We start from the raw sequence: 144,179 nt of genomic DNA, 5'->3' as shown, positions 1-144,179 counted from the left end.
CTATTTTATAATGGAATCTGGATGTCCAAATGTCATGGAAGAATTTACATTCAAAGCCCAAATCTGGATGACTTTTATAGAATTGTTCCTATAATATATGTAATCATGCAGCCAGCTGCTGCAACCCTTAACCCAACTCATCAAAAGATGCTTCAAATGAGAAAGCTTCAAGACCTGGAATATTTGACATAACCAACATTTTTGGTATGCATAGATTTAAAAAGAAGGTAGAAACTCTGGGTTACATTTTATTAATAATTTTTATTCTAATATTACATGTACATATGAGGTCATCTGAAGCCATAAAATTTTCAGAAATTAAACTCTCAGCCTCTTGTGGGACAAAGGGCAGAGGAGGATGCACAGTGCATTACTATTTCTGCAATCTTAATATTATTCTGAGATATAGTATCATGTGGACAGTCTTGAGGTTGCAGGTCACTGGGCATGACAACTTTAGAAGCTGCCACTCAGTGATTCAATGGCTGTGCAGTTGCTTGATGAGTGATGTGGTTTTAAAGCAGCAATGCCATCAAGAAACAACAACATTGATTGCCATCACGACACAACAAAACTGATATTTTGTTTGAGAATTCTCACTGCAATTCTATTTAATGTCCATTTGTTAGCCTATTTGGGGAAGAGTGGTAAGTTATTAAGGTGCATGACAATCCTGACATGCATTATTTGTTCCTTAACACATGTTAAAGGGCAATAATGCTCATTATATTACCATAACGCTCATTAATAAGAGGTTAAAAAAAAAACATTGTAATGAGATGTGAAGCATGCAAATGAATGCAAAACAGCTCATTACTATGTAAATTAAATAATGCAGCTTGCTGTGAATATCATAAGCCATGTTATACTTGGAAAAAGACCATCAGCAAAAGTGAATGCTAAAATTCATGTGTAGGTACGTGTATACTTGCATGCCTATGTGCTAGGGGAACACTTAGTGATATTTGTGTATGACACACATAACTCACTTAGCATGTACATGCAAGGGGTGTTCACAGGGCAGGAACATGGGCAGGGCACAAGTGGGACCAATATTTATGTGACATAAGTGGGCATGCCTATATGTTGGCACATTGATGCTAATTTATGCTAGTAATTTATCATGGAATCTTGGTACTCAGATGTCATTATAGAATTAATGCTCAGTGCACTGTATCTAGGCACCTAAATTGTTGCACCCAGTTATAGAATTGCCCCCAACCCCCAAATTCTATAAATTGCACCTAATCTTGTGTCCAGTTGTGCGCTCAGTTATAGAATAGGGCCAGTTACACATGTAACATAATTAGTTAACTGGTGCAAAATTAAGAACATAAGCTTTGCTGTACTGGGACAGACCAAAGGTCTATCAAGTCCAGTTTCCTGTTTCCAACAGTGACCAATCCAGGTCACAAGCACCTGGCAAGATCCCAGAACAGTAAAACAGATTTACGCTGCTTATGCTTGCACCTTAATTGGAGAAAGGTGCCAATAATTGACCTCAATAAGCACTAATTGGCAGTTGTATGAATAATTGACTTACGCACATATTCTGAGAACCTCTAACTTCTCTTATGCGCAACTACAAAGGGGACATGGCCATGGGAGGGGCACCGGAGGGTCAGGGGTGTTCTTGATATTTAGATGTGATGTTATAGAGTAATGTCATTTCCATGCCTAAGCTGGGTGCCAGCATTACACCAGGTTTTAGCAGGCTTAAATCTAGCACCAAAGTTAGGTGTAAACATTGCGCTGTACAGAGCGCCTTTTGCAGAAAAGTAGTTTTTCGAGGATCTTCCCAGTGCCTAACTGTGGGCACTATTTACTGAATTCTCCCTTTAATGTATTACTTTAGCAATACCAGGGGTAAAGCCAGACATATCCTTTAGAGTGGGCGCAGAGTTACGATGGATGGGCCATCCAAAATTCTTCCCCCTACTTTGTCCTGTATCTCTCCCTCTCCTTTGCTCATATCTAGTATTTGTCCCCTCTGCCTCCCACTTGTAGCTTGGCAGTTCTCCCCTTCCTGCTCTACCTCAGCATCTGCATTGATGGCAGCAATGATGCAAAATCCACTGGTTCCACAGGTTTCCCTCTACTGTGTCCCACCAGAGAGGAAAAAGAAGTGACAGCAGTGAGGGTGGGACATGGTAGAGTGAAGCCTGTGGGGCCAGCTCAGGCAGCGGATGTGCATCATTGCTGCCACTGATAAAGGTGCTGAGCTGCAAGTGGGGGGAGGGAGCAAATACCCGATTGGGGGGGCTGAAAAGAAGACAGGGGAGTGAAGTGGCCCTCCACTGATGTCTTTTGGGTGCCATACAGGGTGGGTCTGAGACAAAAATGGCTAGGCCTATGCCCACCCCTAGCTACGACATTGAGCAATACATACAAAATTGTCATGCCAATAGTTATCTGAATCTGAATTGAGATAATATGATAATCGGTAGCTCTCAAGCTACTCTGAAAGTTCTTATATTCAGTGTTTACTTGGATTCTAACCAAACTCCTAATAAATCACATTCAGATTATCTGAGATGAACCTAATCTCTCTTCCTTTGCCCATTTGAGAAGGGAATTAAATGAAGTTCTTCACATACACATTATAATACACATATCCTGGAGTCTTTTTCTTTCCCAGTGTAACTCAATGGAGCAAAGCCTGCTATAGTAAATAAATCTCCCTGTGCTGTTCACTTGCAGTCACAGAATAGAAGGCCATTTAAATGAGTATGTCCCTTCAGACAAAACCTTCACCATCTGTTCCATTCTCTAATTACAAATGCAAAAAAAATGAACATAACTCAAAATTGCACCATAACAAAATAAATGGCTTAATTTCTTGTTTTCCTCAGCCTATACTGAATGCATCTGTTGTATTTCTGGATGTCCCAGATGTGGGGTGAGAAGGTTTCCTCTGCAAGATATAGGGAAATTACCAATAAGCTGCAGTGATTTTAATTTAAGACAATTAGGATCTTGCCATAATAGAGTTCTTTTATATTTGTTATAGACCAGGTGGTACAGAAGCTTTTGCTATCTTGTTAAAAATCCTGTGAAGGGTAATTATACAAAAGAACGCCTAGGTTGTGAAGCCACATCGGTGTATGGTGTCTATTTTCATTTTAGTCACAATGGGGGATCCTTTTACAAAGCCGCGGTTAAAAGTGGACTGTGGTAGTGTGGGCATGTCTTTTGGGTGTGCGCTGGGTCAGGTTGTACTGCATATATATGTCTGTGTACCCTTAAACTGTCAAAAAGCCCATTATCATTTTCCAGTAGTTTTCCAGGCAGGGGGCAAGAAAATAGAGGATTAGGAGGGTAACCCCCAGTAATCTCTCCAGTAAAGAGCTGCATAACACCATTGCCTATATAACCAAGATGTCCTCAGGGGCAGGTGTAAACCCCAATATTGATCTCAGGGGATGTAAACGTGCAACCACTTTAAAAATGGAGGGTGCATAGATATGTTTCAGATTTGTCCTAGTCTCACCCTAGTCCTAGTCCTAAGCATATATTCAAAATTTGAACATGTGTATCCTGGCTTTTTAAAACCTGGATGTAGATATCTATGCAATACGCACATCTAAATGCCTGTTGATGGACATTCAAATCACTAATATGGCTTTTAAAATAACCACATTAATGCATGGCAACTACAAGTTAAAGGGTGGGCCCTGAGGGCAATTCTACAACATAGTTGCTAACATTTATATATATACACACACCTAGCACCTAGTTACATTAGTGTTCTACAAAGGTGCATAGGTACCTCACATCTACTATAATAATTTGCACCTCCAATGTTCTGAAGCTGACTGCCAGGAAGTTGAAGCCTGGTTCGTAATGTCTTCCGGTGACATCACTGTGTTGCCTGGGAAACCGCGATGCGTCTCAGGTGACTACAGAATCGCCCCCCTATCCTCCTCCCCCCTCCCCTCCGAGTTCCATGCCTCCTTCCCTCTCCTCCCATCAAGGTTACAGGCCCCTCCCCTTCAACTTGCAGGACGCCCCCTCCCTCCCTCCGAGTTCCATGCCCCCCCTCTCCCCGACTTCCACGCCCCCGCGCCACCCTGCCTCTCTCTGCCCTCCAAGTGCAAGCACGACCTGTCCTCCGGCAGCCCCTTGCCTTCCTAAGTGCTGGCTGTAATTTTAAAAATCTTATCTCAAGGTTCGGCGTCAGCATTGAAGAGGAGCGGCGCTTCAGACTGCCTTTGCATGTATCTCAGCTCTGCCTCTGGTCCCGTCCTTCCGGAAACAGGAAATGAGGACAGGACCAAATGAGGCCAAATGCTGATTTTTCAGTCCAGGTGATAGTTGAACAATGTCCGAGTTAAGTAAATTGATGAATAATATTTTTATCTTTTTATAACATATGCATTTTTATTCATACATATATTTAATATATGTATATGTGTATTTTGATAATAATAATCTGTTATACACAATTTTATAGTTCAGTATTTAAGTGGCAAGCTTATAAATAGACTAATTATTAAGGAATGAATATACACTTTCACTGGGCATTAACAGGATCTGTTGTGCATACTAACACTCAAATGAAAATATTCAGTATGAATTGTTTATTTCAGTAACCAATTTCATCACAGTGCTAATTCTATGTCACTGCTAAACATAGTAGAATATACAGTATATTTTATATGAAAGATATTAACAGAATTATTTCTCTTGATTAACATAATGCACTAACACTAAGCAAATGAGAAGTATCACTGGGAAAAACAAGCATATCAGTTCACTCAGTAAGATTCTATGGACTCATTTTCGAAACAGAAAAATGTGGTAGAAAGTGTGAGCTGTCCAAAACCCACCAAAAACCTACTGTACTCACATACAGATGACACCTGCAGACATAAGCACTATTGTAGCAGTGTACAGTTGGCTCTTAATGGATTTTGGAAGGCTCCCCATACAATATAAGGGGGTAATGGTGAGATATGTACCTGGGACCTTTTATGTGAAATCCACTGAAGCACCCCCCTAGGGTGCCCCAGTGCTCTGCTGGGATGTCTGTGATGTCCATCTACTAAGAATACCGGCCCTCCCCCCAGACATCTCAATGTCTTGTTGTTGTTGTTGTTGTTGTTGTGCGTTTTTCCCTTTTACTTTGTTTTTTGAAAATGGTCACCAAAAAAAAAAAATGTCCCGAGTAAAAAAAATGTCTAAAAACATCTAGGAATTGGCCATTTTTGAAACAAAAACATAAGACTTTTTCAGGCTTGAAAATGGCCATATTCACCACTTGATTTTTAGACATTTTCAGCAAAACATTCAAAGTTGGATTTAGCGGTCAAATCAAAAATGCCCTTCCATATATCGCACCCAGATTTGGGCATGCTCCAGAGATGTGCACACAACTTCATTGGCTAACTAGCCATTAATGAGCAATAACTACACACTAATGACCGATTACTGATGTTAATTGGTACCAGTTGGGATTTGCAAACACATCTGGCTATACATATTCTATAATGCTCAGCTCCCAAATCAAAAGAAGACATGGCCATGGGAGAGGCATGGGCGTTGGGCATCAGCATTTATACCAGGTTTCAGCAGGCATATGGCGCTCAAAGCTAGAGCATGGGAATTAGTGCTAAGTATGATTCTATAAAAGGTACATGCGCTTTCTAAAATTGCTCTTAGTGCTGATCTTTTCCAGCACCTATTTCTGAGCTTCTTTTATAGAATATGGCCCTATGTGTAGCAGGTAGTAATTGTTTCAGGCTAGGTTCAAACCTGGGGTTTCAGACATACATATAAGTAAACAGAAAAATCATAGACTGCAACTGGACTTTCATTTTGTGATCAACTTCTTTAAAAAACAAATTAAGAAAAAAGTCATATTTACAACTATCAGTTGCTATATAATATGAAAATATGAGACATGATATCTTTACAGTCTTACTCTCTTTCTCCTCCCTCTCCCACCATCTTTCTCAGCTCCTGTTCTTTGGTCTTCCATAACTGTTTCTATTGGGCTATCTTCCTATATGCTTGCTACGTCTGTTCCCCCTTGGCATCTTTACCCCTAATCCTACTTCATCCCCCAATCTTTTCCAGATCTTCTTCTCTGGTTTTCTGTTAGTGCCTCTTTTTAGCTGTATATAGTAGGGTGTCAGTGTATTTTTGCCTCTATGTGTGTATGCATGAAGGGGGTGCAAGGGGGCAGGGCATCACAATGTGGTTGTGCAGAGCTTCACAATGTGCTGGTGCACAGCTTCACAGGTGAGCATGAGTGATCTCAAGAACTGGTAGAATGTAGCTCTACTTTCATGACACCCAAATGGACAACCATATTGCCCATGGTGTCCAGGCAGTCCATGAAGATCTGCTGGACATCAGGCCTCAAGGCTTGAAGAGTCTGGACAACCATATTGCCCTTGGTGTCTAGGCAGTCCATGAAGATCTGCTGGACATCAGGCCTCAAGGCCTGAAGTGTCTGGAGAACTTATAGGTCTGCCTCTCCACCAGACACTTCACGGTTGCCCTCCTCATGAAACACCTCAGCACTTGCCATCACTGCCTAGATCAATACACTGGGTGGGTTATGCTAATTTTTCTCCTGCAGCATTTCATCTTGGCCCTCTCTTCCTTTTCCAAAGCTGCCAGTACAAGTACAGTCTCTAGGGTCATCCTACTGATTAGCAGCTCTTGGAACCTACTGTCCTGCTGCATAGATAAAACAACATGTTCTTTCTGTATAGAGAAAAAACAAAGCACAGAGAAGTGTGAAATTAGATGCATGTTTACAATACCAGAGAGCTTATGGGTAGATCAGAGGGAGAGTATCAACAGAATAAGCATTTCCAAGGTAGGCTAGCCATGATAACTGACAAGGAACAGAAGAACCAATTACTACAGATATCACTAAACAAGAAAAGGCAAATATGGCCAGGGGAGTGGGTAATAATTCCACAAAGTGAAACATGCGGAATGAGTACCCACTCCCCTGGCCATCTCTGCCCTTTCTTGTTTATGGGATAGTGGACTAACATTATATTGAACATGCCTTTTTCAGTACATAAATTAATGACCACTATTGGGCTCATTTTCAAAACAGAAAAACGTCTAAAAAGTGGCATAAAGCAGCATTTGAATCTACGATCTAACAAACTTTCATATATCATTAAAGACTCATCTCTTTAACAAGGCATACCACACAGAGCAACAAATGTAATTGCATACATCTCCCATACCTATATTCAGAACTGTTTGTATAACATAAACTTCTCCTTTGATACTCAAAAATCTCTATGTAACAATAAGTGATTACGTTATCTCTCTATATAAAACGCACCTCCAACATTCTAATGAAGCCTCACTTTCCCAACATTCTAAAAGTGAGGTGGCAGAGACCACTTTTTTGCTCCTTGAGTGTCTGCCCCGCCCATGCATCAAACGTGATGACGTCAGGGGCGGAGCAGTGACACTCCTCCCCCCCCTCAGTCGCTGTCCTCTCACTCTTAGCACCGTCTACCTGCCTTTCTCGGCACTCCAAACTTCACTTTAACACTGCTGTGCTGAAGGCATCCTGCTTTTCTCACTCACCCAAACACACTCTATCTCTAACATCCGACCCATGAACAGCACGTTATGTTAAAGGAGGAGAGAAACTAAACACAGATGGTTCTGCCAGGTAAAGCAGAATTCCTTCATCACAGCATGCACAGTCACAGAATTTGGCCAGCATGTCAGGCATAATATTTACTTCATTTAAATTTCTTATGTACTGCCTGCAAGCTCTTGAAACACTGTACGTCACTCTCGCTCTCATACACTCTCTCGGTCTCACAGAGAGTCTGTGTATCGCACACATACTCTCTCACACACACTGTATCTGTGTAAAACACACTCTCTCTCTCACACTCACTGTGTCTTACCTCTGCACTTGCACACACTCTCATTCTCACACACACACTCTCTCTCTCACAAACACACTCGCACCCACACTCACTGTCACACACACGCACTCACACATTCACTCTCTCTCTCTCACACAGTCACTCTCACAAACATACACACTCCCAGGAAAACCTTGCTAGCGCCCGTTTCATTTGTGTCAGAAATGGGCCTTCTTTACTATATATCACCAAGAACGACAGATTGTAAGCCACATTGAGCCTGCAAAAAGGTGGGAAAATGTGGGATACAAATGCAATAAATAAATAAAATAAATAATTTGGATGTTTTTCTCACAAAAACGTACAAATCAGTATTTTTGAAACCTATTTTTAGACATTTTTCTTTGAAGTCCGCCAGAAGTGCATCCAAATCTCAAGGGGGTGTATCAGTGGCGTGTTTTCAGCCATAATGGAACAAAACAAAAGTGTCCAGGACTAAAACCAAGACGTTTTGAGCTAGACCTATGTTACGAGGGCTGCTCTATTCCTCATCAGTGTATGGGTTTTTAATGCTACAGACTACATTCAGATTTAATACCTTACAGGGCATTGCTAATATTATACACTAATTTGCATAGAAACAGAAAATTGTAGGCAGATAAATACTGTATGGTATATCCTGTCTGCCCATCCATGTCATCTACTCTCCTTACCACTCCCTTAGAGATCCTATGTACTTGCCCCATGCTCTCTTGAATTCAGATACTGTTTTTGTCTCCACCATTTCTGCTCAGTGTGCTGCTGCGGCTAAGAAAGCGAATAGAATGTTGGGTATTATCAGGAAAGGTATGGAAAACAGGTGTGAGGATGTTATAATGTCGTTGTATCGCTCCATGGTGCGACCGCACCTTGAGTATTGTGTTCAATTCTGGTCGCCGCATCTCAAGAAAGATATAGTAGAATTGGAAAAGGTGCAGCGAAGGGCGACTAAAATGATAGCGGGGATGGGACGACTTCCCTATGAAGAAAGACTAAGGAGGCTAGGGCTATACAGCTTGGAGAAGAGACGGCTGAGGGGAGACATGATAGAGGTATATAAAATAATGAGTGGAGTGGAACAGGTGGATGTGAAGCGTCTGTTCACGCTTTCCAAAAATACTAGGACTAGGGGGCATGCGATGAAACTACAGTGTAGTAAATTTAAAACAAATCGGAGAAAATTTTTCTTCACCCTACGTGTAATTAAACTCTGGAATTCGTTGCCGGAGAAAGTGGTGAAGGCGGTTAGCTTAGCAGAGTTTAAAAAGGGGTTGGACGGTTTCCTAAAGGACAAGTCCATAAACCGCTACTAAACGGACTTGGAAAACTCCAAAATTCCAGGAATAACATGTATAGAATGTTTGTACGTTTGGGAAGCTTGCCAGGTGCCCTTGGCCTGGATTGGCTGCTGTCGTGAACAGGATGCTGGGCTCGATGGACCCTTGGTCTTTTCCCAGTATGGCATTACTTATGTACTTATATAATGAATAAGGCACAAAAAAGTGCCCTAAATAACCAGATGACCACTGGAGGGATTCAGGGGTGACCTCCCGATATTCACCCAGTGGTCACTAACCTCCTCCCACCCTCAAAAAGTGTGACGAAAACATTACTTGCCAGCCTCTTTGCCAGCCTCAGATGTTATACTCAGGTCCATTAGAACAGTATGCAGGTCCCTGGAGTAATCTAGTGGTGGGTGCAGTGCACTACAGACAACTGTACCCAGGCTTCTACCTCCCCCTAACTGTTACACTTGTGGAGAAAACTGTGATCCCTCCAAAACTCACCAAAAACCCACCGTACCTACATAAAGCTGCCCCCTTCGCCCATAAGGGCTATGGTAGTGGTGTACAGTTGGGGGTAGTGGGTTTGGTTGGGCTTTGGGGGGCTCAGCAGACAAGGTAAGGGAGCAATAGTCAGATGTGTACCTGGGAGCATTTTATGAAGTCCACTGTAGTGCCCCCTAGGGTACCCTATTGTTTTCCTGGGATGTCACAGGGACCAGTGTACTAAAATTGCTGGCTCTACCTACATCCCAATGGCTTGATTTTGTGCATTTTGCACTTGGATGGTTTTTTTTTTTTTTTTTTTTTCAAAAATGGACCAAAGAATAAATCATCCAAATCACAAAACCTTCTATTTTCAAAAACAAAAGATAGATGTTTTTCTTTTTTGAAAATGACCTTCTTTGCTATTCAGATTTTGGACGGTTTTTGCAAAACATCCAAAGTTGGACTTAGACGTCATATCGAAAATGCCCCTCCACATGTCCTACCCAAGAAGTAAGCAGCATATAGATACATGGAGGAAAAGTAGCCTATGATGTGCAGTGAAAAATCACATGTTAGGAGGGCTGCTCTATTCCTCATCAGTGTATGGGTTTTTAATGCTACAGACTACATTCAGATTTAATACCTTACAGGGCATTGCTAATATTATACACTAATTTGCATAGAAACAGAAAATTGTAGGCAGATAAATACTGTATGGTATATCCTGTCTGCCCATCCATGTCATCTACTCTCCTTACCACTCCCTTAGAGATCCTATGTACTTGCCCCATGCTCTCTTGAATTCAGATACTGTTTTCGTCTCCACCATTTCAACCGGGAGGCAATTCCACAAATTCACCACCCTTTCTGTGAATGTTCATTGCTATTACTGTTGAGAAGGCTAGAGATAATGCTAATGTTCATAAATTAAGGACCATAACACTCAAATATTAGACAATGTCAGTGTTGGCACAAATATTAAAAACATTATTACATAACCATCGCCTGGTTTTTTGATGTTATTTCTAACCTGTTGAGATTTTTTATCTGTTTTAGCTCAATTTCCATCTCCTCTATAAACTTATCCTCTTGATTTTTCTTTTTAACCTCAGAAGTGCTTATCACCTCTATGCAGGTGGTTTAGGGATTGTCTTCCTCTTTCCCCTCATTCTATTCCATCTTCTGTTTTGGATCATCTCTTAAAGGCATTCTTATCCTAGATAGCAAGTCATTTCCTAAGAAGAATTAAAGAAAGACTGAACTTTTATTCTATGCATGTCTTTATTTCTACTGATCCCAGTCTTTGTATTCCCTTGAAGCTCTCTTACCTTACTTCCCATTTCAGTTGATTATAATCTCAGTCTCTTACACAAATGACCTCCCTCTTATACTTCTCCTTCACACTGTCACGGTTTCGATTTTGCTGCTCCATATTGCTGGAACTATTAGACTCTTCAGTTCTGTGCTTTGCCTACTGTTATAAGATTTTACAGTACCATCCATGTCTATCAACTGATTTATTGATCTTTGTTTTCTACTTCCTTTATTCTTGGTTTTCTTCACGTTTTGGCTTTATACATCCACTATTTGTTCTTGCAATTCAATAATTCAGAATTAATATGTCAGTATTCTGTGTATAAGGTTACAGAGATAAGATAACTAAAGAGGAGATTTGTATGAGGTAGTTTTAGAAAGATGTTCCCATGTGTAAATCTAGTTTTATAAGAAGAATAAAAGCCGTTTTGAGCCATATATGTATGTATATATTCATGTGCTTATATAAAATGACATGTTCATAACACCACAAACAATAGAACCCAGTTAAACTCATACATAAAACATTTATATACTAGTAAAAAAAGGCCCGTTTCTGGAGCCAATGAAACTGGGGCTAGCAAGGCTTTCCTGTGCCCCCCCCCCCACCGAACGCACCTTGGTTGTTAGTGAGGGCAGTGCGCCGCCGTGGCCGCCGTTAATGTGTGACTGTGGCCCCCCCACCCAACGCACCTTCGTCATCAGTGGGTGGCCCATTGTGGCGCCCTGGCCGTCGTCGATGTGAGTGAATTGCTCCGCCTCTGCCCTCAACGTCATAACGTTTGACGCGAGGGCGGGGCCCCCGAGACTGTGATTTTGTTGGCTTCAGAGCTTCGAACTTACGAATCTTGGCTTCAGTGACGTCATCAGACAATAGAACGTTGAGGGTGAGTTTTATATATATAGATTAGACAAAATCACGAGGAAAAAAACTCAAACACCTATACATTATTCAGCATCTTTTACTGGGGAAGTGAATATTATCATTGGTCCAAAAAGCCTTGTTTTTTTAAAATCTTTATCTTTTTAACTTAATCAGTTTGGTATGTTAATGTTAAGCAACCACTGCTGTTCTGTTTGGTGAAGGTTATCCCCTGAAGAAGCCTGAGCAGTGAAACGGCTGGACCACCATCGGTGCAAACTAAGTGCTCTACTCTTTTATAAGCAGTTGCAAAAATTTGGAAAATTCTAGATGTGATATTATACATTTGAACTGATTAAGTAAAAATGATAAAGACTGAAAAACATGCTGAATAATATGTAGGCGTTTGGGTGATTGAGGTCTTTTCCTCATGACTTTATCTAATATATAAATGTTTTATGTATGAGTTCAACTGGGTTATATTGTTTGTGGTTCAATTGTGTGAAGGTTTTTGAACACCAGTATTTCTCCACTGTCAGTAAAACACATGTATTTCCATGGCAGGCATATGTTGGTGTGTTAAAAAAATGTCCATAATTTATAGTATTGTACAAAGTATGCATGTAACTGGGAGACATGCCCATGGCCCACCCATGCTATGCCCATGTGTATACCCCCTTGCAGTTAGGTGTTCCACTTTATACAATAGTGCCTAGTGCACACAGATGCCGAAATTTCAATTTCATGGCATCTATGATGTAACTGGCACCTCCTACAATGCACATTATTTCTGAAAGAAGGTGTACCATTTGCAAAACGTGTGCACATCATAAACCCCATCTGCATATACGCAAACTTTGCATTGTCCCCTGGGTTCTATATATATAAGTTGACCAAATTTGGGTACACAGAGCAGATGCATAGTCAAATTAATGAGTTAACAAGGGTCAACAATCAATAATTTGTGTTAACTGGCATCGATTTGGATTTGTGTATGTATCTGGACTAGTCGCAATTCTACAACATCTGCACCTAAATTTTATAGCATAAAACCCAAAAGGGGACATGGCCATGGGAGTGGCATGAGCAGGTTAGAGGTGTTCCAAAAATGTAGGCGCAGTGTTTTAGACAACCAGGGTTACACACCCAACTTGTGAGCCAGAATTTACACCAGGTTTCAGCAGGCATAAGTCTTCACACCCATAGTTGGGCATGGAAATCCACCATTCTATAAAGAGCGCTCAAGCTGGAGCAGCCTTTATATAGTCTGAGTCCTCCAAACCCACCGCCTTCAATTGTACACCACTACAATAGCCCTTAAGGGTAAAAGGGTCACCTATATATGGGTACAGTAGGTTTTTGGTGAGTTTGGGAGGGCTGACACATTCCACTAAGAGAGTGGGATATGGGCTTGGGTTCCCTTCTCCACAGTGCACTGCACTGACCACTAGGCTACTCCAGAGACCTGCTTGTAGCTCTAATAGGACTGGTTATGACATTTGAGGCTGTCAGAGAAGCTGGTATGTACTGTTTCTTTTACATCTTTGGTAGATGGGAGGGGTCAGTGACCATTGGGAGAATAAGGGGAATTCATTCCTTTATTTCTCCAGTGGTCATCTTGTCATTTAGGGCACTTTTTTGTGGCTTAGTCATTATTAGAACAGGTCTAGCTCAAAACATCTTAGTTTTAGTCCTAGGCATTTTTGTTTTGTTCCATTATGGCTGAAAAACATCCAGGTCCCAGAAACACCCAAATCCTGTCCTTAATATGCCCCCAACACACCCCCTTCAGATTTGGATGCACTGCAGACGAACAGCATAGAAAAATATCTAGAAATGGGTTTCAAAAAATAACAGTTTGGATGTGGTCTTCTGAAAGAACTACAAACTGTTCAAAATACTGTGGCACATCTTATTTGTAGATCCCCACGCTTCGCCAAAGCTTCTCCTCTTCTGTATAACTTACACTGGCTACAAATTTAAGATAGAACATCGTTCAAATTATACATACTTATTCACCAAATCCTAAATGGCATTTCTCCATCCTATATGAATGATCTCATTGAATTATCATCTTATAATGCGACAAAATCCTCCAAAGAATATCTCTTTTTACATTTTCCAAATTGTAAGAATGCAATCTACAAAACAATTCACTATGCTAACTCCTCATATCAAGGCACCAAAACTTGGAACTCCTTACCTAAACCAACTAAGCATATTAACAACTATATGTCATTTGCAGCTCACTGAAAACTCACTTCTTTATTTCAGGTTTCAATAAACCAATGAACTCAATTTGAACTGATTCAACACTTGTCACTTTCCTACCAAACCTTATCCTCTCTGAGAAACCCCTGCAATGGAAACTGAATCCCATTTTACCTATCCCTTTATTACATACTACTGATATAATATCCAATAGTTATTCTTTTATTCAATTCAAGCTCCTACTTTTTCTATCCTTCAACTACTTCCATAAAAATGTTGCATTTCTGGTAAACCATTATCTACTATATCTACTATGTTTAATGTTGCATTATATAATCTGTTACTTTTTTATATTATATATCGTTCGTTAGTGTTTGATATGTAAGCCACATTGAACCTGAGCTTCCCTCGGGATAGTGTGGGATCAAAATGTTAAAAATAAAGAAATAAAAACATCGAAATGCCACTTTATGCTACTTTTTAGACATTTTTTCTTTCAAAAATGGGAAATGGGACTTGATATACCGCCTTTCTGTGGTTTTTGCATCTACATTCAAAGCGGTTTGCATAGTATATACGGGCACCTACCTGTCAATTAAAGGTACCTTTGACGTACCTAAGTAGTACCTATCTCTAGGTGTCACTTTATAGAACTGGTCCCATTTATGATGGTGGTACCTAGTGAGTAGACTTGGGATGTACGCATACCAAATTCTGGAGAATGATACTGTTTGGAGCCCCTGAGTCAAGGATTGTTGCTGTTAAGAACAAAGGCAGGTGCTGTAAAATGAGAGAAAACCCCAGGCAATTGCAAATGAAAATGCATAGCAATATAGTTCCAGTGTTAAATGAGCTGAAATCTGAAGCTGGTCTTCCCCCCCCCCCCCCCCCCCAAAACAATCCAACAACAACAATAATTATTGCGTATTGAATTTTCTTAAAATGAATACAAAACATGATTCAAACATATGTTGTTAGGAGAAACAGAGTAACATGCTGTGAACAGAATTTCGGGTGTTCTAGCTACACTTCTGTGCAACAGTAAACAGATGTTGTTTATGGTTTGTATTTAGCTATTTAAAGGATATGCTCAGCTTCTCTCATAGTGCCATGAAATCCACCATGCAAACGAAATGAGATATTACACCTCCTAGTGAACTCTACAATTGTTGAGATGATTTACTAATTTGAAGGCAGCCACTTCATGTCCGATTTATTTAGAAGTAATAATGTAACTTGCTATCAGAAAATATTGTTTAATGAGATTTGTTTACCTACACTCAAATGCTGTCTCATTGCATACACTCCCTTTGGCTTCAGTTCTACGTTTATTTGATTTCATTCCTTGTGATTAAATCATATCTACCCTAATGTTTGTTCTGTATATTAGTATTGGTTTAATATGCATTATGTTCAGTATTGTTTTTGCAATAAAATAACTTTGAAACATCAATATTTTATCAACACATTTCATTTAATCTGTCAATCATTAGCTCCCCTTTTATGGACAGCTCAGAACTGTTCACTGAAACAACAAACATATTAATTACTAAGATTATGTATCAATACAGAGTGGCCTAGTGGTTAGAGCACCAGTCTTGTAATCCAGAGGTGCTCAGTTCAAATCCCACTGCAGCTTCTTGTGATTGTGGGTGAGTCAATTAACCCTCCATTGTCTCAGGTACAAACTTAGATTGTGAGCCCTCCTGGGACAGAGAAATATCCAGTTACCTGAATGTAACTCACCTTGAGCTACTACTAAAAAAGGTGTGAACAAAATCTAAATAAATAAATACCCAAATCTCTTTTGCAGTCCTTGAACACATTTTTTCAACTCCTGTACAAATGAACAAATAATATAGGGTCCTATTTACTAAAAATATAGTAAGGGTTTTTTTTTAACATTCCACATTTTAACAACAAAAATCAATGAATGATAAGTGCACAGACTGTAGGCTAACTATTGAGGGAATGACCAAATTGTTCCCTGCAGTTACCAGCGAGAAAAATTATTTACTACATGTTCAATTCATACACTCAGGGCCCTTTTAATAAAGGGTTGTCACACAGCAAATCGGAATGACTGCCAGCCCAACGTGGGTACTGGCGGTAGTTCCACCCCCCCTGCATGCCATTTCCAGCACTACAGAAAATCAGACCTGATTTTCTAGTCAGGGGTTACCCTGCAGTAATTGAGCAGTGCTGCATGCTGCCCAGATACTGCTGGGTTAGCACGGGAGCTCTTACTGGCACCTCAATGGGTGACGGTAAGTGCTCCCCCCCAAAATGGCCATGCAGCAAATGCTAACTTACAGTAGGCAGTTTCTTTTTTTTTTTACCTTTTTATCTGCTGTGGTAAACGAGTCCCTGGCGCACAGTAAAAATGTCCACCGTCACTAGCGCAAGGCTCCTTTTACCACAGCTTAGTAAAAAGGCCCCTCAGGAAGCAATTCTACAAATGGGCACCTTCTTTTAGGTGCCCTGATGCTGCACGATGAGCGTCTACACAGTGGCGTAGCAAGGGCAGGGCGGTGGTCCGCCCCGGGTGCACACTGCTGGAGGGGTGCAGAGAGCAGCCGCACGCCTGTTGGCTCCGCTGTTTCCCTGCTCCCTCTGCCCCAGAACAGGTTACTTCCTGTTCCGGGGCAGAGGGAGCCGAGAGCCGCGGAGCAGCCAAGAATGCACCCGGGGGGGGGGGGGGGGGCGCATCGGCGATCTGCCCCTGGGTGGTAGCAGACCTAGGATCGTCACTGCGTCTACACTATAATGGCATCTTGATGTCCAGATTTCATTATAGTAACATAGTACATGATAGGAGAAAAGACCTGTATGGTCCATCCAGTCTGCCCAACAAAATAAACTCATAGCATATGGTATGGTGTGATACTACCTCTGCATACTTGATCTTGATTTGTTCTTGCTATTTTTAGGGCACAAACCATAGAAGTCTGCCTAGCACTGGCCTTGTTCCCCAACTACTGAAGCTGTCATCGAAGCCGCAGTCTAGCCCTTTGAAGATCAGGGCACAGACCGTAGAAGTCTGCCTGGCGCTGGCTTTGCTTCCCAATTACTGAAGTTGCCATCAAAGCACTGCTAAGTTTGTTTGGCTCCATTCTCTTTCCATACAGGATTCCTTTGTGTTTATCCCACGCACTTTTGAATTCTGTTACTGTCTTCATCTCTACCACCTGCATCGGTGCACTTTGGGGATCTTTCCCTAAACGTTAGCTCAAGTTATCTGCAGCAGGGGCCACAGGAATAAAATGGACTCTGCAACAGATAACTTGAGTTAATATTTAGTAAAAGACCCAGTTTATGTTTACACACTACAAGTCAAGTGCATCTCAGCAAGTATAACACAAGCAATATCGGAATTTCAAATGTTAATTCATTTGTGATAAAAGTAATGTTATTTTAGCATATTGTTTCTTTTTAATAATCGGAAAACAAATGAGTCTCATGATGGCATCAGGGTGAAAGGATGCCAAACAGTGTGCACCCTGAGATCCTGTTCTATGGTTAAATGATAGGGCAAAGTTGGCCCTTACCAACCCAGGGGCAGATCCTCCTTGGTACTAGTAAGAGTGCAGGCATCTATAGTGAGATACACTATTTTGACACCAGTTGTTGCTGCAGTTCAGGTTTGGAGCCAGGAGCATGAAGGAAGAGATTCTGCCCATATTGGATATGGTGCCTTGCTCAGCCACAAACTGTACTAGATTCCTCATCCCTCCCCCAGGCCCGGTATGGGGACAGTATCTGAGAGTCAGCAGAGAGCCACTGAGGTGGGTCCTCCCCGATGCTGAGTGCAGAGCCTGTGATGGAAGAATAATTTTAGGGCATTAAAGACAAGACAACTTCTGGAGGGTTTCTGGAGGGTGAAGGAAAAAAAGAAGATATAATTTTGGAGGAAGTATGGCAGGCAATTGGAGATCTGGAATAGTCAATATTAAAAAAAAGTGGAACATGATTGTGGAAGGCTCTGGGTCCCTCCAAGTCCAGGTGAATGCCTTAATGAACAACAGACTAAGCTGCAGACTATAGAGAAGAAGCTAGGTGATTGCAATCTTGCCGAGCAGAACTGATAAAAGATAAACATTTGGGCCACCAGAAATTAGAGATTATCGATAACTTTAATCAACTTTTAAACATGAGATTTATTAACTTTCCAAAGACACCAATGGTATCTGTGCTGGAAATGATAAAGAAAAAAAATCATTTTCTTTATTTCTTTTCAGATTATTTAATATACTGCCTTTCATAACTACAGTATCAAAGTAGTTTATAAACAGGCTCAATCAACTAATGTACTGACATTTGTTGACAGACGTCTAATAATGAAACAATAATGGATACAACATAAGGGCATATCAATAGCACAACAATTTATCTTCCAGTAGACATTAAAGAGTGATAGTAAACATCAGGGATAAGGTTGTAAAATCGGACATCCACCAACCAAATCCACCCCTATTCTGAGCTTTGGGGCTTCATATAAAAATTATTAATTATTTGTATCAAAGGCCCTAATTAAACAGCCATGTTTTAAGCCTGTTTTAAATCTGGAATAAGAGACTTCACATCTAAGAATTTGAGGATGAGAGTTCTAAAGTTGAGGAGTGATACAGCTAAAACTGCAGACCATGAAGAATCTGACCAGACTTTTATGAGATGAGACTATCCAATAATTTTGCCTGTGTAAGGATCTTAAAATTAATTCTTGAGAATACAAGTATCCAATGCTGTTCACAAAGTAAGGATGTCATATAAGCAGTACACCTGGCCCCATACAAGAACCTAATTGCTGTATTTTGTATGTGTTTTATTTGATATTGCAGTCACTGGCCTTTATCATTGCACATAAGAGTTCTTCCCTAGGCGCTCAATCAATTGCTATAAATCATATCCTTTTTCAAATTTCAGTCTTGCATCTTTTAACCAATAATGAGAAGATTTATCTGATGATGCATTCTTGTACAGTGAAATGCAATGTAATCACTGTTGCTGAAATGCAACAAGTCAGTAGGACAAGACTGTGTTGTTGTTCTCAAAAATAGCGTTAAACCCAACCCGGATCCAGGTTTCACCGCCATAGCAGCTTCTTCAGGAGTAACACTGAAAAATAAAAATCTTATTTAAAAAACATTCCCAATTCCAAATCATGTACTCTTAAACTATTTCTATGACCTACATGCTGTCGTGCTCTCAGCCTCTTCAAAATGGCACTCAGGAGAAAAGATACTAACTCTTCCTTCCTTTAATAAAATTCCAGGTTGGGTTTAGGGCTGTTTTTGTTAAGAAGAACACAGTTCTGTCCTACTCATTTATTGGATTACTGTTCAGCAAGAAATGAAGAGAGTTCTGCTTTGCAACAGTGATTTTGTTTTGAATGTGGCAAAAACTCATGTAATGATTGTACGTAAGTATTGCCACACTGGGAAAGACCAAAGGTCCATCAAGCCCAGCATCTTGTTTCCAACAGTTGCCAATCCAGGTCACAAATACCTGGCAAGATTCCAAAAAAGTTCAATACCTTTTATGTTGCTTATCCCAGAAATATGCAGTGGATTTTCCCCAAGTCAATTTAATAATGGTCTATGGACTTTTCCTTTAGGAAGCCGGCCAAACCTTTTTTAAACCCTACTAAGCTATCCGTCTTTACCACATTCTCTGGCAACGAACTCCAAAGTTTAATTACACATTCAGTGAAGAAAAACTTTCTCCAATTCGTTTTAAATTTACTACTTTGTAGCTTCATCGCATGCCCCCCTAGCCCTAGTATTTTTGGAAAGAGTACACAAACGATTCACGTCTACCCTTTCCACTCCACTCATTATTTTATAGACCTCTATCATATCTCCCCTCAGCAATGTACACCTTTTCTTATTCATGTGGTAGCTTGTATGTTTTCTTTTTGAAAATTTCTGAAATGCAATAAAATATGATATTTGATTTCATATATTTATAGATAAGCCTAAACCAGTGGAAGGATGTTTGACCTATTTGGTTAAGGCAACCAGGGTACCTAGGTGCTGATATAAAATAGATCCAGCCCCAGCAGTGCACAAGTGCTGATGCAAAAAATTTATACCTGCACTGAAAAATGGTGTAAATGTTTGCAGGTATTCTGCAACCATGAATTTTATAAAATATATATCACAACTAGGATTTGATTCTGTCCAAACTGTGCCCCTTAGAACACTGATATACCAATGACATGAAAGTAGACACATGCTTTCCATGTTTACTTTTACAAGGTGCCAAGTTCGGGTGACCAAATAGGCACATTTTTAGGTCTATTTTAAAGGGAGATAGGTGCCTTTCGTGGTTATTTTAGAATCTCCATTCATGTTTTGGACATCTAAAATGGCATGAGAAGCAACTGTTTGCCCTGGGATTTGTAGTATGGAGTGTGGCCACGATTTGGGTTTCTGCCAGGTACTTGTGACCTGGCTTGGCCACTGTTTGGAAAACAGAATACTGGGCTAGATGGACCATTGGTCTGACCCAGTATGGCTATTCATATGTTCTTATTTAGATATCCAAATGCTGATTTTATAGAATCAGGATGGACATCTAAAACTGCAGTATGTCAATATGGCAAGGGGGTGTGCTCTGGGAGTGTTTTGGGCAGGACTACATAGGAGTCAAAATATGGACATCAAACTCTGTAGAAGGAGAAGAGGCATTCGCTTCTAAAAAAGATGGACATCCATATTTAGGCCTCGTACTTGGAATATCCAGGTTACAGAAAGGAACTCTGAGCAATTCTCCACTGGATGGAGTAAGGAAAGTTACAGTAGGTATTTTTCTGTCCTTGGATAGCTTTACAATTATTTAAAAAAAATACAGCTACTGTAGAACTTTATCCAGTAACCTCTAATTCTTTGTGCCGGTTCTCAGGCAGCTGCTCTGACCATTCGGCTGTTTCTCCTCATGGATGTCTACATGCTCATTTTATAATATGGACATTCCTCTGCTCCCACAAACTCATTTGTGTCCAATGTTTTACTCTCTTTATAGTGTGGCTGTTTCAGTTTATAAAATGGATGTTTATGCTGGACATAGCATGCACTTGGACATTCATTTCTCGTGCATTTTAGAACATACTGTATGTGGGCAGACCTTGCTTTAAAATACATGAGAAATGGACATTAGTATGTGACACTCAGACTCGGTTGTTCGTATTCTGAGTTGGACATCCTTTCTAAAATGATTCCCCGTGTGTCTTTATGAAACAGAATCATAAAAGCTGGCTGTACACTGTCTTGAATGAATTCCTTCAAACAGGTAAAAATAAATTCTAATAAGTAAATAAAAGCAGCCCATCTGTATTTATAGGAGCTGGAGTAAATGATTAGAGCCTGCCATGAGTGGGAAAGCGCGGGGTACAAATGTAACAAAATGTAAATGTGAATGGCTGGAGTACATATATAGGTGACTTTTTATAACCTACCTCATGACTCCTCATGAGCTGCATTCAGATTCAACCCTTGCTTCACTCAAAGGTGTCACCTTCTTTACAAGATGGAGGTGGCAGCATAGCTTCTGCTCCCTGGATATAGTTAGTATAAAGTGAAAATATGTTGACTTTGCAGTCAATCTTAGCTCAACAACAATTCAAAGAAACTGGCATTAGTGTAAATATGGACATAAAACAAATGGATGGTAGAAGATATCCCCTAGACATCAAGCTTTAAACATTAAACTTATTCATATTACTTGAGAATCTGAAGACATTTTTGTAATTATGCTTTTGAAAAGAGAATTGCAGTGTAAAAGAATCATCACAGGAAATGTCTTACCTATAATAATAACAACAACTGCTGTTTTTCTTCAGTACAGGACTTGTGTACGAAGTATTTTTTCTCCTAGGCATCAACTGGAAACATACAATGGTGCACAAGCACCTGTGCCTGTACATCACATATATTCTTCCAATTAATCAAAGTAAAAACATTAACAGAACAGCATAGTGAACATGACATAAAATGAGACAGATTGTTTAGGCTGGCTCATATTCTCCTAATGGATGTACAGAATGTTGAGTCTGGCAACATATCAAACAACCTCAATATAACTTGCATGGTCAACCAACCAAAGAATCAGCTGATATCATGCATAATACATCTGTTTGTATAATTTTATATTCACCTATAACAGGTATTCTACTAAATATATTGGACTTTATGTTGAAATAAGTTACGGGCTGACATTGAGTGTGGTTTTAGCAGGCAGGAGAGGCTCATGACCACTTAAACCACACTCAGAATTCCAGCTGCTGATATTCAGTGACACTTATTCTACTGAATATCAGCTCTGTCCACTGTGGTACTGCCATGAGCTGGCATTTATGGGCACAAGCCATGCTCTATCACTATTTTTGTTCCTATCAACTCCCAAGGAAGAGTATTCCAACCACTTACCACCCTCTATGTGAAAAAAATACTTCCTTGTGACACTTTTCAGTTTCCTTTCTTGTAGCTTCATTTCATGCCCTCTGGTTCTATAGCCTCCCCGATTTTAGAAACGTTTGTTCATTAATATCTTTCAACATCTGCATCATATCTTCTTTGTCCTTCTTCTCCAGGATATACATATTCAAGCCTACAAATGTCATACATCACAAGTCACGTAACATATTGGGTGCTGGTGTTTTGAAATTGCCCGATGAAAGAAAATAAAAACTGTATTCACCTTGAAGGGTGTCTATATTTAGACGCTAAATAAGTGAACTTTTGTTATCTGAGGTCAATATTTAATTTGTGGACTAGTTAGCCTTTTAATTTCAGCTATACATGCTAGTCTGTTGTGTAGTGGATGTTATATACATCGTCTAGTGCAGACCCCATACCATTTTGGTCACTTTCCACAGCTTCAAGTCTTTTTATATCCTTGCCAACATATATCCTCCAAATGTGAACACACTACTCCCACAGTAAGGTCTCACCAATGACTTATACAGGAGCATTATCACCTCCTTCTTTCTGCTGGTTATGCCTCTCTCTATGCAACAAAGAGGGGCATTTTTGACATGACATCTAAGTCCAACTTTGGACATTTTGCTTAAAACGTCCAGAATCCAATGACGAACACAGCAACTTTCAAAATAGAAAATCTTTTTTTATTTTTTAAAAAATGGCCACTTGCTAGATTTTTTTGTGCTCTGTGCATTTATCTTTTTGGTCCATTTTTGGGGAAAAAAAAACTCTCCCAAGTGAAAACCGCACAAAATCAAGCCATCGGGATGTAGGAAGAGCCATTATTCTTAGTAGACTGGCCACATAGACATCCAACAGAGCAGTGGGGCACCCTATATGAATAAATGGTCCTAGGTACACATCTCACCCTTATCTCCTTATATTGTATGTGGAGCCCTCCAAAACCCATCAAAAACATATTGTACCCAACTATACATCAGTACAATAGCCCTTTTAGCTACATGTGTCACCTATATTTGGGTACAGTAGGTTTTTGGTGGGTTTTGATGGGCTGACAGTTTCTATCACAAGTGGATTATGGGCCTGGGTCCTCTTCTCCATAGTGCACTGCACCAACAACTAGGCTACTGTTCTAATATGACTGGTTATAACATCTGCTTTTTTCATATATTTAGGGGTAGGGTGGGAGAGAGTCAGAGGCCACTGGGAGAGTAAGGGGGGGGGGGTCATTCCTTTATTCCTCCAGTGGCCATCTGGTTACTTAGGGCACTTTTTGTGGCTTAGTCATTATAAGTCACAAAAGAGATATTAACAGAAACATAAGAAAAGCAAACACTAGGCCTTCAGGATTGAGAAAAATGTTAACCTTTTATTCTGAAAATAACCCGACACGGGCCGTGTTTCGGCATACAAACACCTATAGGTCTGCTCATGGACATATAAGATAAAACAAACAATCAGGATATATTTTCCAAAGTGTGGTGATAGTCCTCTAGAACTTCGAAATGGCGTCGTTTTTTTTTTTTGCCATGAGCAGACTTATAGGATCTATTTGACCCCTGATGCAGGCGTTTGTACGCCAAAACACGGCCCGTGTCGGATCATTTTCAAAATAAAAAGGTTAAAATTGTTCTCAATCCTGAAGGCCGAGTGTTTGCTTTTCTTGTGTTTTAGTCATTATTAAAACAGGTCTAGCTCAAAACATCTTAGTTTTAGTCCTGAACGTTTTTGTTTTGTTCCATTATGGCAGAAAAACGTCCAAGTGTTAGGAACACCCTAATCCCACCTCCAAAGTGCCCCCTTGTGATCGGGACACACTGCAGACAAAATGCATAGATAAACTTCTGCAAAATAAGTTTCAAAAATAGCAATTTGAACATTTTGGCAAGCAAAACATCCAAATGTTATGCCACTTTTAAAAGGTTTTTCTCTTTCAAAAATGAGCCCCTAAGTAACCTTTTAATCTTAGCCAACAACTTGTCAAATTCTCAGACACTATCAGCCCGAGGTCCTTTTCCTGGTCCCTGCACATCAGTCTCTCACCTCCTATCCCATACAAAATCTTTAGATTCCTGAACCCTATAACGTCTGTATCATTTCACATTTCTTCACATTAAAGCTCAACTTCCAAGCAATAGCTTGAGTTTCTAATTTTTATAGATCACTTTTCATGTCTTCCACTCCCTCTAGGGTGTCCACTCAATTGTTAATTTTGCATAATGGCATACTTTTCCTTCCAGCCCTTTGACAGTATAGCTCACAAAAATATTGAACAGAATTAGCTGCAGGATGGATCACTGAGGTACCTCATTACTCACCTTTCTTCCGATAGAATTATAGTTATTTCTACCCTCTGTGGCCTGTTAGTCAACCAGTTTCTGGTCCAGTTTACCACCTTGGTTCCCATGCTCAAGCTGCTCAATTTATTCATGAGCATCCTAGGAAGAACTGTTTCAAAAACTTTGCTGAATTCTAAACAGACCACATCCAGCACATGTCCTCACTCCAGTTCTTTTGACACCCATAAAAGAAATGTATTAAATTCATCCAGTGGCATTCCTAGGGGGGCTGACACCCGGGGCGGATCGCCGATGCGCCCCGCCCCCCGGGTGCAGCGCGACCCCCCCGGCCAACGAACCCCCCCGTGTGCATGCCGCTGGGGGGTGTGCCGCGTGCCTGTCCGCTTCATTCGTTTCCATGCTCCCTCTGCCCCGGAACAGGAAGTAACCTGTTCCAGGGCAGAGGGAGCACGGGACGAACGTAGCGGACAGGCGCGCAGCACCCCCCCAGCGGCGTGCACCCGGGGCAAACCGCACCCACCGCCCCCCCCCCCCCCTTGGTACGCCACTGAATTCATCTGGTATGAACTTTCTGAGTTCAAAATGGTAGCTATGACCCCTAGCAGTACTAAAACAAAACTACCACTAGGGTTCATAGGCACCATTTTGAATCCATTGCCACCTGGGTAGCAGTGGAGTGGGATTGTTCTTGCCCTGTCCACTAGATTAGTATCCTAGTAGGTGCTGGGAATTGGGTGCTGAGGAAAGAGTGGTTTTAAGTTTTGCAAGGGGGATGTACGGTCTGTGCCAGAGCAGACTTATACGGTCTGTGCTCTGAAGAACACAGGTACAAATCAAAGTAGGGTATACACAAAAATTAGCACATATGAGTTATCTTGTTGGGCAGACTAGATGGACCGTTCAGGTCTTTTTCTGCCGTCATCTACTATGTTACTATGATGTGATTGTTTAGATGTTTTATGATCAGTGCCATGAAAGGAGGATATTTTTAGGGTTGGACACTAGTCATGCTATCTGGCTGCTGGTAATGCAGCTACACTTAATGTAATTTTTTGAGGTGGTGTTAAGAGCATCCAGGTTATCAGCAGCAATGAAAACACGGGGTAACATACAGTTTCCCCTGGATTCTATATAGGTCACCCAAAGTTAGGTGCCGAAATTTAGGTGGGGATCCCAGATGCATGCAAACTAATTATTCAATTCAGTGCTTACATTTATTGATGTTAATTGGCATTGATTGGCACTAATTTGGATTTGTGAGCACATCTGCCTATGCACTATTCTATAACATTACACACCTAAAATGTCTCACGTGCAACCCCCAAAGAGGGCATGGCCGTGAGAGGGGCACAGGTGGGTCAGGGACATTCCAAATATTTAGCTGCAGTGGTATACAATACCATGGTTACGCCCCCCCCCCCCCCCACCCCAACTTGCATGCCAAGATTTCATCAAGTTTCAGATGGGGTGGGTCCTTGTGCCCAAAACCTCAGCATGAGAATCTGTTCTAAGTGCTATTCTAAAAAGGGTGATCAGCCTGGATGGCCCTTATACAATAGCACTTCGTGTAGCTTTTCCCGGTACCTAAATTTGAGCTCCGTTTACTGAACCTGGCCCTATGTGTCAGTGCTGGCCACACCTTATCTCTTACATAACCTAGTGGCGTTCCTAGGGGGGGCAGTGGGTGCGGTCTGCCCCGGGTGCACGCCACTGGGGGGTGCCGCGCACGCCTGTCCGTCGCTCGTTCCATGTGCCCTCTGCCCTGGAACACGTTGCTTCCTGTTCTGGGGCAGAACAGGAGCATGGAACAAACGAAGGACAGGTGCACACGGCACCCCCCCCCCCAGCGGCGTGCACCCGGGGGGTTCTGTCGCGGGGGGTGTCCTTTCGCCTGGGGGATCGCACTGCATCCAGGGGGGGCGCTGCACCCGGGGGATGGGGTGCATCGGCGATCCACCCCGGGTGTCAGCCCCCCTAGGAACGCCACTGACATAACCTGCTCTATTTCTGCTGCAATCTGTGCCATGCAATTAGCACATGATTTCTACCATGTGGCTGATCTTAGCGTGCAGTAGCTTTTTAATATGGGTCCATGCTAACAGTTAGCAAGCACTAACTCCTGTGCTAATGACATAATAAACATCCCCCACTCTACATAACAGTGATTCCTAAACGTTTTACCACGGTGGAATCCCTAAAATATATTTTCAGACACTGAAGAACCTCCTCCCTCCTCCTGCTCCCCTTCCCATAAGTTCCAGCTCTCATCCCTCTTGCCCTTCCCCTTAGTCCAGCATTTTGGGGGTCTCTCTCTCTCTCCTTCCACCCTCGAGTCCAATGTCTCTCCCTTTCTCTTCCCTCCTTCCCACCCTGAATTCAACATATCCCCTTCTCTCTCAGACCCCCCCCCCCCCCCATCATAAATCTTGATGCAGCATCTTCCCTTTTCTCCTGACTACCTCATGCTGCTTTGGAGGGTCCTTCTCTGCGTTAGTTCAGCCAAAAAGGAGTGTGACTGTGCTACCTGAGCAGCAAGGATGCCAGTGGTGTGCTTCAGCCACCAACGTCAGAACTCCTGTGAATGCTCACTTCATGCAACTGAACGTATGTGCGGGAGTGCCAGTGTTGGTGGCTGAAGCATATCACTGAATTCCTCACTTGGGGAAACCCTTGCAAAGAGCTATCAGAACTCAGTTACTACTACTACTATAAATCACTTCTATAGCGCTACCAGTCGTACGCAGCGCTTTACAATTGAACATGAAGAAAGACAGTCCCTGCTCAAAAGAGCTTACAACCTAAATCAGGACAAAGACAGGATCAATAAGGATAAGGGAAGGACAGACAGAAGGACACAAGGATAAGATAAAAGTGACAAGTCAGGAGTCGAAAGCAGCATCAAACAGGTAGGCCTTTAGCCCGGATTAACAAATACAATTAAATGGAAAATATAATGATACCATTTTATTGAACTTATTAGATTTTTTATTTAGCTTTCAGGAGCCAAAATCACCTTTCTTAGGTCAGGACTGTTTACTTCTGTTATGGTGTCCTGAAATGACCTGAGGAAGGAGTTGTTTTTTTTAAATCTCCAAACGTTTGTTAAAAATGTATTAAAATTAGTCCAATGAAAAGATGTCACCTATTTCAATTTTCTATTTCTATTTATTAATGTCTACTAAAACAGTTTGGGAATCATTGCTATATAGCAATATAGGTTACCTTGCACTAGAGAGTTGCACGGGGACAGAAATCTTACCCATCCCCGCCCGTCCCTGCTGGAATCTTACCCGTCCCCGCAAGAATTTAACCCATCCCCACCCATCCCCGTAAGAATTTAATAGTACATAAAAGAAAGTTCCAGTCAGCTCCCTCAGTCTCTCTCTGGATTTGAGCCACAGCACTGTAGGCAAGGAAGGAACGGAAGTTGGAACTTGGAACACTCTGGTGCGCACATGTAAGATTTGTCTCTGATTCACTGGCAGAGGTCGCCACATGCACACACCAGTAGGTCAGGAGACATCTGATTCTCGTGCCTGTGTCAGAGCTGAGGTCTGTGCACCAGCCTGGGAGCAAAGAGGATTAATAGTAACATAGTAAGTGACAGCAAATAGACCTGAACGGTCCATCCACTCTGCCCAATAGTCACACTCATGATCAATTCATCATTAAATCAACGAGTGTAATATTAAATACTTGATTATGGTCTTTCTTTCGTGTTTCTGGAACAAAGACCACAGAAGTCTATCTGGCCCCATCCTTATGTTCCAACTGCTGGAGTTGCCATCGAAGCCCACTCCAGCCTATTCATGTTCTCATTTGTGGGACACAGACCATAAAAGTCTGTCCAGCACTGTCTTCATGTTCCAGCCACTGAAGTTGCTGTCTAAGCCCTTTCCAGCCCATCCTACACCAGATTGCCATGTATGAGACACAGACCATACAAGTCTGCCAGGTATCAGCTCTAGTTCATCACAGCCAGGGTCGCCATCTAAGAGTCACTTGACATATCCGCACACATGCAGCCTTTTAAGGTTAGCATGCCTTTTTGAATTCCGTCATCATTTGTGACTCTACCACCTCCTTAATGGAAGACTTTCCACATTTATGCTGTTAAAGCAAGGAAGAAGAGGAGGCGGAGGAGGAGGAGGAGACAGCACTCAAATAAATTGGTATTTGGTAGATGAGAGGCTGGTGCAGGTGCAGCTTACACTTCCACGGAAAGCCCACAGAACTGGTTCCATCCCCGCGGGAACCCCGCAGGAACTGCCTCCATCCCCACGGGAACCCTGCAGAACTGGTTCCATCCCTGCGGGAACCCCGCAGGAACTGCCTCCATCCCCACGGGAACCCTGCAGAACTGGTTCCATCCCCGCGGGAACCCCGCAGGAACTGCCTCCGGCCCGCGGGAATCCCGCGGGTTCCGCGGGATTCCCGCGGGGACAGAAGCCGTGCACCAAACTCCCCCCCCCCCCCCCAACACACAAAAAAATTTTTTTTTTCCTATAAGAAAAGAACAAATCATGGCCGAAGTCTAAAGTACGTCAACATATAACTGGAAGATTATTTTGAAAAAAAATCCATATCCAGATGTGACCCTCCAATCCTTTATATGTAGATAATGTACTTTACTCATAAAATCATCCCAACTACAGTGTATCAAGAGTAAAGTAAATTAATCAGCAGTAGGCAGAATAGAGAAAAGCCTTTAGCATTGTCTCCAGAAGGCATTTGTTAAATGGCCAGCTGCTGTTTAACTTGTCTAGTATATTACCTTCATCAGCTATGTAAATAATACACTAGTTATACAGTAAACACATAACTCACACCATATTTACATCTCCAGGCTGTTTTCTGTCTTATTTAGAATTGGTTTACATTTTAAACAGAAGTTCATACTTACAAAAAAGTCTATGTTCCTTCTATAATTGGAAAATTATATTTAGGCTATGTTAAGCTCTGCTTATTAGCATAAGAACATAAGCGCTGCCATACTGGGACAGCCCAAAGGTCTATCAAGCCCAGTATCCTGTTTCCAACAGTGGCCAATTCTATCTGACAAGATCCCAGAACATTAAAACAGATTTTATGCTGCTTATCCTAGAAATAACCAGTTGATTTTCCCAAGTCCATCTTAATACTGGACTACGGCAGTGGTTCCCAACCTGGAAGCACCCCAGCCAGTCATTTTTTCAGGATATCTACAACAGAGTGCAGTGAAGGTAGTGCATGCAAATCTTTCTCATGAATGTTCATTATGGATATCCTGAAAACCTGACTGGCTGGGGTGCCTCCGGGATCAGGTTTGGGGACTACTGGACTACAAACTTTTCTTTTAGGAAATTATCCATATCTTTTTTTAAACCATGCTAAGCTAACTAACCACATTCCAGTGTTTAATTACACATTCAGTGAAGAAATACTTTCTCCAGTTTTGTTTTAAATTTACTACTTAGTCGCTTCACTGTGTGCCCCCTAGTCCTATTTTTTTTTTTTTGAAACAGTAAACAAGCGATTAACCTCTACCCATTCCACTCCACTCACAGTGGCATTTTCAAACCATTATTCACTGTGCAGTATCATAAATTGTCAGTAATATGCAGATCTGATTTCAAAGATAACCACAGGTTACATGTGTTCATTAGTTTACTAAAACATTTTTTTTTAAGTTGCATAAAGCAGCATGTGGACATTTTGCTTGTCAAAACATTCAAAGCGCTCTTTTCAAAACATTTTGCAGACATTTTTCTATGCAGTTAGCCTGCAGTGCTTTCAAATCACAAGGGGGGGGGGGCATGTTGGGGACAGGATTAGGGTGTTCCTAACAGTTGGGCATTTTTCTGCCATAATAGAACAAAACACCCAGGGATACAATTTAAACATTTTCATCTAGACCTATTTTTATCATCATGACTAAGTAAGAAAAAGGTGCTGTAAATGACCAGATGACCACAGGAGGAATAAAGGATTGCCCCCCACCCTTTTACTCCCCCAATGGTCTCCCTAGTGTCTTTGGGATTCAACTGAGGATTTAAATAATCTATCCAAACAAATCCTATATAATATAACACACCTCCAACATGCTGAAGCTGACTGCATGGCTGAGGCATTCCTGCTCTCTGTATCCATCTCCTGAATTGACATCACGTACTTCCGGGTTCGTCACAAGCAGAAGTGACCAACCACATGAGGTTTCTCGGCTTCAGAATGTTGGAGGTGCATTCTGTTAAATAGGATTGGTCAGTTCCTTGAAGCACAGTCAGAGCTCAGCGTCCTGCACAGTAACGCTCAGACACCAGAGAGAGAGGGGGGGCCTGACACCAGAGGGGGGGGGGGGGTGGTATCTCTATCACACTCTCTCTCTCTCTCTCACAGTCAATGTCTTTTTCTCACTCTCACACACTGTCCCTCGCACACTCTATGTCTCACACTGTATCACATTCACTCTCTATGTGTCACACAGTCACTCACACACTCTCTTGGTCTCATACACTCAGTCTCACAGAGAGTCTGTGTCTCACACACACTCTCTCTCTCGCACACACTGTATCTGTGTGAAACACACACTCTCTCTCTCTCACACTGTGTCTCACATATGCACTTGCACACACTCTCATTCTCACACACACACACACTCTCTCACAGACACATTCGCACCCAGACTCACACTCTCTCTCTCTCACACACACACACACTCGCACATCCACAGTCACTCTCACATACACTCTTTCAAACATACACACTCCGAGGAAGGCCTTGCTAACGCCCGTTTCATTTGTGTCAGAAACAGGCCGTTTTTACTAGCATAATCATAAATCCCCCCCTCAGTGAGTATATGCAAATATGTTTTATATGAGAGTTAAAAGCCTCAACAGTCTCCAGAAAGAATAACACTGCTACAGCAGTAATAAAGTAATGGAGCTCTCATTGTTATCAATATATATGTTCTTAGAGCACAATATCAAAACAAAAAAAAAGCACACTTAAAAGTGCCAGGAAGCCTTCTGTATCTATGACAGACTCAGATGTTATAGGCAGTCTGTGAGACCCCGAGCAGGGTTGGGCATGGCCACAGGAGCTAATACAGCTAGATAAAAAGGTAGAATGCAAAACTGAATATTTATTTACAAGAACAGAAATCCCTAGCCAGTTTCCTGAAAGAGAAATGGTATAGAATGATGAGAAAACCTCAGTGGGTTCGGCAAACAGCAGTAATCCACCTCTGGCAGTAGACTCAAAAACACAGTCCTCGATGCTCCAAACACTGCCTTTCAGTTCTATTGTATTTGTCAGGTCTGGCTTCAGCCAAACCTCCAGCAAACTTGCAAAGTTTAAACATTTAGCAGCAAGGGCTTACCTCAGCCTAATCACTGTCTTGGGATGTCTTCAGTCATGGCATACACTAGGCCTCTCTTCTTCCTCCCCTGGGCTCCTAACTATCCTCTCTGCATTGGGGGGGGGGGGGGGGGGGGGGGGGCACACCCTCCTGTTCATGCAGCCTGCACTACCCACAATGCACAATTCTTCATCTAGCTCTGCAGTTCAGCCTCTGATCAGCAAGTTTAATGCCACCTGCTGTCAGGTGGCTAAACTGCATTTCTAAGCCAAGGAATATTTAGGGACTTCTGTGCTGTCCCTCACTGCCTCACATGCCCCCCCCCCCCCCCCCCAGCTCAACCCTACCCAGTTGAGCGCCTGCCATGGCAGTGAGGGGTCAAGGGCTCATACTTTCAAGGGCTTTAGGGTGCACCCCCCCCCCCCCCCCCCATAACAGCCTACTCAGCTCAGTTATGCTATTCTCACTGCATGCATGCATCCCCAATGTCAGATCCTGGTTGAAAATAGTAGCAGCATATTGCATCAGTAATATGGACATTTAAATTCCAATTGTACTTTCTTACCAAAAGGCTGCTCCACATAAATAAATGCATTCTCAGCCAATAACATGCATTACCACAGCTAATCCTCCTTATCCTGCATTGCCATAGCTTTGACCGCTTATCAGGCAGATACAAATCAAGGTCAGGTATACACAAAAAGTAGCACATATGAGTTTATCTTGTTGGGCAGACTGGATCAAGGCAGTCCGATCCTGGAAGATTTATTTCTGCAGCTCCCACCACCTCTGATGTAACTTCCTGTCCCTGCATAGGTGGGGGCTGCAGAAAGATGGAAGATGTCAGTTTGGGAGCTGTGGGTGCAGGTGGAAGATGCTACTCTAGTGAGGGGAGAGAAGGGGGAGGGGGTGCAGATAGAAGATGCCAGTTCGGGGGGGGGGGGGTGTCTGGGTGGAAGATGCTGGTTCTGGGGTGCACAGGTGAAACAGGCCTGACATTAGGGGGTGGGAGGTAGGGGAGAGAAGAAAAAGATGTTGTACATCAGCTGAGCAGAGTAGGTAGGGTAGGGAAACAAAGATGCCTGACCATGGGGCAGACAAGGAGGGATAGTAATGCTATGGGTGGGGAGGTGACCTGGAGAGAAGAAAGAGATTTGATAAGGTAGTGAGAGTGGGAGAGAGGTTGGAGTAATGGAGGGAAAGGTAAAAGGAGAGCGAGAGAGAGAGACAGAGAGAGAGAGAGAGATGCTGATGGGGGAGGCAGGTAAGCAGAGGGAATAGTGGAAAAGACGCTGGAGCCAAAGATTGAAAGAGACAGAATAAAAGAGATGACTGCCCATGGATGAAGGAGAAAAGCTGGACACTAGGAGGGGCATAGACATAGGGGGAGGGGGAGGGGGAGGGACACAGTGAGCAGGTGCTAGACAGGACAGGATGCAGAGGGAATGTTGTTTGACATGGAGAAAGAAAAAATGCCAACAGGACTGGAGACCTTGGAAAGAGCAAAGGAACAGAAAATGGGACTCAGGGCTAGGGGAATAGATCAGAAAATGACTGGGAGCTGGGGACTGAGCTGTGGAGTATTGGGGGGGGGGACTATGGATGGGAGAGGTAGAGAGAGACATTTGAGGGGATAGTGAGGATCTGGCAATTAGTAGGTAAGAGTGAGGATGTCTTGATTGGTTGGGAGAATGAGCGAGGGTGTGGAATGGGGGGAGAGTAAGAGAGAGGGAATTAACTATAGGGGAAGGCTGAGACGTGATGTGAATGACCTGATAAACTGGAGAGCAGATGAGAGGCATCGAAAAGGGATGGGGGTCCTGAGGAACGGTATTGGAGGAAGGGGGTGGTTCTTGAAAGGGGTTAAGTGAGGGTGAAAATGTGGTTAAAAAGGTGGTGAAAGAGAAGCAATATGAGCGGGTTAGAGAGTAAGAGATTAAAAGCATAGCATGGAGACAAGGGAAGAACAAAGAGCTGGGACTGGTGAGGGGATAAAATGAGATGCAGTGCAGGGTAGGTGAGGGCTGAGAGGGAATGCACAGAGGATATTGAGCAGACTGGGTGTACCGATCACATCTTTATCTGCTGTCATCCACTATGTTACTGTGAAATTGAGGACTAGGAAAAGAGACAGAGGGAACAAGAGGAATGCCGGAGAGGGGATGAGAGGCAGATGGGAAAAGCCGGTAAACAGATGAGAGGTAATAAGGGGGACACTAAAATGAGGGTGAGAGAAAGAGAGAATTATGGTCAGGGCCGTGCCGATGCGGTAAGCGGGGTAAGCGCCGCAGGGGGGCGCTATCCTCTGTGGGGCGCCGCCACTGCGTGCTTACCCTGCCCTCCCGCTCCCATGTAGGAACTGCCCGCCCTCTTCTCCCCCCCAAGATCCCGTTCCTTTTTTTTTTCTTTTAAATTTACCTTCCTCCGGCAGCGCAGCGTCATTGAAGGAGGCGGCGCTCCCAGTCCCGACGTCTCTAGCCTTCCCTTGTTCGCTGCTCACTGCCCCGCCTTCTTCTGACATCATCCTTGACGTCAGAAGAAGGTGGGGCAGTGAGCAGCGAACAAGGGAAGGATAGAGACGTCGGGACTGGGAGTGCCGCCTCCTTCAATGACGCTGCGCTGCCAGAGGAAGGTAAATTTAAAAGAAAAAGAAAAGGAACGGGATCTTGGTGGGGAGAAGAGGGCGGACAGTTCCTACATGGGAGCGGGAGGGCAGGGGAGAGAGGGGAATCGCTGCCTTGCAGCCAGGCAGGTGCGGGGGGGGAGGGGGCGCCGTCAACTGGTAGTCTGCAGGGGGGCACCAGAGACCCTTGGCACTGCCCTGATTATGGTAAACTCAAATAGGTAGGTACAGAGGCAGAGAAGAGAAAAGTAGTAAAAAAAGAACCATAGATCAGTGGCAGACAGATGTAGAGAAGGAAAGGAAGAAGAGAGAAGAAATGGAAAGGCAAACCTGGGAAATAATTTTGAAGAATGACACAAGGGGTCAAGGAGGGAGAGCAGTGCTGGACAGAGAGGTCAATTATTGAAGAGAGAGACCCAATAATAATATGGATGAGGAGAGGGGACACAGAGAGGGAAAGAAAAGCTGGACTTGTGTGTGGGGGGGGGGGGGGGGGGGGGGGGAGAAATTCCAGGACCTGTAGGGAAAGAAGGAGGAGGAGAGACAATACCACAGAGGAAAATGAGTGAAATGTTACACATATAGGGAAAGGAAGAGTTGGAGACATGCAACACATAACGGGAAGGGAGGAGGGTAGCATAACTAAATGAAATAACTACTTCTGAAGGTTACAGGTACAGGTGGGGATGGGGGAGATTACTTATGGGGATGGAATGGATTGTGGCTTGTAAGTGTGCCACAATATGAAAGATTGAAAATCACTGCACTAAGGGCTCCTTTTCCAGTGTGGCAAATGCGACAAAGCTCATTGGAACTGAATGGGCTTCATCACATTTGCTGTCCCAGAATCACTAGCACAGCTTTGTAAAAAGAGCCCTAAATATCTAAGAAGCCTGAGATTCCTATAGAATTGGGCTCATCCACCATGTAGATTGATTGTGGTCTGCACTGAATGCCTTAGTAAAGTTTTTGTCACAATTTATTGATTATATTTCACCACCTTGTGTTTCAGCATTGCAAGGCATTTATGGGATACTATGAATCTCCTAAATAAGATAAATGATGTTGAACAGTGAAGGAATCATTGATGGTCATGATGGATGCGTGCCGTTTGTGTACCTGCATCTGCTCTCAGGGCAGACTCAGCAGAGTTTTATATTATCTGTCCATTAGGTTGATCTTTAAAAAACCATGCACAATAACCATGTTACTTTATAATGCACAATTTTACTGTTCAATAATCATTTTTATTTTCTTAACCCGGGTATGATGTTGCAGTAGCATGGTCCATCACTTAAGGATGAGAATAATTAAGAATGGGCCATAAGTGCTACCAACAGTATGCCGTCTTATTTAAATCATAAAAAAAGCAACTACAGAACTAAATTATGAAAACATTTACAAAATTAGAAAGAAGAGATGAAATCGTGGCAACATGTAATTGAGTTTTGACTGAAAAAGAGCCAATGAACTGCTGGAATTGGTAGATTATTCAACAAATGACACAGAAGATGGACAAGAAATTAACCTTAAGAAATCAGGATAGACAATAAAAGTACAGAGAATGAAATGGGTAGTAGTTAAAAAGTATAATGTGATTATAGAAGAGTCCCCTGCCATAAAGTGCCCAGCATATTAGCATCAGGATATTGAATTGATTGAAAAGACAAACATACACAAATGGAAGTTATGGAAAGAAGATCAGCACGGCTACTTTTTTAACCAGTAGTAAATGACAAAGGGCATTGGACTCAAAGTTCAAGGAGAGAAATACAGAAATGTTGTTAGAAAATGACAAAGCAAAGCACATGGGAAATTGTTTTTTGAGAATAAGATATAGAGGAAGGATCGGCTCTTATACATAATGTGTAGCCTTATTTCACCTAGATAGGTCTTAGGTGGGTTACTTTAGTAAAATATAATAGGTTTGTTGGTGGGTCAGGCTTGGGGCCAGCATTCACTGAATCACCGCTGGCACTATTAATCCACACACTACAATTTTCATTTAGTAGCTCTTGTTTTTTGGTTAGCTGGAGCCAATATTTATTTATATTTTTAGTATATGGATGTCTGGTTTGTCTCCTTTTTTAATTTTTTGATCAGTACACAATAAATCAGCCCAGGACAGAATTAAAATTCTGAGCCAAACGATTTACTTGAAAGAAACTCTTTGAGCAAAAGAGTGCAACAATCTAAATAATAATAGTATAGGACATAGCAGAAAGGGGAAAAAATATCATTAATTATTTATAGTCTTTCTTAGTGGCTGTAGGGCTCTGTAATTTTCAGAGACCCCTGGCCAGTCCTCTCAAAGTGGTCCCTAGATGGGAAACCCTCTGCAAGTTCCTTTATCTCTGTTGATCCTAGGGACTTCTTTCTTGTCCCCCAAGACTCAATATTCTATAACTCCCTCCAGTTCCTTTTACTGCATCCTCCTTCATCCTCCTCTGCAGGATAGGAGACCCTACAGTTTAGACTGTTGGGGCAATAACATTGACTGAGCCAGAAGGAAGGGAGATAAATAGTTAATAGAGGTGAGGGTAGGGAAAAGATAGAATGGTTGGAAAGAAGGAGTTCAGAGGGTTATTGTTGAAGTGTGGGTAGGGTAGTAACAGGAGAGGAAGGGTGATTGGATGATAAGGGGAGGTGAGGATTGGTGGTTGTCATAGGAACGGTTGTGGGTAAACAGAAGGGTTTTTGCCGGTTTAAAATCATTATTTGGGTGGGCAGGAGTGGGTGAGGGTGGATGAGGGGTTAGGATTTTGTGGGGTAGATGAATGGTGGATTGGGCTAGTGGTTGGAGCACCGGCCTTGGGATCCAGAGGTGGTCACCCCCTCCGAAACAAAATCTTGTCAGAAAAGGCAGGACTGGCAGACACTAAGAATGCAAACTCAGGCTTTAATGCCCCGTGCTGCTACTTTTGTTGTGCCACTTCTCTGTCCCCTTCAGAGTAAGGGTGAGTTCTGCTATCAGGCTTGTTGAAGGAGGTGGCCTCTACCATCAAGCATCCCCTGACATTTTGCCAGGCTTGCTCAATGATACCTAAATGCCTGGATGACAACGAGATATTTATGAAGAAGCAGCAGAAAGACATGTATTACATGTAGTGCAATTATGAGTAAGGATTAGAAAGGGATTAAAAACTACATGCAGCTTACCTATAAATGATTACACAACTAAAAGAAAATATATTTATGTATGATAGGCATTTGTAAGATTTAGAAAGCAAAGGGAACAAAAAGTGATCCTTGGGAAATGATGTGTGGTCTCTAGAAGACCAATTTTCAAAAGGTTAGGGTGCCTAACTTTCAAAGATTGGATAATGAATGTCTGCGTTTAAAATTTTACCAACACTGAATGCCTAAATTTAGAAAACTTAAATCAGAAGGTGTCCTAAAAGGGGCAGATTGAGGGGCAGGGCCAAGGCAAGGAAATTAACCCCTCTGTTTACAAAGCTGTGCTTGCAGCTGCCGATGTGCTAATGCCAACACAGCCATTTCACTTTGAATGATCTACGTTGGCACTGCTGAGCAGCAACTGCTAGTGTAGCTTTGTAAATAGGGGGTTAAGTTAGGCTCTTAGGGGATCTTTTACTGAGCTGCAGTAAAAGGGGCCCTGCATTAGTAGCAGCGGCTGTTTTTGCTGTGCACCAGGTCCCCTTTTACAGCAGAGGGTGAAAAGGTCGAAAAAACAAATGACTTTTGCTATGTGACCTTTTCAGGGGTGGGGGAAGCAATTACCCCCACCCACTGAGGTGGCGGTAAGGGTTCACTTGCTAACCTGGTGGTAACCGGTCAGCGCGTGACACTGTCTGATTACCACCAGGTAACCCCCTGTGAAAATATTTTTTAAATATTTCCTCTAGCGCCAGAAATGGTGCGAGCTGGGGGTGGAACTACAGCCGGTACCCGCATTGGGCCGGATGTAGTTCCAGGTTGCCACACAGCAACCCTTTAGTAAAACAGCATAAAGAATGTCAAGTCAAATGCAAAGCGCTGAAAAGGAAGGCTAAGAGGGACTTCGAAAAAAGATTGCGTTGGAGGCAAAAACACATAGTAAATTTTTTTTTAGGTATATTAAAAGCAGGAAGCCGGCAAAAGAATCGGTTGGACTGCTAGATGACCGAGGAGTAAAAGGGATTATGAGGGAAGACAAAGCTGTAGCGGAGAGATTAAATGAATTCTTTGCTTCAGTCTTCACCGAGGAAGATTTGGGTGGGATACCGGTGCCAGAAATGGTATTTGAAGCTGACAAGTTGGAGAAACTTAATGAATTCTCTGTAAACCTGGAGGATGTAATGCGGCAGTTCTACAAACTCAAGAGTAGCAAATCTCTTGGAACGGATGGTATTCATCCCAGAGTACTGATATAATTGAAAAATGAGCTTGCGGACCTTTTGTTAGTAATATGTAATTTATCCTTAAAATCGAGTGTGGTATCGGAAGATTGGAGGATGGCCAATGTAATGCCGATTTTTAAAAAAGGTTCCAGAGGAGATCTGGGAAATTATAGACTGGTGAGTCTGATGTCAGTGCCGGGCAAAATGGTAGAGACTATTATTAAGAACAAAATTACAGAGCATATTCAAAAGCATGGATTAATAAAACAAAGTCAACATGGATTTAGTGAAGAGAAATCTTGCCTCACCAATACTACATTTCTTTGAAGGGGTGAACAAACATGTGGATACAGGTGAGCCGGTAGATATTGAGTATCTGGATTTTCAGAAGGCGTTTGACAAAGTACCTCATGAAAGACTCCAGAGGAAATTGGAGAGTCATGGGATAGGAGATAGTGTTCTATTGTGGATTAAAAACTGGTTAAAAGATAGAAAACAGAGAGTAGGGTTAAATGGTCAGTATTCTCAATGGAGAAGGGTAGTTAGTGGGGTTCCCCAGGGGTCCATGCTCGGACCGCTGCTTTTTAACATATTTATAAATGACCTAGAGATGGGAGTCACTAGTGAGGTAATTAAATTTGGTGATGACACAAAGTTATTAAAAGCCATTAAATTGCAGGGGGATTGTGAAAAATTACAAGAGGACCTTAAGAGACTGGGAGACTGGGCGTCTAAATGGCAGATGACGTTTAATGTAAGCAAGTGCAAAGTGATGCATGTGGGAAAGAGGAACCCAAATTATAGCTACGTCATGCAAGGTTCCACATTAGGAGTCACGGACCAAGAAAGGGATCTAGGTGTTGTCGTTGATGATACGTTGAAACCTTCTGCTCAGTGTGTTGCTGCAGCTAAGAAAGCAAATAGAATGTTAGGAAAGGAATGGAAAACAAAAATGAGGATGTTGTAATGCCTTTATATTGTTCCATGGTGCGACTGCACTTCGAATATTGTGTTCAACTCTGGTCAAGCATCTCAAAAAAGATATAGTGGAATTAGAAAAGGTGCAGAGAAGGGCAACAAAAATGATAAAGGGGATGGGGCGAGTTCCCTATGAGGAAAGGCTAAAGTGGCTAGGGCTCTTCAGCTTGGAGAAAAGGCGGCTGAGGGGAGATATGATAGAGGTCTATAAAATAATGAGTGGAGTGGAATGGGTAGATGTGAAGCATCTGTTTACGCTTTCCAAAAATACTAGGACTAGGGGGTGTGCGATGAAGCTACAATGTAGTAAAATGAATCAGAGAAAATGTTTCTTCACTCAATGTTTAATTAAGCTCTGGAATTTGTTGCCAGAGAATGTGGTAAAGGCGGTTAGCTTTGCAGAGTTTAAAAAAAGGTTTGGACGGCTTCCTAAAGGAAAAGTCCATAGATCATTATTAAATGGACTTGGGGAAAATCCACTATTTCTGGGATAAGCAATATAAAATGTTTTGTACTTTTTTGGGGATCTTGCCAGGTATTTCTGACCTGGATTGGCGACTGTTGGAAACAGGATGCTGGGCTTGATGGACCTTTGGTCTTTCCCAGTATGGCAATACTTATGTACTTATGTAAGTACCTAATATAGATGCTTTAACTTAAGATAATCCACAGCAAGCATAAATTTAGATACCTCTGTTTAAGGCACTTAAATTTAAAATGAAGAGGGGATAATTCTGGGATTTAACCTTGTTAGGCCCAACATAGGCACTTGCCTGGTCTCCAGATCTAGGTGAGCTTTTACAAAATTGTTCTCAATAAAGTTATTTTGGATATCCTAATTTTCTCACTACAAACTCCTAATTTAGGATCCTTTATGAAGGCATTTAGACCTCTTTTAATGTTGGCCGCTAGGATAACAATTTACTCTGGAGGTAAACTGAATGAGGATAGTCTGAAAGACAAGAACTGAACCAGTTAAAAATAATGCTGAACATTTCATGAAGAGTGATACAGAGGATTGACACTATTGATAGCAATTAATTAGTGCAGTAAAATAGAGGAAATAAACTTGACATGCTAAAAGAACAGCTAATGAAAGAAATAAGACAATATACATTGAGTGATGTTGGCAGGCAACAGATTGAAAAGGATGGAGGACAGAGGTAGAGTAAAGAAAGGTAAGCTGTGACTGAAGGATATATTCTTGAAATGTTGATATAAGAAGCAAAACTGGGGTGATATGTAGAGGGGCATAATTGAACGGGGCGCCCAAGATTTCCTGGGGCCGTCCTCGCAGGACGGCTCCGTGAAGGGGCGGGGAAACCTGTATTATCGAAACAAGATGGGTGTCTATCTTTCTTTTCGATAATACGGTCAGGGACACCCAAATCTCAACATTTAGGTCGACTTTAGAGATGGTCATCCTTAGGTCGTCCTTAGAGATGGTCGTCTCCGTTTTCGGCGATAATGGAAACCAAGGACGCCCATCTCAGAAATGACTAAATCCAAGCCATTTGGTCGTGGGAGGAGCCAGCATTCATAGTGCATTGGTCCCTCTCACATACCAGGACACCAACCGGGCACCCTAGGGGGCACTGCAGAGAAATTCACAAATTGCTCCCTGGTGCATAGCTCCCTTTCCTTGTGTGCTGAGCCCCCCAAACCCCCCCAAAAACCCACTCCCCACAACTGTACACCACTACCATAGCCCTAAGGGGTGAAGGGGGGCACCTATTTTAGGCACAAGCTTTGAGCGAGTGCCAGATTCCAGCATTTGAAGTAGTATTGATGCAGTGATTTTTTAAAATTTAATTTTGAGAGTTATTCTTATGGTTTATGTTCATATTTTTATTTTATGTATGTATTTTTACTTTAAACCACTTCAATCAGAAAGATACAGGCTGGGCAGCTCACCTCCCTCTTCACAGATACTTCACTCCTGTGTCCGCCCGCGCTACCCTCTTACACTTGCAGACTCTGGTCTCTTGGCTCCTCACAGTCCATGGCTACTTGCTCTCCTTCCACCTCCTCTTCCCCTGGGTTACCAAGCCCTTCTTCTAGGACTTCCATCCAATCAGCTCCCTCTCTACCCTGCTCCCTAAATTCCACAATCTCCACAGCTGGGTTACCCTGATCCTCCCCCTCCCCACAGGTGGGTGGAATCCTATACTGATTCTGTACCCATGGAAACAAAGTTTTAACATTGTCACTCCCTCTACTGGCCATTCTCGGGTATTGCCTCTTCCCTACCCAAACCCTTCCCTCCCTTCTCTCAGGTAAACTCCAGGTCTGGGTTTTAAGTGGACTGTCTTTCCCTTTTCTCCTAAGACCTTGTGGGTAGGGTAGTTCTATACCATCTGGGCTGTCTGTCAGCCTAAGTTGATCTTTCTCATTACACTCTGCCACTGTGGTTTGCCCCACCTCTAAAACAACTTGGATGGACTGTGGTGTCAGAGGAAGAATGCCGAGGAGGCTAAATTTTGCCAAAGGCAGCATGTTTTAATCACTCCCATGCAGGAAACTCTGCCTAGAAAAAAAAATCATTTTAAAGTTAGATTGGTAAGGTGAGGGAGATGCCAGACAGGGCTGGAGAGACGGGGAAGACAAGGTGGCCCACAGGGTCCCCTGGAGCTGTGGGACCCAGGGCAGCTGCCCTGTTTGCCCCCCCCCCCCCCACACACACACACACCACCCTGATTACCAGTTAGGAAAAGGGGGGGAAGTAAGAAGGCTGGAATGGGTGGGGTTTTGGGACAGATGGTAATTATTAAAATAATTATCAGCATTAAAGATAATCCTTTATGGAAAGTTATACTGGAATGAGTTACTTACATTAAATGTGAGAAATATTTTATACATTTATTTTGATATCTTTTAGAAATTTGGTAATGCGGGGAAGGGGTAATAATTGAAGATTTAATTGAAAAATATTAAAGTCATGAGGAAAAAGGAGTTTAATAGCAGATGGAAGTTTTGTTTAAGGTGCAGATGATTGGTTAATGGGTAGATGAGGGCAGGGCAAGAAGCACGAGAGACTTCGGGTTTTTGGCGGGAAGCGGGTTGTGGTAATCTTTGCAGGCGGGCAGAATGCTAGCTTTTAGAAGGTTATGACATTTCATTTTTACCCACTCAATCCTTCCCATAAGTTGTAGCAGATTAGTGCTGTTAGCAAAGAGATGAATATTTATTTTGTATGTTGGAAAGTTTTATAATTTTAGCCGCAGTAGCAGCAGAAAAATTGAATAAAACTTTAGTGACCTTCAGTAAATGACAATGAACTAAGTGGATATTTGGAGTATTTATGAGTAATCTGCTTGTGGGCGAAACTGCCATATGCAGAAATGAGGCCTTGACGTCACCGCAGGTCTCACTTAAAAGGTGGGGTATGGAATTTAATTTAATTCATTTAGGGCCCTGCTTACAAAGGCACACTAGCATTTTTAGTGCGTGCTAAAAATTAGCACACACTAATGCCAGAGACACCCATGTATTCCTATGGGTGTCTCTAGTGTTAGCGTGTGCTAAAAACAGTGCGCCTACAGCGCGGCTTAATAAACAGGGCCCTTAATAAAATAAGTATTTGCAGCTAAGGTCGGCACTGACTAGCCTGCTAAGGTTAAAAAGGGTGAAGGTCATATTGCAATATTTGGAAAGTAAATTATATATATGCTGGTTATAAATTTTATTAATGTATTAATAAAGCTGCAGCCAAAAATATTTAGCCAACAAATAGAAAATTGTCATTGATTTATTTATTTGTGTGTGAATTTTGAACGGATGTATGCAAATGCCAATGTTATGGCCACATGATGTTTTTCTCGTTAGCATGTGAGCACTTAAGGACACCTATTTTTGTGGGCAGCAAGGGTTCACGCAATATCCTACCCTAATCAGTTAGCACGCCGCAATGCTCACCTACTACCTGATTAACATAACTATACCCACTCTCTGCCCCTAAACACGGCCCCAGGGCTAATAAATACATTTTATCTTTTAGTACATGGGTAGCGTGTGCACATGTAAAACTTACCGCGGAATGCCTGAGCGTGCCCTGCGGTAGGCCATTTTAAGGTGCGGTAAGGGCATGTTAGTGCTTACCGCAGCATAGTAAAAGGGCATCTTATGTTTCAATGTTTTTATTGATGAACCTTCAGAATAATAAACACATTCCGCCTTTTGAATGTACAGAAACTCAATCATGATTAAGTGAACAACTAAGATAATTTGCTATCTTCCGTCATCAAGCTTTTGTCGTTTTATCCTCCTCCCATACCTTCCCTCTATTTGTCTTTAATCCACTGTTATTGCATTATAAACTTACATAGCTCAAATTCCAAAACATCAACAGACCATGCTATAACATTTCAACTTTTCAAACCACAGAAAAATAAAAACACTCCATAAAATTAATGAAGATTAGATTGAAAACAAATCATAGCATATACTCTGAGAGATAAGAAGGTGTCACCGCCCAGGAAAGGGATTTAGGTGTCATCGTTGATGATACGTTGAAACCCTCTGCTCAGTGTGCAGTGGCGGCCAAGAAAGCAAATAGAATGTTAGGAATTATTAGGAAAGAAATGGAGAGCAAAAATAAGAATATTATAATGCCTTTGTATTGCTCCATGATGTGTCCGCACTTCAAATATTGTGTGCAATTCTGATCACCGCATCTCAAAAAAGATATAACAGAATTAGAAAAGGTACAGAGAAGGGTGACAAAATGATAAAAGAGATGGGGTGACTTCCCTTTGAGTATTGGCTAAAGTGGCTAGGGCTCTTCAGCTTGGAGAAGAGATGGCTGAGGAGAGATATGATAGACATCTATAAAATACTGAATGAAGTAGAACGAGTAGACTTGAATCGCTTGCTTACTCTTTCCAAAAACATTAGGACTAGGGGCATGCAATGTAGCTAATAATTAGTACATTTAAAACAAACCAGAGAAAATATTTCTTCACTCAATGTGTAATTAAACTCTGGAATTTATTGTCAGGGAATGAGGTAAAAGCAATTAGTTTAAGATAATTTCCTAAAAGATGAGTCCATAAGCCATTAATAACTACTACTACTAGTTATCATTTCTATAGTGCTTCTAGACATATGCAGTGCTGTACACTAAACATGTAAGAGACAGTCTTTGCTTGACAGAGTTTACAATCTAATCAAGACAAACAGGACAAATAAGCGATTAGGGAATTACTTGTGGTGGGGATGATAAAACAGATATGGGTACTGAACAAGTGAATAGGAGAAGTTAAAAGCCACCTCAAGAAGGGTGGGCTTTTAGCCTAAATTTGAATACGGCCAGTCAGAGTTTGACATACTGACTCAGGAAGTGTATTCCAGGCATACAGTGCAGCAAGATAAAAGGAATGGAGATTGGAGTTGGCAGTGGAGAAGAGTACAGATAAGAGAGGTTTATCCGATGAACGGAGTTCCAAGGGAGGAGTGTAGGGAAAGATAAGAGTGGAGAGGTACTGAGGAGCTACAGAGTGAATGCACTTATAAGGTGTGGTTTCCTCTTCAATGATTTTAGAAAAGGAACAAAAGGTGGCAGGGATTGAAGGAATGTTGTAAGTATGAAGTGGGGAAGAGGAGATAGAAGTGACCTGGTGGACAACCTAAGATTAATCGTGTGAACCTTGTCATGGAAGTACTCAGTCATACTTGGGCAGAAAATGAAGGTGAGTTTGGAGGTAGAGGCACTCTGAGGAGGGAGTTCAGTGTGACAAAAGGATGGTGAAGGTTGCAGGCAAGAGAGATTGTCAAACAGGCTTAGTATCCTCCTCCATGTTGCTCATTTATCACAATCTGGTCAATATCCAGCCTATGGCTGTCAGCATTTTTTTAAACACAGACCACTGCGGGCAGGATTAGAAAAGGATATTCAAAGCTGGCCACTGGAACTTATGCAGATTCAATCTGATATTCAATGAAGACCCTCATAAGCCAATATTCAGCTGGAACTGGTATAAAACATTTATGTGGGCTGAATATTGGCCGAGACCCACATAAGTGATGCAGGTGCCCTCACCATCCCTGATTCCCCCTCTATCCCCTGTGATCCTGATCCCCTTTCCTCCCATATTGATGACATGAAGGTCCAACCAAGCCTCCTCCTGCTTGACCAAGTACCCTACCACCACTGTCCCCTCTAAGCTGAGCGGGAGCCCTCCACTTACAGTTCTCCTAGTGGGTAGTGCTAGTTCACTATCACATTTTCAATAGTGAGGGACAGGCAAGCTCTACAGGACTTCAGAGGACCTGTCTATCCCTAGCGATTGAAAACACAATATTGATGCACCCTTCCCCCCCCCCCCCCCCCCCCCCCCCCCACACACACACCACTGGTAGCATTGCAGTTGGAGGACTCCCACTCAGCTCAGAGGGAACATTGCCTACCACCTTTTTTACTGCCCTACTTTAAACACTTAAGGATCCTTTTACTAAGGTGCACTAACAGATTTAGTGTGCGCTAACAATCAGTGCGCACTAAATGATAAGACACTCATAGGAATATAATGGGCTTCTTATAATTTAGTGCAAGCTAATCATTAGCGTGTGCTAAATCCATTAGCACACCTCAGTAAAAGGACCCCTTAGTTAATCGGTTAGCAGTCTGAAGATTGCAGCTAACCATTTATATACTTGCTCCCCCCAGGCTTTGCCCAAGCTCCTCCCATGGACTGCCCTGGCACTAACCAGACAATGCAGGGACAGTTAGTAGTGATTTTCAGTGGCACTGTCCAGTTAAGTGCCAGGAGGCCACAGGCCATCTAACAGTCAAGAGCCTCTCTTGCCCGGTTGAATCATTTTAAATATTGGGGCGAAATGGTATTCTTATTTGTTGCTATGTAACCTTCTCTAGGTCAGCAGATGCCAGGACCAATATGGAATCCTTGGGGTGTCTCTTATAATTTTTCTGTGATTTTCAAAGCGCTTGATTATGATCTCTAGTTTCCTTTCTTTACAGTTATGGCATTTCTTCTTTATCCTGCCTTTTCCAACTGAATAGTCTTTTGTACAAAATAATGTTTTGAAATCTAGTTAGATTTTTCCAACCGTTTTTCATTAGTCAGATGTTTTCATTTTTTTTTTTTTATTAATTCAAAAATTAATTGCCTAGTTTGTCATTGTTATTTTTTTCCCTGAACCCATATTGACTGTACTCTATTAAAGTAAAATGTTCTAAATTAGTTACTAATTCTAAATGAGTTGTTAATTAAGGGACTTAAATATTATGTCAGAGAACACACATGGATAATTGAAATAGGTGAAAGGAGTTTGAACTGGAAAGTTAGAGAATTATGTATTGATTCACAAAAGCAACTAAGTAAAATGTACTTCATTTTTTCTACTTGAATGCATCAATTTGTACTCGTATTCTAGCAATGCTGTTACTTAATCACTAAGGCCCTTATTTTAGAATGCCTATTCATGATTTACATGTGTAAATACCAGCATTTAAACATATGTTCCAAATAAACATAGAACATCCAATTTTAAGCAAGCTGGAATTTTCACATGTAAATCTGATCTATGTTCCTGTGTCAAGGGTGAATGGTTTGGGTGGGACTAGGGTGGGAACAAAAAATACACATGTATCCCCCATTTCAGATCTGATCACAAAGATCAGCAAAAAGATTTACAATTGTTCTGGGATAAATATAGGTTTTGCAAATGTGCCCATTTAGAGCAGTGCTCTACAGAGGGATTAGGGGTGCTCCCCATCTTTAATCCCCCACTAAGATGTGTTAAGGAGCTAATGTGGGCTTTACTGCTTGGCAGACATTAGCGTGGCTTGCTATTAAAGCAACTAGCATGGTAAAAACTTGAAATAGTTGCCTAACCCACAAGTAGATGGGAGCTGGATAAGTCATGGCGGATTGCAGAAGTGGCCGGTTGTGACATCTAGTATGTGGATCAGTATCGCGTGCTAGCTGTCATGACTACCAATAACACTTCTTAACTTATCAACAGCTCAAGAGGATGTGGTAAGTACAGCCATGCTATTAGCAGTTTGGTATTGTGTCTGCTCTCTGTGGAGTACTCCCTTTGATCTCCAACCCACTTCCAACCTTCAGCTTCAGATTTCCCTCCCGTCACGCCTCCAATCTCAGACCCTATCCTGACTCATACCCTGATTTCTGATCCCCTCCATTCAGGTCCAAATTCCACTCTCCTACTAAAGACCCCGCGTCCACACCCTGAAGTTCCAAATCCTGTCCCAAAGGTCTAAACCAAGGAAGTTAGATTGAGAACAGGAGAGAGTATGAGCCTACCTAGTCCAACATATGGGCTGAAGCCAGTAGGCAGAGCTTGCTGGCATAGGCGGAGATTGCCGCCATTTTCGCTCACCCAAAACAATAGCAAATGCCATTGAAAAAAATAGCAAAAGATTATTAGAAATAACAGACTGCCTATGCATGGCCCATCTGTAAAAAGTCAAAAGCTGTTCCAGTTGGATAGGCAGTGCCTTAAAAGTTAGTGTATTTTTTTTTTTACTTATTTGACAGCTTTTTAATTTAATTTGAAAGCTTCCCATATGTAGATACAAATATCATTACAGACAGAGAGGGCACTACAGGGAGCCTGGACTTTTGGAAGCCACCTTTTAGCACAAGGCACCCGAGAGTGGTAGGGAAAGGAGGAAAGGGACTCAACTGAAAGTGGCTGAGTCTGATCGCCCGCCTGGGAAAAGTGAAGAGGGTCCATCTGGACTGAAATGAAGGACAGGGGGCGCTAGGGGACAAAGACCCCTGAAGCAGGTGCCCTTGTTAGTGCCGAAACACGGCCCGTGTCGGGTCATTGATTAATAAAGTACTCCTGTTGTCCTAGTTCTGAAGGCCCAGTGTTGCTTTTTTCTTTTGATACAAATATCAAGACATAAAAATTGAATATCACTAAAATAGCTTAAAAATTATTGTAGCAGGTAGAAACAGTAGTTATTAACTCTGAACTTTGTATTTATTTTTCTACACTGTTCTGTACAATACAGATAGCAAACTTTCAGTGAGGATATCCTGTTTCCTGATGTAATCTGCCTTGGGAAGCCTGGTGTTAAAAAGATGGAATATATTGAAGTTAAATGGAAGTAAAATTAAACTATCCTTTCATCGGGGAGCATGTAATCACAATTTCACTTCATCTCTTTTGTAGAAATTCACATTTTAGATACACAAATGGATTATTCTGTTTTGAACATGTTTCAGGGACAAGTGTTTTTATAAGTCAAAATAAAAATAAATATTTTGTTTCATGCAGATCTCTTTTGTTTAAACATAACTAAATTGGCTAGCCCCTAATGCAGTCCATTGCTTTCTTATATTTTGTTTTTGTGATGACTTATACTATGCCAAAACTGAAAACTTGTATCCCTTTTATCTGGTCAATAATAAAATGAGCTCATTGTGAACACTATCCACCCTAAAAGGTTGTTTTGTGGCTGTACATGAGGGATTGTGATATTGAATAAATAAGTATATGCTTTTGTTCCTAATCATGCATACAAAGGTTATATAATCCTTTTGAGAAAGCCAATTAATCATTCAGCTTATTAGTGGAACATAACCACAGAGGCATGGTATGGTCACATATTCAATATGGTAATACTAGTGTCCAGCTAAGGAATAGGTTATTTTGAATTAGTCTTCACTGGACCAAATTTGATTTCCATATGACATCACCATCCAGCTGGATAGGCAGTGTCTTAAAAGGTGGACGATAAAGGATTTTTGTTTTACAATTATATCCCAAATTATCCCAAACAAACTCGGGTTCAACATAGCTTACATTTAAAAATACAGTGAGACAGAATAATAGAATTCAGTTATATCATGGTAGCAAGTAGATGGAAAACATGTAACAAAGTTGAGATCAGTATATATACCCAACTGGGCATTTAAAAGTATGTCCTTTAATGAAGCAGCATGTTCAGAAATCATAGCCATAAGTATAGACAGTTATTCCAACATTATCACATGCACACTCCAGAACAAGCATCCATACACACATTGCAAAAGTAAACAACAACTTCTACATCCAAAACTTAATTTTTATTTTCTCATTTCCATCTTACAAAATTCTAGACAGCAGATGCACAGATCAGTAGGACCCAAAGCAGTCCAAAACAAGTAAAGTCAGAAACAACACAGTTTATACCTAATTGTTCAACCACAGTTAGGATTCACCTATGGATTTAAAAAGCCAAACCATGCCCTTAATATGTAATACTTAGTAGCAATAATGAAACGGTGGTGGAATATTCACATACCAAGCAGCCTGAGCCAACAGATTTATTTTCCATAACATAATTAACTTTGTATGAACTTAGACGCTAATAGTGTGCTGAACTGGACAATACTGGCACATTTAGACTGACTCGAGACAGAACGTCTGCATGAAAGAAGCCCTTCCTTCATTATTCAATACCTTCCTGTGAAATAGTAGTAATGAAAAAAAAAAGGCAAGTGCATTTTTATAATATTTCACTGTATTCCACAAAACAAAAGAAGCAAGTTCCACATGTCATCTTTTTTCTTTTGATGTAGGCACAGGAAAAAAAGATATTAAATACTCCCAGGTTTCAACCTAATTAATGTTTTAAAAAAAAAAAAAACATGTACTTATAAATAGTAAGTGTTATTGTTAACCACCTGATTATCATAATATGATGTCTGTTTTGGTGGCCCTTTACTAGGTAAAACCATCTGTGCACAAATACAGGGAATCCCTATAACCAGCTATTCCAAATAACACACTGATTTTTAGAACTAATTACTACTCTAACCAATGAAACCAATACTTCCTCTGTGTACATCTGCACAAGCCTGCATGTTTGAAAATATGTGAACTCAAATAAAAATGCTACCGACAATAACTAACGACAATGTGGATAGAGCAGCTCATAGGTCTGCTTGCTTTGTTTTGGGTGAGCGGGGATGATGGTTGCATGGAGGAGAGGGAAAGGGAGGCTAGCCTAATTGGCTTCAGCTTTTTGACATCATGCCATCTCCTGTTCTCAATCTAACATCTTTGGTCTAAACTCCATCCCTCTAAGTCGTACCCTCCCCCCAATCCCTCCATAATGGAGGCTCCATTCCACATGTGGCCTATACAGGAGTCTTCATTGGTAGTTTATGCTCCCTTCCAGGCCTCAGCTGGGATCCAATATGGTAGTGTAACGGGTCCGAAAATCAGGAGGCGAAAGACAAATTGGTTCCAAAACAAAGCAGCTTTTTTATTGCTAGCAATGCACAGCAACGAGTTCAATCTCAGAATACTGCTCCCTGAGCGTCACCTGACACCCGTTCTTATACACTCTTATCAGTAGTCATGCGCAGTTACAGACAGAGGATCTTACACAGAACCCAGGAAACGAAACTTATCTTTGGCTTTGCACACAACCCTCTATTTCCAACACTGGTCTCTAGTCTATTCACAGTTATTTGGCATTGCATATACCATATAAGGCAATATACTGATAAGCAGCACAAGTTCCAGCTGGTTTCTGCTATCTGGTTACAGCTGCTTCCTCTGAGCTAACTGTCAGCTTGCAAGCCTTATATTTCAGAAAAGGCACAGAAGGAGAGAAAATGTATTTCACAGAAAAAACAAAGTTAATGGCTGCCATGCTACAAGTTACAGCTTCTTTTAGCAAAGCACAATAGATTGTCCTTTACAGCAAAATCTAACTTCTAGTATAACTGCAGCAAAACAGTAACTTATTTCAGTGTTCCAGCACATGGTCAGTAGTATTCATAGTATTCGAGTAGTATCCAGCGTTCCACTCCTTCAGTAGTACTACTACTACAGGGCAGCCTTCCATATAAGGAGAAAATTTCACAGCAACTGTACTATTTTAACTTGTGGACAGATACTCAAATCAGCTGCTTTGAAAACTGACTAGAGCTGAGCACTTAAATTAGGATGGTTTTAAGCTAGCAATCAAAATTTAAGTTCCTAAAATGTGGATGGCTAGGTGTGCAGTTAGGGGAAAGAAAATAGATTTATGGAGCAGATTTGCAATGCAAGGCACTTGAGTTATTTATCTATTGTACTCGATTCTATTCTAGGTGTTTATACTCCACCCAATTTCATTTCTGTGTCTGAGCAGTTTTTATTCAGGAAATTAACACAATATGCTGAGAAATACAACAATCAAAACAACAAATTATAGTAATGTAAAATTAAACTTCATAATATTTTTTAAAATAAGAAAGATTTCAGATATTTCTGAAACAAAGCTTAAGGCGACACTGTAATCTGCGATGGAAGGTTATTCCAAATCTTAATAGCCTGGAAGTGAATGAATTATCCAAAATATGTTCAAAAGAAGAACTGATGAAAATTGTGACTGACATCTTACTGAGGGATAAGTAAGAATTACTTGTGTGAACCTGCAAATTGGTGCCAATTAACCCCAATTAACCTCAATTTAAACAAATAATTGGTTGTTAACTCCAATTAACAGCCAATTATTAAATTAACTTGATTGTGCAACTGACCTTATTCTATAAATTGGGTGCCCAACTTTGCATGCTAACCCTCTAATTCGTTGTGTGTGTAATTTAATTGTTTAACAAGCCAATTAGTGCCAATATTTGCCTTTTAAACAAGAAATTATTGGTGCTAATTGGAATCAATTAAGATGTACGTGTGTAAATTTAGGCACATGATTCATGCCTAAATTGTACGTGTATCCCAAAAAAGGTGACATGGAAATAGGAAGGTCATGGGCAATTTGGGGCGGATCATGGACATTGTTTTTGGTTGCATGCACAATTATAGAATAAAAGGGTTCCACATATAAATCTAGGTGGGGCATTTGCACCACGTTTTCATTGCTGCAAATGGACACACCTAAATGTATGCATGACCCCTAGGCTTAAGCATTATTCTATAAACCTCAGCTTATAGAATAGTGTTCAAGTGGGGGAGGGCATGCCAATGTTTTAGACGCAATTTATAGAATTTAGTCCTTGAGCACCCAATTTTATAGAACTAGAGAGCATATCTTCTGCAGTAATTCAAAATGGTCATATAAATAATCCAAACAAATAACAGAATTTTACTTGTCCTGAGACCAGAAGTGCAGGGAGAGTGACAGTAACAAGAATGAGACCTTCATCAAACTTCAATTGCAATCTTTTTATTTTATAGAGGCTCTTAAGGGGCCATAAACTAAGAAACAAACAAACAACAACCAAAAAATAACTTTCATATCTCCTTGTACTGTAGAAGGCTCTTAGGGGACTGTGTATCAAGACAGCAGCCTTCCAGTCCTTTTGAGGAATAGGTTTAAGAAATGCTTCCAAGACAGTGTAACCTTGCCTTTTGCTATTATTTTCTCTTGGGACTCATAGGTATGAGCAGAAATACTACTGAGAACAACAATATAAAGAGGATGCATTACATTTTACAAAGATGAGTAAAACTAAGCTGGCAAAATACATTGCTAGGAGGCAAAGAAATCATATTTTATTCTTTCTAGCTTTTTTTGTTGCTGTACAACATCACATTTCAACACCATTTCCTTGGGTTCTCCATTTAAAAAGTTTTTATCTTCCTCTTTACTACACAGTCAAAACTTAAAATGAGTAGCCCAAGGAACAAGCCTGCTTTATAGTCTTTCAAGGACTTCTCTTTCATTTTTATATTCTCTTTTGTACAAAAAACAAACAATAGATAAAATTACCTGTGACAGGCGTATTGACATCATCTCACTGCCACTGTTCCCTCTAAGCCTAATGGGAGTCCTCCATCTACAGTCTTGCCAGTGGGGGGTGCTGTTTCGCTATCATATTTTCAATAGTGAGGGATAAACTTCAGAGGACCTGACTATCTCTAGCAATTGAAAACACAATATTGAAGCACCATCCTCCAGTGGCAGCAATGCAGTTGGAGGACTCTTGCTCAGCTTAGAGGGATCAATGCTCACTGCCGTCTGACACCACATGCCCTACTGATAAGTGTGAATGAGCTGATTGACCACTGGATTCAACTGTCCTGTTTCAAGTTTTGCAAACATAATTCCAATAGAACACCATTGTTATATACAATATATATGTGTGTATGTGTTTGTGTGTTTTCTGCTGAGAGGAGAACATTATCTCACTGAAGGCATGAGATTTTCTGCCTCACTAGTAGCAGATACATATGTACACTGGATTGTGCTCTACTGCGTCACTCACAGACTGGCTGTTACTGCTTTTTCTCTTTAGTGTTTTCCATATATATTTAACACTGTAAGGTAATAAGTTGGGTTATATATAAATCTGTACGTTGATACATTCACTCCGGCCTCCAGGTGCCATCATCTTCAAAATGACAGTGCCTCACCTTGTAAGGTGGATCCTGTGATGTACTAGGTAGAGCATACCATATAAGGTAGACAGGCCCTTCCCAGTGAATCCCCAGATGAACAGCACAGGGTGGGGTGCTGCCATTTTAAAGATGACAGCATCTGGAGGCAGGAGCAAATGGCCATCGCTCCTGCCTCATACAAGGTATGGGGGTGGGCTTCTGCTAGACCACCAAGGCATTTTGTGTGAAAGGAAGGGAAGGGGAGGGAAGAGGAGGGGGGTCAGGGGCCACTGGATCACCCGGGCATTTTTTTTTGTATTGGAGGAAGGAAGGAAGGAAGGAAGGAAGGAAGAGGGCAGGAAGGAGGGTCAAGGGAACTGATGCTCAAAACTACAGGTCAGGTCGGGTCAGAAGACCACCATAATATTATTTTTATATTAGGGGGAATGGGGATCAGGTTGGATAGAGGGAGAGAGGGATGCTGGTGTCAGTGCAGGAAGCAGTCCAGGGTAGTGTGCATACAGTTCCTTTAGATGTCTGCAAACCTAATGCACCACTTAGCATTTCTTCACATTAAAGTTCAACTGCCAAGCATTAGCCCAAGCTTCTAGTTCTTGCAGCTCATTCTCATGCATTCCACTTCCTCCGGGCTGTCCAATTTGATGCCAATTTTTTGTGTCATCCACAAAAAGATACACTTCTCCTTCTAATTCTTCTGCAATATTGCTTACAAATATATTGAATAGAATTGACTGCAGGCGAAATCTCTGAGGTATTCCACTGCTCACCTTTCTTCAGAGTAAATTCCATTTACCACCACCCTCTGTTGCCTATCAGTTAGTCAGCTTCTAATCCAGTTTACAACCTCAGGTGCCATCCTCAAGCCAATCAGTTTATTTATGATCCTCCTATGAATAACAGTATCAAAAACTTTGCTGAAATCTAAGTAGACCACATCCAATAATGCTCTCAATCCAGTTATTTTGTCACACAGTCAAAGAAATCAATCAAATTTGTTTGACGTGATTTACCTTTGTCAAGTCAAGCTACCTTGGATCTGTAACTCATTAGATTGTAGAAAGTTGACTATCTCTTCCTCCATTACCTTTCCTACTGCACAGTAACAAATGCAAAAACCCCTCAACCCCATACTCAAAATCACTTAATCACCCCTACCAAACCATCCACACAAACCATAACTACACTAAACCAGACTCATATCAAGTACAACCCGATTGTCTCTCACACTCCAACCACCTCTCAACATCCCAGTCCCTTAGTTCATTACAGTGGCATTCCTAGGGTGGCTGACACCTGGGGCGGATCGCCGCGGACACCTCCCCCCGTCGAAGCAACACCCCCCCCCCCGGTGCATTTGTACCTGCTGGGGGGGTGCCGCGTGCCTGTCGGCTTCGCTCATTCCCTGCTCCCTCTGCCCCGGAACAGGAAGTAACCCATTCCGGGGCAGAGGGAGCAGGGAACGAGCATTGCTGACAGACGCGCGGCACCCCCCCCCCAGTGGCGTGCACCCGGGGTGGACCGCACCCACCGCCCCCCACCCCCTTGGTACGCGACTGGTTCATTACCCCTAATTACAATGCTTCAGCTGAAAAAGAGAGCAAATAATACAAACTTACATAACAGAATGAGTACCAATCAGTCCAACTTGTAGGGCCACTGAGTCACTCTGTGAGAAGAAGAAATGGCACTTACAGTGGTGTGCAGCCAAAGTAGGCCATTCACATAGGCTTAGAATCCAGCTATGTGTAGAACTCATTTCTCATGGTGTGCCGTGTCACTCCATCAAGCTGTCAAAAGCATATTTATTATTTATTTATTGCACTTGCATCCCACATTTCCCACCTATTTGCAGGCTCAATGTGGCTTACAAAGTCCTGTTATGGCATCGCCATTCCAGGGTAAAAGATACAATTGGTATAACAACAAGATCAAGGATGACAGGAAAGATCTACGCAAACAGTTATAGAAGTATGACTTTCAGAGTAAGGGTGGAGTGATGAAGTGTTATTTCTTTGATTGTTTTCACGTTAGTTGGTAATGCATTCCACAGTTGCGTGCTACTACTACTACTATTTAGCATTTCTATAGCGCTACAAGGCATACACAGTGCTGCACAAACATAGAAGAAAGACAGTCCCTGCTCAAAGAGCTTACAATCTAATAGACAAAAAATAAATAAAGTAAGCAAATCAAATCAATTAATGTGAACGGGAAGGAAGAGAGGAGGGTAGGTGGAGGCGAGTGGTTACAAGTGGTTACGAGTCAAAAGCAATGTTAAAGAGGTGGGCTTTCAGTCTAGATTTAAAGGTGGCCAAGGATGGGGCAAAACGTAGGGGCTCAGGAAGTTTATTCCAGGCGTAGGGTGCAGCGAGACAGAAGGCGCAAAGTCTGGAGTTGGCAGTAGTGGAAAGGGAACAGATAAGAAGGATTTATCCATGGAGCGGAGTGCACGGGAAGGGGTGTAGGGAAGGACGAGTGTGGAGAGATACTGGGGAGCAGCAGAGTGAGTACATTTATAGGTTAGTAGAAGAAGTTTGAACAGGATGCGAAAACGGATAGGGAGCCAGTGAAGGGTCTTGAGGAGAGGGGTAGTATGAGTAAAGCGACCCTGGCGGAAGACGAGACGGGCAGCAGAGTTCTGAACCGACTGGAGGGGGGAGAGGTGACTAAGTGGGAGGCCAGCAAGAAGCAGATTGCAGTAGTCTAAACGAGAGGTGACAAGGGAGTGGATGAGGGTTTTGGTAGAGTGCTCAGAAAGAAAGGGGCGGATTTTACGGATGTTGTAAAGAAAGAAACGACAGGTCTTGGCAATCTGCTGGATATGAGCAGAGAAGGAGAGAGAAGAATCAAAGATGACCCCAAGGTTTCGAGCTGAGGAGACAGGGAGAATGAGAGAGCCATCAACAGAAATAGAAAACGGGAGGAGCGGGGAGGTGGGTTTGGGGGGGGAAATGAGAAGCTCGGTTTTGGTCATATTTAATTTCAGGTGGCATTGAGACATCCAGACAGCAATGTCAGAGAAGCACACTGAAACTTTGGTTTGGATGCAAGGTGAGAAAAGCTGGTTGCGTGTGTTAGTTTGTATTTTAGTCCTTTACAGCTGGGGAAGTGTAAATTAAGAAATGTGCGGCTGATCTTTTAGCATTTCTGAGAGGTAGGTCCACGAGGTTTAGCATGTAGGTCGGGGCATCTTCGTGAATGATTTTACGAACAATCGTGCAGATCTTGAACGCGATGCGTTCTTTAAGTGGGAGCCAGTGAAGTTTCTCTCTTAGGGGTTTTGCACTTTCATATTTTGTTTTTCCAAATATGAGTCTGGCTGCGGTGTTCTGGGCTGTTTGAAGTTTCTTGATAGTCTGTTCTTTGCAGCCAGCGTAGAGTGCATTGCAATAGTCCAAATGACTTAGCACCATTGACTGTACCAGGTTGCGAAAGATGGATCAGAGTTTTACTCTTTTGAGTTTCCACATGGAGTGGAACATTTTCTTAGTTGTGTTCTTTGCGTGCGTTTCGAGTGTGAGATTTTGATCAATCGTAACACTAAGAATTTTCAGATTGTCTGAGACGGGAAGGGAAAAGTTTGGCATGGTTGTGGTGGTGAATTTATTTGTATTATGTTGTGAGGTGAGTATAAGACATTGTGTTTTTTCTGCGTTGAGTTTTAGCTGGAATGCATCCGGCCAGGAATGCATGATTTGGAAGCTTAGGTTTATCTCGTTGGTGATTTCCTTTAGATCGTGTTTGAATAGGATATAGATCGTGACATTGTCTGCATATATGTAGGGATTGAGGTTTTGATTGGCTAGTAGCTTGGCTAAGGGTATCATCATTAGGTTGAAGAGTGTTGGTGAGAGGGGAGATCCTTGGGGAACTCCACAGTCAGGTGTCCATGGGGTTGATATTTCCGCATTCGTTATTATTCCCATTTCCCATGATCCCATCAGCAGATTAGTACACTGTTCCAAGTGAACAAAAAAGCAGCCTGGAGAAAGGGGCAAAACTAAATCAGCCAGCTTCCCTAAACCAGCTGCGGGCAGATCCACAAAGGAAACACATCAGAGAATAACCCAGATAATAAAGGTCTCATGGAGACTGTCACAGTACTAAAATCACCAGCAACATTAAAACCTCTCCTCTTGCTCCACCACTGCCAGCACAGAAGACAGAACTGATGCCTCCATGTAAGTGTCATGATCAGTGTGTTTTTTTCTAGTGAAAAAGGTGCCGGTACTCAAATGCCAGGCCACTCTTCAGGAGTAGGTTGATCACTGAGAAACCCACTCTATAATAACCAGGCCCCCAGCAACCAGTCACAGAATTTATGAGAAGGCAGAATTGGTATGTATAGCCTGAGATCTTTCATTAAAACTTGGGGACCATGTGTCAATTTTAGCAGACAATGGAAAAGGTGCTGGTACTCAGTACCCCCAAGTACCCCCTCAAAAAAGCACTGGCCATGATGCTGTATGTTGGGCACCAATTCTATAACAGCATTTGTGTACCAAGATGTCATTATAGAACATTAGTGTAAGTTGGCATGGGTGTTCCAGAGTTTAGGTGTGATCATTTATGACAAGTCAATGGCAGGTGTGCATGGGTGTGCCTACATGCACCAAGAGAAGTGCATAATTGATAAGACAGAATTGCTTAACACATATTTCTGTTCTGTGTTCACAGCTGAAGGGATGGGATCAGGACTGCAGAAAGCAAACAAAAATAGGAATGGAGGGGTGGTAGCCCCTGAATGATTTTCAGAGGACTGTGTTTGTGAGGAACTGACTAAACTAAAGGTGGGCAAAGTGATGGGCCAGATGGTATACATCTTAGGCTACTTAAGAAACTTAGAGAAGTTCTACCAGCTCTGCTGGCTGACCTTTTTAATGCTTCTCTAGAGTCAGGAGTGGGCCCAGAGGACTGGAGAAGAGCAGGGGACTGGAGAAGTCAGACTACAGGTCGGTAAGTCTGACTTCTGTGTTAAGTAAATTAATAGAAACGCTTTTAAAACAGAGAATAGTAACATTTTTGGAATCCAATGGATTACGGGACCCAAGGCAACATGGTTTCACTAGAGGCAGGTCTTGTCAGACAAATCTAATTAATTTCTTTGACCAGAGAGCTAGATCGAGGGAGAGTGCTAGATGCAGTATATTTAGATTTTAGCCTAGCTTTTGACATGGTTCTGCATAGAAGACAAATAAATAAACTGAGTGCCCTTGGTATGGGCCAAAAAGTGACTAACTGGGTTAGGAACTGGTTGAATGGAAGGTGACAGAGAGTAGTGGTAAATGGAGCTCATTCTAAGGAAAATGATGTTGCTAGTGGTGTGCCACAAGGTTCAGTTCTTGGGCCAATTCTATTTAACATTTTTGTAAGCAATATTGCTGAAGTGCTGTGTGATAAGGTTTGGCTGTTTGTGGATGATATCAAAATCTGCAATAGGATAGACATATCTGATGGTGTGGACAACATGAGGAAGGACTTAGTGAAGCTAGAGAAATGGTCTGGAATTTGACAGCTTAGATTTAATACTAAAAAATGCAAGGCCGTGCATTTGGTCTGCAAAACCAAAGGGAACGGTATAGTTTAGGGAGTGAAGAACTTCTGTGCACAAAAGAGGAGCGGGATTTGGGTGTGATTATATGTGATGATCTTAAGTTGGCCAAACAGGTAGAAAAAGTGATGGCAAAAGCTAGAAGGATGCTTGGGTACATAGGGAGAGGAATGGCCAATAGGAAAAAGTTATGTCCTGTATAAGACTCTGGTGAGACCTCATTTAGAATATTGTGTACAATTCTGAAGACCACACCTTCAAAAATATATACACAGATGGAGTCGGTCCAGAGGGCGGCTACTAAAATGGTCAGTGGTCTTCGTCATAAAGCATATGGGAACAGACTTAAAGATTTCAATACTTTGGAAGAAAGGCAGAAGAGGGGAGATATGATAGAGACATTTAAATACTAATGTGGCATAAATGCATAGGAAGCGAGTCTCTTTCAATTGAAAGGAAGCTCTGGAATGAGGAGCATAGGATGAATGTGAAAGGGGATAGACTTAGAAGTAACTTGAGGCAATACTTCTTCATGAGAGAGTAGTGAAGTTTTGGAACAGCCTCCTGGTGGGAGTGGTGGAGACAAAACCAGTATCAGAACTCAAGAGAGCTTGGGACAGGTACTTAGGATTTCTAAGGGAGTGACAGGGAGAATAGATGGAATGGGTGGGCAGACTGGCTAGGCCTTATGATCTTTATCTGCCTACGTTTTTCTCTGTTTCTATGATAGTGTTCTACATGCATCACTTGGAGGCACACTCATGGTCTGCCCATGATCTGCCCACATATAGTATAGGCCCCTCCACAGTTACATGCTCTAGCACTTCAGTGTTTACTTGTAGAATATTGCCTAATGCACATTTATATATAACTACCAATTATTGGTGCCTATAATGCACATATTTCTAGGCACCAATTTATAGGATTACCTCCTACGTAAGCAAGGATTCACCCAAAATATCTTTCATCCAGCAAAATGTTGCTGTCCTTTATGCAGGCTTCACATTTTGACACAATAGGCCTAGCAGTGTTGGCTATCTAATCAGTAGAATATGCTATGCATGGATTTCTTTGGCATATATGCTCACTCACTACTGCAATCCTTGAATTGGTACGGAGAAAGGCATTGCAATCCCAAGGTTCCCTCAGGCAAATCAATTTTCCCTGAGAAACAAACTCTATGATAGCACATTTTATGCCAGATGAATCACAAAGCAGTTTGAAGGCAAACCCTTATCCCCTAGATGGGGAGAGAGGAGAAGCTCGACCCCATCTGAAGCTAGAGGAAATCTAATAATGCTTGTACCTGAGTCTGGGGGGAGGAAAGAGAACAGTGGGTTCCGATGGGAACAGAGGCAATACAGGCTTCACCCCAGAGCAAGTGACTGCTTCCGGAGGCTCACAAATAAAGGCCCTTGACCTCTTCACAAACCTAGACACAAGAGGGCAGAAGTAGGCATGGAGTGGTTGCCTACTATACAATAGGCTGTTGAGCAGGATGGGAATCCTTTTAAGGAGAGGGGCATGAGTTAAACAAGCTATTTACTTTGACTGATACAAATAATAATGGCTACTATTTTCCCGTAAACCTGGCAAGGGTGGTTGTTTAATAGTGTTACAGTGTACTGTAGGAGGAGGGGGGGGGGGGGCAGGGTCCAGCTCCAGGTAGCAGCTTCTTGCCCTGCTGAAGGGGGAAGGGGTTAACAATGCTAAGGAGTCTGAAAGAGGGAAGGGAGGATCCTTTGCTGGAAACAAACCAGATTTTGAGGACATAGCTTGTTTCCACAAAGAGACCAAAAGGGAGAATAAAAACATCTAAGACAAAAACAGGGAAAGGGTAAATCCCAGGCATAAAGGGATGAGAAATTTAAAAAGTTAGCTGTTTCTCTGCTGCTATACTGTAGCTGGCAGGGGTTTATTTCTTTTCTTTTCTTTTCTTTTATTTATTTAAAAAATTTATTGTCGGCACTATCTTACAATTCTAGGTGGTTCACATAAGAACATATACAATAAAAACCACTCTCTATAAAATATATCCATGTGGTAACAAATTCAGCCCAGCACAATGTTGAAAAGCCATAGTAAAATCCAAAATAATCTGAAATGAATAAATTAGTTTTAGTGCAGCAAGTGAAACTAACACTACGGACAAGCATATGCCAACAAATGCTTGTGAAAACAAGGGAGCTTTTAAACACTTTCTAAATTGTCGTGTTGAAGTAGTTTTACACAAACTTAGAGGTAAAGCATTCCAAAGAGAAATGCCTTCTGCATAAAAAAATTGATGCTCGATATTCAGAGAGACTTATCTGAAGGAAGGAGGGAATGTCCAATAGTAATTTGTCTGTAGAACGCAATGTACGAGATGGTCTATAGCTTCTCAAAGAGTTCGCAATTACCAGGAGAGTACTGTCATTTAAAGCTTTATGAATAAGAGATGGATATTTAAATTTCACTCTCCATGCTACAGAAAGCCAATGTAATTCCTTCAAAATAGTGTTCTATGAATGAATCATAAAACATTAGCCAGTACAGCAGCCTTGTTCTGACAAACTTATTTTGGAAAGGCATAGATAAATCTGAGACTGTGAACTTTGGGCAGTACTGAGTATTATTGGGGCCTGGGTTTGAAATTTGAATTTATTAATATAGTAAAGAATGCTCAGCTACTTTAAAAGATGTGAGGGCATCTTTTACTAAGGTGTGCTCACGTTTTTAGCGTGTGCTAAAATTGTGGGCATGCTAAACATTAGAGACGCCTTAGTAAAAGACCCTCTTAGTCTAAAGGAGCAGGACTTTAAGCTCCTAAGAGTTAAATGTCCTGAAAATATTTTGAGGTTTTTTTGTTTGGGGGTTTGTTTTTGCCTTTGTTGTTGTTTGGTTATTGTTTTTTGTTTAGGTTTGTTTTGTTTGCTGGTTTGTTATTAGCTGATCTGTCCAGCAATGAGACTGAAGGGTGATTAATTGAACTGAACATTTATGGAACTGAGTTTCAACAGGTCTTATTTGTTACATAGGCTATAGTGTGTGTGTATGTGTGTGTGTGTGTGTGTGTGTGTGTGTGTGTGTGTGTGTGTGTGTGTGTGTGTGTGTGTGTGTGTGTGTGTGTGTGTGTGTGTGTGTGTGTTTTGAAGCTGAGATATGACTCTTACCTATGAGGGGCACTGCCATGCCATGAGTTTACTGAAGCCTGCTTCCCTTGGATTATAGTACATTGGAATCTTTACTGAGGGAATTAAGGATTGAATGCCTATCCTGGTAGACCAGCAAACAACGGTCACTTTCAGAAGATGTCCCGTCCTCCTGACAATGCACGTAGCACAGAGATAAATGTGGCACTATGAGCTCACAAAGTTTGTTTCGCCTACCACCAGCCATTTCTGAATTATAATGGGGAACGAGACAGAGATTGACACACAAACTGCTTCACACAGACATCGTGTATGACCTGATAAGACTCCGACCCATAAAGAATTGAGGCAAATTGTACGGAGACATGCAGTGATTAGGTCAAGAAATGTAAATAAATTGTGAATTGTGAATTCTAGAAAGCTGTGTGCCCAAATCGTAAATTTGTGCATACAAGTTAAAGGTCAGTTGTGCACATAATTTAATGATGAGCTGATAATTGGTGTTAATGGTTAGCACTCTTCATCCTGGCACCTGCATTTTATGACCTTTTGAGAGTTTATCCTTAAATGTTTTAGAGATCTGAATGGAACTGGTAGAGAAAAACAGTGCCATTCATCTTTTTAAGTAATATATTCTACATAATAAAGGTGTCTGTACTTTCAACTTTGAAACAGAGGATGAGTGTACTATTATTTGGGCCATCGCCTCAGGAAGTTAGAACAGTGTTTCCCAGGTCCAGTCCTGGAGTACCCCCTTGCCAATGACTGCACATGAAAGAGATTTCCATATAATGGAGGCAGTGCATTCAAATCAAGTGCATGCATATTCATTGTGTATATCCTGCAAACCTGACTGACAAGGGGTACTCCAAGACTGGACTTGGGGAAACACTGAGTTAGATAGTAAGAGAGGGATGGCCTAGCATTTCAACCCGTCTCAAGCTGCAGGAATACTAGCTGGCTAGAAGAAACTGATTTCCTTATTCACCAGCAACATTACCTCATTTTGGACGGCATAGGGATGCACTTTCTTACTAACTTAATAATGTGATGTTATCGCTGATGCTTAGCAGTGTAACTATAGCAGTATTGTATCAGATTAAACCAAGCTGGCATTTGCTGGTAACAGTAGAACATTGCGGTTTCAAGAACCAAAAGCTGAGATCACCACTGAACACAATTGCTGCTGCAATCAGAAGTGAAATTATTTTACATCTGAATCACCAAATTATCAAGGTTAAAACCAGGTCAAAACTATAATAGTACCATTGTCATGGGCTTTAGAAAATGTTAACCAAAGCCATTTTAATACAGCAGCTGTACATTAATATAATGTGGTAAATTTAACATATTTGCTATGAAGCCTTAGGCATAATGCCTTTTATATATGACCAACCTTGTCGGTGCTGAAATATGTTTGGTAAAAATGCTTGGATGTGGCAGCGCTATAGAAATGCTAAGTAGTAGTAGTAGTAGTAGTATTACTACTGCTTCCAGGAGATTTTAGGGGTCCTTTTACTAAAGTGCACTGAAAATGGCCTGCGATAGTGTAGACGTGTATTTTGGATGCACACAGAATTATTTTTCAGCGCACTTACAAAAAATGCCTTTTAAAATTTTTGCCGAAAACAAACGTACGTCAAAATGAAAATTGCTGCGTGTCCATTTTGGGTCTGAGACCTTACCACTAGCCATTGACCTAGTGGTAAAGTCTCACGCAGTGACCGGGCAGTAATGACCTACACGTGTGATGAAATGCCACTTGGCACACATCCGATATGCGCATCCAAAAATAAAAATTATTTTTCATACGTGAGTATTGGATGTGCGCCAAAAATGAAATTACCATAACAGCCACACGGTATCTGGGCAGTAACTCCATTTTGGCATGCATTGGACGCACGTAGATGCTTATGCGGCTTAGTAAAATGGCACCTTAATATTGTATTGTTAGGATAAGTTTTATGTACCTCAGACAGGAGCATGCCAAAATGAAAAAAAAAAAAACAAACCACTAGTGATTTATTATTAAATTCAAAAACCTCAGAAATAACAAACAAGCAAAAATTAAGAGGCCAAAACCATAAAGTAGTAAATGGCTAGGAGGACATGTGAAAGTGTACACACTTGGAGATGCACCTCAAAGGCACACAAACACACACACACCCCTCAGGCCACAGAGACAGTACCTCAGATCCCCAGCTGGATGCACAGAGGACATCAGTGAAAAGGTATAGGCTTGGTCACTGGCTCCCTTGCCCTGGAGCAGTGTAAAAAGCACCAGATGATGACTCTAAACTCTTGCCATGGTTATAAAGAACAGCTCATAACTGCAGTCCTGGGAACTGTTGGGCACACTAGAATAACTTCAAAATAGCCTTTGCTAACTGCTTTGTTTCAAAATGACATGATCATTGCACCCTAAATTTTGCCCTTGGCAAAGAAAAAAATAGTCTTGCATGCTTCACCTCTGACTCATGTCTGCGTAAAATCCAAGCAGTAAAATGTACACTATGGAATCTGCTTAAAATGTTAAGAGCTTTTTCTTCTTTGCTCCTTTACCTGCTCTCATAAAACCCCTGTGTGTGGGTAGGTGGGTGTGAAAGTGGGTGGACAGTTTGGAAGTTTCTCTGCAAGTATAAAGAAATGTGTTTTATTGCTTCAGAAGGAATGGTGGTGGGATGTTTTTCTGATAATGTTTTTTGACTTCTGTACCAGTGTAGATAGATATTTACAGTTTCTACGACAATATAAATAGACAGGTTGGGATTTCATTTCTATATATATATATGTTTTCAACAGCAACAAGGGGCATATTGTTTTGTTTTTTAGTTCAAAGTGGCAAAGCAGTGAAAACGCCTGTTAAACTATTCTTGAACTCCCAATCAAAGACGGCAGTGACATATCTAGTGATGGAAATTCATCAAAGGCAATAAGGATTGTATGTGGGGTTTTTTTTAGACAAGGGATGCTGTACTGAAATTGAAGACCTTGGACCCTGTTTACTGAGCTGTACTCTAGCTATTACACATATGGGGCTAGAATCTATATATGGCACCTGAAAAAAATCAACATGAAAAAAAAATTATACCTAAGTGTATTCTCTAAAGCACACCTAAATTTTAGAGAATAGACTTAAATGTCTGCGTGGTATATAGAATATGCTGAGCAGCTCGCCAAGTGCCAAAATTTGATAGTGACCATTTAGGCCGCATTTTACTTGGTGTAAATCTCGATGCCTAAATTAGGTGCAGATTGGGTGTATTTTATAAAAATGTGAATAGATTTTAGAGCCTATTCCGAAAGAATGGGTTCCACCTTAAACAGGGTGGAACCAGGCTGCTGGAATCAGCATTTAAAAAGGAGACAGAGCAGCTTTTAAACTACAAATCGGGGGGGGGGGGGGGGGGGGGGAAGGCCGACAGTTGCATGTTTGGAATAAGGTATCTTTAAAAGATATCAACAAAACAGGGACGATAGGGTATCCCGATAGTGAGGTTGAAATAGACACTGTAGTAGATCAGAAGGGGCATAATCGAACGGAAACGTCTATCTCCATGGGCATTTATCTCCGAGAACAGGTCAGTGAAGGGGCGGACCGAACCGTATTTTCAAAAAACATGGAAGTTTATCTTTTTTTGAGCTGGGCGTTTTTGTTTTTCAGCGATAATGGAAACCGAAAGCGCCCAGCTCAAAAACGAATAACTCCAAGACATTTATTCGTGGGAGGGGCCAGGATTCGTAGTGCACTGGTCCCCCTCACATGCTAGGACACCAACCAGGCACCCTAGGGGGCACTTTTACAAAAAAAAAAAAAACTAAAACAGCTCCCAGGTGCATAGCACCCTTCCCTTGGGTGTTGAGCCCCCCAAATCCCCCTCAAAACCCACTGCCTACAAGTCTACACCATTACTATAGCCCTAAGGGGTGAAGGGGGGCACCTACATGTGGGTACAGTGGGTTTGGGGGGCGGTTTGGAGGGCTCCCATTTACCAGCACAAGTGTAACAGGTGGGGGGGGGGATGGGCCTGGGTCCACCTGCCTGAAGTCCACTGCACCCCCTAATAACTGCTCCAGTGACCTGCATACTGCTGCCAGGGAGGTGGGTATGACATTTGAGGGTGAAAATAAAAAGTTGTGAAACGGCGTATTTTGTGGTGGGAGGGGGTTTGTGACCACTGGGGGAGTCAGGGGAGGTCATCCCCGATTCCCTCCAGTGGTCATCTGGTCATTTAGGGCACTTTTTGGGGCCTTATTCGTGGAAAAACAGGGTCCAGGAAAAGTGCCCTAAATTCTCGCTAAAAACGCATATTTTTTTTTCCATTATCGGCGAAAGGCGCCCATCTCTGATCGGCCGATAACCACGCCCCAGTTCCGCCTTCACCACGCCTTCGACACGCCCCCATCAACTTTGTCCGCATCCGCGACGGAGTGCAGTTGAAAACGTCCAAATTCGGCTTTTGATTATACAGCTTTATTCGTTTTTGTGAGATAAACATCTATCTCCCGATTTGGGTCACAATATAGGCGTTTTTCTATTTCGATTATAAGCAGGCAGGTGTCCTTAAATAAAAATAAAAATCAGACAAAAGATTGAAAATTAGTACTATCAAGTGCTGAGCATGATGTAAATAGGAACAACAAATGTCTATATGCGAATGCCAGAAGTCTATGAAATAAGATGGGAAAGTTAGAATATATTGCACTAAATGAAAAATTAGAGATAATAGGCATCTGTGAGACCTGGTGGAAGAAGGATAACCAGTGAGACACTCTCATACCGGAGTACAAATTGTATCATAGTGATAGGGTGGATTGAATTGGTGGAGGGGTAGCATTGTATGTTAAGGAGTGCCTTCAAATCAAATAGATTGAAAATTCTGCAGGAAATAAAACACATCTTGGAATCCCAGTGGATTGAAATTCCATGTGTAAAGGGTAAAGGGATAGTGAAAAGAGTGTACTACCATCTGCCTGGCCAGGATGAACAGACAGATGTAGAAATTAGGGAGGCTAACAAACTGGGCAACATGATAACAATGGGCGATTTCAATTACCCTGACATTGATTGGGTAAATGCAACATCAGGGCATGCTAGGGAGGTAAAATTCCTTGATGAAATCAGGGACTGTTTTATGGAGTAGCTGGTACAGGAGCCGACAAGTGGAGAAACAATTCTAGACCTAGTCCTTAGCGGAGCGCATAATCTGGTGCGGGAGGTAATGGTGATGGGGCCGCTTGATAACAGTGATCATAATATGATCAGATTTGATATTAGCTTTGGAGTAAGTATACATAGGAAATCCAATACGTTAGAGTTTAACTTTAAAAAAAGGAGGCTATGATAAAATGAGAAGAATAGTGAAAAATAAACTTAGAGGAGTAACTGCTAGGGTCAAAAATTTACATCAGGCATGGATACTGTTCAAAAATACCATCCTAGAAGCCCAAGCCAAATATATTCCGTATATTAAAAAGAGGGAGGAAGACCAAATGACAGCTGGCATGGTTAAAAAGTGAGGTGAAGGAAGCTATTAGAGCAAAAAGGAAATCCTTCAGAAAACGGAAGAAGGAACTGACTGAAAATAATAAGGAACAGCATAAGGAATGTCAAGGCAAATGCAAAGCACTGAAAAGGAAGGCAAAGGGGGACTTAGAAAAAATGATTGCGTTGGAGGCAAAAACACATTGAGGGGCATAATTGAACGAAAACGCCTATCTCCATGGGCGTTTATCTCCGAGAACGGGTCAGTGAAGGGGCGGACCGAACCGTATTTTCGAAAAAAATAGACGCCCATGTTTTATTCAACAATGTGTGAGCTGGGCGTTTTTGTTTTTCAGCGATAATAGAAAATGAAAGCGCCCAGCTCAAAAACGAATAAATCCAAGACATTTATTCGTGGGAGGGGCCAGGATTCGTAGTGCACTGGTCCCCCTCACATGCCAGGACATCAACCGGGCACCCTAGGGGGCACTTTTACAAAAACAAAAAAACAGGTAAAAGAGCTCCCAGGTGCATAGCACCCTTCCCTTGTGTGTTGAGCCCCCCAAATCCCCCTCAAAACCCACTGCCCACAAGTCTACACCATTACTATAGCCCTAAGGGGTGAAGGGGGGCACCTACATGTGGGTACAGTGGGTTTGGGGGGGTTGGACGACTAATAAGCATTAAGCAGCACAATTGTAACAGGTAGGGGGGGATGGGCCTGGGTCCACCTGCCTGTAGTCCACTGCACCCCCTAACAACTCCTCCAGTGACCTGCATACTGCTGCCAGGGAGCTGGGTATGACATTTGAGGGTGAAAATAAAAATGTGTGAAACATCATTTTTTTGTGGTGGGAGGGGGTTAGGTACCACTGGGGGAGTCAGGGGAGGTCATTCCCAATTCCCTCTGGGGGTAATCTGGTCATTTAGGGCACTTTTTGGGGCCTTATTCGTGAAAAAACAGGGTCCAGGAAAAGTGTCCTAAATTCTAGCTAAAAACGCATACTTTCTTCCCATTATCGCTGAAATGCGCCCATCTTTGTTCGGCAGATAACCACGCCCCAGTTCCGCCTTCGCCACACCTCTGACACGCCCCCATAAACTTTGTCCGCATCCGCGACGGAGTGCAGTTGAAAACGCCCAAAAATCGGCTTTCGATTATACCGCTTTATTCGTTTTTGTGAGATAAACGTCCATCTCCCGATTTAGGTCGGAACTTGGGCGTTTTTCTCGTTCGATTATAAGCTGGATAGTAAATTTATTTTTTTAGGGATATTAAAAGCAAGAAGCTGGCAAAAGAATTGGTTGGACTGCTAGATGACCGAGGAGTAAAAGGGGCAATCAGGGAAGACAAAGCCATAGTGGGGAGATTAAATTAATTCTTTGCTTCGGTTTTCACCAAGGTAGATTTGGGAGAGATACCGGAGCCAGAAATGGTATTCAAAGCTGATGAGTCAGAGAAACTGAATGAAATGCCTATAAACCTGGAGGATGTAATGGGGCAATTTGACTAATTGAAGAGTAGCAAATCTCATGGACTGGATGGTATTCATCCCAGAGTACTGATAGAATTGAAAAATGAACTTGTGGAACTATTCTTAGTAATATGTAATTTATCTTTAAAATCCAGCATGGTACCAGAAGATTGAAGGGTGGCCAATGCAACACCGACATTTAAAAAAGGTTCCAGAGGGGATTTGGGAAATTATAGACCAGTGAGCCTGATGTAGGTGCCAGGCAAAATGGTAGAGACTATTATAAAGAACAAAATTACAGAGCATATTCAAAAGCATGGATTAATGAGACAAAGTCAACATGGATTTAGTGAAGGGAAATCTTGCATCACCAATCTGTTACATTTCTTTGAAGGGGTGAACAAACTAGGAAAAATGCGAAAAACTCTGCAAGCCAGATCACCAAAAATAATTAAAGACCCCTTTGAAATAGGTTGAGCAAAGCTGAAGGTCTTAACTACAGCAAAATTAGCATCATAAACAAAAATTATATTTATGTATAGATAGATGTGTGTGTTTCCGTGTGCATAGATAGAAAGTGCCATTTCTTAAATCTTATTTTGGAAGCTCTTAGTCTTCTTCATGTTCATTGCAGCATTTTTTAAAATTCTGTCTCATGGAAAATTCCTTTCAAGGTGTCTAACTTTTATTCTACTTACTTTTCTAGTATGAGCAGATTGGCTCAGCAATTTGATGCCCTCCATGTTCCTCCTTGTTAATTTACATATCTGTTTTGAGTTTTTCAGTAAAAAGATCTCTCTAGAGGTGCAGAGCAGCAAAAAAAGCATTATAAATATTCATGGCAAGCTATGTCCAAGTTTAAAAATAGAATAAACTATTGAATAGACTCTCTTGCAATTAAGGAAAGAAAAAAAGCCTAACAATTGAATTTCAAATTTTAAAAAGCTCAAAACAAATCTATTCCATGATTAACTGCTGTTAATATAAGATCTCTGTTGTATCTTTTGTGTGCTGTTTTGTTTGAATTACACAAAAGTAGTGTTCATTGGAGTATTTTTACACTCTGACATATTTTATTCATTGCTCTTTGATTTATGTATTTATAATTACATAAAACTGGTTTTTAACATGATTATAGATGGCATTAAGACCCAGCTCATCTGAAAGCAAACACTGACAAAGCCAGTTGGTTCTTTATAAAATTCAACAGTTTAATTTTGTCTTTGTTAATGTAAGGCGTAAATCATGCCTTCTTCTTCATATGTCTCTCTTGTTTTCGCGGCTGTGAAAAGGATGACAAAATCCATTCCTGGCTATAGAATTCCTCGTTTGTCATGCAACCATCATGGGAGACTTTGCCTGGGTCTTTCTTCCTTTTCTCCATTTTGATATACCACCTTCCAAAAACAAAGTAAAATAAAAGGAACACTAATAAAAACAAGAAAGGAGGAGGGGATGGGAAATTCTAATCACCCATATGTCAAAAGCTTGAGAAAGTAGAAGAGACTTAAGAGAGGCAGAAGAAACAGCAGCAGTGGTGGTCTACACCTTATTCCTCCTGGACTTTGCAGTTCAAAAAATTCTACAATAGTGTGATGTTTAACACCTTAGGCTATGTCCATGCTACATGAAGCTATAATGTTTGACCTGCATGGAAAGTGTCCCAAGATATCATACTGCTGCTGTTCTTGTCCAGTCACCAAAGCCAGATCCATAGGGAAGGATATGGAGAGACAGAAGAGGTAGGGAAAATGATGGGGGGGGGGGGGGGGTTAAAATGTATTTGAGAAGATTAAAGTGGATGTGGGATGAGCGAGCAAGTGAGGAGATTGTCAGGAGTGTGCGATGGGTGATTGTAGGGTAGGTAGGAACTAAGGGTGGGTCCAAGGTATGAGTGAAGGTATATGAGAGAGAAGAGGAAGACCTAACTTTGCCACTTGTTTTTGGCCGTAACTGAAGCTGGAGCTAAAACCAGCCCACCCCTGCTACCAAACAGCATCCACTCCTTCTCCACACAGCCAGACAGAGCCTCCTTCACAGTTGCTCCTGCATATGCCAGACCCAATCTCAAAATGGCCGGAGTTACCTTCAGCTGCAATCTCACGAGACACTCGAGGAAGGTCGCAGCAGCCATTTTGGCAGCTGCTTACGCCAAAATGGCTGGTGTAAATATCCTCGAGTGAATGTTACAGTTGTGCATGTAACTGACATGATTATGGAAGTTTACTACGTACATGTTTGTTAGAACCCTGGCCCACCTGTGCCCCTCCAAAGTGTGTGCCCCATGTAGTCCATGCTATAGATTGTGAACACTAAGTATACAGACTAGCAGCTAAATGCAGTTACATGCCTAGCTGCAAATTAGTGCCAATTAGTACTGATTTACTCCAATTATTGCAATTATTGGTTGTTAGTGTCAATTAGTTCCTAATTTACCAATCCGGCTACATGCATATCTGCCAGTATTCTATAACCAATGTGCACAATTTTGCATGCTAAGCACAGAAATATGCATATGAGATTATAGAATTAGGAAGTTAGTGACTTACATGGATAAATACCAGTAAAAGTTAGGGAAAGAAACTATTAATCAGCACCCAGGGGTATATTCTATAAGAAGTGCCTAAAAATCGGTGCCAAAATGTAATGTGCTTAGTGCGATTTTATAAAGAGTATGTTTCCTTTTATAGAATCATGCTTAGGCATAAACTGCACATAACTGTGAGGCCCTTTTACAAAGGCACGATAGGCTCTATGCATGTGCCAAAACGAGACTACTGCCAGGCTAGCATGCCCCCCTAGTGGTAATTTTTGATTTGGCACGCACCCATAACGCCGGGACAAATTTTTTTTTTTTAATTTCCTACTGCACATGGCATTTCCGGCGTTAATCAGCAGTTGGCATGCACTGACCAGTCACCACATGTGTAGCATGTGAGCCCTTACTGCTGGGTCAATGGGTGGTGGTAAGGTCTCAAACCAAAAATGGATGCACGCTGGTTTCAATTTTAGCACACATCCATTTTCCGGCCCCTTAAAAAAAAGTCCCTTTTTTCTAGATGCGGTAAACAAAATGGCCCAGCGTGTGCCCAAAAGACATGCTCTCACTACTACAGGACACTTTTTACCACGGCTTAGTAAAAGGACCCCTGTAGGTGCCTGCAGTTAGGCCTGCTTTGGGTAGACAAATTCTGGCACCTACAGTTAGGCACAGTTCGGCCATATTCTATATCAATGTGCTTAACATTTGAAAACATCCCTATCCATGCCCCCAAATATGTACACATGTTAGGATTTACATGCACATCATTATCCTATATAATAATTCTCACCTCCAATGTTCTGACTTGCTGCCTGGGATCGTGGCTCTATCCGAGTTGGTCAGGACGGCTCCGTAGATCAGGCTGACATCACCGTAGCCATTATAATGTCAACTTCAGAACCCGGGGGGGGGGGGGGGAACATGCCTCACAGCTGATCCATGTCCAGAGGAGGGTCACTGGACATGGATGGCTAGAGGGGGGGCAGGGGAGAGAGGAGGGTCGCTGGACATGGGTGGCTGCAGGGGGGCAGGGGAGAGAGGAGGGTCGCTGGACATGGGTGGCTGCAGGGGGGGCAGGGGGAGAGGAGGGTTGCTGGACATGGGTAGCTGCAGGGGAGCCGAGGAAAACCTTGCTAGCGCCCAGTTAATTTGTGTCAGAAATGGGCCTTTTTTACTAGTAGAATATATGTGCATAAATCCTAATTATTGCCAATTATCAGTGCTGATTGGCTCCCAATTTAAAGCCTGTAACTCTTAGAATTTGGTCCCTAGTGCATAGCTCCTTTTGAATATGTGGCAGGAAGAGTTTAATATAATATTTTCCAGGAGTTCCAGTTGGCTATTAACATGGTTGAAAGGCAAATTTTACTTACATTTGGTTTTTATTACATTTGCTTCTTAGTAAAATACCAAACCATATGAAGCACCTGCAAATAGCTAAAATGAAATATAAACTTTTTTTCCAGCTTAAATTTAATAAGGCTTTATTTATACTTTATATTTCTCTTCCTTTTTATTGTCTCTAATAGTACATTACTTTCAGTTAAAATAACTCTGCCTCTGTTTATCGCTCTGTTTCCTGTTCATATCTAAGCACTAGATGCAGCTCATAAAAAATTTGTGCCATTTAGATGTGGTTGGGCAAAGTGCTTCGGGATGTTTTCCCAGACAATGGAAATGACATGTTGGTCTCCACTTGGAAGGGCAGAAGGAAATGTTCCTGAATGTACCCTTATTAGAAAGGATGATTTAAAATCATGGCACCAGAGGGAAGACAGTCTTTGTATTAAGGCAAGACACATCATCAGTGCATTGATCTACTTCACTAATACGTAAATAATGCATAGTGACTGTTTTGTGAAGCCAAACAATGAAGATCCGGTGTAGCAGGATAAAGTTACCACTTATTTCTTATGGAGGTCGCTCAAATCAAAATAAATTGTAGTGCCTAAATTTTATATACCTAGATAAATGCTGGTGCTTTGCCATCTGATATGAGAAAAAAAAAACCTAATGTTGAAATAATTGAAGAATACTGTGAGAAGAAATGTATTGGCCATTCTTCCTGTGGTCAGGAAATTTAAGAGTTTTCCTGTTTTGTTCTTTAATGAGTGAATTCTAAGGAAATAAAAAGGTGTTTTTCCCCTCCTTTGCAATAAATGAGTGAATATACAGTGATTGCAGACAGAACAGCAAATACTTCCATTTTACCTTTCGAAACTTATATGTTTATAAATATTATTATAAACTCCTTGTGGTGTTTTCTGACTATTCTGAATCTTTTAAAGCAGATCATTTTGTTCTTATCTGGTAGAAAACCAAACTTCCTTAATTCATTGTTGTGTCTTGACAATTTTCTGCTTTCACATCACTTGGTTTAATAGTTGACGGTTATCAAATCAAAATCACCTTGGAATTGTTCTAAATATTTTCATAGTACTATTATGATTTACATAATTTTCTTTTCTTTTTATTTTTATAGAAACCCTATTAGTATAGTTTTCATTGTAAATATAAAACATTCTAGATATTAATTTGCGTATCTACACATAAATAAGTTTCAGTTTTCATGTGTACCTTTATATGTATTATGTGCCAGAGTCCTTTTTACTGCAGTGGGTAAAATGCCTCTCCAAAACGGCCACGCAGTAAGATAACCTTTACCACATGACCATGCAGCAGGGAGCACTTACTGCCATCCATTGAGGTGGCGGTAAAAGCTCCGGTGGTAACCCAGACGTAACCAGGCAGCATGTAGCAATGCTCAATTACCACCAGGTTAGTGCTGCGATACAGAAAAAAACATAACATTTCCAGTGCGCCATAAATGTGTGCTCCAGCCGGAACTACCTCCAGCGGCCACATTGGACAGGAGGTAGTTCCAGATTAGCAAGCAATAAACCTACATTGGGCTTAAAAAAGTAAAAGACCCCTAAGTGCCATGTGGACCATAGGTATAAAATAGGACAAACAGCATTTAGTCCTTGTGGGGGTCAATATTCCGCTGGCAGCACTCAGTGTTGTGCTGAATGGTGGAAATTCAATGCTGAGCTACATCTGGGCTCCAGCATTGAATTTCTGGGTCTCCAGAGCTGGCTACACAACAGCTGGTTAAATGTGATATTCTGAAAATCTAGAAAAAATGGGAGATCTTAATATTTATATATTCGGCGTATCTAGCCTTATCACACGTGATTAAACCTCACTTTTCGTGTGGTTGGAGGAAAGGCCTCAAGAAGCCCCCAGCTACTAAATTATTAGCAATGGGGCTGGGCTGCTTCATCATTGGCCTAAAAACCTGGTGATATTAAAGCCATCATATAAGGCTCATTTACTTTATCACAATTAAACAAGTTCTTTTAGGTTGGAAACAACTTAGCTTTCAGTTGTGTCTTTCTTCTGATGGGTCTTTTTTGCAACGCTTATTCTGACCATGGCCTACGATGGCCAGCGTTTCGTTCACCTGCCTCAGGGTCCTGTGGTCTGCGTTAATCTAGTGCAAAAGAAAAACACTTTAGCGTTCCTACCAGTGCTGTCTCAGCAATATCAATTCTCTGCTGTACTGTTGTACCTCCACTCTGGTAGAATTTTGAAAGACAAATGCATCAAAAGATGTGATATTCAACATTCAGAGGCCTTTTTACTAAGGCACATATGCGCCTATGCACGTCCAACGTACGTCAATTTAGAACTACCACCTGGCTACCATGTGCCCCGGGCAGTAATTCCATTTTTGACGTGTGTACAAAACACGTGGTAGAAAATATTTTCTACCGTATGGTGCTTACCCAGAAGTAAGTGCCAGTTTATGTGCACTGACGCTTACCACCTGGTTAGCGCGCAACACCTTATCACCAAGTCAATGGGTGGTGGTAAGGTCTCAGGCCAAAAATGGATGCGCGTTCATTTATATTTTGCTAAACGTCCATTTTCGCACTGAAAAACGGACCTGTGTATGTCCAAAACACGAGCCTACACCAGCATAGGCCATTTTTGGTGCACCTTAGTGAAAGGGCCCCTTAACTGATTATGGGGTAGAGCTTAAAGATATGACTGACTTTTATGTTCAGTGACCTTAGCCTGTTAAGTGTTGAATATTGGCATTGAATTGGCCAACTTCTGACTCCGCTTCTGCAATGCCCCCAAAATATCTGGTTTTGCTTTAGGCGCTAACCGCTCATTTTTAGTTGTCACTAACCCATTAAGTGCCATTGAAAATGACTGGTTAGCCTTGAACAAATGATTTAACCAGCCAGGAGCCTTTTCTAGATGGTTAAATTGCTTTGACTATCAACCCCTTATATTTTAGTAAAAGAGCCCCATAGGTATCACCATATTGCGACAGACCAAAGGTCCATTAAGTCCAGTATCCTGTTTCAAACTGGTCAATTAAGATCAAAAGTACCTGGTAAGATCCCAAAACAGTAAAACAGATTTTATGGTGCTTATCCCAGAAATAAGCAGTGTTTATTTTTCAAAAATCCATCTTAATAATGGACATCTCCAAACCTTATATAAACCCTGCTATGCTAACTGCTTTTACCACATTCTCTGGCAATGAATTTGTGGGCAGTGCTGAATAAGATACCTAGGGAGCAAAGCACATTTAGCATAGGACTTCAGTGGAATAGAACAGGTAGATATGAATCACTTGTTTACTCTTTCCAAAAATGGATGGACTAGGGAGCGCACTATGAAGTTACCAAGTAGTAAAATTATTTTATTTATTTTTATTTATTTGTTACATTTGTACCCCACATTTCCCCACCTATTTGCAGGCTCAATGTGGCTTACATAGTACCATAGAGGCGCTTGCCAATTCGGTTGATAGCAGATACAAAGTTATATTGTGGTCAGATGAGGTAGGTGTGGATCAGGCATCATGGGGTCGAAGGAAATAAAGATTATAAATTGTCCAGTATGATCATTGATTATGCTGTGTTGCTGGGTGCGGGGATTTGTGTTTAAAAACAAATCAGGGAAAATATGTCTTCACTTAACGTGTAATTGACTCCGGAATTTGTTGCAAGAGATTGCGGTAAAAGCAGTTAGCTTAGCAGGTTTTCTAAAACAGAAGTCCATAAGCCAATGTTAAGATGGACTTGAGAAAATCCACTGCTTATTTCTGAGACAAGCAGCATAAAATGTATTAAGTAAAGAAATATTTTCTCCAATTTGGTTTAAATGTACTGCTTAGTAGCTGAATTACTTGCCCTCAAGTGCTTGTATTTTTGGAAAAAGTGAACAATTAATTCATGTCAAATCATTCCATTCCACTCCACTCCATCCAGTATTTTATAGACCTCTAGCATATCCCCCTCAGTCGTCTCTTCTCCAAGCTGAAGAGCCTTAGACTCTTTAGCCTTTTTCTCATAGGAAAGTCATTCTATCCTTTTTGTCACCCTTCTCTGTACCTTGCCATCCCTATTTTCAGCTTTGAGTTTGAAGAACAGCAACATCATTCACAATTTCTGCAATATTCCATATGACCTTCCTATCAGTCCAGACTATACTGAGTGGCAAGACATGCCATCACTATTTCATGTCTGTGATAATGCTGCAAAACTACACAGTCATCCATAAACATCAGTCTGCTCTGGCTAAATTACTCAGACCTTTGAGAGTGGCTACTCTTTGCCAACGTGAAATGATGGCGATTAAAGCTCGTGCTGAAAATGGAGAGTGTGGAGTGGACAAGATGAAAACGATCTGGATTTAAGTGGACTGCCTCTTCCAGAAAACAAGGTTGATGTCAGCAATCTTTCTGTCTGCACAAGAACATCATTTTTCATCACCATCATAGGACAAATGAATAATTAAGTCATGGAACAATTCAGCATACTCAGCATAAAGTGGTGTTTGCAACGCTGAACTGATTACAAACTGATTTCATGTGGTGTCACCATAGCTATTTCCAGTAGACCTAATTAAATTGAGCAGATTGTGTATGATGATGTTTTCCATTAAAAACTAGAATGGACTGGCAAGTTTCTATAGGCAATTCATTTGTTGGAGGCTTAGGGGGATCATATGTTTATGATATTTTGTAAAGGGGGTTCAGAGTCTAATGACAAGGAGGAGGGTTAGTTTTATACCAAAATTATGTGACATTTATGTTTGACCCTTATGAGAATTTGTCTACTCAACATAGTAGAAAAACAGAAGGATCTCAACTGGGCAGATGAAACGGGCCAATTAGTCCTTGCCTGTCATAATTTGCTATGCCGTTATGCATTTGCTCTGCCAGATATATCAGGCTTTGTAATGTTAAATTATTTCATGGAAAATATAGATTTATAATTAGAAGGGATCAGTAGAGTGTTCTGCTGAATGTAAGAACACAACGTAACTTTAGCTACAAAGCAGAAATTGGTACAATTAGACAATTCCTGCTGTGAGTTCAACAAAGAAAAGCCTATGATTACATTTAAAAGTACAACTATTACTATTAACTTTACTGACAGGTACAGATACATGAAACATTTGACATTTAAATTGAACCAGGTGGGTTTTCAGCCTGTATTGGTTTTGTCAGACTTTATGAATTTCATCAACAGAACCTTCCACCTCCTGAAAATTTAGGGAAAATTTGTCTAGAATCAATTTGCTATGATCCCCAGTATGTGATAACCTGCATCATATCGGACACAAATTAACTAATTTTAACCAAACTTCAATGCAGATTTTCTGATCTCAAGGAATTTGCATCCAATTATATTTTAAGAACGAAAACGATAGACAATTTGTCCATGTTTCGGGAGTGCAATATTTCTGAATCATTGTGAGATAAATAAGAGACCATTGTAATTCTATACAAAACAATCACAAAGCATGATTTAAAGAAAAGATGTGGAATGCACTTATTGATACTCAAATGGTTTGTTACTATGTGTTGATATGGGTGTTTGATATCTGGAAAACATTTTGTTGCTAACATATTGTGACTTCTTTCAAACTATTGCTATTTGGATAAGCCATGACAGTCATTCTCTGATTTGCATTTCATTAAACCATTAATCTGGATCATAGAATACCCTTTACAGTATTTAGAATATATACTGCAACCATACTGTATATATTGGGTTTTAATAAGTAACCGTACTTTATGGAAAGGAGAACAAAATGAACTGGGTCCAGATGATCATGAGTCTCTACATAAGATCGGAGACTTGGAGCCACTATCATCTCCAATAATTTAGCTAACACTGAAATATTTGCAATTGAACGATAATTAGAGCTTTAGCTAGGGTCATTACCACTATAATTTAAAGGTGTGTGGTGGGGGGGGGGGGGGGGGGAGGATGTAGAACTGTATGACCCAACTTCTTATGGGAAACATCCAAACTCCTAGCCAATGAAATATCCAGAGGGGAAGGTTTTTTTTTTTTTTTACAGGCTACTTGGACACAGGTCTAACCTACTGATATTCTTAGAATTTTTACCAATCAAACTTTGATTCTTCTGCAATGAAACTGCAGGAAATTGTATCTAATAACAATCTACTTTAATTCCATCTTTAGGGCACAAATTAGTCTCCACCTTTTCAATACCATCCAACAAATTTATAATGGACTGTAAATCCCAAAAGGTACAGCCAAATCCACAATATCAACTTTACCATATGAACATTTCGGTGGTTTCTGTAGATTTAACATTTTAGAACTAAAATATAATGCAACATTTGTAGCTTGAAATTCAAAGGTCTAATCTTAAAGGTGGAACTTTTTATCTTTGATAGTTCTGCCTCACCTTAAACAATTGTTAACTAAGTGTTATGTATATTGCTATATATGTGTGTATGTGTATTAAAATTTGATGAATCACCTTTTTTAACATGTAAGTCAAGATTATTTACATTAAAAATTCAAATAAACAGAAGAAGATAAGAAAGGAATGCCATAAAATTATAAGCTAGAACACAAATATACCAAAGATCCCAAACACATATTAAGAAGTCCATGTTTCTGCACTGGGATCTCGGGTGCCTTCCAGATTTACTGTAGAAATGCACTGGAAAAAAAGTAGGTCTTTAAGTTAATCCTGAAAATTTTCAAGGATGATTCTGCTTTAAGATCAAGGGAAAGGCTATTCCACAGATAAGGGGCTAAAAAATAAAAAGCACTTTTACGGGTTACTTCCCTATGGCTTGACGTGGAGTAGGCAACACTAGTCTATAATCATTCATTGAACGTAAATGAGAGGGAGCTTAGGGAACAGCTAATTGTGCCAGATATCCCAGAAGTCCAGTATAAGAATTTTGAACAGGATATATTCATAATTGGGCAACCAGTGTAATCTAATCAACAGGGGTGTTACATGGTCCCGACACTTTGCAAAACACAGCAGACAAGCAGCTGTATTCTGCAGGGTCTGCAATCTCTTAACTTTGTAGTTTGGGATACCAACATAAATGACATTGCAGTAGTCCAACTGCGAGCCAACAAAAGCCTTTGTCCTGTTATGTGAGGTTGTCTATAACCAGCTCAGATCATCTATTTCCTGTAACCACTGCTACAGTAGTAATACACTGAGCTCCATAGTCCATCAAATAATGTGACCTGCACCTCTGAACTAGCTGCATTTAAACTACAGAAATATTTGTTGGATACAGGTCATTTAACAAGTAATCTACGGCTCTTCCAATCTACTACTAAACTCAGTTTACTCCTCACTCCCCAGTCCCAACCCACTGAAAACAAATAAATCAACCAATTACCTAATCTCATAGTTTATCAATTTAGTCTGTAATAGTCCAAGCCAGCTTCTATCTACAATGGTACCACTACATTAAAGTCCATATCAAAGGCTGTTAGGTGATCAGCCTGCCAGTAGGCAGCCTGCCTCCTTGAAGGATGACAACAGGCTGCTAAACATGTCTGTCCTCAAGGGGGGAAGGATTACTGGTTACCAAAAGCCCAGATCCACAGTGTATTATCTACTGGAAGCACTTTGGATCAAGAAAGTACCTCATATAATAAATCTAAACCACTTCGGTTATACATATCAAATCACTGACCCTATACCTTTTACCCATTACTTCAGATAAGTTAATGGCACAGTCCCCGCTGCAATCAAATGCTGCCAGATGCTTCAAAAGGGCAAAAGCACATTATTAAACAAGAACCTTAGAGCTCTTATATTGGGGAAAAGACTTCAAAAGGACTAGAGAAGAGTCTCTATGGTATATAAGACTCTCTATCTTGGATGCATCACATGGGGATGGAAAAGATCATCACTAAGCATGATTCTATAAAAGGTGTGTGCCCTTTATAGAATTGCGCTTAGCACCAATTCCTGTGCTCAAACCTTAAACACCAAACTTTTCACTGCATTATGAAATAGCACAGCCAGATGCATGTGCAAATTTTAATGGGTACCAATTAACTTTCATAATTGGTTGTTAGCACCCAATTATTGATGGTTATGAGTTCGTTATTCAATAGCTTTGCACATGCCCAAATTTGAGTGTGTAGATCTGGACACCATATATATAATCTGGGGCATAAGTCACTATTAAACATGCATGAGCGCCTTTCTGAGCACGTATATAGTCAAACATACCTCTTTCTTTCCTAGATGATACCCGAAGTGTGGGAATTAGTTGGCTCCATGCAGGGTAAGGATATCCAGGCCCTGCTTTGTGTAGGAAATGCTCCATATATAGTACCTCCTCTTTTTCCACCTCCTTTGAGTTCTTCCAGACTCTAATGGGATTTTAGAGTTTCTCTAGATTTTCTATGCTATACAAGTCCTCTCTCATGTTAAGAATATAAGAATAGCCATACTGGGTCTGACCAATGATCCATCTAGGCCATCATCCAGCTTTCAACAGTGGTCATTCCAGGTCACAAGTACGTGGCAACTAAGCCTTCCTAGCCCCAACTTGACCTTTCCCAGTTCAACTCGCACTGCTAGAGACAAGTCTCCAGGTCTGCAGCAGTGGTAGTGACAAAAAACAACTGAAGACACGCTAGGCCAGTTTCTTGCGTGTACTGGCAATAGCTCTGATGGTCACAGCTCTCCAACACAGGAAATTTACATTGAGGGGGCATGACCAATAGAGCTAGTGGTGGTGAGTGCAGGAAGCTGGTCCCGCGTGTCTTATATTGCTTTTGTCATTGCTTCTGGCCTGTTCGGACTAAGGAATATTGTAAGAGGAGGGAGGGGGCAGAGAAATCGAGAGAGGGGGAGAGAGCGAGAGAGAGAGAGAGAGAGAGAGAGAGAGAGCAGGGTAATGCTGGCTAGGAAAGAAATTAGAGAGAGAATGGGGTAATGGTGGATGGAGAGAAGAGACAGGGTAACTCTAGAAGGGGGAGAAGAGAGGTGGAGAGACAGGAAATTACTGGATGAGGGACAAGAGAGAGAGAAACAGGATAATTCTGGATGGGGGAGAAGAGAGAGAAAATGCGGTAATACTGGATGGGGGAGAAGAGACACACATTGAGAATGGGGTAATACCAGATGGGTGAGAAGAGAGATGGTAATGCCAGATGGGGAGAAAAAAAGATGGTGTAATGATAGATGAGGGAGAAGCGACAGAGAGAGATGGTGTAATGCTGGAGATGTTGATTGGCAGGGGGAGAGAGATACAGAGAGGAGATGGGTAGGAAGGGGAGAGATGGAACAGTAAATTAAAGCTGGGGAATAATAATAAGAGGAATCAGAGGGCCTGGGTGAGGGGAAAATACAGTGAAAAAAAAAAGGAAATTGAATGAATGAAATCTGAATTGATAGGCTGAAAGAAAAAAAGTTCAGTGTCAGAGATGTATGTAGTGAAGGAAGTGAAGAAGACAGGAGGAGAGAGAAGAATAACAAACAGGACAACCTGGAAAGAGATTTTAGATAAGACAGAAAAGCAGTAACCAGAGACTGGGACCTACAGGATTAGAAAAAAAGTGGCCAGACAACCAAGGTAGAGAAAATAATGTTATTGCTTATATAGGGTGAAGTAGTGTTGTAGCACTCCAAGTCCACTATATTATCACCTCTGCTTCAGCACAGCCTGGGTTCCACATTGCCAAACCAAATAGATTTCCTGACTTGCTTTTGCAGACAGGGCCCCATGCTCCTTGCTTGCTACACTGCTCACTGTCACTGGTGACTGTATACACCAAATGCAACACATAATACTACGAGCCAAATTTTTTAAAATGATTGGGGGTGCTAAACTCAGTGCAAGTGAATGCTCCCTGATCAAAATAATAGAGTTTGCTCAGTGCTGGGGGTACTCAAGTACCCGCAGAGCTGGCATTTATGCTACCACATAATAAGCATATGAATGGATAAACAGACTGAAGAATGAACCCAATCTCAACAATAGGTACTCTTGCCCTAGGAAAATACTTTTAAAAGAGGAAAAATTTTAAAAGATAAATCTGTGTTTCAGAGCTGATTCCCATTTATCACAGGGAACCTATTAGTGTACAAGGTGGATATATTTGGCCAGCAGATGTACAGTATTTCTGCCAAAGACAGAGGCTGTGGTATTCCTCCAGATCAAAAGTGCAGTTGGCATTTTTTCAGAAAACAATTTCTTCAGCTGAGAGTGGCTTCAGTTTAAATACTGGAGAAGCAAGATATCACCAATGCCCAAGGGTGAGTTTGAGATAAAATAAAAGACAAATTACCTAGCCTCTACTCAGGTGGCTTTCATTTAGGAATTTTAGAACCAGTTCTTCTGATCTCTCTTCTATTTGCTTATTTCCAGACAGTTTCATTTTATTTGCTGTTGGTATATTAAAGTTCTCACATAGAGGGCAATTTTGAAAGCTATGTCCACAACTGAAGCACAGTTTTGCTCACAATAAATGGTTATTTGACAATTGCCCGCCTTGTGTGTGAATAACAATATGCAGGTTTATCAGGGAGTGCAATAACATGCAAGCAATTCAATAAAATAAAGTATTCATATGTATAAGTGTCTATAGGTACCTTCAACATTGAACATCCTACAGTGGGGGAAATAAGTATTTGATCCCTTGCTGATTTTGTAAGTTTGCCCACTGACAAAGACATGAGCAGCCCATAATTGAAGGGTAGGTTATTGGTAACAGTGAGAGATAGCACATCACAAATTAAATCCGGAAAATCACATTGTGGAAAGTATATGAATTTATTTGCATTCTGCAGAGGGAAATAAGTATTTGATCCCCCACCAACCAGTAAGAGATCTGGCCCCTACAGACCAGGTAGATGCTCCAAATCAACTCGTTACCTGCATGACAGACAGCTGTCGGCAATGGTCACCTGTATGAAAGACACCTGTCCACAGACTCAGTGAATCAGTCAGACTCTAACCTCTACAAAATGGCCAAGAGCAAGGAGCTGTCTAAGGATGTCAGGGACAAGATCATACACCTGCACAAGGCTGGAATGGGCTACAAAACCATCAGTAAGACGCTGGGTGAGAAGGAGACAACTGTTGGTGCCATAGTAAGAAAATGGAAGAAGTACAAAATGACTGTCAATCGACAAAGATCTGGGGCTCCACGCAAAATCTCACCTCGTGGGGTATCCTTGATCATGAGGAAGGTTAGAAATCAGCCTACAACTACAAGGGGGGAACTTGTCAATGATCTCAAGGCAGCTGGGACCACTGTCACCACGAAAACTATTGGTAACACATTACGACATAACGGATTGCAATCCTGCAGTGCCCGCAAGGTCCCCCTGCTCCGGAAGGCACATGTGACGGCCCGTCTGAAGTTTGCCAGTGAACACCTGGATGATGCCGAGAGTGATTGGGAGAAGGTGCTGTGGTCAGATGAGACAAAAATTGAGCTCTTTGGCATGAACTCAACTCGCCGTGTTTGGAGGAAGAGAAATGCTGCCTATGACCCAAAGAACACCGTCCCCACTGTCAAGCATGGAGGTGGAAATGTTATGTTTTGGGGGTGTTTCTCTGCTAAGGGCACAGGACTACTTCACCGCATCAATGGGAGAATGGATGGGGCCATGTACCGTACAATTCTGAGTGACAACCTCCTTCCCTCCGCCAGGGCCTTAAAAATGGGTCGTGGCTGGGTCTTCCAGCACGACAATGACCCAAAACATACAGCCAAGGCAACAAAGGAGTGGCTCAGGAAGAAGCACATTAGAGTCATGGAGTGGCCTAGCCAGTCACCAGACCTTAATCCCATTGAAAACTTATGGAGGGAGCTGAAGCTGCGAGTTGCCAAGCGACAGCCCAGAACTCTTAATGATTTAGAGATGATCTGCAAAGAGGAGTGGACCAAAATTCCTCCTGACATGTGTGCAAACCTCATCATCAACTACAGAAGACGTCTGACCGCTGTGCTTGCCAACAAGGGTTTTGCCACCAAGTATTAGGTCTTGTTTGCCAGAGGGATCAAATACTTATTTCCCTCTGCAGAATGCAAATAAATTCATATACTTTCCACAATGTGATTTTCCGGATTTAATTTGTGATGTGCTATCTCTCACTGTTACCAATAACCTACCCTTCAATTATGGGCTGCTCATGTCTTTGTCAGTGGGCAAACTTACAAAATCAGCAAGGGATCAAATACTTATTTCCCCCACTGTATATAATAAAACTCACCCTCAACGTTCTGAAGACACTGACGTCAGTGTCACTTCCTTTAGGTTCGAAGGGTTCGTGGTGGTGAAGCCACCGAAATCACTGTCTCTGAGCCCCGCCCTCGCGTCAAACGTGATGACGTCGAGGGCGGAGCAATGGCATCACAGATCGAGGGCGGAGCAATGGCGTCAGTGGCTTCACAACGACGAAGGGGTGCGTAGGGAGGGGGGGTTGGGGAGGAAAACCTTGCTAGCGCCCGTTTCATTTGCTCCAGAAATGGGCCTTTTTTACTAGTTATATATATTTTACTTATAGCTTCACCTTTGTGTTATATCACTCCTGAAGCTTAGGATACTGTGCACCATAATACAAACAAACAAATCCAATGTTACTGCTAAGGAGCGAGAGGTGTCATATTGGATGAAAGTGCTAACCGGGTGGCAGCAAAGGGAAACTGCTGCTACCCAGCCCCCCCCCCCCCAAACTACTGATGAAGACTACAAGTAGGTCCCTGAGGGTGGGTCAGGGGTGGTAAGAGTGCTTCTTTAGAGTTGGGAGTGGTTTCGGAGGACTAGAGAAGAGCAGATGTGGTCCCTCTCCACAAAAGCAGAAGTAAAGAAGAGGTTGGGAACTACCGGCTGGTAAGTCTGACTTCTGTGGTAAGCAAATTAATGGAAACACTTTTAAAACTGAGAATAGCAAATGTTTTGGAATCCTATGGACCTCAGGCAACATGGTTTCACTACAGGCAGGCCTTGTCAGATAAATCTGAATAATTTCTTAGAGAGCTGGCTCAAGGGAGAGCAATAGATGTAGTGTGTTTAGATTTTTGCCAAGCCTTTGACACGGTTCTGCACAGAAGACTAATAAATAAACTGAGTGCCCTCAGTATGGGCACTAAAGTGACCTATTGGGTTAGGAACTTGTTGAGTAGAAGGTGATAGAGGGTACTGGTAACTGGAGCTCATTCTGAGGAAAAGGATGTTGCCAGTGGTGTGCCACAAGGTTCAGTTTTTGGGCCAGTTCTTTTAAAGATTTTGCTAAGTTGCGGGAAAAGGGCCCTGCGGTAGTGGCAGGGTCCTTTTCCCCACACACCAGGGCTTCCAAAAATGGATAAAAACCCTCCAAAAATGGCTATGCAATAAGATAATTCTTACGGCATAGCCTTGTGACAGGGAGCACTTACCTAGGGTTACCATGTGGCTCCAGAAAAAGGAGGACGGATTGAGCCAGCCGGGTTTTACTTCCATTACTTTCAATGGAAGTAATTGAGCCAGCCGGGTTTTACTTCCATTGCTTTCAAGCAATGGAAGTAAAACCCGGCTGACTCAATCCGTCCTCCTTTTTCTGGAGCCATATGGTAACCCTACACTTACCACCATCCATTGAGGTGGCAGTATGGACTCCCTTGGTAACCAGGCAGCGCATGACGATGCCTGATTACCTCCAGGTTAGTGCATCACTAGAAAAAAACATTTTCCGGCACGCCAGAAATGGCACGCACTCGAGCTGGAACTACTGACGACAGCTGTGTTGGTCCAGCGGTAGCTCTGATTTAGCGTGCGGTAAGCCTGCATTGGGCTTACCAACAATTTTTAAAAGGGTCCTTCGGTTATTGTCTTGTAGTGCCCATGACAGAAGCACACAAAATCTCTCACACCATTTACACTTCTTGAATTCATTGTTTTCAACATATAGTTTACACTTTAGTTTGTTGCCTAATGTCTATTTTATGCAACTTTAATGATATGAAATAAGAATATATTCCAAATGTTATAAATGACGCTTTAAGTGGTGCACGCTAATTTAGCTGCATGGCCAAATTGCACGCACAACCTAATTGATTAACAAGCCAATCAGCGCTGATAATTGGTACTTAACAATCTATCAGTGACACTAATTGGTTTTAATTAGAATTAACACACACAACTTTCTAGGCGCATTCTTTAACTCGGTACAGCTCAATTCTAATGCGCACAGTTGAAAAGGGGGCGTGGTCATTGACATGGAATGGGCAGGTTGTGAGCATTAAAAAAAACTATCCTGCTTATAATCGAAAGAGAAAAACACCTATATTGTGACCCAAATCAGGAGATGGGCATCTTTCTCCTGTGGGCGCCCAAATCGGTATAATCGAAAGCCGATTTTGGGCGTTTCCAACTGCAATCCGTCGCGGAAACGGGTAAAGTTGATGGGGGCATGTCGGAGGCATGGTGAAGGCGGAACTGGGGCGTGGTTATTGGCCGAGGAGAGATGGGCGTCTTTAGCTGATAATCGAAAAAAAAAGGTGTTTTTACCGCGATTTTGGGTCACCTTTTTTGGACCCTTTTTTTCACAAACAAGTCCCAAAAAAGTGCCCCAACTGACCAGATGACCACTGGAGGTAATCGGGGATGACCTCCCTGGACTCCCCCAGTGGACACTAACCCCCTCCCACCAAAAAACCCCCACTTTAAAAACTTTTTTCCAGCCTGTATGCCAGCCTCAAATGCCGTACCCACCTCCATGACAGCAGAATGTGTTCTATCCTGTGACAGCCTTTCCCTGGTTCTGATGTGGCTCTCGGGTGAGTGTGACACCTTTTCTGTTATGTGCACTGCAGAGTCACATCAGCAATGCATTGTGGTGTGTGTAGGGTATTGGGCTCCGTGATTCCACTAGCTTGTGGCAAATGCTCACGATATTGGTAGTTGGTAGGCTCTACTCCCATGGTGCTTTTCCCCCTGCTTACTGGGTCAGAGTGTGCCCTGTTTTGTTTCCGGTAGTCCATGAGGTAGTGGCCATTTTTGTAAGCCAGTTTTAGATCTCTTTCACGTGTTAGCCACGTTACAGAACTTAGTTCTTACCATGAATGTGGCTGAAAGAGGGCATTGTACAGCATTCTGCCAGCTCTGACCTACTGCTCATCTCAGTACCAGGGAGACTCGTTGCCAGTGGGGCACAACCTCTGATCTGCAGTTAACTGTGAGTAAGCGTGCTTATTCCAGTAAAGGACGTTTTCGGAGAGATTAGTCTTCAGGTGTCAACTGGTGTGCCAATGTTATATAGCAGCAACAAGTCCTAGAGGCCTGCATGTATGCAGGTCCCTGGAGCACTTTTAGTGGGTACCGCAGTGCACTTCAGCCAGGTGGACCCAGGCCCATCCCCCCCACCCGTAACACTTGTGGTGATAAATGGGAGGCCTCCAAAACCCACTGTACCCACATGTAGGTGCCCCCTTCACCCCTAAGAGCTATGGTAGTGTACATTTGTGGGTAGTGGGTTTTGGGGGAGGGGTTGGGTGCTCAGCACCCGTGGTAAGGGAGCTATGCATGTGGGAGTGTTGTCTGAAGTCCACTGCACTGACCTCTATGGTGCCCAGTTGGTGTCCTGGAATGTCAGGGGGGCGAGTGTACTACGAATCATGGCCCCTCCCATGACCAAATGGCTCGGATTAGGACGTTTTTGAGCTGGGCGGTTTTAGTTTCCATTATCGCTAAAAAAAAACAAACGCCCAGCTGAAAAACGTCCATTTTTTCGAAAATACGGTCTGCCCCGCCTCTTCACGTACCCGTTTTCGGACACAGATGCCCATGGAGATAGGCATTCGCGTTCGATTATGCCCCTCCATGTGTACTATTATAGATTACACCCAATCTGCGCCAACTTAGGAACAGGTATTTAGGCTTGGTTTTACGTGGCCTAAATGGGTGCACCTACATTTTAGTTGCAAGAATGTAGTTTATAGAATCACGCTAACTGGTGGTTTTTCAGCACTGATTTTTTAAGGTGCCATGCATAGAATTCCCTCCTTATTCAATATTTCCTGTGGTTGTAGCACTCTTAGGGGGAAGTTGGGTGCTAGAGTAAATGTTTGCACCTACCTGTAGGCAGTTAGGTGCATAACTGCAAGTATTCTATAACCTGTACATGTAAATGTTAGGCATACTCATAACCCAGCCATTCCCCTCCAGGTCAGTGCCCCCTTCCAGTTGCATGATCTGGAATTTGCGCACACAATTATAGAATACCAACTAGGGGCACTTGCATATGTAACTGCTAATTACTGCTATTAGCACCAATTATTGCCAATAATTGTTAATGACAATTAGTAGTTCATTAGCTAATTAGGAGTCCCTTTTATAAAGGTACACTAGTATTTTTAGTGTGCACTAAAAATATGCATGTTCTAAACATTAGAGATGCCCATGGACATCTGTACCATTTAGCACACACTAAAAATGCTAGCAAGCCTTTGTAAAAGATCCCCTAGGTTATGCATGTAACTGACCCCACAAAGTTGGGTGCACAACTTTATAGACTTAAGAGGCTAGTGGACAGAATTCAGTTGACTGCATCATGCATTGCTTTTGATTACTCAGTGACCCTTTTACTAAGCCGCATAAGCCTCTACATGCGTCCAACACATGCCAAAATGGAGCTACCACCCGGTTATTGCATGGCTCTTGCAGTAATTTCATTTTTGGTTTGCATCCGATACGCGTGGCATTTGATGCGCTTAGTTCATTACTGCCTGGTTACCATGTGAGACTTTACCACTAGGTCAATGGCTGGCAGTAAGGTCTCAGACCCAAATGGACACGCAGCAATTTTCACAAGCCATTTTCAGTGCACCTTAGTTAAAGGACCCCTCAACTAAGAATTTCAAAGCATAGATAAATGTAGAACCATTTTTCGAAGGAACATAGAAAGGGAAGACAAAAGTTGATTTCTGTAGATGAAAAGGGTGAAAACAAGAATTGATTGTAACAGACACTTAACCAATGATGATATGCAATTGTATTATGAATGACATAGCACCAAATCATTTTTTAAAGCATATGAATATGACTATTTTCAACAAATAGTGTGCTATACTGAAAAGTGTTCATCTGATTTGATGAAATTAATTATAGACACAGCCAGAGCAGAAGTGACACAAATCAAATCACAGCTGGATGGCATGATTAATGATCTCAAGTTGAAAATGTCTTCTGAAACATTTGATAAGGACTATAGGTCTTACATCTATGATGAATAAATTACATGAGATAATTAAATAATTGGAATCTGAAAATCAACAATATGGTTTACTTTGGGGTTCTCTGTGACCAAAATTTGAAGGATTAAAATGTATTTCTTGGGCAATGTAACATTTTCTCATATAGCCCTTTGGAGCAATTACTTGCATTGCTTGAGGGTTGGGGAGTTATCAGCAAGGGCTATTGTTAAGACAGGTTATTTTACTGTTATTAGCAACTAGGTATCATTGCTAGCTAAGATAGCACAAGTTAGTGGTAAAATAAACCATCTTAATGGTAGCCCACATTGATAATTTCCCCCAGGCCCTAATATACTAACCTGTACACTTTTTCTCAATAAAGGATATCTGCACTTCCCAGTCAGCTGAATTACAAGTATGAACTCTCAACTAAGGGGCCACACATGATCACTATGGGTACATATGGAAGGACAGACAGGCAAATGCTTGAGCCCTCAAATTTTTATGCATTATTTAGAAACAATGAATATGTAAGGAACTTCTTTATATGATGTTTGAGCACCTTTGGCATATAACGCCTCCTTTTTCATGAAACCTATCACCTGTGAAAATAACATAAACTCTAGCGTCAAGTAGCTTGCACTATTTTTCACAAATATGTTAGCTCATGAATTTCACACTTGCAACAAATAACGTTTCCTTTTTGGCATTTTTGTGTCTGCTTTCTCAGTTGAGGTCCTGTTTTTCACTTTATGCAAAACCAATTGCAACCATGAAACAGAAGATCAAGGATAGGTTGTAACATCTTGCTTTTACTGCATTGTTCTTTAAATAGCTATGAAGGAAATAATGCCTACAGAATGATCACCTCACCCTAGCTAAGAAATGAAATTGATTACACTGCATCTGTATATACTGTAGTTAGTCTTCACTGGGGACCAAAGAATGAGATGATTCTCAAGTTTCTATGGTGATAACTGTTAAATCATTCATCTGGCATGATCTTTTCAAGGGTCAGTATTTTACTTCTACTCACTGTAGATTAATGAAAGCAGCAGAAGTACTTTTTAGACTACCTGTTTCAAACTTAGCATCAACTGGCAGCTTTATGTTTTATGTAAAGGTAATTTAGTGTTGGATCTTTCTTGAGTGACTTTAGATATACTGTTTGTGCTGTTAAAGACACAGACATGTTCTTAACAGGACCTGTTTTTCTTCTTCAAATGATTTTAACTAATCCAGTAGTTAACCAGCAACTATGTACTAAGCTTTAGAACTATTTTGGTACATAGAACATCATGGAGAAAAGAAAAGAGCAATTTAATATGGAAAGAAAGCCCTCATGATCAAGCTCAGCAAGTGAAGTCAAAGCAGCATAAAAATGTCTTCAGAATTTGCATGACTTTACTAGAGACTTTTGAAATCCTTTTAGTTGAACCATGACTTCATCTGATTTAATTACTATGCATCGCTTATAGTATACTGCCTGCCATAAAGCTGCCCATTATCATAATACAATTGCTCTATAATAGTTCTGTGTTTGCAGTTTCTGGAATCTGCCTTTCTGAAAAATGTAGAACCTGTCTTTTGGGTGCATATAGCCCATGAACTGAAACTCATGTTAAAATATACTTCAGCATGCATGAATTTGCTTGAAAAGCTGATGTGATCACTAAAAATGTACTTAATGGGCAGTGCAAAACATTTTTTTCTGTGCCAGGTGAAATAAACTAGTCGATATTCAAAGTGATTTAACCAGCCACAAAGAGCTCCTGGCTGGTTAAATCACCTGTTTTGGACTGAACATTCATTTTCACTGGCACTTAACTGCTTAGTGTCACTGGAAATGTCTATTTTGGAGCATTCTGGGGCTGCTACACAGTGTCAGGGCCTGGAATTTGGAATTTCTGCTGCAGGGTTGAGTTTTGGTAGGTGTCAGGAGGGTAGCCAACAGGTCTTCTCAGCACTGACCAGGGGAAGGGGTAGTATATGTAAGAAGCTTATGTTTCCTAGTATGCAATAAATCTGTGATCTTGTTACCCCAAATCAGTATGTCAAATGGTCTTTTCATGATCAAATGAGGGTGGCACATACAGACCAGAACAGATATCTTGGTTGCTTATGCTATAGATGATATTAGAAGCCTTTGATCTGTCATGGATGATCAAATTTGTCTAAATAGACAAATAAATCTTCCTATTTGAAGTTCAGGAAAAAACTAAAATCTTGATTATTTTCTATGGCTTTTGGATGAGCTTGGCAGCTTCTAGGCTGTTTACTGTTTTGTCATATTATTTTAGATGATTTTATGAGCTTTCGAATTGGTTTGTTTATTCTTTCTGAATATTGCTAGGATTAAATTTATGTATTGGGAATTGATGTTACTTGATATATGTATTATTTGATTATAAACTGCTGTGGTGTTTTAATTTGAATGGAAGTATATAAAGAAAATAAAATTGGATTGGATTGGTAAAACACAAATGAGAGCCATAGGAACAATCATTTAGAGTCCTTTAACTGCAAACAAAAGACAACAACATTTTAAGTATTCCATCTTCTTTCCTCTTCACCCCATAAAATACCCTGACAATCTGACATTTCATTTTGATGACAAAACTAGGATAGGGAAAACAATCAGCCCCACTGTATTGCCAAGTGACATTCCCATCAGGGGTTACTTAATGTCTTGTCAAATCAACACTTGATAAATGAGGTCTATTAGTCAGGGGAAGTAAATTGTAGTGGATTCGCATGCCGACGAAAAGCCAATGTCAATTTTTTCCAAGGAAGGTACCATTTGACTTTTTGGTCAACAAAATTGACTTCTGTAAAGCAGGGTCAATATCTACATATTTTGCTGGTTGTGTGCTATTCATTTATAGGTTTTTATGTTGAACAAGAATAAATAATGAGCATATTTTGGAGTATAGAGTACGCTTCTAATTCAAGAGCATAAATTTTAGGAGCATAAATTTAGGAGCATAATCTTTATAGAATAAGGCCCGTAATGGACCAAATTCTAGAAATGGCACTGAAAGACTGGAGCTGAAATAAGTAGCAGTTAGCGCTATTCTGTAAACGGTGATCAAAGTTAGGCACCGTTCATAGAATAGCACTTAGTGCCAGGATCCACAACTACCTATGGGCCTCTTTTATCAAGCTGTGCTAGCGGTTCCCAAATGGCAATGCCGATGAAGCCCATTGATAATTAATGGTCTTTGTTGGCATTACTGCACTGGGGACCACTCGATCAGTGTGTTAAAAAAGACCTTCAATTAGACTTTACAGGTGGGCATTCACATACAGGGTGAGGCAAAAAGAAGTAACCTCCTAGAGTTTTTTGCCATTTGCTCTGCAACCGCTTTGAATTTCAATGTAAAATTGTATGTACTTATTTAGTTATCACACTTACATATTACTATTAAGCCACCTTTAATTATCTTCAGCTATGTTGATGTTACTGACATTTTAGTGTTACTACCTAGTGATTTTTGTATATTAAACATGTTTGAGCTAAAACACAGTAAAATAATATCATTCAAATGATACAATTAACAGTATATCATATTTTTGCAGTCACTGTGAATGCTCAGTGTCCACCTTCAGCTTTAACACATGCTTTCAGTCTCTTTGGCAAGTTCTTGACAACCTTATTGATTGGTCCTTGTAGAAGGCTGCCCAAGATCATCTGCAGCACTTCCTTGAATTCAGCAATTGTTTGCAGCTTTGGGTAGAGCTTGTGATAGGCCTTCAACATTGCTATCCAGACAAAAGTCTACGTCACTGTGACTTCATTAACAGTAAGCTGATACTCTCTTTTTGTTCAAATGGTAGTGTTACAGTGTAAAAAAATCAAAAGAAGCACAAGGAGTTTTCAGAAGAGGAGGAGTCAACTCAGAATTTTATTGATCAGACCCAACAAGGTTTGTGTTTCAGTGACATCATCTGCATCAAGGGTCTTTCAATGATCACAAAATCCAAGGGTGTCAAACAAATCAGTGGAAGATGCTAATCATAATTCATATAAATTACGCCAACAAAGGCACAGGTATGAAGGTAAAATGCAAAAAAAATGCTCCCATGCAGTAAGACACTCTGCTGTTGCATAGCAAAAGGTCGCTGGGTGGTCATGCTAAAAAGTCTAACTTCACCATCTTAGAAGATAATCTCATTCCACTCGGCACATATAGATAGTAACAACAAATAAAAAGCTATAAAACTCCACACTGAAATTCAAAGTAGTTGCTGAGAAACAAACTCTAGGGGGTTACTTTTTTTGCCTCACCCTGTAGGTGGATCTTGACTGGAACATACACAGAGCACACATGTCCACATGTAAAATATAGAGTGCCATAATTTATACATTTATAGGACTGGTGCATGAGTTTGGGCTTAGAAAATGCATGTTCTCTGCCATTTACCCTAATAAGTAGTTGTCTGCTTTTCTTTATAGAATAGGCTTAAAATAGGCACCTTAATTAGTGTCTATACTAGGTACTGTGTTATAGAATTACCCCCTAAGGACTAGATTCTATGGAAACTGTTTACCAAGCCATGTCAGAGGCGAGATAGCATTTTTAGCGTGTCCTAATTAGCACATGCAGTGTAAGCGCCTTCAATATTCCTATGGGCGCCTACACAGTTAGTGCACGCTAATTTTGTAAATGTGCTAAAAATGCTAGTGCACCTTAGTAAACAGGGCCTTTATATCATGCCTAAAAAATCAGTGCCAAAACAAAATATGCCTAAATTTCCACGCAGTTTATAAAATACGCCAAACTCCCATCTGTGTGACTAAATTTAGTCACCGGCAGTTAAACCTAGTAAATTTTGGTGTAAATACCAATGCCTAAATTAGGCATGGAGCAGGTGTATTCTATAACAATGTACATAGATTTTAGCAACGGCCATGACCTGGCCATTCCATGCCCCATTTTCAACTATGCGACTTACAATTTACTTACATGACGTTATTGAATACTCTTAGACAGTTCTGTATGTGAATTCTAATTAATGACAATTAGTGTCAATAATTGCTTGTTAAGTGGCAATTATCAGTGCTGATTGGCTTGTTAACTGATTAAGTTGCATGTGCAAATCCAGAATACAACTGAATTTGAGTACACAACTTAAGTTGCGCTATATAGAATCTGGGAGTAAATGGCATGGTTTCTGGTACATATCAAATCTGTGATTTTCTGCAAAGCCAACGCCAGTGAGAGCCAGAGCGCTTCAGGATCAGCACTCTATAGAATAGCATAGAGCACCGAAATTTAGGCTCAACTTTGGATGCCAAATTCAGCTCTCAATTTTGGGTGCAAGAACACACTAGCTGAAACCTAGTTTTAAATTACGGTGCACAAATTTTACACAGATCCCTGCTATTCTGTAACACTGTGTGCATCTTTTGTGAATGCCCCTGACCCGCCCATGAGCCTCCCATGGCCACACCCCCTTTTGAGTTGTGCACGATACAATTTAGGTGTCCATTGTTGCAGAATACTTTGTAGCCAGATTGGTGCAGAAAACGTAATTAAATGTTTTTTAGCTCCAATGATTAAATCACAGTAACTAATTATTTTGGGCACTGATCTGACCTTAATAGAATCTGAGGGTAAACCTTTACCCTCCAAGTGAAAAGTTTGAGCTGAAGAGAAAATTTGAATGTGATTGTAGAGATAACCAGGTTTTGTGTCATGTAAAACTTTAAACATCATGGCCAGTATTTTATTTCCTATTTATTTTTTTTACTTTATTTATGAAATGTATGCTTACAATCAATCAACAAGATAATTTGTATACACAAATGCACATTCAGTAACAAGAAGAAACACACTAATTAAGGGGGAAGTATAAGTGCAATACAGTCCTCAATAAGAGGAGAGAACCCAAAGAAAAATAAACCCTGGAAACCAGGGTACAAACGTAAAGCTACACAAAATATTGAAGGCATCAAAAATCCATTAAATGCAGGCTTACTCAGCTACTCTTCCAGGCCCAGGAGATTCCAATTTCCTAGCTTCCAGAAATATTTTCAACTGATCCAGGTCAAAGAAAGTATATTTATTTGAGGAAAGTGTCAGAAAACAGTTGCAGGGAAAATGGAACACAAACTTAGCTCCAAGTGAAACTACCTGGTGCCTCATTAACAGGAACTTCTTTCTCCTTTCTTGTGTGACCTGAGGTGCAAGTATAATTTTAATACATGCTCCCTGTCCTGAGGAAAAACAAAAGTCACTAGCAGAGTCTCCCGAGAGACCACCTCTGAATCAGATTTTTCAAGAAATGCTGTTAGGCCTAAATTGTCCTGGGATATTTCTTCCAACTCTGAATTTGGAGCTGCTCCAGAGGACTGTACCTGAACTATAGAAGCCTTTTGATTTACAGGAAGTTTTATCTATTTATTAGGATTTATTTACCACCTTTTTGAAGGAATTCACTCAAGGCGGTGTACAGTAAGAATAAATCAAACATAAGCAGTAAAAATATTTAAATAACAATACAAAGTATGGCATAGAATACTACTTTTGATTACTCAAACTTTATCTAATGGGGACCACTGGTTGTATATCAATATCTTTGTAATTTTGCCAAATGGTGTTTGGATATTCCTCTCTCAGCTTATGTGTAAAATTACTGATTTTATCAACCCAGGACCTCAACGCTTCCAAGCTTGGCTATTCTGCAAAGAATAATTGTTCTTTTTTTTCTTTTTTCTAAGAGCGTCGCCGCTTATAACTGGAGCTTTGTTCCTATCATCGGTCCTTTTTTCTTTTTATTGTGCAGCACTCTTATTGCCCACTACCAGCCGTGCACTTATCTTTTCCAGCTTTTAGTCCAGCTGTATTGTGGCTTTGGGTATTCTATGTTTCTACCACCATTAGATTTCTTCTTCATCCAGTTGATGCATTTGCTCGTTGCTCTCCAATCTTCACTATTGCAATTCTATGCTAAAACTTCCATTTTGATCTTCATCTTCTTCTGCAAGAACGTCTTGTTTCACAAATATAATTGCTGCTTCAAGAATAATAACTGCAAAGAATAGATAAAGATTGTAAAATGTTAGATTCTATTTAAGTTTATTTGGATATATTTCTCTCACAGTATGGGTGTGAGAGACTAGTGATTAAGTCAGTCAGCCTTCTTCCAGTGTTGGGACCTCTCTTCAGGCACATCCCGCCTATGCAGAAACAGGAAATTATATTAGAGTAGGCGTGATATACCTGGGGAGATGCCACAATGCTGGAAGAAGGCTGACTGATTTAATCACCAGTTCCAGAGAGAAGTTGTACGGAGGACCCCGGGGACGGGAGAGAGTGTGCGGGTGAGATTGATACTGCATAGGCACCAATTTCTTTAAAAATCCATTTGGGGTTAAGACTGCTCCCCTTCCACCCCCCTATCTACGCCTCTGTGTACATCTACCTTCTCTCCTCAGCCCCACACCTCCCTTGAGTTCAGAAACTCTCCCTGTTCTTTCTCTCAGCCCTTCCCCTGTCAGTTCAGTAGCGCGTCCTTTTTTTCCCTCTGCCCCTCCCCTAAGTCCAGAACCAGTTTTTCTTTTCTCCTCATCATCCCCCCCACCCGTGAGTCAAAAAGTCAAACATCACTTTCTTACTTTTCATCAGCACCCTTCTTGAGTCCAATACCTTCTTCTTCTTCTTCTTCTTTCAAACACCCCCCCATCCAGTGCCCGCTCCCTTCAACCCATCTCCCCATGTCCAGCATCATTTCTGTTCTCCTCATCCCCCCCCCCCCACGACCTTCATACCTGCTTCATTTAGTGGCCCCTGCAGCATATAACACACTGCCTGAGTCGCCGTTGGATCCTTCATTCTGCTATGTCTCGCACCTCTGATACAACTTCCTATTTATGCGAGGGCAGGACACACAGAAGGAAGGATCTGACGTCGGCTCAGGCTGTATGTTATATGATTCAGGGGCTGCTAAACAAAGCAGGTTTGACGGTCCAGAAAAGGGACGAAGGGGAAGGAGAACAGAAAGCGGTGTTGCACTCAGGGAGGGAGGGGTGCTGGTTCCACAGTGGGAGGTGAGGGGAGGGGAATTGAGAAAGTCAATACTGCAAATTTTAAAAAAAATCCCCAGTTGACAACCTCTGGCCTAGGCGTAGGCACCATTTTCTTTAAGTTCAATTTGGGGGAACGCCCTCCTAGCTATGCCACTCCTTGATAAACTCAAAATAGACAATGCAATGGAATCTGACAGAATACATCCAAGAGTCAGGGATGGATCACAAGTTTGTGAGTCCCTGGGCCAACTAGCACATAGAGCCACATTCACCCCTTCCTGGACACAACTGCCAAATACATAGTTTTACTATCCATAACACAGGGAACACAATATACATGCAACTGCGCAAGTGTTTTAAATTTATACAAGTACGCTTATAGCATCAAGTTACTGTTCATGTTATAGAGTATTGATACAAGCATTAATAAATGGCAAACAGGGTTTTAACAGAGTTTATAAATAGATGTATCATGTTCCTGAAAAACACAACTGTCGGACTGTATGTGTAGGCTGTTATGCAATGCCTGCCTTGACAATGAAAAGAACCCCTGGGCCTGGGTACAGTAGGCCCGTGTGGAGTTCCTTCCCTGCTGAGGATACTTAAGGAACTTAGGGCAGTTCTGGCAGATCTGCAGACCTTTTCAGTGCTTCTTTAGAATTAGAAATGGTCCGAGAGCACTGGAGATGGGCAGATATGGTTCCTCTCCACAAAAGCAGAAGCTAGAAACTAGGACCTATAGGACAGTTAGTGTGACCTTTTTAGTAAGTACATAAGTTAATTAAAATATTGTTAAAACATAGATGGCTCCTTTTACAAAGCTGCGGTAAGCACTAGAGCATGTTTACCGCATCTGAAAAGAGCATACTATGGAATGCACTGAGGTGTTCTGAAGTAATTTAGCAATCTGCATGCACAAACCACACTCTTAAAAAATAAATTTTATTTTACCACGGGGGGGGGGGGGGGGGAGGGAGAGGGGGCATTTCTGTGCTAATCAATTAGAGCAGCTACTTGAGGTGCGCTGATTAATATGGGATTAGCACATGAGACCTTACTGCCTACAAAATAGATGTTGGTAAGGGCTCATGCACTAATTTTTAATAATGGCCACACGCTAATGGCAACTAGCGCGTGGCCATTAATTTGGAGAATGGAAAGTTGGGCATTCTCTGGCTGCGGTAGAAATGGCCTTAGTGTTCAGGAAAGACCCATGTGAGGGCACATGAAGGCTGCTTTCTACTGCAGCTTTTTTTTAAAAAGAACTCAGAATAATGAAGTTCATGGAATCCAGTGGATTACCAGGTCAAAGACAGCATTGTCTTATTAGCGATAAAGAATTGTTAGGCGAATCTGACAAAATGAACAGAGAGTTGGTTCAGGGAGAGCACTGGATATGGTTCTTTGCATTTATGTGCATTTTTGACACCTATGCACATGCATGTGTAAGAATACATATGTAAATCATTACTACACTCATGCCTTGTCCAAACTCCACCCCGAATATACCTACTCTACAAGTATATGTGAACTTGCTCTATGCATTCTTTAGGTATGACTTAATTTTATAAGAAGCTTTTTAGGTGCTTTAAATGGCATTTGATACATGGAAAAAGTATAAAATTACCTTCTATATGTACCTTATTCTTCACAGTGTGGTAGATATCAGTTGTTTTTAGTGCATGAATCTGTGCCACTCCAGTATTTAACAACATTTGCTATAGAGTGGTGTGCATCACGTACTGAATGATATGCAAAAATGGAATGTTTTATGTTTGTGAAATAATCTCAACATTTTAAGATGAACACAGGGCCAGATGTGCAATGTTTTTCAGCAGTGCTATTGGAGAAACACATCAAAGCCAATAAAGCTTCTTTGTGTTCTGAAAAAAATGTGATATTCTATCCTTCCTTTACAATGAGAGTACTTGTAGCACTTTTGTAACGTTGCCCTGGGTTATTCCATCCACAGAAGCCACTGAGACTTGAGAGGGATTAAATGAATTAAATCATTAAAAAAAATAACAATAAAGCCCACAGAAAGTTAGTATGAGCAGGTACTGCATCTGTGTAAGAGTTGGCAGGCTAAAGGTCATCCTTTGATTCAGAAAGTAATTTCCAGATGATATGGCAGGTAAAATGATATATTTGAAATATATCTGCCTCAGTCATAAAGTACAAAGCAATTCTTGTTCTGAAAATGTTCTCAGATGTCCATTTTGGATATGCTGATTCCTGCATACACCAAGGACCAGATTCTATATATAGAGCCTAGAAAATCCATGCGGAAAACATTTCCGCCTAAGTATATTCTATAAGTGACGCCTAGATCTAGGCGCAGTATATAGAATATGCTTAGTTGATATCAAGCGCCCAAAACTACGAGCCTCCATTTACACCAACAAAAATGTGGCGTACATCCCGGCATGTAGATTTAGGCACAGAGGGTCATATTCTATAACAACGCATGTAAATTTGGAAACACCCATGAAATATCCATTTTCCCACCTATAACCACACCCCTATTTACCTGCGTGCTTTAAAATTTAGGTGCAGTTCATTACAGAGTAAGCTTAGGGAGTTGTGCGTAGAAACTCTAATTATTGTCAATTAGTGCTCATTATTGCTTGGTAAGTGCTGTTATCAATGCTGATTGGCTTGTTAAACCAATTAACTTACACACGTTGTTACAGAATATGCTTGGATTTTGGTGCAGATCTCTAGGCGCACTATATAGAATCCAGAGGCAAGTGGGCTCACAGTCTTGCAGCTGCAATGCATCACTGCAGCTTTGAGGCCAGAAAGTTACAGACCCAATGAGAAGTTTGAGAGGGCTCAAGAAAGGACAGATGCTAAGCCTACACATGCTTTTAAAAGGAGTTTCAGCAATCTTTCAGGCAGGGCGGTGGAAATGGTAGATACATTTTTTTAAAATGCTGCCATTTTACCTCAACTCCACCTATATTTTTGCTTTCCACATGCTTTATATTGTCTTTGTTTTGGTTTGAAGTATGAACTCAGTGCGATGTAGTATAACATTTTTTAAGGGGGTTGCGTGTGTAAACACATATCTAACACACCTTAATTCAGTTGCATAGGAATTGAAACACTATTTCCTCACTACATTGTGCTCTTTTACAAATGTTGTACTTATTATTTTATTTTATATTCTTTATTGTTCTTTCCTACTATTCAGTCAGCCTTGCCTCCATTGATTATTTGATCCTACTGCACAGTTTATGCTTTCTGATCCCAGCTTCCCACTTTATTTTTAGCCCGATATTCAGCTGACAGTGATCAGCGTTTTACTGTCCTCCACCAGGGTTAAACCTGGAAATTCAACACTGGGCCATATCTGGGCACAGGCACTGAATTTTTGGGTATCCCAAACCAGCTAGCACATAGTCGTGCCTGAAGTCCACTGCACCCACTAAAACTGCTCCAGGGACCTGCATAGTGCTGTGATGGAGCTGGATATGACATTTGAGGCTGGCACAAATATGTTTATAATTTTTTTTTTGGGTGGGAGGGGGTTGGTGACCACTGGGGGAGTAAGGGGAGGTGATCCCCAATTCCCTCCGGTGGTCATCTGCTCAGTTGGGGCATTTTTTAGAGGCTTGGTCCTAAAAATAAATGGACTAAGTATAGCCGGCCAAGTGCTCGTCAGAGCCGGCCTTCTTTTTTCCATTATCGGCTGAAGCCAGCCCTCTCGTAACCACGCCTCCGTCCTGCCTGCAGTATATTGCCGACACGCCCCCTTGAACTTTCGCCGGCTCCGCGACGGAAAGCAGTTGAGGCCGGCCAAAATCGGCTTTCGATTATACTGATTTGGCCGGGTTTATGAGATGGCCGGCCATCTCCCGATTTGTGTCGGAAGATGGCCGGCTAGTCAGTTTGACCTTTGCTGTTTTCTCATTCTCTTTATGGTTGGCATTCCTATTCTTTTCAATATGTTTTTATTGATTTTACTTGTACACTGCTTTGATTTTATGAAAATCTAGCAAGTAGAGATTGTAATAGGAGTCACTCTTCAAGCTAATAAGAGGTAGAGTTTCATCTGTCTGTGAACATGCACTTTTGTTTAATCATTGACTCATTCCCTCCTCCTTCCTATGCTGCGTTTCACACAATCTCTTTTATTTAAACTTCACTATGCATGGGTCTAGCATTGTTTCTGCCCTCACATCACCTCTTCTTTTCACTCTGTAACTCCAATCTACCGTCCCATGAGAGCTTAACACTTATTAATGCCACATTTCATTGTGTGTCAATGGAAAGTGCCTCCAGTCTGTATTTCTCACTGTAATGAAGGCTTTAGTTGCTATAAGCAACTTGCTGTGCTAGTCATGGGATTGAGATGAATGTTATCGAGGTACAGTCTTCATTTAGCTTGCTCACAATGTACTTCTAATGAGCTTCACAAAAAGTTCTACTATGGGGTCAATAGCCAGCTGGAAGCAGCGAGTGCTTTGCTGACCACTGCCGGCATTATTCCTGGATATTCAAGGCCGGGCCGGGTTTTTGTAGAGCCGGCTAGCACATAGCCATTTAAGTTGATATTTAACACTTAAGGGCAGTAAAGTGACGTCTTCAGATGAGTAATGTTTTATATATTTTTCAAAACTAAATAAAGAGAAGATAAAGGTTATTATGCAGATTATACCACATTATTATTATGTTTCTACAATTTGTACAATCTTCTTAAAGACCTTGTTATTTCTTTTTCATTTTACTTGTTACTATGTAAGCCGCATTGAGCCTGCCATGTGTGGGAAAGCGCGGGGTACAAATGTAATAAATAAATAAATAATACAGAGACATCGGAAAATTATAAGTTGACAACATTTTCTTGATTCTGTGGTACCGATGACGAAGTGATTGTGTAAGTCTCACTGTTGATGAAGTGTTAATGTCAGTGAGTGACACCACTGAGGTCCACTGATAATCTACTATAATAAAACTCACCCTCAACGTTCTGAGGACACTGACGTCAGTGAAGCCAAGCCCTGACTTCCTTCAAAAAGGTTCGAAGGTTCGTGGTGGTGAAGCCACCAAAATCGCTCTGGGCCCCGCCCTCAAGGGCGGAGCAATGGCAGAACAACGAAGGGGTTGGCAGGGAGGGAGGCAGGGAGGCGGGGGGGGGTGGGAAATCGCTCCGGGCCCTGCCCTCGCTTCAAACGTCATGACGTTGGGGGCGGAGCAATGGCAGGACAACGAAGGGGTTGGCCAGGGAGGGAGGAGGGGGGTGTTGGGGACGAAAACCTTGCTAGCGCCCGTTTCATTTGCTCTGAAACAGGCCTCTTTTACTAGTATTATATAAAATGGGAAAAATAATACATTGGTTGTTGATATTTTATAAAATATGCACATTTCTGAAATATTTACTTTATAAAATATGCTTACAATAAGGTCCTTTTTGGCCAGCTAGCATAAATTCCCTGTTAGATAATTATCCTGGAAAATAAATATAGGGGTCGATATTCAGCCTGCAGCGATCAGAAATTTGTTGACTGCCGCCAGCACTAAACCCAGAAATTTAATGCCAGGCAATGTCCAGGCACCAGCATTGAATTTATGGGTTTGCAAGGCCGGCTAACACATAGCTGGATTAGGGTTCCTTTTACTAAGCTGCAGTAAAAAGGGGCCCTGCACTAGTGGCGGGGGACGTTTTTGTCGTGCGCTGAGGCCCTTTTCACAAAAGTGGGTAAAAGATTGGAAAAAAACATGGCCATGCGGTAAAATTGATCTTACCACATGGCCGTGTGGCGGGAGGGCACTTGCCATCACCTATCTCAGCAGTAACCAGGTAGCGCGCGGTGCTGCCTGATTACTACTGGGTAACCCTCTGCGGAAATATGTTTTGAATATTTCAGCTAGCACCAGAAATGCTACGTGCTGGACTGGCAGTAGCTCCAGTTTGGTGTATGGTAAGCCTGCGTTGGGCTTACTGCTGCTTAGTAAAAGGGCCACTTAGTGCGATATTTAGCACTTAACTGCCTACGGCCTACCACATAAAGATAGGAATGACTTTTATGCTGTCCTATATATGCAATTAACCTGGCTGGCCAAGTGCTGACTGTGCCCCAAAATGCCCCCAAAATTGCCAGTTTTGAGTTTGGCACGAACCAGTTATTTTCAGCAGAGCTAACCGGTTAAGTGCTGTTGAAAATGACTGGTTAGCCTTGAACTGGCAACTCAACTGGCCAGGAGCCATTTCTGGTCAGTTAAATCGCATTGATTATTGACCCCATAGATTACACCATACTCATGAAACATTGTAGTCAATGTAAGGTGTTGTTGCAGTTTTTTTTTTTAAGTACAGATTAGACCCTTTATAATCAATGTATAACTGTGCATGAAGATAAGTATTATATGCTTTCAAGTTGACTGGGAGAGGGAGACACTCTTCCAGGTTAAATACACAGCAAAGAAGCTGTATAATCTTGCTCTTCCTGTCAGCTTTAACTTTTACAGCATATCATATACTGTCACAGATATGCTACCAATTTCTTATCAAGAATTTCTCACCAGTACTGTTTCCTCCCCCTGATGAGATGCTTTTACAGGCCAATATATTAACCTGAAAAAAATGTGTGGGTCAGGGGCCATTTTTGTGCTACTTGGTTAGAGGATTAAAATGAACTCTTGGCTCATTTAAATCTTTTAGCTAAATAATGGAAATTAATTTTATTTTTGTTACAACAGATGGCAACTTTAAGTGTTCTTGGCCATGGTAACACAAGTAGAACTTTAAAAAAAAAATCATTCTTTTGTGCAGTGGTGGCAGAAGTTTAAAGGGGCTGTTGATTCTGTGTGAGAGGTCCACCATGGAGGACAGAAGGCTACTTGCTGAGCTAGCCCAAGGGTATCTAAAACTCTAGGTAAACCTTCAGCTATTTGCCCCTCACATAGTCCATCATCTCCCCTTCCTTCACATAGTCCAGCAGCTTCCCTTCCCTAGCACTCCCATCATAGTAGGATACAAATGCAACAAATAATAATAAATAATAGTCCAGCATCTCTCTTTCCTCGCCCCCCCCCCCCACTGACATATCCAACATCTCTTCTGCCCCCGCCTTGTACAAAAACTCTCCTTCCCTCCCCTCACCCCCATTGTAACCAGCATATTTATTTATTTATTTATGTATGATGCTTGATATACCATGAATTGAGCCATCAATGTCAATTATGTAGTTTACACAACAAACGCATAAGACTGAAGTAGAAGTAAGGGAAGAGGGATCCACAACAAGCTAAGATGAGGGGTCAAGAAGAATGGGAGCTGAAGGCCTCAGTGAAGAGATGAGTTTTCAGAAAAGCTTTGAAGGTGTAGAAGGAGTCAACCAACCTGAGGGAAGAGGGAAGGGAGTTACGCAACTTCGGCCCAAGGTAGCTAATGACTGTATCACAAGAGATGGTGAGATGAAGGGAAGAAAGAGAGGGCAGACATGGTAAATTCTCATTGGCAGAGCGGAAAGCTTGCTTATATAGGCAGGTACAGAACATAAACAGCCTTTAAATTTGCAACTTGTTCAATGTGTTGAGAGAAATTGTAAGCGTTGCATGGAGACTAATCCAAATGAGTAATAACCTATGCGAGAATAAGAGAACAAATGGACTGCGGAGAGAGAAAAGTGCAGTCCAAGTGTATGAAATGAAGGGTAAAAAAAAAATGAGGAACACACTACAGAGTCAAATAGGGCCTTAAAGATGAGTTTGCTGTCATCACTCCCATCTCTTTCTCTTGCTGTCACCGCCCCACTTTTGTCCTGCAAAATGAATGTGCGGCCTCCAATGCAAACATCCAGGCAGATGGGGAGAGACTCAACCAGCCTTGAGTCCATATGGTTACTCAAAGGCCCACTGCTTCACTGCTGCTCTATTGCTGGCTGTGCCAGCAGTGTGCTGCTGCACCCAAAATGCTGCTAACCTAGGTAAACACCTAGTGCTGGCTACTTACCTCCATGGATGTGAAGCTGACCCCAGAGGGTTCTGAAACTCATGCCAGAGGCCCTGTGGTAGAACATAGAAAGTATTTTCTACCATGTGTTTTGGGCGCACGCCAAAAATAGAATTTCCACCTGGGGCACGCGGTAGCTGGACAGTAGTTCCAATTTGACACACATTGCATGCCAGTCCGCCTTATTTTCGAAAGAGAAAGATGCCCATATTTCAACCCAAATCGGGAGATGGGCATCTTTCTCCCGTGGGCGCCCAAATCGGTATATTCGAAAGCCGATTTTGGGTGTCTTCAACTGCACTCCGTCGCGGAAACGGCCAAAGTTGATGGGGGCATGTCAGAGGCATGGTGAAGGTGGGACTGAGGCGTGTTTATCGGCCAAGGAGAGATGGGCGTCCTCGGCTGATAATCGAAAAAAGAAAGGCATTTTTAGCGCGAATTGGGTCACTATTTTTGGACCCTGTTTTTTCACGAACAAGTCCCAAAAAAGTGCCCTAAATGACCAGATGACCACCGGAGGGAATCGGGGATGACCACTCCTGACTCCCCCAGTGGTCACTAACCCCCTCTCACCCAAAAAAAACAACTTAAAAACTTTTTTTTTTCTAGCCTGTATGCCAGCCTCAAATGTCATACCCAGCTCCATCACAGCAGTATGCAGGTCCCTGGAGCAGTTGTTAGTGGGTGCAGTGGACTTCAGGCAGGTGGACCCAGGCCCATCCCCCCCACACCTGTTACACTTGTGGTGGTAAATGGGAGCCCTCAAAACCCACCAGAAACCCACTGTACACACATCTAGGTGCGCCCCTTCAGCCATAAGTGCTATGGTAATGGTGTAGAGTTGTGGGGAGTGGGTTTTGGGGGGCTCAGCACCCAAGGGAAGGGAGCTATGGACTTGGGAGGTAGTTAACTTTTTAAAAAATTATTACAAGTGCCCCCTAGGGTGCCTGGTTGGTGTCCTGGCATGTGAGGGGGACCAGTGCACTACGAATCCTGGCCCCTCCCATGACCCAATGCCCTGGATTTGGTCATTTTTGAGCTGGGAGCCTTCGGTTTCCATTATCGCTGAAAAAGGATACCGCCCAGCTCAAATTCGCACAAATCCGATGCATTTGGCTGGCACAAACCGTATTATCGGAACAAAGATGGACGCCCATTTTTTTCGAAAATACGGTTTGTCCTGCCCATTCAGGTACCCATTCTCGGAGATAGACGCCCATGGAGATGGGCATTCGCGTTCGATTATGCCCCTCCACGTACCTTGGTAAAAGGGCCCTACAATGAGAAGTTCTAGCACCCCTCTAAATGCCCCTCCAGCATGTTTCTACATTATCTCTTTGGGGGTTGTTTTATAAAATGGTGCTTAGGTGGATTGCCAAATAGGTGTTTCTTTTATGCTATGTTACAATGGTTTGAATACTATATGCAAAAGGCATCAATAAACAGGAAAAAAAACAAACCTTTTTGGCTTTCATATCTAAAAACACATTATAAGAGCTATCAGTCCCTACACTTTTATTGAGACAGATATACGCATTGGTCCCAGCATAAAAATTAGCTGTATGATGTTTCAAAGCGATTTTTCATGAATATCCTAATATATCACATTTCAGGTTTTACTTGTTTTTAGTGTATTGCAGTAAACAGCCAAACAGCTGACATGGTATTCATGTGTTGAGTATAAGTACATAAGTACATAAGTAATGCCATACTGGGAAAATACCAAGGGTCCATCGAGCCCAGCATCCTGTCCACGACAGCGGCCAATCCAGGCCAAGGGCACCTGGCAAGCTTCCCAAACGTACAAACATTCTATACATGTTATTCCTGGAATTTTACTCCTCTATGTTTCAAGGCTATTTCTTATTACAAGGTCCATTATACCCAGCCTTCTATTTAGTTACTCATGTCAACGAGGAAATAGGAAGTTATATCAGAGAGCGGGACTCAGTAGTGAAGGTCCAACGACGAGACGGTTTTCTTCATTTAAAGTCAGCAGCGCTGCAGATTGGAGGTGCCGGCCGGAGCTCAGCTGGTAGGCAGGTGGGGACTGTCGGGGGAGGGGGGGAGGCGCTGCGCCGGGGGGGTGGACGGAGCACCCTCCCACCCGTTGACAGCCGGAGCGGACTGCCCCCACCGCCCCGCCCTTGCTACGCCACTGCAAAACACCAGTCAACTCAAAAACCCCAGTTAACATAACATCAGGGAAACAGCAGTGCTTTTACTGCTTTCCTAAACTGCAAACCCAACTCCTCCTCCCTAAGTTCATCAGGCAATTTATTCCACTGTAAAATACCCTTATTATAAATGCCCTTTTTCTCCATACCTCTTCTCTTATAACTGTATTAGGAAGTGCCAAAAGATCTCTAGAGGAGGACCGAGCACATATTGTGCTAATCAAGATGCCAGCAACCATGGCACAATCTTAAATGTCTTTCAAAGCAATTTAAAAATACATCTTTGCTGCACTGGTAACCAATGCAACTGTCTAAGCAAAGGGGCCACTCCATATATTCCAAGGAGCAAGTGCATAAAATGATGGTCTGATCATTTTCTAATCAAAATTTCTATTAAGGGTTAAAAGATGACCCAACCAAAGTTTGGAAGGAAATTTGAGACATGAGAAATTTGACTGCTGATAACTTCCTAGAGGCCTTGTCCTACCCCCATGTGGATGAAAAGATGATAGCAGTATTAGAACAAGTTGAGATCTGGAAGGCACGCTTAGCAATGACATTAGGAAAAACAGCCCCTCTAAAGAAGGTCCTATGCTCTACGCACAAACATTCCCTGTGGTTCTCCACAGAACTACAGGCCCTTAAGTATCATGGATGTCAACTTGAAAGAAAATGGTGAAAATTTGAATTAGATGAAGACAGACTCAACTGTAAGACACACATGGCAATGTACCACTAGGCCTTAATAGCAGCCAAACAATAATTTCTCTCAACACATTGAACAAGTTGCAAATTCAACCAAGTAACCATTTAAAATAGTAAACAGCCTACTACAAACCCCACAACAGCCTTCCCAGTCACAACTAACTAGTAATGATTTTTGCCACATAGTTTGCCAGCAAAATGAAAGGTTTCAATCAGGAACGACAGGCAGTCCCACCAAAACTCCCACCAGCTAATGAGAACACCCTCTTTCCCCCACCACCATGCACAGCCACCTAGACGTATTCAACCAGGTTACTGAGGAAGCTCTTGAAAAAATCCTGAAAGGTCTATGGCCTACAAGCTGCCCTCTTGGTTCCTGCCCAAAAACATAGTACAATGAGTGAACATAGACCTCATTAAAGAGGCCACTTAAATTGTTAAATCCTCTCTTGTTGAAGGGCAGCTGCCAAAAACACTAGATAGAGCTGTGGTATGCCCCTACTGAAAAATAGCTCCCCTGACCAGTACAAGCTTGAAATCTACTGACCAGTCTCTCTAGCATTCCTTTCCTGGCAAAATTATAGAGCACACCAATAAACAAGGGAGAGAACCCTAAAAAATAGTCCAAATCTATACAAATTTAAATAGTGTTTTGTCACCTGCTTCAGAGTCTGTCGGTCAAACCAGCAGACCATGAAGCAGGCGATGAAATGCTGGCCATCGTAGGCCACAGTCTGAATTTTTGGAAAAGGAAACACCAGACAAGCTAAGTACACTTTTTGTATTTGGCAACATTGCAGTGATACAGCAATAGTATTAAGAATAAAGAAAAAAAATTTGGGGCAAAAAAATTATTTTGGCTGTGTTACGAAGGATTTGCTGAATTATATAAGGAGATTTTTTGTGCCAATGATGAAGCAGTCCTGCTCCCATTACCTAATATAGCCGGGAGCTTCTTGAGGCTTTTTCCTCCTTGTATTCTCATAATACTCCACAGTATCTTTGAGTCAGACCCTATACGTAGAATCCGTACTATTTATATTTGTATAAAATTATAGAGCAGACAGTCTGCATTCAACTTAGTGACTGACTGAAAGTGATTGGCTGGATCCATGTCAATCTGTCTTCTTACCTGGGTATAGAACAGAGACAGTTCTTGTGTTCCTTCTTGATGATCTGCACAGAAACCATGACAGGGGATCTGCCTCAGTTACTGGATTTCTCAGCAGCCTTCAGTGCTGTGGATCATAATATTATGCTTAGAAACCTGGAAGAAACAGGTATCAATGACACAGTATTTATTTATTTTTTGTTACATTTGTACCCCGCGCTTTCCCACTCATGGCAGGCTCAATGCGGCTTACATGGGGCAATGGAGGGTTAAGTGACTTGCCCAGAGTCACAAGGCGCTGCCTGTGCCTGAAGTGGGAATCGAACTCAGTTCCTCAGTTCCCCAGGACCAAAAGTCTACCACCCTAACCACTAGGTCTCTCCTCCACTCCTCCTTACATGGTTCAAATCATATTTGTCAGACAGACAATAATCAGTTCTGTTCAGGAACAACACATTATTACCTTGGGCACTAAACTGTGTGGTGCCACAGGGGTCCATACTGTCTCCCATATTATTTAATATCTATCTCAAGCCTCTGGCTGAGCTGCTTCGGTCGATGGATACAAAATTCTGTATCTATGCTGATAATATGCAACTACTCATACCCATTGAACCAGATCTACCTACAGCCTTGAGTAAACTGTCTGACTAGTCGCAACTCAGGAAAGGGCAAACAACAACAAACTATGCCTGAACCCAAGCAAAACAGAGATTCTTTGGGTACCTAACACAAGTGGGCAAATACCTGACTTCAAAATACCTTTTGGGAAGTATGAACTCCCTCTAAAATCACAGGTCTAGAATCTTGACATACTGCTGGACTCATCACTCACTCTGATCCTGCAAATTCAAACTACCTTTAAAAATTGTATCTATGACCTGTGGCAGCTATGAAGTCTCTCTCCATGTATTGAAACGACGAGTCTGACCACAGTGGCCCATGCCACGATAACATCATGACTAGACTACTGTAGTGACCTATACACTGGTCAAACCAACTCAGGAGTTTCTTCCCCTATTCTCTGGACAGTGGATACAAATTTGTCATAGACTTTCCCTCTTTTTTGGGTGCCTTGGACATTTATTGTTGTGTTGAAATCAAATCTTTTAATGCCTGATGGAGAGGAAAAGTTTGAGAGGATCCATCTACCTGTCAAAATGGGATACTCTGAAAATCTGGTCTCCTATGCCTGCTGTACCATAATCCACAAGCTTCCATAATCCTCAGGGAAATGATTAAGAGGATCACCTTTAAAGCACATAGATTACAAAGTTACATAGGTTACTGTCAGGCTCATTTTCGAAAGAGATGGACATCCAAAAAGTGACGTAAGTCAGCATTTGGCCCTCCATCTCACAGAAACGTCCACATTGAAATAATCGAAACCTCATTTTGGACGTCTTTCTCCCAAGTCTGTCAGAAGGACATCTAAATCTCAAGGGGGCGTATCGGGGGCGTGTTCAATGCGGGACTTAGGTGTTCCTAAGACTTGGACGTCTTTCAGCCATAATGGAACAAAGCCAAAACCTCTAGCACTAAAACAGACATTTTGAGCTAGACCTGTTTTTCTTACGAATAAGGCACAAAAAGGTGCTCCAAATGACCAGATGACCACTGGAGGAATTCAGGGATGAGCTCCCCTTACTCCTCCAGTGGTCATTAACCCCCTCTCACCCCCCAAAAGTGTGTTGAAGAACATTACTTGTCAGCCTCTATGCCAGCCTCAGATGTTATGCTCAGGTCCATTAAGGCAGCATGCAGGTCCCTGGAGTAGTTTAGTAGTAGGTGCAGTGCACTTCAGACAGGTGGACCCAGGCCCATACCTCCACTACCCATTATACTTGTGCAGGAAACTGTGAGCCCTCCAAAACCCACCAGAAACCCATTGTGCCCACATATAGATGCCCCCTTCACCCGTAAGGGCTATGGTAGTGGTGCACAGTTGGGGGTAGTGGGTTTGGGGGGTTAAGTACACAAGGTAAAGGAGCAATGGTGAGATGTGTACCTGGGAGCATTTTATGAAGTCCACTGCAGTGCCCCCTAGGGTGCCCGATTGGTGTCTTGGCATGTCAGGGGGACCAGTCTACTAAAAATGCTGGCTCCTCCTACGTTCCAGTGTCTTGACTTTGGATGTTTTACACTTGGATGTTTTTTTTTTTTGAAAATGGCCAAAAATCAAAGACGTCCAAATTTCAAAATGTCCAAATCATAGGGCGTCCATGGTATTTTCGAACACAAAAGATGGTCGTCCATGTTTTTCGAAAATGAACTTCTTCCCGGTTCATAATTTGGACACCTTTGTAAAACGTCCAAATTCTGACTTAGACATTTCTTTCAAAAATGCCCTTCTACGTAACTTTGTGAGTCTATCAGGCTCATTTTCAAAGCACTTAGCCTCCCAAAGTTCCATAGAAACCTATGGAACTTAGCCTCCCAAAGTGCTTTGAAAATATGCCTCTATGTGCTTTGAAAATGAGCACCTAAATCTACCAGATCCTTTTTTCCAAAAAGTCTTACCACAGCGGACAGCACTTCCTTTGTGGACAGAAACTTCTTCTATGCTTCCATTTCCTAGGACCCCTAAATCCTCCTTATCCTGGCTAGCAGATGGACCATGGGATCCAGAAGAACCCTATGATAGATGAAGATACTGGCCTTCCCAGTTCCCCCCCATAGAAGCACTCAGTTTGAGTAATGGAAGTGATGTTGCTCTTCGATCTGGGACCTTGATTTCTGGCTTGTGATTCTGCTGGTCCTTATTTACAGACATGTCAATAAGTACAGGCTGTCAGAGGTAGTTCCTCCATAAGCACAATATGGTCTTGATGTTAAAAAAAATTTAATATATAATTGCCACTATTTATATATGGAGATCACATATGTTTCCAAATAATAATTTAAGAAAGCTATTTATTACATGTGGAGATTCAAACTATGCAGAAATTTCAAGAAGGTGTGTTTTAGATATGGCTAAGCAAGGTTGACCAAGAATCTGCACATGTATTTCTCATCTTATATAGGGAATACAAGCAAATGTAAAATGATTTCCCTATCAGGTTTTGCACAGCTTAGAGGCATAAAGAGCTTGTTTTGGCCAGGGTTTGACTCAAGGGATTAAGGGGCCATTTTACTAGGCTGTAGTAAGCAGTACTGCCAGTGTGTTAATTCATTGGTTAAAATACATTAACAAACCATATATGAATGTATTTTCCTACCATCTTCCAAGACATAGGACTTATTTAAGTGCTTTCTGTTGCACCTCACCCTTAAAGTGGTAACTGACACTGCAGGTGTTGAGCTCTGCCCTATCTGCTAGTAGGAGAAAAACATCCTTCCATCTAGCCTGGTCTGGTACGATGACTGGGAAGTATTTGTATCATCCTTTCTTTGATTCACACTATGCTATAAAATTCAGACTGATATTATGCTATAAGCATGCTCTGTGTGTGTCCTCTGTCCTATTATAGATGTTATTGCTGTCAGCCAGCAACTTTTATGTCCATAAAATAATAAAGAAGCTCATACATATTATACCAAGCTTGAGAACATGCTCCTTGTTGGATATCTGAGTGAAGTCAAACATACAGGGGTTTATTCAGCCTCCTGGGAAGCATGGGGCCTTTCAGGTGTTTTCTCCATCCATAAAATACACAGCTTGTCTGACATTAAAAAATAATCTTTTGCTGAATATTTTTTCTAAGCCCCAAGAATATGCTGATGGGAATAATGGGATGATGGAATAATATGAAATTCTGAGCTATATAACCCATGATCACACCAAATACTGAATTTTCTTGGTTCTATTAAAATCTTTAAACACAATTGTATACTTGTGGCTATATCTAAATATGGGTTCTTTATACTAAGCAGTGCTAAAAAGTGGACTGTGCTATCCCCAGCACAGTCTTTGCCATACACTGCCAGTATATGGCTGAGGGGTCCTTTTACTCAGGTGCACTGAAAAATGGCCTACGCTAGTGTAGGCGTGTGTTTTGAACATGCGTAGATCCATTTTTCAGCGCCCCTGTAAAAAAATAACTTTTTTCAAATTTTAGCCAAAAATGAACGTGCAACAAAATGAAAATTGGCACGCGTCCATTTTGGGTCTGAGACCTTACTGCCACCCATTGACTTAGCGGTAAGGTTTTACACGTTAACTGGACAGTAACGGTCTACGTGTGTACAATGCCTTTTACTATCTGGTTAGCGCGGATGTTTACAAAATGAAACGTAATAATGACAACATGCTAATTTTCCCATTAGTGTGTGGCCTTTACCGTGTGAGCACTTACCAACACCTAATTTTTTAGGCAGTAAGGGCTGACGCGCCAATCCTGCACTAATCAGTAAGGGGCCCTTTTATATAACACTCCCGTAGAGCTACTGTAGCCTTGGTGCATGTTAATCTGTCACTACCATTAGCCTACCGTGGGAGCTGACTTAGTGCCACCCCCAGCAAACACCATTTCTGGCATGACTGGAAATATTTTTTATTTTTACCGCAGCATTAGCGTGGGAGCCCTTACCGCCTCCTGAATAGGAAGCGGTAAGGGATCCTCCAGGACAGTGGTGTAGCCACTTTTGCTCCAGATCTGCCCAGCCTCTTCTGCCCGCTCTCCCCATCCGCATGGTCTGCTCACTTTTACTGCCCTGAAGCGCCGTTCTCCCTCCAGCAGCACCGGCGATTCCCATAGCCAGCCTTCGATGACGCGCGGTGGCAGAAGGCTGGCTAGGGGAATCGCCGGTGCTGGAGGGAGAACGGCGCTTCAGGTCAGTAAAAATGACCAGAACTGACCATGTGCAGGGGGCTGTCGTGGGGGGGGGGGGGTAGCGGGTGGAGAGGAAATGCGGCGGGGGGGTGGTAGCGGGTAGAGAGGAAATGCGAGGCCCGTGCCCACCCAGTCCACCTCCAGGCTATGCTACTGCTCCAGGAAATGGCTGTACGGCAAGTGTGTACTTACTGCACAGCAATTTCCTTAAAACAAAACGTTGCAGTAAAAGGGGTCTCGGTATACGGCAAAGTCAGGGGCCGATGCAACCGCAGGGCCCCCTTTTACCACAGCTTGGTAAAAGTGCCCCTTGGTGTGGTAATGCCTTTGTGCTAACTGAATTGCATGGCCGTGCCCACTCTCCACCCCAAACATGCCCCCAGTGCTTAAAACAACACACTGCCCTCATTCAGCCAGTGTATGTGTAGTGCGTGCTAAAAAAATACATTTTTTTAGCATGTGGGTAGAGCATGCACATATAAAAACTACCATTGTAAGCATGTATTAGTGTTTATCACAGCTTAAGTAAAAAGCCCCCCATAATAGTAGATTTAGAGGCTACCTTTGAGATCTTTTTTTCCTTCTTTATTTTTTTTTGTTAATCCTGGTTATTAGTAACTAGCCCCCCTGTTCACAAAGCTGCGCTAGCAGCTGTCAGTACGGCAATGCCAACACAACCCATTCTTTGAAAGGGCTGTCGGCATTGCCGCGTGGCTTTGCAAACAGGGGGGGTTGGTCTTATCCTATATAATAAAACTCACCCTCAACGTTCTGAGGACACTGACGTCACTGTCAGGTCCTCCGGGCACGTCCTTCCGGTTCGAAGCCTTCATGGTGGTGAAGCCACCGAAAACACTGTGTTGGGGCTCCGCCCTCGCGTCAAACATGACGACGTCGAGGGCGGAGCAATGGCGTCAGTGGCTTCACAAACAACGAATCAGCAGATTGAAGGTGGCGTGCCGAGGTCCGCAACAATGGTGGACAGTGCCTTCAGAACGCCGAAGGGGTGGGTAGGGAGAGGGGGAGGTTCGGAAGGAAACCGTGCTAGCGCCCGTTTCATTTGCGCAAGAAACGGGCATGTCAACCATAGCCCAAAATGATAACTACACCCCTTAAATATACACAATACCTTATCTTACATGCCAATAAATAAAGTAGGAAAATACAAGTTGTTAGGGCTAGTATAGCAGTTCAGGTTTCTAGAAAACTGACTTCAAAATAAGTTTTTTCCATGTAAGTGTATGTATAGAAATACAAAGTAACTGCTGTGAAAATAATTCAGCTGCTTTATCATTTTAATCCCACAGATGTTCTCATGCACACTCCTCTAATATCTTCCTACTGAGTATATTTTATAGAAACATAAGTATTTTGCATTTAGATGAAGTATCAATCCTCATGAAATATTATTTTAAATATTTAAAAGGGTTTCAGTTTTCCAAGTTTTATGGTTATTTCGCTCTCTTTATGCTCATCCCTCTGGTGCCTGGTTTCTACAATGGATTCTTTTTAGTATGTTTCTAACTGCTTTAAATAAAAGTTATGTGTGGCCAAAAGAGTATAATAATTTCACTCTTGCTAGTTAGGAATGAATACGGGGATATGATGTGCATTCCTCTAATTTAAGGAAAATAGCTTGAGGGAAGCAAACTTGCATGCAGAAGGTAATTTCTCTATGTCAAAAGCAGCCTAAAAATGCCATTTTGTTTTGGTCCCAGTTTGGAAGACAGAGTAACCTTTAATTTAATAAACCACATTCACTGTAGTGTGAGTGCTTTTCTAGAGGTTTATGAAGGATAACATAAAATATTCTTATTTTAGAATTAGAAAACCTGTTTATTTATTCTAAGAAATGTCCAGGTGCCCTTTCCATATTTCCTATTCAAAAGGCATAAGTAATAGCAAATTGAAGGTAGAGCTTACTGTTTTATAAGAGCTGACCACAGTGGCATTTAGAATCTGTTTGCATGAGTATAGTCTAACCCAATAAGTCACCAGTGAGGAATTCCTGTGAAAAGAAATCTACAGAGATAAGGCTATACCTATTTTATCGCAAATATGGAATCTAAAGATTTTTAAAAAACAGAATGGTCTACATTTTCATCAAAGGTTAAATGCATACAACCTTCTTTTCTTGCATCCTCCCTTTAGTTGGTGTAGGGGCCAATTTCAGGCACTCCTGAGAACTTGCAAACCTATTTTAGCCCGAAGGAGATCTTCTCTAGTTGTGGTGTAACACCAGGGATTTAACCTTGGTAGGTTTGTTTGTTTGTTTGTTTATTTATTTACCTAGGGGTCCTTTTACTAAGGTGTGCTGAAAAATGGCCTGCGGTAGGGTAGGCGTGGGTTTTGGGCGCGCACAGATCCATTTTTCAGCGCACCTATAAAAAAAAGGCCTTTTAAAAAATTTTGCTGAAAATGGATGTGCGGCAAAATAAAAGCTGGCACGCATCCATTTTGGGTCTGAGACCTTACCGCCACCCATTGACTTAGCGGTAAGGTCTCTCACGTTAACCATGCGGTAATTGCCAACATGTGTCAAGTTGGAGTTACCGCCCGATTTTCGCTGCATGCCAGAAAATAAAATATATTTTCTGGCATGCTTAGTGGACGCATGTAAAAAACGAACTTACCACACAGTCCACATGGTAGCCGGGTGGTAACTCCAAATTGATGCACATTGGGCACACATAGGTGCCTACGTGGTTTAGTAAAAGGATCCCCTACTTACTTACTTACTTACTTACTGTTATCCAAAAACAGGTTAAAGTTCAAAGTGGCTTACAGCTTACAGTTAGGTGAAATTACAATTATGGTTCATAGTTAGGAGGTAGAAAGGACATCAATAGTTTATATAGTTAGATTTAGAATTTTTGAGGTAGGTTTTCATTTCTTTTCTGGGACGTAGCTAGCTGTACAGTTTCTTGAAGAGGTATATTTTCAGTTCTTTACTGAATCGAAGATAATTGGTGATGCCTTTGGTATTGAGTTCCACCACTTGGACCCCAGATAACTAAATCCTGCCGTGTATATGGCTTTGTAGGTTATGTTTCTGCAGTTGGGTAGATGGAGGAGTAGGTTATCTATGGTTTCTGGGCTTGCATTCCTTGAGGATATTTTGATCATATCTAGCATGTATTCTATCATAATTATTCTGAGGTAATTAATTATTTCAGGATCATTAATCAGAGCTATTCAACCTTTGCTAGGTATTCAATGATCCTTCGATCATCACACTGAGCTAATTGTTCTTATCTTTTTACCCTGGGTTAATTATCTCAGATTAATTATCCCAGGATGATTTGGCTGGAGTCATTACCCTGGAGTGAATATCCTTGGACCATTGTCTTAGTTCAATTCCCACTGCATTTACTTGTGACCCTAGGAAAGTTAATTAAGGGTTCTTTTACAAAGCTGTGGTAAAATTGTCCTGTGGTAGTGAAATTGTCACGTGCCAAGGTCACTTGTTACCGCAGTGGAATTTCCATTATTTTAAATGGAAGTTTTAAATGGCCATGCACTAATTAAAAACATTGGTACATGGCAATTTACTGCCTGAGCCCTTACCGCCACCTTTCTAGAAGGTGGTAAGGGCACAGGCACTAACCTGGTGGTAATCGGATAGTGCGTGATGATGGCCGATAACTGGTAGACACACCTACGCTGCGCCCCCATGCTAGAAAATAGAAAAAATATTTTCTGGTGTGGGAAATGGTGTACCCTGCGGTAGTGCTGTTTTGCTACTGCCTAAAAGGGCCCTAAACCCTCCATTGCCCCAGGTACAAACCTAGATTGTGTCCCACTAAGAACTGATAAAATAAATTACCTATATCCTATATAATAAAACGCACCTCCAACATTCTGAAGCTGACTGCATGGCTGAGGCATTCCTGCTCTCTGTATCCATCTCCTGAATTGACATCACGTACTTCCGTGTTCGTCACAAGCAGAAGTGACCAACCACACGAGGTTTCTTGGCTTCAGAATGTTGGAGGTGCATTCTATTAAATAGGATTGGTCAGTTCCTTGAAGCACAGCCAGAGCTCAGCGTCCTGCACAGTAACGCTCAGACACCAGAGAGAGAGAGGGGGGGGGGCTGCTACCAGAGAGAGGGAGGGAGGGGGGCCTGACACCAGATAGGGGGGGAGGTATCTCTGTCACACACACACTCTCTCACACATTCTCTCTCACAGTCAATGTCTTTCTCTCTCACACACACTGTCTCTCACACACTCTGTCTCACACTGTATCACATTCACTCTCTATGTGTCACACAGTCACTCACACACTCAGTCTCACAGAGAGTCTGTGTCTCACACACACTCTCTCTTGCACACACTGTATCTGTGTGAAACACTCTCTCTCTCTCTCTCTCTCTCTCTCACACTGTGTCTCACATACGCACTTGCACACACTCTCATTCTCACACACACACTCTCTCTCTCTCACAGACACACTCGCACCCAGACTCACTCTCTCTCTCTTACACACACACACACACTCACACATTCACTCTCTCTCTCACACACACACTCCGAGGAAAACCTTGCTAGCGCCCGTTTCAGAAACGGGCCTTTTTTACTAGTGAAATATATAAACTGCTTTGGCTGTACCACAAAAAAGGCAGTATATCAAGAACAAAACACAAAAACAATAAAGTACCATTACTGGGAATAATTACCTTCAGGCAAAAGTCCCTTACATGACAGCTTGACCCCTATGGTAGTACAGTAAGCTTACCCCTAGGGGTCACTAGTGTCATTTTGAACCCAGCGCCAGCAGGGACAGAAGCAACTGGGGATTGATCCTGTCCCAGAGTCCCTATACTAGCAGAGATAGCTAGATCCCTGGAGAAGGGGAGACTCATACCCAGTGAGATACAGGTCTAACCCTTTGCTAACACATGGATGCATGTATTGTCTTTATAAAAATAGGACTAAATAAACTCTTTGTTGTATTTCCACAAAGGCATTCTGTTATAAGATTAGCTCCAAACCAGGAAGTGGGAAAAGGCAGAAGGCTTGACACGAGTCTTATGCAATTGTAGCAATAAAGTTTGACTGTTTATCCCAGAAGTTATCAACCCAGTCCTCAGGGCACACCCAGCCAGTTGGGGTTTTCATGATATCCCTACTGAATTCAATGGGGATATTCTGAAAACCCCAACTGACTGGGTGTGCCCCAAGGACTGGGTTGAAAACCTCTGGTTTATCCCATCACCTGTCAAGCCTTCTTCCTTTTCACACTTCCTGATTTGTTGCTATTACCCCGTGGGACTTGTCTTTGTTCAGTTGCCTCTTGGTATAACATTAGCTCCCACATTAATAACGTTAAGACTAAGCCTTGAAGTATTGTGTTTTTGCCTGATTTTCATCCTAAATTTATATAAGAGCATCTTTAAAAAATGGACATTTAGATCTGTGGATGCAAACTTGTGATAGTGTTTTATAAAGGGCTTCCTGAACACTAGGGATGCACAGGAGGAAACAATTATTAGTTTGTTTGACCTTTTTATACCATTTTTTGAACTTTTTTATATTTCTTTTACACATTGAATTTAATAAAAAATGTAATGCTCATTTGAATATTTAACACATGCAAATCAATATAACATGCATTAGTATATTTATTTATTTATTTATTTGTTGCATTTGTATCCCACATTTTCCTACCTATTTGCAGGCTCAATGTGGCTTACAATTTTCCGTCATGACTTATGTCATTTCAGAATGCATATACAATTGGTAATATATATAGAACATGAATGCTAAATGAACAGTTGGATAAAAAAGGGAAAATATACAAATGGGATCACATATTGAACATGGATTGCATATTAAAATTAAACAATACAGTATAGGAAGAGAGTAATATAGGTACATAGGTTAATGTGTGTTAAATCAATTTTGAATGCGTGAAAGTTTTAGACGAACTAACGAACCAAATGTTTCTTAACAAATGTATATCCCTCAGGAACATGGAGATACTTATAGGGCCATGAAAAAAACATGGGGCATGCACATGAGAAGGAATCAGTTTATAAAAGTACAAGTTCCAAAAATGAGCAAAATTTCTTGTCATTTTGAACATGTAGGTGATGCACTTACACTTACCTATGTGAAACCTTTGAACTTTCTATAAACACTGACCACCACCAGTGGGTGTGGAAATCTCTGAGGGTATTCTTTTCTACATTTTATATCTATAAACTATTTGATTGGTAGCATTATTATTTCCTGGTTCTACAGAGTAGTATTTGGAGCGACTACCAGTGAAGGAAGGGATTTTATTTTAATTTAAGTCTGTTGTTAGCTATACAGGCATCTGCACTGAGTATCCCAACTCCTGTCTGACTCTGCCGACCCCCCCCCCCCCTCCCTAGACTGCCCTGGCAGTAACCAGCAAGTGTCCCAGAGATCACACCAGAGTTTCAGCGTGGCACTGTGCGATTTACTGCCACTGAAAATCCTAAGATAGCCTCTTCACTATGATTTAACCAGGCAGAAGCCTCTCCTGCAAGGATAAATCATTCTGAATATTGACTCTTCTATTACATTGCCCCATTTTTTTTGCTGCTTATTGGGATGTGTATTCATTTAAAACAACATATGAATTGTCAACAACATATCCCATGTCATTCCATGTTGTTGGTAACCAAAAGCAAGCAGAAAAAACCCACAAAATCTCATGGTGTGTGTGTGTGCATGTGTGTGTGTGTGTGTGCGTGTGTGTATACCATCAATAGCGAACAGTATTCCAAGGGAACACACAATTTTTCAAAATAGTATACACTAATTATGAAAAGTGCACACTTTTCCCTGATAGTGCACACAATCACAAACCATCCCGCATATACGAATAGTGTGTATATAAGCACACTATCAAGAAAGAGTACACACTCTTCAGAAATAGTGCGTGCATTTTTGGAAGCATGTGCTCTTTCAGAAAGACAACACAGTCATAATGACAATGTTCCCAAAATGATAGAATAATATTAATAAAAAAGAATGTCCCCGAAAATGACATGAGAAACGGAGGAGGGCAAACCAATTAGGGAGGCCGGACACAACTGGGCTGTAGGCCAGCGGGAAGGAAAAGGTTAAGGAGAATAGGGAAAGGGGGGGCGGGACGGAGAGGGAAGACATAAAAGGGGTCAGCAGGTAAGGAAAGGTCCTTTCGAGCAGGAATCAGCAACCCAGAGGAGCTGACCCAGCCTACCCACCCACAGTTTAGGGCACAACTGTCGCAGCTAGGCGGTTAGGGAGAGGGATTAGGAAAACCTACGGTGGGTACACAGCATGGCAGCACAGAATAGTTCCTCGTGGGCGGGGACTAATGACTGACGTTCAAGGTCAAGTTCAAGTGTATGACCGGCAAGGGGCCAGGTTGAAGTTCATTTAGCGTGATCGCGTCGGCGCCTGTCTTAAACAGCTGGGGGCCCTGAGATTACGCCGGGTGCGTCCTTAAATGGGAGGCACCCTAATCATCAGGGGTGTGCGTTTACGGCACAACCGGCAGCACGAGGAGCAAGAAACGAATGACAAGCTGTGTACCCAGGGGTTTCCTATGAGTTATGAAATTGGCAACAGAAGTAAATACAATTTAAGAGATGTAATGCAAACTGCTTGGCTGCGGCCATAATAAATTCTAAATTCGTCAAAGAAGCAGCTGGTCCTGTGTCTTCTGTTGGTGGTAAAAGGAGAGTGGACGAATGAGCAGTGCCGAATGCCCCAGTTGTGACATGAAACAAAACGTTTTTGGCCGCACAGCCCTACTGCATACAGAATGCATCATTGAGGTTTCCATTTCAGCTTTTGCCTCCACATTTGTGGTCAGCTATTCCATATTTGATACTGCTGTGTCTATATGTGTGACCAAAATGAGGAATTTTAATAATTCATAGGGATCTTTAGCAACCTTACACAGTATGCAGGGTTTACCAAATAGTGCTGCAGTGCTGCCTTTTCATAGGTAGACTTGTTACTGTTTCAGTCCTTGGACTCAGTCCTGCTATGGTATGGCAGCTTTGTTATGTATGTGATGAGTGAAGGGTTTTTGACAGGTTTTGTTTATATTTCACAATGTGCTTGGTAGCAGAGAGATCTTCTGTTTCTATTACTAAAATGACACCAAAATCAGGCAATTATTTCATTATGATGATTTTGTAGAGAAATGTCCAAGTTTTGCTCTGCTCTCATGTTGGAGAAGATTATTTAGATATATATTGACATTTAATACAATGATAGCCCTGTTTGTACCATGTTAGCATTATTTGTCAAGTGTGTCCTGCTGGGGGAAAAAAAACAGAGGACCACAGTCCTAGCAAAAGGTAAGGGTTTTCTTTATTCTTCAAAGCCTGCCCCTCTGGGATCAATTGGCTCCTGACCTCCATGGCTTCTTGGGATTTATTTATTTTCCACTTTTTTTCTCTCTGTATGAGTTATTTTTTTCTTTTCCTTGTGGTTTTTTACTTTTGCTATTGGACTTCAGGAGCACACACTCCTTCACATGATTACTAATCCTAATGCATTTTTCTGCAGACACTGCACCATTTTCATAACCTTTCTCTGTACTATCTCTACATGATCTATATCCTTATAAAAAACTGTCAGCAAAACTAGACAGAATATCCCAGAAAGCATCTCTCCCCCCCCCCCCCCCCCTTACTAGCCTGGCATCTCCCTATACACACCAGCATTCGTGGCTACTCCACTTCAACAGATCCATAAAGAAAATCACCGCTCAGTCTCTATCCAGCTTGGTGCAAACCAATGTTCCATCCTCTTCACATTCTCTTCCCCTGGGTTTCTTTCCACATGACTACACTTGTATGTGTATGGAAAATTAGTTGCAAGTCTTTGCCACTACTGAAGTAAGCTATTTATTACTCAGATCGCTACACATTACTCCAATGGAGACACCCTGTTATAGAATTACCCTTATTATTTTTCAGATTACTCTACATTCTCTCTGTTCCCTAGAGGATGGACACTCTTTTGCAAACCTTAATACCATTTGCATTATATCCTACTACTACTACTACTTAACATTTCTAAAGCGCTACTAGGGTTACGTAGCGCTGTACAATTTAACATGGAAGGACAGTCCCTGTTCAAGGAGCTTACAATCTAAAAGACAGGTGTACAATCTAAAGAAAAGTGTACAATCTAAAAGACAAGTTTAGAGTCAATCTGATAGGGCATACTATATTTCTCAAAAGGTTAAGTGCCAAAAGCAGCATTGAAGAGGTGAGTTTTAAGCAGAGATTTGAAGATGGGCAGGGAGGGGGCTTGGCGTAGGGGTTGAGGAAGATTGTTCCAGGCATAGGGTGAGGCAAGGCAGAATAAGCCTGTGAATTATAGAAGGAATTATAATCCTGTGAATTTTAGAAGGAAGCCCTCTGGCATAGTGCAAGTACTAAGGCAAGTATTAGCAGTAAATTTAGGAGATTCAGACCATGGCTTATGAGTGAAGTTCATTCTTCAAATAGATCATTTGAGCCATAGATGACACCCCCATAGATGACTACAATGGGAATGAAACTGCCAGAAGAAAAGGGATGGGAAAGCAATGTTGCTCACCTGTAATAGATGTTTTTGTTTGTTTGTTTGCTTGTTTTCTAGACAGCAGGGTTGATAAGGGTGAGATGGAACTGCTCTTCTAGAGCTCAGAACTTAATGAAAAGTTGCAAGCATGTGCAGCCCTTCCCATACTCAGTGGTTTAAGAATGGGCAACCAGACATTTTTCATTCATGTTGTCTACTATGTACTATCAGATGTTTATCTATGCAATTCATCTGCAGTTCATCCAATTTGCAAGGGGGCATTTCAGGGGCATTTTGGAGCTGCATTAGGGTATTCTTAACACTTGGATATTTTACAGCCATAATGGAACAAAACAAAATCGTCTAGGGCTGAAACTTCCAACATTTTGGTCTAGACCTGTTTTTAGAACAAATAAGGCACAAAATGGTGCCCTAAATGACCAAATGACCAATGGAGAAAATTAGGGATGATCACTGACCCCTTCCGACCTCCTACCCCCAAAAATGTGAATAAAACTATTACTTACCAGTCTCTATGACAGCTCCAGATGTCATAGCCAAGTCTAATGCATATAGGGGTCCCTTTACTAATGTGCGCTGAAAAATGGCCTACGGTAGTATACACATGTGTTTTGGGCACGCACAGAATCATTTTTCAGTGTACCTGCAAAAATGCCTTTTTAAATTTTTTGCTGAAAATGGACGTGCGGCAAAATGAAAATTGCTAAGCATCCATTTTGGGTCTGAGATCTTACCGCCAGCCATTGACCTAGCGGTAAAGTCTCACATGGTAACCAGGCGGTAATGACCTACACATGCCAAAAGATAACAAATTCTTTTTACTCCATTCAAGACTCCTGAGGCAGGCCTGTGGCAGAAACATAATACTGTGTCGAGTCTACAATAAAGTAGACTCTTTTACACACCGTCATAGTCTCGACGTCCTGAAGTCATTGGTCCAGTTCCCACTTCTTTTTGTGCATCTATAACCCTGTGGGATTTAGTGTTCATCCACTCAGTGGTACGCGTAGCTGACACGCGCCAGAAAATAAAAAATATTTTTCAGATGTATGTAGTGGACGTGTGCCAAAAATGAAATTACTGCAAGGGCCACATGGTAGCCATGAGGTAACTCAATTTTGGTGCACGTAGACGCTTACGCGGTTTAGTAAAAGGGCCCCATAATTCCTTCTTTCTATCCTCTACAAACCAATCTTTTAACTTATTGCATCGATAATACTATCAAGTGAAGAGAACAGAGGAGAGTGGTACCCATGTCTTATGCCCTCTGGAGAATAAATGACACCAGAAATATAAAAGCATCTTAACTAGAAAATGACAGCTGATAAGGACCATATGGCTTATCCAGGCTGCCAAACCATAGCTCTAGAATCTCTTCCTTTCCTTTAGAGATCCTCTGTGTTTTGTTTTAAGAAAAGTGTATACATTTTTAAGTATCTTCCTAAAATCTTTGGTGCTATCTAATTTCAGAAAGAAACCCAACGGAGGAATACATGCTGTGTGTACCTGTCTGGTTTCTATGACAATATGCTTTTGTAAGCAAATGATTGATACAACAATCTTGCTGAGTTTTCTGAACAGTATGGCAATACTCATCCCTGTGCTGTGAAGATTGTAGTTTCTAGATGAAAAATCAAATACCACTTTGTATTACCAGTACAACTAAGCATACAATGAGTGTCTAATTATATGGTAAAGTGCAGGTAACAGGTTGATTACACGGTTAATTCCGTGTCCTATACCAAGTGCACTTATGACTTAAAGACTGAGAAATCCATAGTCATTAATTATTCATGAGTGTTTGGCATAACTTCAAATACTTTGGAGCAAATAATCTGTGGGGCATTTAATTAGAACTACATGAGCCTATAAATTCCTTCCAGTCGGAACAATAAAATATCCATTTCTCTAAAAATCTTCTATGATGTGACTCTTTTTTTCTACCACTAATTTTTATTCTAAGACCACTGAAACATAGAAACATAGCATATAGTGATATGCAATGACCATTAAGCCTATCTAGTCTGCCCAATTCCACTCCTGTGAAAATTCCATTGAGTCCTTTTGATCCTTGACTTTTCCTCACTTCTTTGGATATGGGCATAGGGTAGTAAATACAAACTTTGCAATATGCGTGTGAGCAGTAGGGTAACTCATCAACGCGTTATCTCTAGCATTATTCATATACATTCATAGTTCAGTATATTCACAATTCAAGGGCCCTTTTCTAAACCTCAGTAAAATTTGTAGTTACCGAGAACAATGTGGGGATCTCTCTTGATTTTTGAGACCTCTTGCTTTGTGAACTACTGTGAATCTTGTTAGGAACAATGGTCGGTAAATAAGACTCAGAACAGAATAGAATCCAAGATAGCGACTCAGGGTATGTGTGCTGAATGCTCTGGCTTCTCCTATTGACACTTACCTTTCTTTCACTCTTCGGATTTTGATTATACCAAAGCTCAAGGGCAAGCTGAAAGACGTCTCCCCAAGAAGCCACAAATCCCTTCATTGCAACAGGTCAACATTATGTCATTCACACAGTCCTCCTCTGATCTAAACACTTCTACTGACCTTGGGGTTAGAAAGATCTCAGGTTGGAGAGAGAAAATTCACTCAGCCTGATGGATCATTCAATCCCTCCAGATCTGTAGTATATGGCCAGGACTGAGTAGAGCTGATAATCGGGAATACCTGCAAACAACTCAGCAATGAAAAGACAGCTCATTTCACTTATCACAAGTGAACCGACTGTGGTGCCATTAATATTGTCGACACCAACTTCAGGGACAGAGGTTGTGCCAACAAGAGGAACATCACATCTCTCAGGGACTGGTGAAAATGGAGGATTGCAGGCTTCCAGAGAGGAAATGTTTTTGTGTGCTTCTGCTCTGTAGCCCCTAGTAAAACCAGCAGAGATAAATGACACTATTTGGTCAGCCCTTGAAACCCTGCACAAGGTTTGTGCTTCATTTATTGCAGTTTCCTTAAATAATGTAACAAATGGAGTCTCACGTTACAAAAACAACATAGATGGAATTGACTGTAGCTCAGTTGCAGAATGTTCAAAATAAGTTTTTTTAAAAGATACATTAATAATTTATCAGAAAGTTAAATACCTGGAAATTGGATTACCTCCTTTATATATGCTATATTATGTACCATTGGTATCAAGAGAACCACAGAAATCAAATCCACAAGGTCAAATAGATTTATTAGTGGATAGTTTGGATATTTCAGTTTTATTGGAACAGTCAGGAGAAGAGATAAATGTAAGATCAAACCTTTTAGTCTCCTTTATATTCCTTCAAGATAAAGCACTATTGAGACTATATTTTAGGATATCTGAAGTACATTTTCTAGGTGGAAGGATCTAAATTTTTTCTGACATTTCTAGATGGACACAAGAGAGCAGAAAGAAGTTTCCGGTTATGTCTTCTGAAGTGGTATCATTGGGAACTCATTTCCAACTATGCTTTCCTTCCAAATATGTTGTTTCCTTTAGGGATAAAATATATCATTTCATTGATCCAGTGTAGTTGTGAAGGTTTTGAATTCACAGCGATCCTTGGGCCCAATCCATGTTTAAATGAAGGATATTAGACAGGTAGTTTGGGGAAGACCCTAATTGTTCTCTTTTTTTCTTTAGAATTAGCCAGCTTCCTCTGGCTTTATTTCTCTTACCTTGGATCCCAAATAGTGAATTTTTTGTCTAGTATTTGATTTAATTCTTGTAAAACCTATATTATAAGAATACAAGAACATAAGAATAGTCAAACTGGGTCAGACCAGTAGTCCATCCAGCTCAGTATCCTGCTTCCAACAGTAGCCAAGCCAGGTCACAAGTTACTGACAGAAACCCAAATAGTAGCAACACTCTATGCTAGCAATTCCAGAGCAAGCAGTGGCTTCCCCAAGTCTATCTCAATAGCAGGCTATGGACATTTCCTCCAGGAACTTGTCCAAACCTTTTTTAAACCCAGATATGCTAACTGCTGTTATCACATCCTCTGGCAAAGAGTTCCAAAGCTTAACTATTTGTTCTAAAAATATTTCCATGTAACTTCATTGAGTTTCTCCTAATCTTTGTACTTTCTGAAAGACTTAAAAATTGCTTCACTTTTAACTGCATTACACCACTCAGAATTTTGTAGACTTCAATCGTATCACCCCTCAGCCATCTCTTTCCATGCTGAAGAGCTCTAACCTCTTTAGCCTTTCCTTATATGAGAGCAGTTCCATCCCCTTTATTATTTTGGTCACTCTTCAAACTTTTTCTAATTCCGCTATATATTTTTTGAGGTACAGCGACCAGAACTGAATGAAATACTCAAGATAAGGTCATACCATGGAGCGATACAGATGCATTATAGTATTCTTGGTCTTATTTATCATCCCTTTCCTAATAATTCCTAGTGTCCTGTTTGATTTTTTGGCCACCACTGCCACACACTGAGCAGAAGATTTTAGCGTATTGTCTACAATGATACCTAGATTTTTTTCTTAAATGTTGGCTCCCAAAGTGGACACTATCACATAATGCTTATTTTAATACTTAAGTAAAAGTAAAAAATACAGCAAAAAAAAATTTACTTAAATAAAAGTAAAATGTTATTGCCTAATTTAATACTTTTCAGTAAAAAGTAAAAGTACAGCACATGCAGTGAATGCAACTATTATTAATTTTTTTTATCCCAACAACTTTATTGCTCTACAATTCAATCCACTTTGCTTTTAGTAAAACTAAAATTTTGAAAATGACTGTCGCTCATGAGAGTGTGCACAGCTAAAAAGGTTCAGCAAGTGCACTAGCAGAAAGTGGATTGTTCAGTCTGATAAATAGTTCCTTCAAATCAGGCCAGGTTGCAGTATTACTGATGTCTTCTGACTGGGTCTGCAGGTTATGATCAAGGGAATCTCTGAAACACTTGACTTCCATATAGCAAAGAATACTTTATCATCATTATTGTCATTATCATCAGCATTAGAAGTAGTGCTGTCTAATTCATCACTTGCATGCTCTTCTTTATCTTCATTATTATCATCATGCTGTCCAATTACAAAGAAGGCTCTGACAAAGTTGGAATCATTGTCTATTGTTGTTCTAATAATTTTTCATTTGATGACAAACTCTGAAGACTTCCTAAAGACTCTTATCAATCCAGTGGACAGTTACCCCAATGTAAAATTTCCCATGGGATGATGAGCAGTCTGTTGTGTTAGAGACATATATCTGTTCACCAAGAATTGCTACCAGCTTCAGCTTTATTTCCAATTTAAATTGATCCAACTCATAACTGTTCTGTTTGGCTGGAGACTAGCAACCAGTTCAACAAACACAGGCAACTCCTCTGTTCTTATAGGTTATACTGACTGAACAGCAAAATTTAAGATGTGTTGATCCACTGTTTGCATGACAAGGTTTGCAATAGCAAAATCCTGTTCCCAGTTTTGCTGTTTCATTTGGTTTCCTAAAGGAACTGTCATATCATCTCCCTTCCATTTTTACTTTTAACTGCAAGCATCAGATGTAACTGAGTAAAAAATGTAAAACTTGGCAAAATTATTACTTCAGTAAAAGTAAAAGTAACAAATGTTATCCTGTACTTCTTTACAAGTAAAGGTAACAAAACTTTTAACAAAGTATAGCAACTAGTTACATTTACGTAGTTACTATACAACACTGTCAATATGTATACTTTGGAAGAAAGGCGGGAGAGGGGAGATAAGATAGAGACATTTAAATACCTATGCGGCATAAATTTACAGGAGGCAATCCTCTTAATTGAAAGGAAGTTCTGGAACAAGGGGGCATAGGATGAAGGAGAGAAGGGATAGACTCAGAAGTAACCTGAGGAAATACTTCTTCATGGAAAGGGTGGTGAATTTATGGAATGGCTTCCTGGTGGAAGTGGTGGAGATGAATACAGTATCTGAATTCAAGAGAGCTTAGGACAAGTATACAGGATCTCTAAGGGAGTGATATGGAGAGTAGATGGCATGGATAGGCAGACTGGATAGGCTATATGGTCTTTATCTGCCTACATTTTTCTCTGCTTCAATGCCTAATCTACAACAAAACATTGCCTCCTATCCCAGGACTCTAATTTTCTCAGGAGTCTCTCATGAGGAACTTTGTCAAAACTTTCTGAGGGGGTCTTTTACTAAAGATTAGCTCAAGTTATCTGCAGCAGGGCCCATTTTATTCATATGGACCCTGCTGCAGATAACTTGAGCTAACCTTTAGTAAAAGACCCCCCTGAAAATCTTAGATACACTACATCAACCAGTTCACCTCTATCGACATGTTTATTCAAGCCTTCAAAGAAATGAGGCAAATTGGTAAGGCAAGATTTCCCTTGGCTGAATCTATGCTGACTCTGTCCCATTCATCCATGTTTGTGTATATGTTGTGTAATTTTATTTATTATAATAGTTTCTACTATTTTGCCTGGTACTGTTTCCTGTTAATATTCAGGGTAATATTCAGCCTGCAGCGGTCAGTATTTTTTTTTTTGAATGCCTACTGTCACTGGCTAAATTAGTCTAGATCCCTGGTAATCTAGTGCTGGTGATGAAGCATGAATGACCCTCACTCACCCCTGCCTTTGCAGCAGCTTCCTCAATAGCAGCCTTGTGGTACTACTGCAGCTATTGTGAAAGCTGATGATAATGGCAGGGGTTCTCTTCTGCCCCCATTACCCTCCACTAGACCACCAGGGATCAAAGGTAGGTCCAGGGGGATATTCTAAGATATGGAAGGGATTGGAGGTTGCTGTGTGGAGTGGGAGGTGGATACTTAAAGTCCTGGGCTGGGGATAGGTAAAAGGAAGGAAGGGGCCATTATAAGGGGCCAGAAGTGGCTTGGAGAGCTGCTAAAAGCTTTCCAAAGTTATGTGGGTCCAAGCTAATATTCAGTGCCACATAGCTAACAGACCTATTTAGGATAGCTTTTGAACTGTCCTAACTTGGCCGGCACCCATATAACCACTAGCTCCTCCCCAACACCCATGACCTGCCTACTTTTGGAAGGGCTGGTCAAAGCTGATCTTCAGCTGCAGTATCCAGTTAAGTGCTACTGAATATTGGCAGTTGGGCAGCCCCAGACGATTTAAGTGGACAGAAGCCTCTCTTGATGTTTAAATAGCTTTTAATATCAGCCAGATTATTTTAAAATATTGTTACTTATTTTTCATGTAAATATTTTCTTCAATTATTGTTATTTCTAGACACATTTCCATGTATTTCAGTGTATTTTTGTATTATTGATGAAAATTAATAAACATAAAAATCTAAAAAAATGTAGTTACCATGGCATAGCATGGGACTATATTGGGTGGTAGCTGCAAATACTACACATACATAGTAGTAGTAGTAGTAGTAGTACATACAATTACATAAACATATAAATATATGATTTCACACTTTAAAAAGGGAATAATATGCTCACCGATAGTAAAAATGATGGAATGCTTAATCAAACCACTAACAGGTTCCAAAATCACAAAAGGCCTACAATTGATTAATTATATGTAAATATAAACTATAAAGAAAGTTAACAAAATAATAATCATATTGACAAAAAGGACTAACCCCCAGATTCTATATATGGTGCCTTAAGTTCTGCATACTAATTTGGCCTCATGGCCATACTGCATGCACAACTTAATTTTTATTTACTTAGATTTTGCTCACACCTTTTTCAGTAGTAGCTCAAGGTGAGTTACATTCAGGTGCACTGGATATTTCTCTGTCCCAGGAGGGCTCACAATCTAAGTTTGTACCTGAGGCAATGTAGGGTTAAGTGACTTGCCCAAGATCACAAGGAGCAGTAGTGGGATTTGAACTGGCCACCTCTGGATTGCAAGACTGGTGCTCTAGCCACTAGGCCACTCCTCCACTCCTGATTAATTGATTAACAAGCCAATCAGTGCCAATAATTGGTACTTAAACAAATAGCGGCACTAATTGGCTTTAATTAGAATGTAAGTGTACAACTTTCTAAGCATATATTATAACATGGTACGTGAAAATTCTAATGTGCACAGTCGAAAAGGGGACATGTCCATGTGAGTGGAATGAGCAGGTTGTGGCTGTTTCAAAAAACTATGTGCACTATTATAGAATATACTCAATCTGTGCCTAACTCAGGCACAGGTATTTAGGCCTGGTTTTAGTCACAAGAATGGCATATAAGCATATTCTATAACTTACACCTAACTTTAGGCATAGTTTATATAATCATACTAACCACATGGTTTTATGGCGTCGATTTTTAAGGTGCCATATATAGAATTCCCCCCCTAAGTACATAACATCATGTAAGCACCAACCAAGTATGTCTTGTTAGACTCTAAGGGCTGGATTCAGTCAATGACGCCGAAACTTAGGTGCTGAAAAAATTACGTCACACGAGGGCGGGACAGGCAGAGAAGAAGAACGAAGGCCGACGTCGGCAGCTCAGCAGAGCTCAGTGCTGCGTTCCCGGACCCTCGCTGTTTCAATAGCGGAGCGAGGGCCCGGCCGGGTGGAAATTGGGTGGTGACGGCTCGGTGGGGGGGCGCGAACTCGGAGGGGGAGGGACAGCGGCGAACTCGGCGGTGGGGCGGGCCTTTCAACCCCCCCGTCCTATAATAACCCGTTTTTACGGGCTCAAAGGCTAGTATGTATATATATATATATATATATATATATATATATATATATATATATATATATATATATATATATATATGTTGTTTGCAAGAAATGTGTGTTTCATTTGGGTACTAGGTATGGCAATTACGGATGCAATTTGAGTTGTGAATGGAGAAAAGTGTTTAAAGTCTGTGTGTGTATCTGTGTAGCATGTGTTTGGGGACTATGGGTTAGAAAGAGTTATATTTTCAGTATCCTCTACAAGGCAATTAAATACATGAATGTGTTTTGCCTGTGGAACAAAAAAGAGGTGAGCCTCGAAGGTTCTTCAAGGACTTTATTCAGGAGTGTAAGAGACAGAGTTAGGAGACCCTAATGGTAATTTGCCCCAATACCTTCAGTTCCATAGTGGATCTTAGAGAATATTCACTGTAGCATATGGGATTGTATATGAGTGCATAATGGTGTACTTCTCACATTTTATATCATTTATTATTATTATTATTATTATTATTATTATTATGTCAGCATCTTAATTTTGCATGTTTCAGATCTGGATATTACATATTTCTATCAACTGGAAGTGATAGCAGGAGCAGAAAATACTAAGAACCCTGACCAACTGTTTTTTCAGTGCATTTAGAAATTCTAGAGCTTAAGGGCCTAGCTAACCCCTAGACATTCAATACTTTGACCTGTCTCCTCTTTATAGTCACAGTGTACTAAAGGATGATAAATCTATTCCAAAGATAAGGTTTCCAGTTTATATAACAATCAAAAATGATCCTCCAGAAACAATGAATTTTACAGCTCCTTGGTGCCTGCTAGTATCACTCTATTTTGCTTAGAGGCCCGATTAACAAGCTTTAAAACTCAGTTTCAGTCCCATGTCCCCATAGGTAACAGTTGAAGAGAAAATGTTTTACTATTGTATGAGTAATTGAATCATTGCTGGGCAGGTACCTTGTCTTGCTGAGATTCAGCCAATCCTCCTAGCTTTGAGTCACTGGATATAAAATTTATTTACAGCATAACAAGTTATTTGCAACTCATACAACTTAACTTTTAAGAAATACAAACAGCTTACAGATCCAGCATTTCTAGGCATGCAATCATAACAAACAAATCACAACCTTTAATTAAACTGAAAATAAAACATTAATAAAATTAAAAAAAAAAACTATTGCTAGAGTGGCAGACTTTAAGAGGGGCAGTTACTATGCTGCAGTATAATGTCACATTTTAGCCCAACTTAATTTATCACTGGAATCACTAACCTGTGTTAAATAAACAGATATATAAGTATGTAAGTGTTGCCATACTGGGACAGACTGAAGGTCCATCAAGCCCAGTATCCCATTTCCAACAGTGGCCAATACATTTTATGCTGCTTATCCCAGAAATAAGCAGTGGATTTTCCTAAATCTGTTTTAATAATGGCTTATGGACTTTTCTTTTAGGAAGCTATCCAACCCTTTTTAAACCCTGCTAAGCTAACTGCTTTTACCACATTCTCTGGGAACCAATTCCAGAGTGAAGAAATATTTTCTCCAATTCATTTTAAATTTACTACTTTGCAGCTTCATTGCATGCCCCCTAGTCCTAGTATTTTTGGAAAGAGTAAACAAGTGATTCACATCTACCCGTTCCACTCAGTATTTTATTGCATCACGCATCTATAGTTCGGGTTCCTCTTTCCCACGTGCATCACTTTGCACTTACTCACATTAAACATCATCTGCCATTTGAATGCCCAGTCTCGTATAGTTGTCTTGCAATTTTTCACAATTCTCTTGCGACTTAACAACTTTGAATAATTTTCGTGTCCTCAGCAAATTTAATTACCTTACTCATTACTCCCATCTCTAGATCATTTATAAATATGTTAAAAAGCAATGGTCCCAACACAGACCCATGCGGAACCCCACTATCAACCCTTCTCCATTTAGAATACTGACCATTTAACCCTACTCTCTGTTTTCTATCCGTTAACCAGTTTTTAATCCACAATAGAACACTACCTCCTATTCCAATAGAATGATTATAGCTAGATGATCCTTACACCTATACACAAAATCCCTAACATTAGAAATTCAACCATTAGAAAAAAAAAAAGGCTTATTATGGCTGCACTAGAAATGGGTTTAGAGCATGGAAAAGACCCATGTAAGGGTGCACTATGCCCCTTAGAGATTAGTAAAAGGGCCTCTTAGTTCTTGATACATAGATGTATAAATACATGGATGTAACGCGGTTTGAAATGATAGTGTGCATTTGGCTAGAGAGAGCAGAGAATGGGCAGAGTATCTACATAATATGCAAGTATGTACACATATTATAAAATGCTATAATTCATGTGCATACTTGAAAAATATTGATACGGACATTTACACCAGCTTTAGGTATGGTATAAATATGTCTGCACCTGCCACTCTTGTATTTCATAAAAATAAGTAGGCATCTACTTGTGTTTTTTTTAAATACCTTTAACATAGGTACCTAAAACGACACTATAGCCAGGCACACACATCCCGCCCTATAAAATTACCTCCTGTGTGTTTAAGTGGTTCCACAGACTATACATTTATGTGGCAGCCAGAGTTTTGCCTTATTCATTTGTGTTGTATTTACTGTTTTAATGACCTAACAGAAATATGTAAGTTATCAGGAGAGTGCCTGAGTTTCAGTGTTCACCAGCTAATTTTTTGATCAGCCCCCTTCCCTTACCTACCCTTAATCACGCCTCCCCAAATACAGATTATTTTTATCCATTTAACTTACATAGAGAAGCAAAATCGAAAGGGATGCCCAAGTTTTGTTGAGGATGTCCTCGCAAAACATCCCGATGAAGGGGCAGGGAAACCCGTATTATCGAAACAAGATAGATGTCCATCTTTCGTTTCGATATTACAGTTGGGGACACCCAAATCATGAAATTTTGGTCGTCCTTAGAGATGGTCGTCCCTAGACTTGGTTGTTTCTGATTTTCGGCGATAATGGAAACCAAGGACGCCCATCTCAGAAATGACCAAATCCAAGCCCTTTGGTCGTGGGAGGAGCCAGCATTTGTAGTGCACTGGTCCCCCTCACATGCCAGGACACCAACCGGGCATCCTAGGGGCCACTGCAGTGGACTTCATAAAATGCTCCCAGTAACATAACCCCCTTACCTTGTCTGCTGAACCCCCCAAACCTCCCCCTAAAACCCACTACCCACAACTGTACACCACTACCATAGCCCTTATGGGTGAAGGGGGGCACCTAGATGTAGGTACAGTGGGTGTATGGTGGGTTTTGGAGGGCTCGCTGTTTCCTCCACAAACGTAACAGGTAGGAAGGGGGATGGGCCTGGGTTTGTCTGCCTGAAGTGCACTGCACCCACTAAAACTGCTCCTGGTACCTGCATACTGCTGTGATGGACCTGAGTATGACATCTGAGGCTGGCATAGAGGCTGGCAAAAAAAATATTTTGAAAGATGTTTTTGAGGATGGGAGGGGGTTAGTAACCACTGGGGGAGTAAGGGGAGGTCATCCCTGATTCTCTCAGGTGGCCATCTGGTCATTTCGGCCATCTTTTTGTGCCTTGGTCATAAAAAAACAGGACCAGGTAAAGTCGTCCAAGTGCTCATCAGGGACACCCTTTTTTTTCCATTATGGGTCGAGGACGTCCATGTGGTGGGAGGCGGGGCTAGTGGTTGGGAGGTGGGGATAGTGCTGGGCAGACTTATACAGTCTGTGCCAGAGCCGGTGGTAGGAGGCAGGGCTGGTTGGGAGGCGGGGATAGTGCTGGGCAGACTTATACGGTCTGTGCCAGAGCTGGGGGTGGGAGACAGGACTGGTAGTTGGGAAGTGGGGATAGTGCTGGGCAGACTTATACGGTCTGTGCCAGAGCCGGTGGTGGGAGGCGGGGCTGGTGGTTGGGAGGTGGAGATAGTGCTGGGCAGACTTATACGGTCTGTGCCAGAGCTGGTGGTGGGAGGTGGGACTGGTAGTTGGGAGGCGGGGATAGTGCTGGCCAGACTTATATGGTCTGTGCCAGAGCTGGTGGTGGGAGGCGGGGCTGGTGGTTGGGAGGCGGGGATAGTGCTGGCCAGACTTATACGGTCTGTGCCCTGAAGAGGACAGGTACAAATAAAAAGTAGCACATATGAATTTATCTTGTTGGGCAGACTGGATTGACCGTGCAGGTCTTTTTCTGCCGTCATCTACTATGTTAGGCACGCCCAAGTCCCGCCTTCGCTATGACATATAGATGAGTAAGAAAGTAGGAAGAATTAGAAAGTAAGGTGATTGGTTAGAAGAAAGTTGCACATGAGGTCAGAGAGATGGTTAAATATTATCTCAGCTAGGGTAGGAGTGGATAAACATGTCCCGCTGCAGTATGTGCAGCCCGAGTCAATCCTTGTGTGTGGGAGTGAGACTAACAAGTTAGTTACTTCTTCTGTTAAAGGCTTGGTTGAAGAGCCAAGCTTTCTCCTGCTTCCTTAATACCACTCATTGATTTAGTGGTAAGGGCTCACACGCTACCTGTGTGGTAACCGTGCAGCACTCGCCAACTGCCGATTACTGCCAGGAACACCCTCCGATGTAGAAAATAGATAATTATTGTCTACCACAGGATGTGGCACATACCTAACTCAGAAGTACTGCCAGGCACTCGCACTAGCCCAGCAGTAGTGCCAATTTGGTATTTGCAACCCGCACATTAGCCCTCCCGCACCTTTGTAAAAGGGCCCCACAGCTTTTTTTTAATCTATTAATTTTCTAGACACATATAGCATTAAGTGGTATTGCTTATTTTTGAGGTTCTGTATATCTATCTGTGTTGTTTATCCATCCATTGATGCAGCGCATTGTTTTTGGTTAGCACATGTACAAAGAAAGTTATTCATACGGACGTAGAGTGTCTGATATTCAAATGCAGGCAGAGGTTCCCATAACCCCAACAAGGAAAAGTAGCAAGGACCCCTGTGGGCATATAGTGAAGTGCCTATGGAGGCTCCCACTTTGCTGGTGAAAAGTAAGCTGGACCCACAGCAGCAGAGGTTCCCAATCTCCCAGTGGTGAAAAGTAGGCGAACCTGCAGTGGTGGGGCTTAAAGGAAGGGTGAGAAAAGGGAAAGAAGGAAGGGAATGGTAGGGGGTGGAGTGGAGGAGAAGGGAAAGAGAGAATGAAAAGAGGAAAAGAAGAAGGAAAAGGAATCAAAACTATGGCAAAACAGATAGGAGAAAGGGAACCAATTTTTGAAGTCCACTGCAGTGCCCCCTAGGGTGCCCGGTTGGTGTCCTGGCATGTCAGGGGGACCAGTGCACTACAAATGCTGGCTTCTCCCATGACCAAATGCCTTGGATTTCGCCTGGTTTGAGATGGCCGGCATTTTTTTTTTCATTATTGCTGAAAAACAAAACCGGCCATCTCAAACCCAGCGAACTCTGGCATTTGGCCAGGCTAAACTGTATTATCGAAAAAAAGATGGCCGGCCATCTTTTTCGAAAATACGGTTCTGGCCAGCTGTTGCACCGCTGCCAAAATAGATCACCAGTGATCTATTTCGCTGGCAACGTTCGATTATGCCCCTCCACGTCATCCCCAACATAGAATTATCCCCAATTCCTAAGGCAGATTTTGGGGTCCTTTTACTAAGCAGCAGTAAGCACTACCATGTGCTTCCTGAATGCCAAAATGCACTATCACTGGGCACACTCAGAACCTTGCAATAGTTGAGGCATCTACGTATGCTTCCCTGGTGCTAAACAATACTTTGCATTTTTTAGCACTGGGGACATGATTGGGGGCAGAAAGTAGGCATGCCCAGCACGAATCGGTTAGCATAGCTACACTGCTGCACGCCAACCAATTAGCACATGGTTAGCACACGAGCACTTTCTATCTACAAAGCAGGTGTCGGTAAGGACTCATCTGTTAATGGTCACACACTAGTTTGGAAATTAGCATCTAGTCATTAATGGGGAAAATGGAAATTCGGCCATTTTACAGCTGCACTAAAAGTGACCCCAGCAGGCAGGGAAACCCGCGTGCTATAGCACATGGCCACTTTTAGCGCAGCTTAGTAAAAGGGCCCGTTTATGTGTTGGAAGAAGTATAATATGAAAGCCTTAACATATTATTTCTGGTAGCTTCTATTTTCACTGGTCAATAGTGCTTGATGGAATTTCACTTGAGTTACCACAAATGTTTCTGTTAGAGTTCCTCTAATTTGCTTTGGTTTCAGAGAATAAAACCTGAAGACACAATATCGCGAAACATAGTGGTATGTCAGGATCAGGCATTCAGCACTTGAGCACAGGACACTGGGAGAACATAGCATGTTTTGAGCAGCACATTGAAACAGTTCAGCCGTAACCACCAACTTGGAAGCATATCAATCATTATTGGCATCAAGATATCCAGATAAGTCCTGTTATTTTTTGATATTTCCATGGAGCTTTGATTCACTGTTTGAAGCACTCTTTGGGGCTAATGCGAAGGGATTGGTAAATCAGTTAGAGATCCCTTTTTCGGAAAGAAATCTCTGTTATTTTTGGACTTTCCTACTACAAAAAATGTTAGGGTTAAGACACTTATCGAAAGATCCTTCTCTTTCAACGGAGCACGTCTTTGGAATATACTACCTCAGAATATGAGATTGCAATTATCATATATGTCATTTAAGAAGATGTTAAAGACTTACTTATATTGGTTTCAATGATGACTTGTATTATTATTTTTTCCTCTTTAATTTAATTTTAATTGTAGAAGTTTCTCTCTGTGAACCGCTGTGAATCCTGCTGGGAATAATGGTTGGTATATAAGATCCAGATAGAATAAAATACAACAGAATAGATGATTGGATTCTCATTCATGAAATGAGATTTTAAATTATAATAGCACAGCTCTAGGCTGAGATCAGTGCGATGATTGAATGATGTGAAAATCAGTAAATGGCAGAGCCTCAATTAAAGTTCCGAGCACTATCACTAATATACATAATTTTTAGTTATACTACAGTTTGATTTTGAAATTTAGGTAGCTATTTTTCATTTATTGTTTGGGTATATTCAAAGAATAAAAAACATAACTTGCCACCATTATTTTGTTCATTTTACAATCTATTGAAATTAATAAGATTCTGATTAGTGAAATAATATCAAATGATTGCTGTGGAAAATGTCAATAATACCTTGATCAATGCATTTTTTCAACTTTTGAATAGAAAAGTAATCTTCCTTCCTAGTTCAGTTCCAGTCTAGACCTGATTGTTTCAGAAGTGCTGACTTAAATTGGCATTGATAAATTACTCACATGATTTTCTCAACTTTAAACAGATGGTTTGTGTTAGAATATTTTTTCAACCATGGCAGACTTCTGCTTGAAAAATCCTGTCAGAAATCTAGACCTAAATCTGTTCATAAATTAAGGGGTCCTTTTACTAAGCAGCAGCAAACACTAATGTGTGCTTACCAAGAGGGAAAATGCAGTACTGCGGGTTGCGCTCAGGTGTCCAGCAGTAGTTTTGGCATCTGCACATGCTTCCCATGTGCTTAAAAATAATTTTTATTTTTTAGTGCTGGGGGTGTGTTTGGAGGCAAAGAATAGGCGGGCTCAGTGCTAATCTTTTAGAGGGTCCTTATACTAAGCCGCGTAAGTGTCTATGCACACCCAACATGCGCCAAAATGGAGTTACTGCCCAGTTACTGCATGGCTCTTGTGGTAATTTCATTTTTGGCGTGTGTCCGATATGCGTGACTGAAAAATAATTTTTATTTTCGGACACCCGCCAAGTGGCATTTGATGCGCATAGGTCATTACAGCCTGGTTACCACATGAGACTATACTGCTAGGTCAATGGCTGGTGGTAAGGTCACAGACTCAAAATGGACACGCGGCAATTTTGATTTTGACACATGTCCATTTTTGGCAAAAAATGTTTAAAAGGCCTTGTTTACAGGCATGCTGAAAAATGGATCGGCACGCGCCCAAAATTCATGCCTACACTACCGCAAGCCATTTCTCAGTGCACCTTATTAAAAGGACCCCTTAGTGCAGCTACATGGCCACTCACCTACAAAATAGCGTATGGCCCTTACTGTCTACAAAATAGGTGTCAGTAAGGACTCATGCACTAATGGCTACATGCTAATTGGGCTGTGTTTCGGCGTCAACAATGCCTGCCTCAGGGGTCGATGTGTAGTTTTAAAATTATGTAAATGATGATGAAATTCAAATCCTCAGAGAAAAATGCAATTTTAAAATATTAAAATAGCATCGGCTGTCAAAAGAGATGATGCTGTCAAAACTCTCCTGTGTGAACGTCGTCGGCTGTGCAATTAATATTTTAAAATTGCATTTTTCTCTGAGCATTTGAATTTCATCGTCATTTACATATTTTAAAACTACACATCGGCCCCTGAGGCAAGCGTTGTTGACGCTGAAACACGGCCCGTGTCGGGTCACTCATTAATAAAGGACTCCTGTTGTCTCAGTCTTGAAGGCCCAGTTGTGCTTTTTTGGTTTGTATACTTTTTGTGTATGCTGTTTTTCCCTGTCTTTTTGCTCTGTATATGCTAATTGGGAAATCAATGCATGACCATTAACTGAAGAAATGAAAAAATGGCCATTTTACAGCCACACTAAAAGTGGAGAAACCCACGCACTAGCCATAGCGCATGTCACTTTTTTAGCACAACATAGTAAAAGGGCCCATAAGTGTTAGACTTGCCAATGGAAAAACATCTGACCCAGAACGTAACATAGGTTTTACTTTCGAACACTTGCATTTTACAATATTTACTACAATGAACACACTACAAACAATGGAGCAAAAATCTCCATTTTTGAACATACGTGAATCTCAGGGACACTCAGAAAGTAATTCTCAAATGACTGTATATCTTTGGTGAAACTGGATTTTATTGTACAAGAAATAGGAACAATCTGTTTCTTATTCTTCAATAGGACATTTTGCTGGTCTTAAGAAGTGGAAAACTCTGGATTTTGATTTATCTTGTAATGCCTAGTTATATAGTGTTGGGTTGTATATGGGACTCAGTGTTAGTTGCGGTATAATGCATTTATGTAAATGTTTTGTTTGTTTTGTATAGTTGTAAAATTTAATAAAAATAAAATAAAAAAAGGAAGTAATTTTAAAAGCTATAAAGGAGAGCAATTATGAATCTTATTTAAAGAAGGCATTCCAAAGCATGCTTAAATTGGGTATGGTATATAACACACATCAATGAAATTTTCAACTTTATAAGGGCTCCTTTTACAAGCGGTGCTACTGACTAGACTATGGGCTTCTTCGCATTCAGCACACCACTAACTGGTAGCGCTGCTTTGTAAAAAGAGCCCTAAATGTATAAATAAAGAAAAAAATATCTGCACAGAAAGCAGATGCAAATATAAAGTGACAAATTTCAAAGCGAAAGTCAAACTTTCTTTTTGAAAACTGGTTCAAGTCTGCTGAGTTAAGAGTGAACATATGGAGGGGCATTTTAGGTATGACATCTAAGTCCAAATTGGGATGTTTTGCTGAAAAAGTCTCAAAAAATGTCTATCTCATAACTATAATGAAGTCAGAAAAATGTCTAAATTTCTGTTTTGATTACATCTTTGATAAAGACATTTTTAGGCTGAACACGTCCTTCTGTAAGTACCATTATCGAAAAAAAAGTCCCAGGGAAAAAGGTAGAAAAACAAGCCATAGGATGTCTGTCTGGCAGCATCCATAGTGAACTGGCCACACAAACTTCCGAGCCGTGCAGAGGGGCAGCCTAGTGGTCAGTGCAGTAGACCTCACATAAAGGGATCCAGGTATAAATCCCACCTAAACCCCTTCATATTGTATGGTGAGCACTTCAGGAACAGACAAAACCTTCTGTACCTAAACTGCCTTGTTTTATAATGACAAAGAAAGATGATATATATAACATTTTTAAATAAACTATCTAAAGGTTCACTATTACAATAGCCCTCAGCCTTGAAGGTCTCATATATTTAGGTACAGGAGGTAGATCTATACTCCAGGAGGGCTCACATATTTGTACTGAAATTACAGAGTTAAAGAGGGAATTGAACCTGGGTCCTGTTGTTCACTGCACTGACCACTAGG

Source organism: Microcaecilia unicolor, chromosome 4, assembly GCF_901765095.1.
Source record: "Microcaecilia unicolor chromosome 4, aMicUni1.1, whole genome shotgun sequence".
NCBI classification, from domain to species: Eukaryota; Metazoa; Chordata; class Amphibia; order Gymnophiona; family Siphonopidae; genus Microcaecilia; species Microcaecilia unicolor.
This window is presented reverse-complemented; position numbering follows the sequence as displayed.